Source organism: Dama dama, chromosome 5, assembly GCF_033118175.1.
Source record: "Dama dama isolate Ldn47 chromosome 5, ASM3311817v1, whole genome shotgun sequence".
Taxonomy (NCBI): domain Eukaryota; kingdom Metazoa; phylum Chordata; class Mammalia; order Artiodactyla; family Cervidae; genus Dama; species Dama dama.
In genome coordinates, this window is record NC_083685.1 from 111779061 (window position 1) to 111917948 (window position 138888).

A 138888-nucleotide genomic window follows, 5' to 3' on the forward strand; every position below is an offset into this window, starting at 1 on the left:
GGGTGTGTGTCTGAGTGTGAGTGTGTGTGTGTGTGTGTGTGTGTGTGTGTGTGTGTCCAGTTCAATCAAGCACCTCACAGCCCTAATGAGGCCAAGGCGGCAGGTTCGATCCTCAAGCAGCCCAATCAGAATCTGAGAGTGAGTCAGAGACGACCCCAAAAGGCTGTGCGTCTCTTCTTCTGAACAGACGGTGTGTTCAGGTGCCACAGGGCACTCGGCTATGGCCGAGACCAGTGTGCCAGTCCTGCCCGCTGGGGATGACTCCCACTGCCTGACCAGCTGGCCCCCACACTCTTCCCCACCCAAACTTACAGGAGAACCCACATTCCAGAAACACGGCCTCCTTCCTGGCTGCGAGTCCAGCACCCCCTGAGACAGGCAGCCGGAGAGACAGTGGGGTCCAGCCCCCATCTTCCTGCAGTCTAACTGCCATCCCACCTGCTGCAGCCCCCACTGAACTCCCTCCTTGCTCCTTGGGTCCAGTGAGTGCTCACATCAGCTTCACAGTTAGGAGATGAGCAACCTCTCTCCCCCTCATCCCTTCCCTCTTAAGCATCACAGGAGACATTTTTTAAATGTCCCAGTTTTGGCATGGAGAATGAGGTCAGCAGACCCATGGGGGCACTGCTTGTCGGTGACAGCTGACAGTCTTCATTTCACCTTGAAACTCCTTCATGGTCCAGGTGGGCGTGTCCTAAGCCCAGTTTCAGAGGGGTGCCATTAGGACAGAGAGAGCAGGAAGGGAATTCACCAAATAACAGTTTTGGTTGCTGATGCTGCGGGCTCCACCCCTAACATTTGCAAGGCCTGGAGCAGGGGGGCAAAGAGGGGCCCACCTACCCATGTCAAAATGTTTAAAAATTATAAATCAAGCTAGTAAACTGCTAATTAAGATATATTCTGGGAATTCCTTGGTGGTCCAGTGGTTAGGACTCAGCACTCTCACTGTTTTGATCCCTGGCTGGGGAACTAAGATCCTGAAGCCATGTGGTGTGGCCTAAAATAAAATAAAATACATTCTAAATTCCCACCTTGACAAATACACTTTCATAATTACCTGGAAGACCAGCTTCCAATTTAGATTCCTGTGACTCCTGGGAGTTCTGCAGAACAACTCTGTGTAAGGAGAAAGAGCTCCATGCCCACTCTGGCCCCGGCCAGCAGCCCCGCTTCCTACAGCCAGCTGCTTTCTGCGCTGCAAGAGACTCACATGCACGGAGGTAGAGGCCCAGCCTCAACATACAGCCTGGTTCCATCTTCACACGCTGCAGACAGCTGCCCCTTAGCCATCTTCAGGTGTCTCGCTCTCAGGTCCAGGGGTGCACACACTAGTGGCATGACCTGCCCTAAGGAGGACAAGCTCAAGGAAGAGGCTTGCATGGGCTGGGAGCAAGCTGGCAACCTTTTGGGCTAGGACCTCTGGCATCACAGTTATGGGGCATGTGGTCTGGAAGGGGATGTCAGGCTCATTCCCTTAGCCCTGCTTGACTACTCTTCATCCCACAGAGACAGGGATGGCCAGATGAGGGCCAGAGCAGAGCCCTTGAAAGCACGAAGCCAGGGCATGGGCAGCCCCGCCCTTGCCCAGGTTTAAGGGTGCTTATTAGACCCAGCCTTCTCTGGTAGCCTCCAGTGCTCAGGCCAGGGACTGGAGCTGTCTTTTCATTGGAGGGCAGCTTGGACAATCCCCAAGCAGGACTTTCAGTCACTTGTATTATTTATCTTCCTGAAAAAAATTAAGTGCAGCTTGATCCCAACTTGTGGATTTCTGGACATGGGGAGGGCAGGGAGGTGATGACAACGGGCCTTTTTTTTTTGGTTGGGTCTCTAAGTCTGTTTGTTCCCCTGGGACACAGCCCTCCCCAAGTGAGCTGCCGCTTGTTGCTGCCCTGCAGGGACCCCTCTCCTCACCCTAGAGACAAAAAGCAGGGTGACTAAAGGAGAAGGTGGTGCGGGGCCCTCGGCAGCTCAGACAGATCTAGTTGAGATCCAGAGACCAGTAGGGGCTGGGGAGGGGGGGAGGGGGTGTGAAGGGCACTGCTCTCTCTGGCCAAGTTTAAAAAAGAACTTCCAACCCCACCCCTACTCCCCGCAGATGGGCTTTGCTGTCCTACAGGCGAGGGGACACTTACACTTGTTGAGCCCTCACCAGGCGCCAGGCACTGTGCTAAGCGCTCTACGTGCGTGTTCTCATGTAATCCTTGCAGCCACCCTATGAGGTGGGTTCTATTATTATCCCCATTTTACAGATGGGGAAGCGAACTCAGAGGTGAACTAATTCACTCAAGGTCACTCAGTAGATAGAGGTGATAGGGCCCAAGTCTAAGTGACCCCAGAGCCCCCACTCTTTCCACTATAGCCTCTGTTGCCTCCCAGAAGCAAAAAACTGGCAGAGAAGCAGAAGGGATAAAGGTCAGATATGAGGAAGAACTTCTGACAATGATGGTGTATATGGTGAGAGGAGACAATGCAATGGGGAAACTACTCAGACACAGGAAGCCCCCCGTCCCACCTGAGTTGGGTCTTGGTCTGTCGGCTTGCAATGATCTCTAGAAGGTCTGAGGAGTCCTGGCTGAATCCTGGATGGCAACATCCTGACCTTCCTTCCATTCTACAATCCGGGGTTCTCTGCTCTACCCCGACACAGCACCAGCACCCAAAGTCTGACTCTCCTTTGTGGCTCAGAGTGCTAAGCACCACATCTGAGCTGGCAGCCCAGGACCTCCTTTTCTAGGATGGCTTCCTTGTGGTCCTAGGAGTCAGGACCTGCCTACAGCCCAAATCTCGACACAGAAGGTGCAATTGTACCCAGGTCTACCATAAGGCCCACTTCTGTGATCACCTCCACCATCTGACTCTGGGACTTGGACACAGAAAACATCTAGTCAGTCCCCAGGCTCTTGGGGTTCCCCGGGTCATCTAGAGCAGCCCCTGTTCCATCATCCCCCTTTCCCTCACATATCTGTATCCAGGGTGCAAATAAATGATGCAGGTGTGTTTGTGCCCTGCACACCAAAAGACCCAGACTCCAGCTCAGCTATGCAGCAGCTCTCACCGCATGTTCCCACAGAAGCCGTCTGGGTCACCCCATCACCCCTAAAGGGAGGGTGAAGGAAGCTGCATTGGATGAGGCACGGAGCTCGTTTAGTCAATGAGCCCCGCAGTCCCCACCTTCAACCTGCTCTCCTCCAGAACTTGCGTGCCTACCGTCCGGCTTTGTCCTTCCCCGTGCCTTGCAGCCTGCCCCAGTGTCAAGGGAAGCCAGCCGGAACCCTCGAAACTTCTCCAGAGTTTAGTCTCACCCTCTACCCAGATGCCCAGCATCCGTGCGCAGAGCCAATGGGGGTTCCTCCCTGCCCCTTGAGGCCCCCCAGTTTTGAGTCGAGGGCACATAACAGGTGGAAGGGGCTGCCTTGTTCTCCCGCACTGCCCTCGAGGTCCTCAGCGTGAACCGGCCCGCGTCGCGGACTTACCTGCGGGGCAGAGACGAGCCGGCTCCGGCCACCTGCTCTCCACCGCTCTCTGGAGCGCAGCGGCTTCGAGTCGGCCGGGGCGGGGGCGGGGCCCGGGCGGGGGCGGGGCCTGGGAGCGGCGGCCGCGCCCCTCGCTGAGCCTCCGCGGGGTGGGACCGGCTGGTTTATTCAGGTGGGCAGAAAGGGGGGTGGGGGCGGGGAGCATCCGGGCCACTAGGGACGCTCAGGAGCTCTGGCTTTGCTGAAGGCTTAGGATGCCCCGGTCCTGAGGACCTCATGAAACGCCCCTCTTCAGGCACCCTTACCCAGGTGCCGTGGAGGCAGTGGCTCCAATGTGAAGACCCCCTCACGCGAAGAGGCAAGCCTGGGAACCTCTCCTTATCTGCGTTCGCCCTTCCGTTTGAGCTCAGGAAAGCTCTCCCAGCCTGGTAAAGTGGTTGCAAAGCTCTCCCACCTCCTGTAAAGTCAAGGCCCCCCAACCAGGGGTCAGCTGTGTAGGGGCCCAGGCCACCGAGGGGACCTTGAGGTGCCCAGATCATCTTTATCCTCTGTCCATCTCTCTCCCAGCAACATAGCACCTCCGCCCCCCCACCCCAACCCCCCTGCCCTCAATGCCAGCTCAGGTCCCTCAGCTGTCACTGTTTAGCCCTGGAATGATAGGCGTCCAGACTCCGTGCGTCCAGCCACATTCAAGGCCATTGAGCTTAGCACCCCTGGGCCCCTGCCCCCCCTCGCTCTGCCCCCAGTCGCTAATTTTATTGACCTGTAAAAGGCACGTTGCTGACAGGGGAGATCATGACTGAAGGTGAAGTGGGGAGCAGAGGGGCAGAAGCAGTCCTGGGAGGCACAGATGGGACAGGAGAGAGAAGGGCGACTCCTGGAGCCAGGGCCAAGGAATGCTGGAGATTAGCAGGAGGAGAGGCCCGAGGAAAGAAGGGTACACTCTGTGGGGGAGTGGAGGCCAAAAAGACTGGTACTGGAATGTCAGCCCTCAATCAGACAAGAGGCACACTGAAGAAAGATGCTGGAAGAAGGGATGTGCATTATTTCCCATCTATCCTTAGGCAGGAGCAGGGCTGCAGCAGGAGAGGAGGAGGGTGGATGGCAGGAAGGACTGCCATCCTGCTCTCAAATCTCTGCCCTAACCCCCTCCCTTCCTCTTGAAGGTGACTCCTGCCTGCTGGGCCTCTTACTACAGAAATAGCCCTTTCCCTGAAGAATCAACCTAGATCTTGCCTTTCTTTCTCTTTCTTGTTAAAATGAGAACAGAAAATTTAGGCCTTCACAACTTGTCCCACCCACTCCATGCCTGCCTGAGCCCTACCCCTCAAAATCCTGGATCTCGGCCTGTCCCCAGCCCAGGGAGATGACCTAGGGGTCAGGATAGGATGGATGGGGTTTGAGCCTATTATGGGGTGGAAGCGGTGAGAAAGCCTCACATTCTTGATGGCTCTCAAATTTAGACTTTTGATGCTCTGTCCAAATAAAGGTTACATGAGAGCCATAAAGAAGGGTGTTAAAAAAAAAAAAAGCTTTTAACATTAGAAATATAGCACAAAGCAGATCAGTGGACGAGGAAGGGGAAGAGAAGATTACAACGGGAACAAGGAAATTTTGAGGGTGACGGCGATGTTCATTATCTTGATTGTGGAAGAGCATACGTATGTTAAACTTATCAAATCATACACTATACATATGTACAGCAATATCAGTTATACCTCACACATCTGTTTTTCAAATACCACACATTTTCTACACCCGTTTTCCACTTCTTTATTTTTAATTTATGGAGAATCTCAAAAAATAGCAGTGGCCTTGGCAGGGAAGGAATGTTGAAGGGAAACCGTGATGATGCCTAGTCAGGGTGGCCATTCTCCTGCCTCAGTTTCCATCCCCGCCTCCCCGTTCCATCCAGTGTATATGAAGGTGTCTATGTACATGTGAGGATATCTGGGATGAGCTGTGGCTCTCGGGCTGCTTCCTCAGTGTAGGAGTCGAGCCAGCCTGGGAGCCCAGGGTTCCTCTGTGGCTGGTTGGTCAGTAGGGAGTCAGGAATTGGTGACTCCGGTGGGAGGGGCTGGACCCAGGCTTTGCCCAGGAGATGGTAGCTGTTGTGGATTCTCCTGCCCCCTGCAGGCTGTGCTGGGCATTGCAGGACAAGGCAGTCAGTCCAGAGAGAGGCCCGCCAGGCCCTCTGCACATTGCACATAGTCAAAGTCAGGCACAGTGAAGGGCACGCGGGACCACTTCTTGGCCCGGACTCGCCCTTGTGGTGTCTCCAGCAGCATACTGCCAACTTTGAGCACCGGCAGCTTCACTGACTTGTAGATTATCTGCAGACCCCAGGCCTGGGGGGAGAGGAGAGAGATGGCCAGCTCTGAGTCTATCCTCAGACGGCTTCTTTTCTCCAGTCGGGGTCCATGCATGCTGCGCCTGTGTCTCCCACCTCAGCCTGAGAACTATCTCCTCCATCACATTGTGGTCTCCCTACCATAGTGGAGGAACTCCCCAGACTGGGAAATCCTGGGGCAGGGTTGTCTCCTCCCTCCCAGGGAGGGCACCTGATGGCAGAGACTGGGCCCTCTCTCTCAGACTGAGGACTTCTCAAGACCAGAGCGAAGGGCCACGGCCCCAGCACTTACCTCCCCACAGTTCCGGCAGCTAATGGCACCCCCGGGTCTCCAGTCCTTGAAGTCTCTGTCGATGACCACAGGCTGCTTTGAGATGTTGTAGTAGATCCTGGAAAGGAATGGGGGTGGCCACAGCCCTCAGGGACCCCACTTCCCACCCCAACCCCAGGTCTCATGCCCTCCTGCCTGCGGAGCCTCCACCTGGGCCTTGGGCCTTTCTGCTTGTCAAGAGGCACAGAGACTTCCCAGGGCCAGGAAACCCCATCTTCCTTATGCTCTGCCTACGCTGCCTCCCCGGCATCCTCTTCTGCCCAAGTTCAGGTCTCAGCACCTGGATGATTTTAACAGTCTCCCAACAGCTCTCCCTGCCCCAGCCTTCCATCCCATTCCATCCTTCTTCTCAACCCTATGTCATCCTGCCACCAACCACCAAAGTGATCCTCTACAAATGTACATCTGACCCTGACATGCCCTTGCTGAAAAATCCCTCCCAGACTCCTCACTGCCTACAGGACAAAGGCTAAACTTTCAGGTCTGACCTTCAAGGTCCTGCACAGGCCAGTCTGTGTTCCTCCAGAATCTCTTCCTTCATCACCTCTTTCACTCATATCAACCACAATTACTCCCACTGCATTGCCCCAACCTCCACACATATTCTAACCCAGTGCCTTTTTCAAGACAAGATGTAGTGGAAATGCTACCTCCTCGAGAAACTGTGAAGATCTGTGGCCTGGCACACAGCAGGTGCCTAATAAATAATGAATGGATGGAGGATAGGGGAAGGTCACCCTCTATGGTAGAAGACAAGGGGATGGCTTGGGGACAATTAGCCCCCTTCATGTCTTCAAAGTAGGTAGGACCAAGGGGCCAGTTTGTGGCCTCTCAGTATTTGGCATCCTGAATTCCAGCTCATGCTCAACCACACAGTGGCTGTGGGGACTTGGGCAAGTCACTTAGATTCTCTGGGCCTCTGTTTCCTTACCTGTAAAATGGGGTGATGATAAGACCTGTCTAATCAGGCTATTGTGAAAATGCACACTTAGTAGTTGTTAAAATGCTCTTTAACCTCCCAAACACTCAAAGCACTGTCTAGATGGGAGGGATTCTTCATCCCCCATTATACCCCTTCCTCTCTCCCCTCTTCCCATCCCGACATCCCCTTCCACAGTTCTTACGAGAAGTTGGGGTTCACATTGACGTGGTGGGTACCCTCCACCTTCCGGAGGTCACTCCCATAGCCCACGGACACCATGCAGTTGATGCAGAGGAGCTGCACCTGCTCCGCCAGGAACTTGCGCTGCTGACTCTCTCTCTGGGCTGCCTGGACTGCCCGCTTGACCAACGCTGCCCGCTGCAAATCCCGGATCTGAGATGGGAGTGGACACTGGGCATGGCTGAGACTGGAGAGACCTGACCCCAGGAATGCTTCCGGAGGGCAAAGGGCTCCCAAAGACCTCAGATCATTAGCAGCCAAAGGGACTTCTTCAACCATTCCTGGAGCTGTTAGAAGCAGCTCTGTGGCAAAAAATATGGGGGTGGGACAACTATGGGAGGGAAGGAAGCTTTCTTGCTGAATCTTTACCCCTACTTTGGAGGCTTTTGTGCAAAGTGGCTTCATTTAATCTAACGTGCTTAATCGCTCAGTTGTGTCCGACTCTTTGTGACCTCATGGACTGTAGCCCACCAGGCTCCTCTGTCCATGGGCATTCTCCAGGCAAGAATACTGGAGTGGGTTGCCATGCCCTCCTCCAGGGGATCTTCCCAACCCAGGAACTGAATCAGGGTCTCCTGCATTGCAGGCGGATTCTTTACCAGCTGAGCCAACAGGGAATCTAACATGGGGCATCATGAATAATTATGAAAGGACAACAGAAGTAAACAGGGACCATCCTGAACAAGCCTGGACACTGGTGATCCTACCTCAGGGGAACTCATTTCAGTCTTGGCTCTGGGCTTATTTTGTGGATGCGTCTATTTGTTTCCCCCTTCCTGGTTCCAGAAGGGAGTCCCCTGGTGACTCAGATGATAAAGAATCTGCCTGCAATGCAGGAGACCTGGGTTCAATCCTTGGGTCAGGAAGATCCCTTGGAGAAGCGAATCTTCACTACCCACCCCAGTGTTCTTGCCTGGAGAATATCATGCACAGAGAAGTCTGGCAGACTACAGTCAATGGGGTCCCAAGAATTGGACACAAGTGGGCAACTACACTCCCACACTCCACTACACTGGTTCCAGAAGGGCTATAAGGCAGTTCTCACAGACGCACAAAGTATTTGGTGATAAGGGTAAATTCAAAGCCCTGGATAAGGCCTGCTCCCAAGGCATTTTGGAGAACAGCCACTGCCTTCCCTGGCAGCCCTACCCCCAGCCTCTACCTTTCCCAGGTGGGCCAGGTTAGCCCCCAGAGGAACGGGGACCCAGGGAGTGTATGTGCGAGTGGCCAGAGACCTTCCAGGCAGAGCGTCCTCAGCCTCCGTCCCCTCAGGGTACTCAGGCTGCCCACAAACCTTGGCCTGGTACTCGGCCTGGTCCATCGCCTGCACAGCTGCCACTGCCCGTTCCATCAGAGTCTCCAGCGCCTCATTCGTCAGCTCCCGCCGCAGTTCCCGACTGCCTTGGGCTGCCACAAACGAGTACATGCTTTGGCTGGCCCGGGCCCGGCCCCTTGCCTGGGAAAAGAGAAAACAGAGGGGCCTAAGTGGGGCCGAGGTCCCACACACAGCATCCTTTGAGGGCTGGTTGGGGGAGGGCTGCTTTGAGCACCTGGACCATGGAGATCTCATTGGTCAGGAGCCCATAGCGCACCACCACATTGCACTGGGGGATGTCCAGCCCCTCCTCTGCCACACTCGTGGCCACCAGGAGGTTCAGGGTACCATTCCGGAACTTCTGGATTACTTCTTGCTGGTCCCGCTGGGATGGTGGGGTGGGGAAAGAGAAAGAAGATGGTAAATGACATAGGTTCAGTCCAACCATCCTGCTAGCTCAGCCTCTCCTGGTTTGGCCCTTTTACTCACAACCTTGGTCCCTTTCCTGAGGAACTTTGAATTCCCACTTCGACCTTCAAGTATCCCCCAGGACCTTGCTCATCTTCCAAGGTAACCATCTAAACTCTGTCTCCCTTCAGTTCAGTCACTCAGTCGTGTCCGACTCTTTGAGACCCCATGGGCTGCAGCACGCCAAGCCTTCCTGTCCATCACCAACTCCCAGAGCTTGCTCAAACTCATGTCCATTGAGTCGGTGAAGCCATCCAACCTTCTCATTCTCTGTCGTCGCCTTCTCCCGTCTTCAATCTTTCCCAGCATCAGGGTCTTTGCAAATGGGTCAGTTCTTCGCATCAGGTGGCCACAGTATTGGAGTTTCAGCTTCAGCATCAGTCCTTCCGATGGATATTCAGGACTGATTTCCTTTAGGACGGACTGTCTCCCTTAGGAGTCTCCAAAGGTCCCTGCCCCTCTACTCTAGGAGCTCTCAGGACCTATTCTTTTCACACAAGGGGTCCCAGGCCTCTGACTGTCTGTTCTGAGGACATCACTCACCTGTCCCCATAGATTCCCCAAGCCTCTGCATCTCTTCCCCCAGAGACCTCCAGACTTGGGGAACCTTCAGCACTAGGGAACTCAGGGTCTCCGTCTCTGCCCCAGCTCTCTGCCCTCTCCCTAGAGATAATCAGTCTCCCATTGCTCAGTGAAGACTCTGTCCCCTTCTTTTCGGCCCGAGGGAACTCCCCCACCCTCAGCTCCTCCCCCCAGAGCCCACACCTGTGTCATCTGGATCAGCTGAGTCTTCTGGCTGTTGTTCCCAGCCCCAATCAACACCTGGGGCCGGATGTCCACTGTCTGCAGGCCTGGCTGCTGCTGGAGCCACAGCAGGAGGGAGTGAGCACTCTGGCGGGTTCGGGTGAAGATGATGCCCCGGGGGCTGTCAGGGCTCCTGAACTGCTTCAGCAGGATCGCTTCCAGCACCTCCAGTTTCGGGTTCTCCGGGCTGCTAGTTGCCAGGCGGGTCAGCTCATTCTTGTGGTCTGCCAGAAAAGCCCAAAACAGAGGCCTGGAGGTGGGCAAGGCATGGTTGGGGTGTGGGATTCATAGGGATAACATCACAGGAGTATGGGGTTGGGGGTGTGTGTGTGTGTGCCTGAGGATATATGCTCCTGCCTAATTCCCCTGAACAGCACCAAAAGCACATTTAAGGATACCCTCTGCCTGCCCTGGTGGCTTCCCGGATGGCTCAGACAGTAAAGAATCTGCATGCAATGCAGGCGACCCAGGTTCAATCCCTGGGTCAGGAAGATCCCCTGAAGAAGGGAATGGCAACCCACTACACTATTCTTGCCTGGAGAATCCCATGGACAAAAGAGCCTGGTGGGCTACAGTCCATGGGGTCGCAAAGAGTTGGACACGACGGAGCGACCACACTTAGTAACCAATCTGGAGTCTCGGCAGGACTGGGGCTGGCCTCCAGCTCAGCTCTTTCCTTGTCACCCTGGCTCCTCTCTGCCTGCCCAGGCTTGAGGCCAGACAGCCTTACATCAGGGCCTTACAGTGCAGAATCCTTTGTTCACATACCTCATCCAGCACCCCTCTTCAGCCCAGTTACCCAGATGCCCCTGGGTCTTTTCATGCTAACCTTTGCTCCCTGGGATTGACTCAACCTCAGGTCTTTTCAGAAGGATCCTTGCCTTCCAGCCTGTGCTGAGGCCTCTTACATTTCGCCCTCTGACCACCTCACTCTTCCAGTTTAAAGGGACCACACATCCCAAACTTTCAAGGACCATTCCCAATTAAACGGTTTTTTAAAAAATCTTTGTCATAAACATGAATTAGTTTTTACACCCACCCAAACCTTCACAAACGAGGGCATATTACCTTTTGTCATATCCTCGACCTTGACTTTGGGTTAGAAAATTAGGGCCCCAGTACCCTCATTAGCACTTCTCCCACCCACGTTGGGACCTGTGCCCTGACTGGCCTCTGACCTCTAGTTCAGCTGCAAGCCTCACCATCAAACAGCGCCAGCAGCCAGCGCTCGGCATGTAGGATCTGGGTCTTAGTGGCGCGCTCCCTGTTGTAGAAATCTCGCAGCGTGTCGAGGGCATCCACCGCGCGGACCGTGTCGTGGATAAGCAGCGCGTCGTTGTACCGACGCAGGTGAAGCGCGTACACCCGCCGATCCAGGAGCCCCGCCTCAGCCGCTGCGGGAGGGTCGGGTTCGTAGGATCTGAGTGGCCACGCCCCTGTAGGGTCAACTTCCGCCTAGGCTCCGCCCCCAAAAAGGCTCCGCCCAGGCTGGCCCCACCCCGGATCGCCCCCACCTCCCAGCCCTCCCCTAGGGCGCCGCACCCCCCGCCCTGGTCACCATCCTGGCTCAGTTCCACCACTTGCTGCTCGTAGGTTTGCGTGCCGAAGTCCCGTCTCAACTCGGGCATCTCCAGGTGGTCGTGGATTTGGTCCATGAGCTTCTTCAGCATGTCCCCAAACGGGTCCTGGGCGAGAAGAGTGAGGATGTGAGGGGATTTCCAAACACATAGAGGGAATGGGCACCTAGTGGGGAAGCTGATCTCTGGGTGAAGCTGCGTTGCTACTGCAGGCATATCGGAGCTGGAGAGGAGGCAGCCCCAGAGGGAGGCCGGCTGGGGTGTGGAGGAGTCTTGGTTAGAGGTAGGAGTCGGCGTCCTGCCCCCCGCTCCTGCTCTGTCTTGCACCCCTGACCTCTGGCTTGAGCACAGTGATGTCTGTCTAGTCCTGTCCAGCCCCATCAGAGCAGACCCCAGACAGTGTCTGCACCACAGGAGAGAGCTTGGAAGAGCCTCAGGACAAAGTGCCCAGCTTTGCAGTTTGCAAACCGTGCCCAGGGTTTTGAGATTCCCCCATGGTGGCATCTGAGTCTAAACAAACAGCAGGCTGAGGGCATGGGCTGTATCTGCCCCGTTTCATGGAAAGGAGAAATGGAGTTTGAGACAAAAGCAAATAACCAGGAACCACATAGCTGGTGAGGGTGGAGTCAAAGCTCAACCCCAGGTGTCCTAACTTGACACCAAACCCCACCCCTGGCCCCGGCCTTCCCCCCACGTACCTGGGTGTGCCTGTAGCAGAGGTCATACTGTTTGCAGGGCTGGTGGCTGTGCTCCTGGAGCTGGGGGCGATGGTCCTGGGGTGACATGATGCGCCATGTGTCCAGGTTGGCACAGAGCTGGGGCAACAGAGAGGGGTTCACTGGAATGGGGGGGGGGGGTTGTGGGGACAATGGGCAGAGCTTTGGGGCAGGGTGGGCTGAGGCAGGACCATCAAGAATGGGGATTCATATATTCAACCAATATCTTGTGGACTGCCATGGTGGTCCAGTGATTAAGAACCCACTAGCCAATGCAACGTACTTGGGTTCCATCCCTGGTCCAAGAAGATTCCACATGTCTCAGGGCAACTGAGCCCTTGCATCACAACTACTGAGCCTGCGCTGTAGAGCCCACGAGCCACAATTACTGAACCCACGAACCTAGAGCCTGTGCCCCGGAAAAAGAGAAGCCACTGCAATGAGAAATCAGAATACCACACTAAGAGTTGCCCCCACTCTCTGCATCAGGAGGAAGCCTGTGCACAGCAAGGAAGACCCAATGCAGCCAACAATAAATAAGTAAATTTTAAAAATAAAACAACAACAAAAACAAATAGCTATTGCTCCTGTTGTATGCCCAGTGCTGTTCTAGTTACTGGGGGCATACAGCATCTTACATTGGAGTTGGGGAGACCGATGATAAACGAGTAAAGAGTAACAGAATGAGAGTAATTCAAGTAGTGTTAACTAATTCTGAAAAAAATCAAATTGGTATGGAACAGTGCAGGGATGATCAGGGAAAACTCTGAAGAGATGACATTTAAGCTGTTCCCTGAATGATGAGAAAGAACCCACGGGTGAAATGCAGGATAAAGACACTCAGGGCAGAAGAAGTGGCAGATGCCAAAGGTCCTGAGATGAGGACAAGCCTGACGTGCTCATGATACAGAGAGAAGGTCAGAATAGTGGGAGTTGGGCGGGGGGGGCGGCAGGGAGGAGAAGGTTCAGGAAATGAGGGTGGGAGGTAGGCAGGGGCTCGAGCATGTGGGACCTTATAAGCCAGAGTGGACTTGGGAGATTATTCTAAGCGTGAGGCTAGTGCTTAGGTGGGGAAGGGGCCCCAACCCTCCCCCCAAGGGGCAGCCTGGGGAGAGCTGATGGGCATGGTTTAGGGCAGGGTGGGTGGGTCACAGGGGCCAAGCTGACCTGCAGGACGTGGTCAATGGCCCCCTCGAGCGTGGAGGCGCCCCCAGTGCCTGGGGAAGCGGTGAGACCCAGCACCTGTGGCAGCGGCCGGGTCCTCTGGAGTTTAAGCTCCAGGTATCGGCTCAGGATGATGTTGTAGACGGTGTCTTTGTGCGTGTGGTGACACTCATCCACCACCAGCAGCGAGAAGGCTGAGGGCGCACAGGGAAGTTTTGACCTGAGTTTCCACAGCCCTTCTTCCCATAAGCTTGGTTTTGCACAGTCCTCACAGCTCATCAGAGAACTCCTCCCTCCCTTCACAGCCTGCACCTGGGCCCCAGAGAATGGGCCACGTAGGGACAATTTACCTCCATCTACAGATTAGTAAACTAAGGCTCAGCTGGGGCAAGGGACCTGCCCGAGATCCTGCACTCTAGCCAGATCTGTTTCTACTGGGGTGTATGCCGGGGTTTGGTGAATGGGGAATTCCTCATTCTATAAAGTGTTCCTTTACTACAACAGGAGCCCTGGGGTCCCCGAGGCAGGGTGCCTCGGGCGTACCCTCTCCCCCTGCCCACAGCCCTCACCATTGAGCTCCACATGCTCCTCCTCTTCTGGGCTGGCCAGTGCCTTCTGCAGCAGCTCAGCCGTGCAGATGAGCAGGTCGTGCCTCCGGGCGACGTGGCCAAAGCCAGCTCGTGGCCCCATGTTCCCGCTCAGGGTTGTGATGGTCCAGCGTCTCTCCAGCATGTGGCTGAACTCCTCACAATGCTGACTCACCAGGTGCACCTGGAGACGGAGAATGAGATGGGAGAGGAAGCTAGATGAGGGCCTGGTGGGTGGGCGTGGGCCAAGGTGGACCCCTCAGGACATAGCTGGGTGCTGGAATGGGAAGAGACAGGGGAACTTAGCGACGGTCACAGCCGCTTTGGAGTTCTGGAGGCTCCTGAGAGGTTACCTGAGGAATTGAGAAGCCACAGTGAGGGGAGGGCAGGACACTCACCCTGTTGACCAATACAACCACCTTGGCTCCGTCCACGGTCTCTAGATGCCTCTTGGCCACATAAGCAGCTGCCCTGGTCTTCCCAGAGCCCGTGGGCAGCCATATGATGATATTCTTGCCTTCCAGGGCGGGCATGATCACTTCCCACTGGTAGGGTCGCAGCTCCATTCTGGAAATGGCAGGGAGCTCAGACCCAAAGACCCTCCTGGCTCCCTCCCAGGTCCAGCCCCTGTCAGAGCCACTCCCCCTTCCTGGCCAGCTCCATCTGGTTTGGGGAGCTCGCTCGCTCGTTATGTGGGGCCGGGGGTGGGGGTGGGTGGGAACTCCCTCCCGCTTGAAGGAGAAGGGGGCAGGGCAACGTTGGGACCTCCCGGGAACCTGAACTGGGTGGGAGCAGATCACACCAGCCCCAGCTATGCTGACAGCGTCTGCCTCGCCGGCTCAGCCCAAATGCTGCTGGGCTCTGCAGAGAAGGAAATAGAAACTGAAACTGGGGGGAGGAGCCAGCCCAGCAGAGATCAACCTAGGAATCTCCCTTCCCTGCCCTTCAGGAAAATCAATCATGTGCTTCAGGGGGCCCGGGGTGGGGTGGGGCGGGGTGAGGGTGGGCAGTGAGGGGAAGAGCAATGCTGCTAACCACATGGGATAGCAGCCTGGGTCCTGCTCAGCCCCTCCCCCAGGAGCAGCCAGCAGGGAGAAGTGGGGTTGGGGGGGGCGCACAGCCTGGCGGGTCCCATCACCCCTGGGGGTGCAGGACAGAAACCAGACGGCCCAAGCCTTGCTGGGAAGGGCAGCCCCAGCTTGCAGGGGATATTGGCAGAACAGAGTCAGCAGGGGATTTTACTGAGGAAACCATCACACAGACGAAACAAAACCAAAACTTTATTGTTCCCTCTGAGGGATTAATGCCAAGAAATGAATGGTCCCCATGCCCCCTACCCCTAGGGGACAAACAGAACAGTGCAGGGTGAGGCATGGCCCCTTCAAGTCCAGCTTGAGCTCCCAAGCCCTCATGCCCCCTCACTCAAGCTAAAATTGGCGATCCAGCCCTTGAGGAACCAGTGATCTGAGCAAGGCCCAAGACTCCAAAGCTGTATTGCTTGCGGGGAGTGTGTGAGTGTGTGTGTGGGTAGGGGGGATCAGATCAGGACAGGAGGAGGGGGCCACCAGGGCGGGGCAGCGTTTATCCTCTGGCCACCAGCCATGCTTAGAGGCTCCCAGACCAGGGAGACCCATTTCCAAACTCAGACATGATGAAGGGTGGGACAGAGCTGCAGCCTTGGGGGTGCCTCAGGGCCCAGAAAGGGCTGCAGGATCAGGGGCTGGAGGGCCCCGGGCTGGAGTGTCTCAGACAGAGGGGGACCTGGGCACAGGGGCAGCCCAGGGATGAGATCAGAACCCGCAGGGGAGACATTCCACGTTGAGGCCGAGGTCCAAGGCTGGACTACTTGTCAATGAGCCCGCCCTCCTTGAGCTTGAAGTAGAAGAACTTCTCCAGGGCGCTGGCGCAGCGGCAGTACTCGCTGTCCGGGGGGTTGTACTCGCGGCAGTTGGCGATGACCCGCTGCAGGTCGGCCACAAAGAGCTTCCGGGTCACATAGTAGCGGCTGCGCAGCCTCTCTGTCATGGTCTTCAGGTCTGGGCAGCAAGAGAGACGGGCACGCCTTTGAGAGGCTGCCCGGCCATGGGGGGCCGGGGCTGGGGCAGGCATGGGAGGAAGAAGCTGGAAGGAAGGGTCCTCACCGATGGGGAAGCGGATGACCTCGTAGTAGTCTGGGGCCTCCGACTTCTTCACGGGCTCCATGAAAGGCCAGGCACTGGGGTGGGACTGCAGAGGACAGTCAAGCTGGGGCCAGATCCAACGTGCCCCTGCCCATCTTGGGACTGCCACCCCCTCACCCTTGGTCAGAAAACCACAGCCTTTGGCACAGGGACCCCCAGAAGAGAGCCTGGTCTCCCCACCTTGATCTGGGCCAGCAGGTTTTTGAGGGTTGTGTAGAGCTGGTCGGGGTCCTTCAACTCCTTCCTGGAGTGAGACAGGCCAAGTCTGAGGCTCCTGGGCCCTCTGCCGCCCCTGCCCCCACTGTCCGCTCCCTCCATACAACACTCACCCTTTCTCCTTCCCCAGCGGCTTCCACCCTGTCTCTCCTGCAAAGTGGGAGAACACCCCTAAGAATGCCTATCCACACCGTGAGCAGTGCACCCCCTCCCGTGCCAAGACCCCTGCTCACGAATGCCAGGGACGCTCTCCACAGGGATCTGCCGCACACCCTCCTTGAAGCAGCTGAGCCCAGGGTAGACCTTTCGGATCTGGGCCTGTTTGCGCTCAATCAGCTTCTTGATGATCTGAGGGAAGGAAGGGTCTGAGGGGCCAACCTGGCTCCAGCAATCACCCTCTCTGGCCACAGGCAGGGAGGGCTCCCCCACTTGCCCCTCGAGGCAGCGCAAGAATCAAGACCCTGGCCAGCCCCACTTCATGTGTGCACAAGCAGGTATATATGTGGTCTACACCCACACACGTGTTCACTCAGGTGCATGTTCATGGAAAGTCCCATGGAGACATGAACGTGAGCACACGCACCTCCTTCTGCTTCTTGATGATGTGGGACAGCTCTGTGTAGGGGATTCGAGGGTTCAGCTCACACTCCATCAGTGTCGCACCCTCGTAGTCCTTGATGTAGCCCAAGTAGCGGCTCTTGGGCACCTTGATGTCCTTGGAGAAGCCCTAGGGAGTGGAGAGTTACCACCAACCCATCAGCAAGGCTTTTTCAGCTTGAATCTGTCCCTGGAACGTTTCCAGGCTGGTGGCCCCTCCTGACTCACCCTCACCCCCTGCGCCCTGCCCCAAGAACTTCCCAGTTCTCCCAGCTGCCTGGGAGAACCCTCTTCTTCCCTGGGGCAGCAGCAGGAGGGAGAAAGACAGGCGTGAAGGACTTCCCCACAGGTGCTGGATGGAACAGGAGACATGAAGTCCACCCACACCAGGGGCGAGACAGAATGATCCCTGACCCCGGGCAGTGGGCAAACACAGGGTGAGGGGAAGGTCACCTGCTTCTTGAAGTAGCCGATGGCGTACTCGTCGGCATAGGTGAGGAAGTAGAGGATGTTGTGCTTGATGTGATACTCCTTCAGGTGGTTCATCAGGTGAGTGCCATAGCCCTGCAGGGGAGGGGCGCGGAGCTCATCAGATGGGAGGAGGCAGGCCTACGACTAGAGAGGTCTCAGGAGGGTGGGGAGCGGAGGGCTGGGACAGGAGGGAGCCGGCTGGAAAGGAGGTGGGGACAGCCAGGGGATCCAAGTCAGGTAGGAGGAAAGGCGAGCAGCAGAGGAAGGGGCGCTTTTGGGGAGAAGAGCGAAGGGCGCTGGGTTTCTAAGCGCTTACTCCAGGCCTGGCGCGATGCTTGGTTCTTTACAGAGCAATCCGCAAGTTAACCCATGAAACAGCTATCATTACCTCCATCTTACAGAAGAGAAAACTGAAACTCAGCTATGTCAGGAAATACGTCCAGGTCAGGGGACCAGCCATGGCAGGGAGAGCCTGGATCTAAACCCAACCAGGAAGCTGTGGTCCACAGGTCACTAGTTCCCTGTCCCTGGGCCTCAGAACTGGAGGAAAGGGGAGAGGGGATCACAAGGGCCCCCCTAATCATGACATCTGAATCCCAAAGAGACACCCTGTCTTCCACAAACGTTAGGACCAGAGGCACCACGCAGATCTGGGTTATGGAAAATGGGACAATCACAGAATCCTCTGGGGGCCCAGTGGTTAGGATACCTTGCTTTCACGGCTGAGGGCGTGGGTTTGCTTCTAGTTGGGGAACTAAGACCTGGCAAGCCTCACAGTGCCGCCAAAAAATAAAAATAAAAAATAAAGTAGCCATATCATTTTAAAAAATAGATAAGACAAACCGGGGACCCTACTAGTCAGCCTGTTGTGACAAGATAGAAGACAGGATGACCACCCAGAGCGGGACTGTTGTAAAAATGATCAACTCTCCAATGCATGTACATGTTCTTGTGATGAAGGAAACAGATCCATTTAAAAGTGTTACTATAAATCTGAAAAGTTCTCATCACAAAGAAAAAAGCATTTTTTCTCTGCTCCTTTCATTTTGTACCTATAGGAGATGATGGATGTTCACTGTGGTTGTTTCATGATGCATACAAGTCAAAGCATCAGGCTGTACACCCTAAACTTACACAGTCCTACATGTCAGTTACATCTTGATGAAACTAGCAGAAAACAAGGGTTACTGATTCTTGGGCACCCTGTGTTGACAGGTGTTTTCTTAATTCAGTTGTCAAATTACAACTGCCACCTTGTGGGGATGTGAGGAAGTGTCGGGCCATTAAAAGAAGGGTTGGGGGCAGCTGTGTCACTATTGTGCTGCTCTGACCTGGTCCAGACTCAGAAGCAGGGGGTGGGATGGAGCTGGGACCAGGAGCTCCCTGACTTCTACCCACACTGGGGGCAAGCACAGACTCACCTTGACCTGTTCATTGGAGGTGACAGCGCAGAAGACAATCTCTGTGAAGCCCTGGGTGGGAAACATGCGGAAGCAAATCCCACCAATGACCCGCCCGTCCTTGATCAAGGCCAGAGTCTTGTGCTTCCTGAGGGGAGAGGGCTCAGGTCACAGGCCTTACCCGTCCCCCAAATGTTCCCCAGGAACCCAACACCCTGGAGGCCTGAGCTGCACACAGTGCTGGGAACTAAGGAGCAAGAATTCCCCGGGGAAGAAGGAAGAGGCCCAGGGAGCAGTTGGGGGAGGCCGGGGAGGGGGTGCTGGGTGGCCTGGGCTCAGGCTCTCCCAGGGACCTACGGGTCGAAGACGAGGCGGGCGATGTACTCCTTGGGCATTCGCGGCAGCTGGTGGGAGAAGACGTTCTGCAGCCCCACCAGCCACAACAACACCCGCCGGTTGGCCTTGGGCGTGAGCGAGTTGCCGATGACGTGGAATTCGATGATGCCTCGGCGCTCTTCCAGGCGAGCAGTCTCATCCCGGGCAGCATTGGCCGACAGCAGGCTCGTCTGGGCACCAGAGGAGGGAGTGGTGAGCCAGGGTCTCGGGTGGTGAGCCCCCGCCCAACGGGTTGGTAAGCTGGGCTGCCCACCTCGGGCCCTAGCATGGCAGCGGGATCGGTGATGGTGAGCATGACCTCATTAACTAACTCCATGGGGATGTCACCCATCACACGGAGCCGCTTGGCGTCCTCCAGGGTCAGGTTCTCTGGGAGCTTCCTCTTCTCGCCTGCTGAGAGGGTTGGCAAGGTCTCCCAGGCACAGCGAGAGAGGTTGGGCAGGGGGTGGGGTCGGTGAGGGGTGGAGGTCAGGGGTCAAGTACCCACCTGGCATGGGCTCAGCACCTCCGGAATCCAGGCTCAAGGAGCTGTTGCTGCTCCCACCCATGGTGGGGCTGAAGATGGGGGCGCTGGGAACAACTGCAGCGCTGACCGTAGCTGAGAGTGAAAGATGAAACAATCGGGATGGAGGTCAAAGGTAGGGTGTGTCCTGCAAAGAGAGCCTGGCTCTCCCACTCCTGTCGAGCCCTCCTGCACTGCCCCCCTGCTACCAGTCGCAGCCCCTCCTCCCCCTGGGGTGCTGAGCTCAGCCAGGACGGCCAAACAGACAGCCTGCTGCGAGCAGCGCGTACCTGGCCGGGGCACCAGTTGGGTTCCCTCTGAGGGCGGCATGGTGAAGCCCGACTCCCAGATTGGAGAGTTTGCCCCATAGATCTCCTCCTCCAGCATGGACAGGAATCTGTGGGGAGGGTACAATTGGTCCCACAACTCTGTCCTCTGACCGAGGGAGCAGCCTGGGCCAGACACAGGAGGGACTGGAGGCTGCCCTCAGGAACCTGGGAGACAAAGACAGCCTCTGTGCTCTGAGAGCCCCTCACTGAAGACAGGAGGACGGGGTGATTCAGAAGAGACCAGAGGCCCAGTATGCCATGGTGAGGAGTACAGGGGGACAAGGTCTGAAATGATGCCATCCTGTGCTGTGCGCCAGGCAGGGTACCCAGTCACCCTGGGCCTCTGTATCAAAATGTGACTCCACCCTCTCCTGCTGCCTCTTTCTCCCACCTGGGGGCAGGAGGAGCACAGGAGGGTCTGGAGTAGTCAGGAGAGGCTTCCTGAACGGGAGTGTGTGTGTGTGTGTGTGTGTGTGTGTGTGTGTGTGTGTGGTGTGGGGGGGTATGTGTGTGGAGTGGGGTGTGGGGTGTGTGTGGGTGTGGGGTGTATGTGGGATGTGTATGTGTGGGGGGTATGTGTGGGGGGGGGTGTGTGGGGGTTGTGTGTGTGTGGGGTAGGGGTGTGTGTGTAGGGAGGCTTCCTGAACAGGGTAGGGGTGTGTGTGTATGCATGTGTGTGGTGTGGTGTGGTATATGTGTGATGTGGTGTGTGTGTGTGGAGAGGCTTCCTGAACAAGGCAGGGGTGTGTGTGTGTGTGTGTGTGGTGTGGTATATGTGTGTTGTGGTGTGTGTGTGTGGAGGGGCTTCCTGAACAGGGTAGGGGGGTGTGTGTGTGTGGTGTGGTGTGTGTGTGTGTATGTGTGTGGTGTGGTGTGGTATATGTGTGATGTGGTGTGTGTGTGTGTGGTGTGGTGTGTGTGTGTGTATGTGTGTGGTGTGGTGTGGTATATGTGTGATGTGGTGTGTGTGTGTGGAGAGGCTTCCTGCACAGGGTAGGGGGAGTGTATGTGTGTGTGGTATGGTATGTGTGTGATGTGGTGTGTGTGTGGTGTGTGTGTATATGTGGTTTGTGTGTGTGTGTTGCTCTGTCGAGTCCAACTCTCTGCAACCCCATACACTGTAGCCTGCCAGGCTCCTCTGTCCATGGAGTTTTCCAGGCAGGAACACTGGAGTGGGTTGCCATGCCCTCCTCCAGGGAATCTTCCTGACCCAGGCATTGAACCCCATCTCTTATATCTCCTGCACTAGCAGGCGGATTCGTTACCACTGCACCACCTGGAAAGCTGTGGATACCTGTGAACCATGGATAAAATGAAAAGACGGTGTGGCAAAACAGAAAAATCTTACAGAAAGGACTAGAACAGGAGTGGAAATTGGTTTCTCTTCAAGTGTAAGCTCTGGTTTCTCGGAATGCTACAGTGAGACAGGTTCTGAGCTGTGTCCATGCCCCATGGGAAACAGGTAGTCATGTCTACCAGGTGGGCGGGCCGGGGCAGCACTAGCACTCGGGCCGTATACCTGCCATCCTCACAAACAGGCAAAGAGCCAGTGAATTACACTTGGGCTGTGGGCAAGCCTCCCGGGTAGAGGTCCAGATCCCAGAAGGTTCGTGGAGGGAGAAGAGGGACCAATCCAGGAAGCCCTCCTGGAAAAAGGGGACAACAGGGAGGATGTGAGCGTGGTGCAAGGTCCTAACGGGCCAGAACAAGCCTTACTTGGGGAAGTGGGTGAGGATGAGGGTCCTCTTCTCGGGCACCAGCTTGTCCTTCTCTACCCGGAACTTCTCTAGCAGCTGTCGCCGGGTAACAGTGAAAATGGAACGGAGAAGGCTGCGCCCAAAGACGTGAGTGGTCTCATACCGGGGGAGGCTATCGCAGCTCTGGGGCACGTGGCAGTAGCAGAGCCATCTGCAAGAGCAGGAGGTGGTAAGGGAGAGCAGAAACCAAGTTCAGGCTGAGCCTACAAGCCTCCCCCCATGCCACCCCTGGCTGAACCTACCTGGTGTAATTGACCTTGTAGGTAGCCACATCCTCGGCCTGAGACCTCTGCCGAAATTGGGCGGGAGTCTCAAGCTTCCAGTAGTTAAGGCAGAGCAGGAACATCTTTGAGAGCTCGAACATCGTCTGCCGCTCCCGGGGAGCCAGGTGACTAAACTTGTACTGCACAAAGTTTAGCACGCCCTGGCGGGGAGGGGAAGGGAAAAAATAGGAGAGAAGGTGTGAGCAGCTAGCATGGCCTTCTTATCGAAAAGTAAGGTGCTTCCTGAGGGCGGGGGGCTCTCTGGGGCTTTCACTCTGGAGCTGTGAGGAGAGATTATACCGCCTCCCACCTCCATACCCACCCTGAGGTTAGCACAAAGCATCCTCCTTTCTCTGAACCTCTCCCCTTTTCTCAGGGCGGGGGGGGGGGGGGGGGGGGCGGCAGATAACACAGGCTCCCCGCTCCTCCAAGATGCCCTCAATCCTCTTCCCACCTGCTCAATATTAGGCTTCTCAAATGGGGGGCTGCCCAGGGACCCCTCCACCACAGGCCGGGTCATCTGTAGTATGCATTTCCGCAGGAGCTGCAGGAAGAGGGAGGGGTAGAGATCAGTGGAGCAGAGAGCTGCAGACCTTCCCAGCCTCCCTTTCGCCCACTCACACTCTCATTTGAAGGAAGCTCACCTTGAAGAGGTAGAAATAGACCTGCTTGGTGTCCGTGTCCTCCTCCTTGTGAACAGACATGAACAGATTCTCCACGTCCACCACCATCCCCAGCAGCCGGTTAATCTCATCCTCCGACACATTCTCCAGGTGGGACACGTGGTCGGCTGTAAGAATAAGTGATAGCTGGGAAAAATTGACAGAAAAAAATCAACAGGACTTCCTCCTCCTCATTATTGCCAGCCAAGACACATCCTCAGTCCCTCTGACCAGTGTGACCGGGCAATGAGACTGATTATTCCTATGTCAGCCCTGGGGGGCCTCTTGTCTCTTTTGGTGGCAGGTTTCCTTTCTGCTTCCTTGGGGCATACACACTCCCAGCCCAATTCCTCCTTAGGAGGCATCTTCTGTCTTTCAGAGATGAAACTGTGTGGTCCTGTCCAAGCAGGACCCAGCACCTCCACCTCCCCAATCCCAGTTCCACGGGTACTACGTGCCTTACCCAAAGGGTGCTCACAGCTGCGGCACAGCTCGCTCAGGTTCGCCGCTGGCTGCTGTAGGTCCATGCGGGGTGCAGTGGGGGGCTTGGGGTTTTTCCAGCCATTACACTTGCAGGTTTCATTGGCCTGGAAGCAGAAATAATCAATAAGCGTGTAAGCCGGGGAAGAGTAGCCGCTCCCTAGTCACAGCTTTGCCCCCATTCCCACCCAAGCCCTAGGATGCCCCAAGCCCCGCCCCCTATTACCCCAGGCCCCGCCCCCACCTTGCAAGCCGAGAAGACCCCTAGCTTCTCAAGCTTCTTGGCGCGCGGCAGCCCCCGGACTTGCGCCTTCCTTTGGCTGGCGCGCTGCTGCTGGCTCAGGCCAGGTCGAGCCGGATCACCCCCGCTCCCGGTACCCCCACTTCCTACCCCGGGCCCCCCAGTCCCTGTGCTCCCGGCTGGGGCTGTAGCTGGGGCAGGGGCTGGTGCCGGAGTAGGAGCCGGAGTCGGGGCCGAAGCTGGGCTGAGGGTAGGAGTCGGAGTTGGGGCAGGGGCTGGGGACTGAAGCGGACGGGGCTGCGCGGCAGGGGCCGGGGTAGAGGCCTGGGAAGGTTCCGCCATGGCCTCCCCCGAAGCGGAGCGCGGCGCTCCCAGCCCTAGGGCCGCATGGGCAACCGGCGTTCAATGCGCAGGCGTCGCTGCGCCAGAGCATGATGGGAGTTGTAGTCTTTCACGGTTACTTTCGTCGCCTCCAGGTTCCAGACTTTTCTGTCCTGTCTCTCGATCCCAGACAGCCAAATGAGGCTTGAGCCAGCACCCCATATTGACTCCTCCTCATTTGTAATCCTTTTAGAAGGCTTCCGAGGTAGTCAAGATTGCTGCCTTTTGAGGACAAGGAGAAGCACCCCAGAAAGCAGGCTTCTATCTGGTGAATCACCTCCCAAGCCATGAAGGTGGAAATGCAGGCCTGGGGCCAGGAGTGTAGTGGTTTCATGCCCACCTCCCTCCTCCCCTCACTCTGCCCCTATCCCGCACGTTTCTGGACCCAGAATTGCAGCTAGGGTGCTGATTAAATAGCAACAGTTCTATTTCTTGACTTGTTAAGTGGTTACATGGTTGTGCTTTGTGCACTTTTCTGTGTTAACTTATACTTCAACAACAACAACAAAAGGTTTATTATAAAAGTACTGAGCATCAGAGTAATGGCCAGGGTCAGGAAAAAGGCTCCTGAGGTGGGGATGAGGGAGTATGGGACCCGCTATCCACCCACACCGTGGGCATCTCCCAGTCAGGGCCCACGTCTTCATCTTTGTGGTCCCAGAGCCCAGGTCTGAGCTTGCCGCGATAGACCGAGGGTAGGATGAATGAAGGAAACCAGGAAGACGCGTTCATCTCCTAGTACCCATGTGTCGCAGGTTGGTATGTGGTCAAAGAACTGTAGGATATTACAAGAACCAATGACCCCGTGGTCACACTGATGGCTCTCTTCAGGGGCAGTCCTCCTTGCCCCCAGACCTGATTCGCGGAAGAGCAAGAGTCTCATGGCTCAATGTCATTTTCACTCCGTGCTGGTGACCGCTGCATGGTCGGGCTCAAGCGCTGCCAGCCTCTTTTGGCTTATCTGGTTGGGTCACAGCCCCGGCCGCCCAGCCCTCTGAGGGAGGTGGGAAAAAGCCCTGATCAAAAAAAGAGAAGGGTCTGGGATAAAAGCAGCAGCGGGAGGCTACAGAGCAGCTGCCAACCTGACCCGTGGAGGTAGGACGTGCAGAACTCACCCCAAACTCAGCGGAAGCGAACCTCGCGGGAAGCCAAGGGAGCGCCCTGCGCAGAGCTGCGCTGCATAGCGCGAGCGTAGCCACGCGGGGCCACGAGGTCCGCCCCCCCTCCCCCCAGCTCCGACAGGCCGCTGAGTTCTGAGCCTCGAGCCCAACAGCAGTTGCTCACTCGGATGCAGCGGGTCGGTAGCAGTCTCCCTAGCGGGAGCCAGTCGGCCTCCCGATGTCCCAGCGTGGCCTTTACTGAACAGAACCAGGTGGCCACCCTACCAGTGCAGCGGCTCACGGAGGATGTGGCAGCTGGGGAGGATGGGTTCCAGATGAAGCTGTATGCCCATGGCTTCACCCCTGAGGAGCTGTTGGTTCAGGTGAACAGCGGATGCCTGGTGGTGACTGGCCAGCGACAACTGGAGGGCTGCAACCCGGATGGGACCGGCTTCCGCGTGGCGCAGAAGGTGCACCAGCAAATGTCACTCCCACCAGACCTGGATCCCGCTGCTATGACTTGCTGCCTGACCCCCTCCGGCCAGCTGTGTGTCCGTGGCCAGTGCCGGGGACTGCCTTCCTCTGAGGCTCAAACAGGACCCGCCTCGAGATTCAGAAGCCGTGGCTCTAAGAAACTAGCCTGACCCAGTAAACAACCACCGTAGTGAGCAACAGTTTCAGTGTCCATGGTCTTTTCTTGGGGCTGGGGTCAGAAGTGGAAGTAGAACAAAGGTAGAAGGCCAAGGGGAGGGCCCAGAGGGGCAGGAAAGGCACCTCAAGGTGGTGGTCAATCATAAATTAGGCCCCAGGGGAAGCTGGAGGCAGTGGGCAGTGTTGTTTCCCTCTGCTCGGCTCACTGCTTGGACCAGCAGCTCCAGCAGGGAGCAGCAGAGGGCCGGAAGGGCCCTACCATTGCTGAACTCCAGGACCAGCAGAGGGCCCCCAGAGAGACGGGGGACCAGGTGACTTGGATCTGATATGGGGCTGCTATGTTGGCCTTAGGACTAGCCAAGGTTCCAGAGGTCTTAAGTGTTCCTTCTTCTTCAGGGAAAAGGGTGAGAGGACCCCACTCCCTCACCAGACTAGTACAGACTAGTCAAGAAACCCCAAAGAGGCTCTTTCTGGTGTTTAGAGACCAGCTATTTTCAAATACAGACTGCACATACCCCAATAAAATCTGGAGGGGGTTGGGGAGAGGCAAATGCTGGACCCTCAACTTTCATCTTCAGATTCAGCCTCAGCTCACTCTTACCCCACGCCACCCGGTTAGAGCTGGTAACAGCTGGCCTCTCGGTTACCATGACCACCAACATCCCCTCACTTTAGATGGGGAAGAACGCTTTTGTTTAAGAAGATTTAGAGGTTCATGTGAAATTAACTTCAAGTAAGCTGGAGAGGCTATGGCCTGATAAACTCTGCCAGAGAAAGACAAGGAAGACAAGTGGGAGGTCGATCGATCGGCTGACTATATTGACAAGATACTGATTGGTTACATGTTGAAGAAAACATACAATACAAAATACAGAAAAAGTTGGTTCCATTCCCTCCCACTACCCCCCCTTACCCACCCACCCCCAAATACTCATCATCGTGATTTGGTCAGAACAGGGCTCAGAGCCAGAGGTCGGGGTGACCAAGGACGAGGGGGAAGAGGGCTGTGAGCAATGGGTTCGTGGCTGTCACAATAATGCTGTGGTAATGCTGTGGGTTCTCTCCCAGCTGTGAGTTGGGGGGTGAGGCGGGCGCTGCAGCCTGATGACTGCCAGCTGAGGGAAGAGCTGCCTCTCCCTTCCCTGGCCCCAAGGGCCTGCCCCGCCACCCAGAACCAAGCATACTCCAGACACAGTAAGGACATGGATGCTCCTGCTGAGCCCGCTGCTCAGCAAGAGGGGAAGAAGGGTAACTTATCCAACCCCTGCCTCCCCACACACCAGGGTGGGCGTGGAACAGGGGCACGTGGCTACTACCAGCAGAAGAGGGGGAGAGCAGTAGAAAGGGCAGGAAATGGGAAGAGCAGATCATATATATTAAAAAAGTGACTTAAGACTTAAAATTGAATTAGTATTTGTACAGAAAGGTGCAGGTGGAATAACTCACTCCGGCCTATGATCAAAATGATACGGAGAAATCATGGTGGACCCCTCCCCCTGCCCCCCCAGTGGTGGCCCGAGTCGTTAAGTGCGATTGGTTAGAGTGGATTCCAGTCGGGTCGTTGAGGCGGAGGAGGTGGGGGCAGTGGGCAGGCAAGGGGGGCTCAGTTGCTGCAGCACTGGCTCCGGCTGGCGGGGTTGTTCTCTTGGAGGTCCACGCCTCGGTTCCGGCCCGGAGCACCAGCTGCATTCTGGGGTTCGTTCTTGGGAAGCTTCTTAGCTGTTGGGAGAGGAACGGGAAGATGTGTGTTTGTGAGGGAACCCCAGCACTCTCCCAAGTCCACTTGGGTACCACCCAATCTGTGATACCCAGCATACTGATGGCTTCGCTTCTATGTGCCAAGTGCATAGGTCTTTCAGAAAACTGAGGCCAAGAGGGGTTAAATAAGAAAACTGAGGCCAAGAGGGGTCTCCCAGGACCACAGAGTTTAACAAGTGGGAGAGAAAGGATTCAAACCCACACAGGATGACTCTAGAACCAAATGAGCAAAAAAAAAGAAAAGAAAAAAAACTAACAAGTGGGTAGGGAGCTGGTGATGTAGTTTTAGATGGTGGTACAATAAAGGGTCTGGAAGTGAAGTGCTGAGACTTGGGCTCAGGTTTTAGAAATTTCTGGAGTGAACTATATTGACAGATTGAAAAAAAAAAACCAATTTTATCAAAATATTAAAAATGGTAAAAGATCTATTGATGAAGGGACCCTACAGACCTACGACAGGACTGCAAGCAAGTAATACACCCTGGCTGGGGGAGGGGAAGAGAGGCAACTTACCTATTGCCATGAAAATTTCATTCACGTTCATCGCAGTCTTTGCTGATGTCTCCATGAACAGCAAACTGTTATCCTCTGCATAGGCTTGTGCTTCCTGATTTGGACAGAGGTGAGAAAGTGAGTGGGAGGGAAACACTGGCAGGAGCTGAGACCCAGGAGAAAAATCGTCCCTGATTACAGTGTCTTCCATACAATAGAGACAATGCAGGGGTTTTCAGGCCTAAGGCTCCCCTGTTCTGAGTTCTCCACATCACACACAGCACCTCTCAGCTCACACACATCAGCAGATGTCTGACTCAGGTTTCCATGGGCCACAGTTCTGCCTTCTTATTCTTCAAAATTACTAGGCTAGAAAATACTTCTAGAAAGTTATCCTACAAATAAATATACTCGCACACTTGGACAAAAGTATGTGGATGTTGACTACAGCACTGTTTCTAGTCTTTTGTAATTACACACAACCTAGAAATCCATCAGGTGGGAACTGGTTAAAAAAAAAACACAGTATGTAAAGAGATTCATGGCCTGATGCAAAGAGCCAACTTACTGGAAAACACGCTGAAGCTGGGAAAGATTGATGGCAAGAGGAGAAGGGGGTATCAGAGGATGAGATGGTTGGATGGCAAACTCTATGGACATGAGTTTGAGCAAACTCAGGGAGATAGTGAAGGACAGGGAAGCCTGGAGTGCTGCAGTTCATGGGGTCGCAGAGTCAGACACAATTTATTGACTGAACAACAAGACTTGTGCATATTTTCCAGACAAGAAATTGAGAGGAAGTTGGGGGAAGGGGGACTGAGTTTCTAGGGTTAGAGACCCAAATTTCATCCTATATACTTTCCTGAACTGTTAAAAATTTCCAATGTGCGTGTGTTTAAAAAAAAAAGTTTTTTTACTGTTTTGTTAAAAAGTTAGTTTATAGAAAAAGTAAGCTGAAGCTTCTGCTGTCTACACACACACACACACACACACACACACACACACACCCCACCCCGATGGACACAGAAGGCAAAGCAGCGGACGACACTCCCTTTAGGCCGTGCTCGAGCTGTGAGGGGACTCAGACAGAAGCTCCCCTACCACCACCCGTGGCAGTCCTTCACAAAGCCTGAGCAGCCTGGGGAAGCCTAGTGGAGCCAGCTCGTCTTCCCCCACCTGGAACTCCACGGCTCTCTTGCTGGCCAGGTCTGCCTTGTTGCCTGCGAGCGCGATGACGATGTTGGGGCTGGCCTGCCTCTGTAGCTCCTTCACCCAGTTCTTGGCCCGGGCGAAGGTATCCTGGGGAAACAGGGCCAGAGCGTCAGCAGGACAGACTGGGCCTTTTGCCCACTGCTCACTGGAGAGGCTGGAGCTGACAGTGCCCAGGTGTCTAAGATGTCACCACCCTAAAGATTCTGGAGAGACGCCCGCCAACACCAGAGGAAATGTGCCCACACCCCAAACAGGAACAAAGGGTGGAGAAGCAAGAGAAAATCTTTACTGTGTTGGTGATGTCGTAGACCACGATGGCAGCCTGGGCCCCCCGATAGTACATGGGGGCCAGGCTGTGATACCGCTCCTGTCCAGCTGTGTCCCAGATCTCAAACTTGACTGTTGTGTCGTCCAAGCAGACGGTCTGTGTGAGGAAGGCCGCTGGAAGAAGGCAGGCGGTGTTACCAGGTGCGGAAGAACTGAGAGGACACCCCCACACATCTGTGCTGAGCCATCCAGGCTCTGGCGCTTAGAAGCCTGCTGCTGAGGGGGGCACCGAAAACCCCCAAGCTGGAGGCCAGAGCAGCTGAGCAAGGTGGCCGGAGCTGGTGCTACTGTGTATCGAGGGGGTAGGGGTTGCACAGGCTTTACAGACCCAGCCAGGTGGGAGTGGGAGGGGAAGGAAAGCTATTTCAGGAGCCCTCCCTGAAGGACAGCAGCCAGGGACAGCAGAGGAAGAGTCCAGGAGAAATCTGGCTCCAAGCACAAAAGGGTGGGCCCAACGCCCCTCCTCCGCTCTCCCATCGGAGAACACTCCCAGCCCCTCTGTCTGCTCCAGCCCAGGGGTGTCGCTGGCTTTTGGTGTCCTGAGGACTCTCACACGCTCAGCTATCCTGGGGAAGAAGGAAGTACACGCCGTGCTACTGCTAGGCAGGGGCTGGGTGACCGGCTTCCCACCACCGCCCCTGCCACCTCCAGGCACGCCGGCCGGCCGCCACCCTTGGCTTTGCCCTCGACTTGCTCCTGACTGGCTCCACCTTCAGGGAACACAGTGACCCTATCTTTGGCCGGAGGAGGCAGGGGAACACTCGGCACCTGTGTGTGTGCTTCAAAGGACGAGTCTTGGAGCTGGGACTGGCAGGCGGGAGCCCCAGCAGAGGACTGCGGGCAGCTCTGTGGAGGAAGCTGGCCCTCTGCGTCCACCCTCCCCACACGTCCCTGAGGGGCCTGGGCCCTGCCTCACTTCCCCCTCTCCAGCTCCTGACTGGAGTGCTGAGGAGGCAGCAGAAGACTGCTGACACAGCCCATTCTGTTTCCAGCTGCCTGGAAACCTCCTACCAACCAAGAGGGTAGAAAAAGCATGACTCAAGCCCAAGGTCGGCCCCAGCCCGTCGAGCAGTGTACTAGCCACTGAGGCAGGAGGCTGAGACCAGACCCTCACATGCCACATGCTAGGAAATCACTAGGAAATCAGTGACAGGCTCTGAGCTCAAGAAGGGCTAGAGGTCAGCTTCAGAAACACCAGCCCACTCACAAGGCCATTTCCCCATTCCGGGGTTGACGCACTGCCTGGTTGTGGTAAAAAAATAAGAATCCTCAGAGATCCAGATGGAGCCCTCCCGTCCCAGGTCGATGGGGGGTGTACCTTGGGCCACACAAGTAAACCAAGAGGTGGAACCAGGGGAGGAAGGCGATTTTAGACTCAGATTATTCTTACTAGATGTCTGCTGGGACACAGACACGGAGACCAGCTGCTGGATTCAATCCCAGGGCTTGGCGGAGGCAAGCTACTGCCGCCCGAGGCACGCTTAGCCTGTGGGCAGTCAGCATCCCTTCTCCTCGATGCCCGGGCATCTCCTCCACTTCCCTGAAACCGCCATCCCCGCCCTCGGGCCCACTCACCTCCAATTGTGCTCTCCTGGTACTCATGGAACTGCCCCTTGACGAAGCGGAGGACGAGGCTGGATTTGCCGACCGCGGACTCCCCCAGCAGGACCAGCTTAAACTGACAGATCTTGTTCCCAGCAGCTGGTCCGTTGGGTCGCGCTGCGCCTCCCCGACCCGCCATGGCCCGTCCCGCTGTAGTGGTACCAGTGAGCGTGGGGGCAGGGGCCGGTGCTATGCAAAGAGGCACTTAGTGGGGAGGGGGGCTCCAACTATAAGGGAGAGATCAGAAGTACTGGGTTAGTACAAAGACTGTGGCCCAGTGAGCCCTTCTTAAACCACAGGTCACTCCCTCCGCCCTCCTGGATGACCTGGCTGACTGCCTCCCCTCGCCCCCTACATCCTGCCCCTCTCTTCCAGAAGTTAGGACACGAGCCCTCACTAGGCTTACCCCACATCTCTTGGCCCTACAACCATCTGATGGTAAAGAGAAAAGTGGTCTCCCAACTCTAGGCTCACAGTTCTCAGCAAACACACTGACTTCCCAACCCCAGAAACGTACATTCACATACAAGTTAACACCCACAGGAAAGGAATGGGCATCTGCCAGCCTGGTGACTGATACATAAGTCAACAGGCAACATGGGGTACCAAAAACTGGCTCAGAAGATTCTAGGATCTAGCTCAACAAACAATGGACCTGTGGCCTGGTAGCTGAGATCACAGCCCACCTCTGTGCAAAGCCAGAGTGGGAGGTGAGGTCAACCAGAGGACGGGGAGTCCCGGTGGAAAGCATCTCAGACAAGGTGCTCGATCAACCTCGTGGGCCTTTGGGGACCAGGGCCTGGCCAGGTGCAAGTTGTTATCAAAAGAGTCGTTCTGTCCTGTCATCTCCAGAAGCACTGACCAACTTTCCCAATCTGAGGCTGGACTGTGTGCTGGAATCAAAGCTTCATTTCACTCCCTTCTCCTGAGCCTCTCCCCCGCCGCCCTCCACCAGCTCTCTCATTTCTGATGGCCCAGAAGTCTCACACACATTAAAAAACCAAACACACACAAAACCAAACACACACCGCAGCCAGCCAGCTCTGCTGGCAGTCAGAAGGGCTGTCGAATTCCCCTTTTAAATAGAGACTCGGTTCCATTCTCCACTGGCAGAGGCAGAGGGCGACGCGGAGGCAGGCAAGGGGGGAGGCGCGGATGGGCGGAGACAGACATGGGTGCCAAGACCTGCGTATCCCCCCACCCCACCCGGAGCTGGTGCTCCTACACTGACATCTGAGTCACTCTGTCAGTGGTGGCTGGGACTGAAAAGAAGGTTGAGGCGCCCATCTCCAGAAGCCTCTAGAAGACTTACACAGTACGTACACAGAATGTCTGACAAACGAGCACTGTGAGTAGGTATTGTATCCTGAAGACTCTGTGGGGCATCTGAACCTAAGCTGAGAAGAAAAGGTTTGGCTGAGACTACCCTTTGCAGACAGAGTCTATGCAGGAAGGGTTTCAGAGCAAGACAGCCCGACTGGCCCCTGAGCACGGGGAGCGCGTTCCCCGCCGGTCAAAGGAGGGGGTGTGAGTGAAGAGGGGGGTGTTTGTGAGAAGCAGTGGTCTGCGCGCATGTGAGCTGCAGGCACAAAGGGCCCGCTTTGTGCAACCTCGAATCGTTTCTCCACGTCCAAGTTCTCCCAGCAACTCGCTTAAAAAGTGAGCTTCAGGAAGAGTGATTCACTAACCAGGAACAAGAGTTTCCTTTCTGGACGGCACTAAAGGAAAAGAGGTTTGAAGTGGGGGCCACCTATTCCCCAAGAGTACACGGAAGGAAGTATGGGGGGGGGGTGTCCTCACTTAGTGACAAGAGATGCTAGTTTTGAAATATTTTCTAATTTCAGATGCTTTCTCTTTTCACCCCAGTCAATGATACTGGCAAGACCCTACACTGCACCCTCGAGGCCAGATCTGTGCTTTCGGCTCTTTTGTCGCCTTCCTCTCAGTGTTCTGAACAAACGGGGAATTCAAAGAGCGCTCACCAAATGAAATGGTTTTCAGAGACAGCTGATATTTACTGAACAACTGCACAACCAGCATCTCCTTTAAACTTTAAAACCATCTCCTATTTTTCAGATACATAGCCTGCTGCTCAGGTGTTAACTGCCCTGCTCAGGGTCACCCAGCATGTGGTGACGGAACCTGGACGCGAGCCACGGTCCCCACTGTACGGGGCACTGTGGAGGCAATGCCCTCCCTCTGTGGTTTTGAGTGGCTGGGTGAATGAGACTCTCCTTTTGTGGCAGTAGTTTGCTGGCCCAGCAAGGGTTGGCTCTGGCTGCCAGTCACAGTCACCCTGAAGCCCCTGTGTACTCTTGCCACCAGTGGGAGGAGCTGCCCAGGGCCAGGCGACAGCGACAGCGCAAAACCACAATGGAATTACAGGTGGGTTATTCCCACAAATCCATGTGATGCGTAATCTTGGCCCAGCAACAGAGTGTGGCTGGGGCACTGGAGAAGGAGGTATGGATGAGTGGGGAATGGGGAACAGGAGGTGAAGGCACAATTCCAAGAAAACCAAAGCAGCTGGGGCTGAGGGTTACTGGGGTGGGGGGTAGCCAGCACTCACAAGTCAAGAAAAATAGAGGTAACACTTAAGTCTTGCTCTTATCAAGCCCGTGGGTTTCCAAACCTGCCCAGACAACTGATTTTTTTTAAACAAGTCAGAAGAGACGTATAATTTTTATGCAGTGGGTCTCAACCCGGTCTACACAACAAAACCACTCGTGCAGTCAGCCCCTAGAGGTTCCGGTACAGGCTGGAGAAGGGCCTGGTGTCTGCATTTTTTTTTTTTTTTTTTGGTGTCTGCATTTTATAACTTGCTGCAGGTGCTCTGCCTGGTACAAACTGGCTGGGGACATGTTCTTCCTGGATGCCGGTCCTGCCTTGCAGAGACACCTGAGCAGGCGCACACAGCATTCTTTTTATGGCCTGCTGCCTCGTGGTTTTCTTGGCCCCGCTCAGTGATCACATGAGCTGAGGTCTTGAACCTTCCCAGACACTAAGGCACAGAGGAAGTTGATTTTGTCACCAAGGGCACACAGAGACATGGAGGAGCCTAAGACAGGCAAAGGCCATACTCAGCCCCCAGGAAGCCCTAGGCCCTCCCCTCCCAAGACTGGGGAATCAGAGATGGACCCCTTGGCAGGTGGTAAAGGTGACCACTGAGCTGGGCTTCTGTCTGGGAACCTTTCCTCCTGAACCAGCAGCTAGATTACCCACAGGTGCAGTCAAGTGGTGGCATTCTAACCCAAAATGACACAGTAAAAGTCAGTCTTCTTTTAGACCGAAATCTATCTAATTCTCTTGAAGAGCTGAGTTATGGTCAAAGTTTCTTATAAGATATAGAATAGGCCAAAACGTGTATGTGTGTGTATATATACAAAACCAGTTTCTCCAGCACCAGGAAAAACACATGAGTGGAATGAATTTCCTCCTGGATATTTTCATGAAGCTGCTGAAATGTGTAGAGCTTCAGACCCACTGCAAGGGCCTTTTCTCGCCATAACCCAGCCACCCAATACCCCCATGCTCCATATCAGAACTTGGTTCGTTCAGAGGCCACTAGAACAAGCACGACTTCCAGTCTTCAAGGGAATTGGGAGAGACTGTGAAGGCGGAGATACCCTATACCTTTCTCCACATGGCACATGCAAAGGCAGAAGGGATCTGAGCTCCTAAACACTCTGGCCCATGAACAGGCCTAACAGGTACATGCCCAGCCCAGCCTGAGACGGAGCAGGTAAGAGAAAGAGGAAAAAAAGAGCAGGATGCTGCTATTCTGACCTCTGGACACTTAGGTCTTGCTCAGTGCATGCACGCTTAGTCACCCAGTCGTGTCCGACTCTGCTATAGACTGTAGTCTTCCAGGCTCCTCTGTCCATGAAATTCTCCAGGCAAGAATACTGGAGTGGGTAGCCATTCCCTTCTCCAGGGGATCTTCCTGACCCAGGGATCAAACCTGGGTCTCCTGCATTGCAGGCAGACTCTAGTGTCTAAGCCACCAGGTCAGTGGATCTCAAACTTTTTTCCATCAGAATCACCCACCAGGTTTAGAAAATGGGCCTGACCAACCGAATCTAGAATCTCTAGGAGTGGAGTCTAGAAATCAGTGTTTTTAAAATAAGTCCTCTTTGGGATCTTCCGAGTGGTCCAGTGGTTAAGAATCTGCCTCCCAAAGCAGGAGACTCGGGTTCCATCCCGATCGAGGAACCCCACATGTCATGGGACAATAAGCCTGCACTCTGCAGCTACTGAAGTCCACACACTCCAGAGCCTGTGCACCACCATGAAAGCCCCAGCACGATGCAGCTGAGACCTGGAGCAGCCAAAAATTTAATTAATTAAAAAAACAAAAACATAACAACAAAAAATAAAATAAGTTTCCCAATAATTCCTTGGAAGTCCAGTGGTTAGGACTCAGCGCTTTCACTACCGAGAGCCTAAGTTCAATCCCTGGTCAGCGAACTAAGATCCCACAAGCTGTGAGGCATGGCCAAAAAACCAAAATAATAAAATAAAAATAAGTTCCCTAAGTGATTCTAGGTGGCTGATTTAAGCCCAAGAGTTGCAGTTGACACAGGAAGGAGGGAGGAAAATGAGACAGAAAGGCGCCCCCAGATGGGTACTGTGGACAGTACAGGTGAAGCAAGTTGGGGGTGGGGACTGGCTCTCGGCTTTACCCAACACCTGAAGCCTTCTCCAAGACACCAGATGCTGCTGGAATGTTGCCTCTCCCCCCAGTCTCCATACTTGAAAAGTTCACCTTTCCCTTCTCTAATCCATGAAGTCACCTACTTTATACACTCTGTCCTTCCTGGTAAAGAGTGAGCAATTCCAGCTGGTGGGTGTCTCTCGCACTTCCTGTTTGCTTCAGAGACTTCCTCTAGCTGAGAGTCCCGGCACAGCGTGGATAGTGAGCCGATTAGGGAAACCAGATTTCGTTTTGGCCAGAGGCTGGGCTGAGACTCTAGACTTTCTTACTCAAGGTTAGCCTTGAGGGTTGGGGGGTGCTGGCCAGTGACTCTTCAGCTATACTTTACTCTGGATAAAAGCATTCCTGAATATTTAACACGGTGAGAATTGGGCAAGAAGCCAGGAGAAGCAACCTGTTAGCTTAAAGAGAATGAGCAAATCAGGGAATGTAGGAAAGCTAATTAGGTTCAGAAGCTAAGGTGGGGGGGCGGGAACTTCCCTGGTGATCCAGTGGTTAAGAATCAGCCTGCCAATGAGGGGGACATGGGTTTGATCCCTGGTCTGGGAAGACCCCACAAACCTTAGAACAACTAAGCCCGTGCTCCATAACAAGAGACGCCACTGCAGTGAGAAGCCTGCACACCACAACTAGAGAAAGCAGCAGCAACGAAGACCCAGCACAGCCAAAAATAAAGCAAACACAGATTTCTTTTTTAAATCTAAGGTGGAAGACATTAAAAAGCTCAGATCAGCATGGGAGCTGATTCACCCCTAGACTTAAAAGCACAGGGGAAAACCAGAACCACCACGACTGGCATCCAGGACCAGAGGGCAGACTCACAGCAGGATTACCCAGGCCTCCAGCTGGTGGCAGATCCAGAAAGACAGGAGCCAAGATCCACAGGAGGTACCACGCCCTTTCCTAGACCATTAGCAGTCAGGACTTGGGAGGCCGAACTGGGTTTGGTTAAAGCCCGAGTGACCTTGGCCAAGTCAGACTAGTGGCCGCTGTCAGCTTCAGTCCCTTGTCCCTTATCTAGTAAATGGTATTACCTAACACCAATCACACCGTGCTGTTAAATGAAACAAGATTAAATGAAACAACACAAGGAGGGCAGGGCACAGTATCCTCCTGAAGGTGAGGGACTCGTGAACAGCAAGGCTGTTATACTACTAAGAGCCTAACTAACTAGCTTTGACTCACTGGTTGTCAAAGCTCAAAGCTTCTCTTCACAATTACAGAGGAGATGAAGGGGAAGCGAAGTGACCTGCCCAGGGTCACAGCCGGGTGGTGGCAGAGCCCGAGCCCAGGATTATAACTCCAGCAAGGCTCCCCCATCAGAGACAGAAAGCCCAAGGATATTAATAATGTCATTACATCCACCAAGAGTAACGGAGCCACCAAAATACGGCTGTTAACTGTGGAAAAAGGAGTTTTGTATCAAACTAAACAAAAACATGCTGTTGGAAGGAAAGTCCTGCATCTTGATTTGAGAGGTAGACACAGGAATGTCTGTTGTTGTTCAACTCTTCTGCGTCCCCAGGGGCTGCAGGCTACAGTCCATGGGCAAGGGCTTAGGCTGCAGCCCACATCCCACAAGGTCACAGAGAGTCAGATGCAACTTAGCAACTAAACAGCAGCTGCAGCAGGACGGTAGCCTGCCAGGCTCTCCTCTGTCCATGGGATTCTCCAGGCAAGAGTACTGGAGTGGGTTGCCATTTCCTTCTCCAGGGGATCTTCTCAACCCAGGGACCAAACCTGCATCTCCTGCATTGACAGGTGGATTCTTTACCACTGAGCCACCAGGCGCACCCACATGGATGTCTACACATGCAAAAATGCACTTAAGACTTGTTAAGTTTCACTGTATATAAGTTACATGTCAATGAAAAGATTTAAAATGCTGCTGGTACAGAATTTTGCATACAGCAATGAAAACTTAAAGTTTAGAAATATGAGACCAATCTAACTCCCCTATAGATAAAATATTTTATATTTTAGTATTACAAAATGCAGAGTAAAGACAATCAAAAAAATGCTGTCTGAATTAGAAGAGGACCAAAAGAGAGCAAAGATACCCAAACAAACAAGAAGCAAGATAGCAAGATTCAACATAAACAAATGTGCCTGCTGCATACATATTAAAAATATACTTATGGTTTGTACTTAATTGTGGGTTAAAGAATTTTAAGGTTGTTTTATTAAAGCTTCATGGAAAAGCCGACGCTGATGTCTTTTCAGTGTGGAGAAAGAGTTTACAGCGGTGTGACTCTGCACTCCCCAAGCAGTCCAGAGAGAAAAGGATTTAGGGGTGGACTCAAAGAGAGGCATGTCCTCCCTGCGTGACCACTGGGAACTGCATGGAATCGCCTCACCGAGGGCCTGAGTCTCATCTGGAGTGTGTAACAGAAGAAGCTGGGCCCTGGAAGCCAGAAGCTTAACAGCACACGCAGGCTGAGATCTGGGGAGAATGTGACGGTTATGTCGGGCCCGGGCTGCAGTCTCATTCCACAAGGAAGGAGGGGGCTTAGGGGAGACGGAAGCAGGAGGAGAGGGAAGGGGTGCTGCCTTTACAGTCACAGCACGTGACTCCCTGTCCAGGGGACAGGGAGAGAAATCACCCCAGAGGGGGACTCAGAGGGAGTGAGAGGGGAGGGCCCTACTGCTGTGACAGGCCCTGGAATCTGCCCCAGCCCGCCCAACTCCCTCAACCTGGAGCAGTTTCCCCTCTTCCCTTCCAACGGGGAGACTCCACGGGGTTGGGGGCCTAGACCCCTGCACCGCAGTGAGGCTGTGAGCACAGGGTCCACTGGGTACACCAACACCTGCAGAAGGGACCCGCAAGCAGGGACACCAAGAGGCTCACACCCTGGTTACACGTGACCGCGCGGGCCTGCCCCTGTGTCTGGAGCTGTGCCAAGGAGCAGCCCGGAGGGAGAGAGCGAGGCCGTTCCTGCAGCCCTCTCCCTGGTGGGGGAGGCCGGCGGTGTCGCTCAGCACAGATGCCAGGAGGAGCTGGGTGAAAGCCACCCCGGAGGTCGGAGCCCTGGCCTCCCCACGTCCGGCCCCAGCAAGAGCCCCAAGAAATCCTCCCCTGAGCTCCAAGCTGCTTTCTCAGCCCTCGACCACAGATGGGCTCCACGGAGAGGCGGATGAGCAGAGTCAGCGCTGGATGGAAACCTCCAGGCCGTCTCTTCCTATGCCCATGGGGAGAAAGGCTGCTGAGGGGCGGGGGCTTATCTACCGGGATCTGCTGACACGGCCCGGCCAGTGTGCCAGTCCATACCATCCATCCAAGGGCCCCAGGCCCCAGGGGCAGCGTGAGGGTTCTCTGCTGGCCACTTGGGTGGCAGGGTGGTGAGGAAGGCCAGACAGACAGGGGTCTGCCTGCAGCTGCACCAGCTAAGGTTTGTCCTGCCTACCGATTTGAAGAGGCCCCGGGGGCGCACGGGCCTACCACTGCCACTCCTAAGAGACTCTCTCCCTAAGACGGCCTGGCCTCGTGCTCGGCACACCTCAGTCCTCAAGGCTATGTCAGAATCTCTGGCCCCATGTAGGGCAGCTCTCTAAGAAGCCTCGAGCAAAAGCCCAACTGGAAGTCTGACGCTTTTTTGGTGGCACAAACCCCTATGCATCCAGCTACAGCGGAGGGGAGATGGGACCAAGGCTGTGTGGTGGCTCCCCACCCTCACCCCCATCCTCAGCTCTTCACCTGCCAGGGCCAGGGGGAGTGCAAAGAAGAGAGCCCGGCACGCTTCCTCAGCTTCCTCCCTCATCTCAGCCTATACCTGCTGTGGCCCCAGGATAGAGTCTGAGTCACACGAAGCCAGTCAGAATGGGTGTAGGATACTGACCGACCCACAAGCCTCACGATTCCTCTGTCTGAGCTGTTCATGCTCTTACAATTCATTTCCTAAGACAGCGCTAACTAGGATCTTAACAACGCAGGGCCCACTGAGTCCTCTGTCTTAGGAAGGTCTCCGTAGGGGCCAGGAGTACCTGCCTGAACAGCGGCTGCTTCCACAGCTGCCCCAGGCCCAGAAAAGACTCCAAAAACCTTTGCTGAAAGTCAGGGTCATCAGCAACACCTGCCTACCGAGTTACTCATACCAACAACTGACACCTCTCACAAACCCTTCCTGTCTTTAATAAAAAAAAAAAAAAAAAAAAAAAAGGAAAGAAAGAAAGCCAGTTTAAGTTACTGCCGCCCCTTTGTTTTGCCCTTAGCTCCTCAACAGACAGCACAGGGCAGAGGTCATGCTTCACAGGCAAGCAGGGGAAAAGAATCAGGTATTAGATCTAGCAAACCAAATTCCTCCTGCTCAGACATCCCACACGCTATGGTCAGAGGCTGCCCAACCACCAAGAAACAAGGTCAAAGTTCCTGCTGTGGGGTCTGAGGGATGATGGCTGCTCCAGGGAGCCTGCATGCCAAAGAACAGTATTTTAGGCTGATCTCTCCTTTGTTAAATTTCTGTCGAACAAAATGTCGATGGGTGAGGGGAAGAAGTCAGGCAATGCATGGGTCTCAACAGGTTTCAATGAGTGAATCACACTTCTATTTCATGGCCCCATTTTCATGACTGTGGTGGGTGGCAAGAGGCTGGAGAACTTGGGGGCTTGAGGGCTGGAAGTGAGAAAGTGAGAGAAACTAAGGGCATTGTTGCAGATGAAATGATCACAATATAAAATTCTCAAAGTCAGACTATGGGTTTCCCTTTGTTTTAACAGCACATAACATCAAACCTGACGCACAGTGGGTGTTTATCAGTGTGGTGAACCAAGCCTGTGATGCACATACTAACTGGTTAGGTCTGGCGAGCGAACAGGGCAGCTCAAGGCTGCAACACACATCCATCTGCCATACGGTTCATATCCCTCACCAGAGCCATAGCCCAGAGGAAGAGACGCTTCCGCACCCCAGATAGAACCTCTTAGGTTCCATCTGCACAGGGGTGAAAAGCACGAGGGCTGGAGTCAGACAAACTTCAAGTCCTAGAGTTGCCAGTTCCTAGGGTGAAGTCTGCACTGCATCACTGAATCCACATCCTCACGTGCAAAACGGAGATTAGCACCACCCATCTCCCAGGACTGCTGGGGAAAGGATGCACGAAAGACCAAGGGCTTGAGGGCGAGCTGATGCAGAGAGAGCTCTCCCTGTAAATGTTTGTGGCGGGGAGGTCCCAACAAAGTGGAGTCCTCAATCAAACGTCCCATTATTCACGTATTGCTTTTTGCTTCCAGTTGCCCAGGACCCCATTTATCAGTGCCCCTCATCTGGAGAGCATGCTGAGGAGGAAAACAGCTAATACTTCTGTTCCTCTCCCAAATGCCTATGCTGAAATGCTAATGCCCACTGGGATGGTGTTTGGAGGTGGGGCCTTTGGGAGGTGAGGCTGTGAGGGCAGAGCCCTCATGAGTGGGATGAGTGCCCTTTTATCAATGAAAGAGACTCCCAGAGAACTCCCCTGCCCCTTCCAGCACGTGAGGATACTGCAAGAGGTGGGCAGTCTGCAACCTGGAAGAGAGCCTCCACCAGAACCCAACCATGCTGGCCCCCTGATCTTGGACTTGCAGCTTCCAGAAGTGTGAGAAATAAATTTCTTTGTTTGTAAGTCACCCAGTCTGCTGTAATTTTGTACAGCTGCCCAAATGGACTAAGACAACAACTTCCCCCAGTGCCTGAGAAAAAGGACCAGCTCACTGCTAATGTCCTCTGTCCTGTAAACAACCCTAACCTTGTATTCTCTGGAGACTGACTTCCAAAGCCAGAAGAACAGAGGGTGGGGACGACCACCACTGTCCAAAAAAAAAAAAATCAACATTGAGTGAAAGCCCCCAACCACGCAAACAAGAGCTCTTTAAAAAAAATAAAAGGCCCACAACATGAAATCATGAAGCCCAAACGCCGTTCCTTCCATCTCAGAGCCTCTTTCAGGAAAGGGAAGAAGTAGTTCAGTTGTGGGGAGGGGGAGGGGACAGCGCTAGGACAGCTGACAAAGACACCAGAGTTCCTTTTAAAAAACCAGGCTGCAAGTGCTAGAGATTTGGAAACTGGTGTCATTAATCACCACAGCCTTCAGAGCCGCTCAGAGAGCAATCTGATGACAAGGAGAGTAGCCAGGGTTCGGGAGGCCACCCACGCCCTCCCCCACGCCTGGGATGCTTCTGACAGAGCCACCCGAAGGGGACACACATGGAGCTATGAATAGAAGGCAAGAGGCTTGTAAACCAACTCCTGTTCAGATCCCAAGTTAGTGTTCCCAGCAGGGCTCAGGTTACACATCTTCAGAGGGATGACAGTACAACGGAAGGATTTAAGCTATTCAGTGATTCAGGATCACAGCTCAAAGTGACAGCCTGCCCTGAGCCTGCCTGGAGCCACAAACTCTGTGTGAGCCCTCCCAAAGGGGAGGTCTGTTTCTGAATGACAGCAATAGAAAGCTGGCCTGGACCACAGGGACTCGCCTACCAGACTCAAGAGTTCTGGAGGGTTTGGCTGGAGAACTTAGCACCTGAAATACAGGAATAATTATGAACCTCATCCTTCCAAATGGATAGCAAATTCCAAAGTAAATACCAAATCCGACCATTTTGGGCTCAGTCGAAAAGCATCAGGCAGAGGGTAGGAGAAGTATGGAGAAGCAGCCGCTGGCCACTGGGGTCAGCTCCCAGAAGTCTCCCGGGGAGGATATCCCAAGTGCAGCTCCACCTCACCTACCCCTGGAGGCTTCAGCAACTATGACTAACCATCAAGAGGAGAAATAACTTGAGCCCAACCATATAACTCCATATCAACACAGCTGAGAGGAAGCGTTTGCTAAAAAGGAGGGGCCCTGCAGAGCCAGCTGATTCTAGGACCAGGGCAGGAAACACATAAGGTAAGCCTGAAGCACCTTGCAGTGCCAAAAAGTAAGGAAGTGCTTACAGAAATGAAAACCAAAACACCCCGAGATGATGGGGGTAGGTCAAAGGGAGCTGAAAGAGCTCCCAGGGACCAAAGCTGGGACAACTTGAACAATAAAGTAGCACTGGATTATAAACCACAGTGTAAAATAAACACCCATGAGTCCATACTGATTTAACTAATTGAATCCATAAATGGGGGAGAACAGCCAAATCTTTTGTGTACAAGAATTTGAAATAACCCATGTAGATCCTCTGCCCGGGAGGCGAGGAGCATAACTCCCCACCTCTCCAGTGTGGACTACTCAGAGGGACTTCCTTCCAAGGAGGACAGCACGAAAAGGGGCAGGGGAGATGATAACTTGACAGCGGGAAAGCCCGACAAACATCACCTCAGCCGGGCGACCAAAGCTGATGCTGACAGTATTAAGTCAGGCAGACTGTACGTACCCTTGATATGATGTGGTGAGAATGGCACTTTAGCTCTGTGGTCTTCCTCCCCAAAACCCATAACCCCAGTGTAACCATAAGGAAAATATTAGACAAATCCCAACTGAAAGATATGCTATAAAATATCTGACCAATATTCCTCAAAACTGTCATGGTCATCAAGAACAAAGAGAGTCTAAGAAAATGTCACAGCTGAGAGGAACCTATGGAGGTATAACAACTAAAGGTAATGTGGTGTCCTGTATGGGATCCTGGAACAGAAAAAGAACACTAGATAAAAACCAAGGAAATGTGGGATTTCCCTGGCAGTCCAGCGGTAAGATTCTATGCTCCCAATGCAGGGGGCCCAGGTTTAATCCCCGGTCAAGGAACTAGATCCTACAGGCTGCAACTAGGAGCTTGCATGCCACAGCGAGGATCGAAGATCCTGTGTGCCACAACTAAGACCTGGCACAGCCAAATCAATCAATTAATTAATTTTTATAAAAAAGGCAACTGTGAATAAAGTGTGGACTTTAGTTATTATACACATAAATGGTTCATTAATTGTAGCAAATGTACAATACTAATGTAAGATATTAATCACAGTGGAAACCATGTGGGAGCGGGGGATGGGAGGGTGCAGTTTGGGCAAAAACTCTAGGACTTTTGTAATTTTTCTGCTGACACCACTTTCTCAGGCCCATTCTTACTCAAGAATGAGCCTTGTGCAGACATGCAAGCGAGGACCCAGGGACCAGAGCTGAGTTCACTTCCATCAACCCTTGCCAAACCCTGGCCTGGGGTCAGTACTGCCTCGCCACCGCACACAGCCACCGGGGCACAGCGACCAGGTACCCAGGCGCTGGGAGGTGGTCAGTGGACCATGGATGGCCATGGCCATGCCCTTTCCCAATGAAACCTTGCGCGGGATGTGGCTATCTGGAGAGCTCCACCCTCTAGAAATTGAGTTGGTGACCTGTCTCTGCCCCCTCTATCATTTGTACCATAGCATTCATCCTGTTTAGCTGTCTGCTTTCTCATCTCTGAGCAACTATGTGGAGGTTGGAAGAAGAAATGGATCAGAGGGATGTGAGCGTGAATCCCAGGTTCACCGCATCCTCGCTGGGTGAGTTAGAGGAAATGGGCTGCCATCTGCTTCAAGGGCAGGTCTGAATGTCTGCCCTTTCCTTGGACAACCACAGTGGGGGGCCTGCTATGCTGGGTGCCAGGATGGCACAGAGATAAAATAGGACATGACTGGCGCCCCCACGGGGCTCATCCGCTAGACAAGGAGGCAGACAGAAAGCAATGAAAGGAAAGCACAAGGAAGAGGAAAGCCCTCAGACTCCTTCAGGGGAGGAGGGCTTCACAGGGAAGTGATGTTCCAGCTGTGCTTTGAGAGAAAAGTTGGGCGACACGGCTCACAGGCGGGAGGCGGAGAAGGGCCTTCCACGCAAAGGGAAGAGCACACAGTTCACCCAGAGATGGGGTGAGGAGGGACCCGAGCACAGACTTTCAATATTCCCCCTGCTCTGTGACTCACTCCACCATAACCTGGGGACTGAACGCAGTCAGTCTGTCCTTGCACACAGGAAGCACGATTCAAAAATGTAGCTTTTATTTGGATGATTGTTCCTATATACAGGAGATGGGATAGTTACTCTGAAAACTAACCTGCTACAGTACCAAGATATTAACGCAGAGGACTTCTTAAGAAACACTCCAAAAAAAAAAAAAAAAAGAAAGAAATACTGCAGTTCTACTCTGTCAAGGCTCTTGAAAGCACTATTACCTGAGTTGGGGGACATCCTAGTTTACAAATCCTATCTGAAATGATACTTCTCAGATGGTCCCAACAAAAGTACCCCTGACTCAACTCAGGCGAGAGAAAATGCAAAAGCCCAGAAATCTGGGAACTGAACCCAAAGCAGCCTGCAGCAACGAAAATATTGTCCTCAAGTTTCCTGTTTTAGCTTAAACATATGCAAACTTTGCATTCCAATCTATAATAGATTCAGGATTGTTTGAGTATAAAAACGTCTAAAACTGAGTAAGACTGAAGTGCCTAGGAGATGCAAAGATCCATGGTTCTAAGTACGCAGTGGGTTTGAGAACCTCCAGTGGGAGGAGCAGAATCATGGCCTTAGCGTTCTCTTCTGTAAAATGGGAACACAACCTACATCAATTCTGTTCCCCATCCACGGAACGAGACAATATGGCAACCATCCAGCCAAGCACCAGGCATCACAGTAAAAACTGGCAGAAACACTGGCTCAGAATCCTAGGGATAAATTACGATGTACCTTCAAAACCCCATGGACCTTGTGAGTATCTATTCTGTGCCAGGGAACAGACTAACTTCTTTGTCCTCTTTGTTTCCACTTTGGCAAGATATTTTGTATCCCCATTTTACTGGAAGAAAGAGAGGCTCAGAGAGGTCAAGTGACAAGTCCAAGGCCACACAGCTGGTACATGAGGGAGCCCAGATGACAACTCAGGCCTGGTTGACTCTAAAGCTCTCGTGCCCTCCACCCCACCATACCACCTCTGTTTACCAGGCAAAGGTTAGAGGAAGAAGGGTCCTTCTGAGAAGTACTTGGTTCATGGGGCTGAATTTAAATTTCTGACCTTATTCTGCGTTTCCATGTAAACTCCAGTGAAAGGAGCCCCTGGTGGACAGTCATATTCTTCCCACTGTGAGCAGTAGGCAGCACCAGGGGAGAATCAGGAGGCTAAGCAGAGGCCAGCTCCACCAGCTCTCTGCGTCCTTCACCCTGCCCAGAGGGACCATCAGACCACTCACTTTTGCTTTCATTTTCTAGCCATCATGACTTTCAGATTCCCAAGAAATTAATGGCATGCAGATGCACCCAAACTCTTAGGCCCTGAAGGGTCCTGACTTGGGACTCATAACTGCCATGGTCCCCAGAAACAGAGGTGAAAGAAGACAGGAGGGTAGGGTGAGGGTGGGGAGGAAAACCAGACTCAGAGGAGGGTGTCACTGGTGAGGATGCTAAAGGGTCTGCACCTGGGCCACTGCTTGCCCATCCGAATGCCCAATCCTTCCAAAAACAGACCAAAGGAGGACCCCCTATTTGGGAAGATGAGGCACATCAAATCCCAAAAGAGACCCAGCTTGACCTTCTTCCGACTGTGTAATCTAAGGCTAGCCACTTAAGTTCCTTCAGCATCGTCTCTAAAGTGGAGATACAATTCCCACGATCTTCCAGCACTCTTGTGAGGAACATGTGTGAAAAGAACTTGGCAACTTTAAACTGATTTATAAAAAATTAGTTGTTACCACCCTTCCACGGTATAAAGGCAGAAAAAGGCCTACTGTTTGTAAGAGTCAAGACAGGAGACGAAGGGCATCAGAGGGGATGGGCTTCTGTCCCACACACAGCCCTCCCTCTCTCTGCCAAGCAGTGTCAGATCTCTGCTTGGACTCTGTAATCTCTGGATGACAGAAGTGCCTGCCTAACCACCCAGGGCACTAATGCCTTCCTGTCTCTCTGAAAGGGAGAGCTTCTCCTTCAAAAGCCTGCTTCAGAATCAGAGCTGGGAGACCAAGCCTAGACAAAGAAAGTTCCCTCAGAAAGCTAGCCAGCCTCATCCCAGGACTCCCAGAGTTCCAGAAGCTACACCCCAATACTGAGGAGGTAAGTTTGGTCAGAGACCAATGACCAGCAAGTAGCCAGCTTCTCTGGCTTTGCCCCTGAGGAACACAGACTGGCCGGACTAGAGAAACTAGGTTGGTCATAGAAGTCTCCAGCAACCCTCCAAAGAAGTTCAGAGGGACACAGAGAGAGCTTGTGACCTGCCTGTTGACACTAACAAGGTTTTTTTGTTGTTCAATAAAAAATGAAATAAGTGCATCCTAGGTCTAGCTCGCAAGTTCGTAGGAGTCAGACACTGTCCAAAACAGGTCAAAAAGATCTCAAGGCAAAACAACTGGAATACTTGTAAGGAGCATCCAAGGGCAGTAAAGATGGCCCAGAACACTGAAGAGCTTCAGAAATTCCCAAAGATTGCATGGTCTTCCCTCCCTTCTGCCACTGTTGATAGCAAGGGTCAGTCACGGCCTTCAGAGTCAGGCTGCACTCATTAAGGTACAGTCTCTGGCCTGTACTTTGGCCACATAACAAAGAACCTCCCAGCTTGGTCTGAGACAGCAGCCATTTCACACACCTAAGTCCTAAGCAGTGGACAAGGATCAGATGTCAGTCCAGGCTGTCTCTCGGAAAAGCTAGGGGAAATCAGCACTTTCTGGCATGCGTGGGAATTCCTTGGGCTACAAAAAATCAACACATTAAGAACCCAGAGGTGCTACCTGTGACCTCAACTTAATTCTCTGTAATCTATGATTTACGTGATCAAGCCCAGAGGGGAATGGAGATAGACCCTGGGACTGAAAGTGGTGAGACGTGTTGATCAAGGAGGTAAGTGTACTTGTATAGGGATGGGAAAGAGATAGCCCAGGACTCTTTAGTTCCAGACTCCTTATTTTTGGTCTTTTCCCTTTTCCCTAAAGACCAACAGACAGCAGTCCCAGGAGGAGCAGTCCCCTCTGAGGCAGCTTGGAACCACTCACGTGCTCTGGGAGGACAGGGCTGGGACTCCAGCAAGTGGGGAGGAGGAGGGGAGAGAGAAGATAATGAATGGGCAGAGCCACCCTGATCTATGTGATCTGTAGCTAGGATTGAGCAAACCTCAGCTAAATTGTTCAGAGGCAGGAAGAGTGAGCGATACACTCAAGAGAACAACACAACCAGAGGACAGGGGCTGAGGGGGCGAGACAAGGAGAAGACAGCTCATTCCTAAAGAGTGTTCCAGACTTTAAACTCTGCTGAGATCCTGGGTGGCTCTCTGGCTTCAGGAGAGAGAGGAAGTTAAGGAGTTGTGGCAGCAGTCTCACCCAGGACCCCCACCCCCACCCCGCCCCAGCCCCAGGAAATCGAGATAAAATTCTTCCAGGGCTGGAGGGACAACTGTTTCTGTGGGATGGAGAGTGGGACACAGAAAAAAGGCGACAGACAACACTCCGGGCTACCTCTAAAAGAGAAGGAGAACAAGATCCTTCACACCTGACAAAGATTCCTCCAATTCTGGGAGCAGAGGGAGAGGAACTTAGGGTCTCTCCCTCCCACAATCGGACCAGACACACCACAGAAGAGCCACAGATATTTCCAAAGGCTCACGAAGGGCAGATAAGGGAAGGAAAGAAGAGACCCCCCAGCTTTGGCTCGACGCCTGGGGAGTCCCTTAAGAAGGGGCTACGGGTCGGGGGAGGGATCAGTATCTCCCTAAGCCAGGGTTGGGCGGGAGGAAAGGCTGCCCCGGAGAGGCTTCAACACGAAAGAGACACTGGTTCCCAGGTCAGGCACACTCACGGCGGCTCCGGGGCGGCGGCGTTACTTGGGGCCGGGTCTCGGACAGGCTCCGCTCCTCTCCCCCCGGCGGTGTCCCAGGCTCCGGCCTCCACTTCCGCCTTTCAGCCGCTCCGGATCCGGATCTCCACCTCTGACCCGCCCCTCAGTACTCTCAGGTGACTGACAGGGCGGAGAGACCAATGGGAGGTACTCTAGGCCGACTCACTGGCCGCGCCGGCTTAGGGTGAGGGAGAGGCAGGAGAGAGCGCGCGAAGGGTGGCGGGACTTGTAGTTCGCAGCTTTGGGAGGAGTCGGTGGCAGCCTGGGACTTAGGCTTAGGGTGGAGCCGGCTGCCGGCTAGGCGGAGCCCGGCCGGGAACTTTTTAAGGCCAGGCCTGCCGACCGCGTCATCGCGGGTTCCTGGCGCCCCGAGGGGAGTCGAGTGGCAGAGCGTTGCGACAGGGCAGAAGGCTGTGTGTGCAGAACTGGGAAAGGAAAAACATGGTGTGAGTGAATATGCACGTGAGGCTGCGTGGACCAGTCTTCAGCATTCGCTAGCCCAGAGAAGTCTCTCGGCGCTTTAAGGCCAAGTCAGTTCTGGTAGTCCGGCTGTTAGGGACTTTCTGAGATGGGAAGATGATGGAATCGTTATCAGAAGGGCTCTCTGGAGGGTACTGGGTGGAGAGAGCTCTATTGCCCAGCTGTTAACCAGGATGCTTCGCCTTTGGCTCAACCCCAACCTCCGCCTCTGCCCTGCCTCTCCCCTCCCCAACCAGAACCTCCTCTATTCTCTGATGCCAAATACAGAACCGGATCACTTCTGCCTTAGCTCTCCCCATCCTTCCATAAATGCAGATTGGAACCACTTCTGTTTGCCCCACTTTGCCCTTCATATGGATCAGCACTATTTCTGTTTTTTCTGTTCCTGTGGTGTGCTTCAGTCTGTGGGGTTGCAGAGTCAGACATGGACACGACTTAGTGACTGAACAACAACACAGTATGAATTAGGACCATTTCTGCTTCTCCCCACCCCCCCCCCCCCCCCAATGACGCCTCAGCACAAACCAGTATCTCTTCTACTTCTGCATCCCATCCCCAGGGACACTACTCAGAAACTGTATGGAATCCAAGCTCACCCCAGAGACAGCCATGGGCATCGTTCCTATGCTACCAGCCAACACCAATCACACTTTGGAACCTGAGCTGGAGAATCGACCTGGCAACCTCTCTGGGACAACCTGCTACAAAACTGCCCACATCTAGTTCCAACTGGTCACCAGGGTGACTTTTTCTAACAGCATCCATAACACCCACCCCTGCAGTGGTCATCAAAGTAGTGAAAACTCAGAAGGAGGAGCAAGCTTAGGAGAGCAGAGGGGATGGGGCAGAATGGGATTCCTAGCAGGTTCTTGATTGGTGACAAGTGTTTCCTCCAGACCCTGCTGTACCTTGCCTGCAAGAAGGACAGGATCAGTTACTGTAGGATTGGTGGGGAGTCCCTTGGGCCACCTTTCCAGGGCTGGAGGTGTACCTGAGTCAGGGCTCTGTCCCTCCCACACACTGTCTGAATCTGTGGCTCTGACCAGGTTGGGGGGAGGGTGGGTATAACGGGCCCATAGTGACTCATTAAGGTTTCTGCCTCATCCCAGGGGCTCCTGGTGGCGTGAATGTGGTGCCAAGTGGATTGGTTGGCACCTTTGCCCTCCTAGAGACAGTAACAGGGCCCTGGGGTACTGTGTGGGAGTGACTATCATGTAGGCTCCTCCAAAGCCCTGGAGCTATCACACCAGCCCCCAGAAACAGCCAGAGCCAGCAACTACAAAAATAAAAGAGTTTATTTCCTATCCAAAAGTGAGCCCAGGGTGGTGGGTGGTTAGGAGAGCTGGAAACCAGGGTGCATGTTCAAGAAGGCCCTGAGTGAGACCATGTTGGAAGTGGGAGAACAGGCATGGCTGAGGTCTAGGGGTGGGGGAAGGGAAGGAGTGCTGCTGGGACTGTTTCAGGTTGCTGGCAGCAGAAGAGACCACTTTCAGCTTCGGCCTGCAGAGAGACATAAACAGAGATGTGGACAGGCCCCAGGCCCAGGGGTAGAAATAGACATTACTTGACCTGAAAAGGACCCACTGGGGCAAAGGAACCTGGAAGCACACTATAAGGCAGGGATTACAACCTCAGATACCAACAGAGATCAGATAAAGAATTCAAAGGAGGGAAGCCAGCTAGGTGTCAGGAAATGATCTAGGAACCTGGGAATCGCAAAGACGTGGAGGATGCAGGCCTCATCCAAAGAGGACAGCTCCCCCTCCCCCCCCCCCCAACTAATTATTGACAGGTGCAATGTTGGTCCAGAATTGCCAGATCTCTGTAATTTGTTTAGAGAAGCTGGAATATCTGGATTTTTTTTTTTTTTTTTTTTTTTTTGCTGTGCTGGGTCTTAGTTGCAGCCTGTGGGGTCCAGTTCCCTGGCCAGGGATTGAACGAACAAGGGTCCCCTGCATTGGGAGTGCGGAGTCTTACCCACTGGACTGCCAGGGAAGTTCCCAGAATATCTGGATTTTTATGTGAACTTTCCTGATTTTTAATATGGCAACTCATTTGTATTTTGAAAAAAAAAAATGCTGTGGGAATCAAAGAATACATATCTAGGGTCATTGGTTCATTTCCTATGTGGGCTGTGGGGGAAAGGGAGCCCCTCCACCTTGGGCTGGTGGTTGGAAGCCTAAGAAGTCTTGGGTTACTCAAATGCCAGTCAGGGGACTTCCCAGTGGTTAGGACTCCCGTCTCCAGCAGAGACCTGGGGGCTGGGACAAAAGACCTCACAGTATCACTAGCTATCTCCGCACTGGAGTCTCTTGCTGTAGACACCAAGATCCTGCCTGCTCTTTCCTCAGTCTTCATTTCCTAGGCTGGATCTGGGGCCCTTCCCCTACCCCACCTCCATCTCTACCTGCCTCCAGGTCCTGGGGAGAAAGCCAGACATCTCATCTGCCCAGCTTAATGGGCACTGCGGTCCATCTCATGCCTGTTGGGTTCCACGGCCTCAGATGGCTCCCCTCACAGAGGAGAATAGAGGAAGGTTTGGGAAAACAGAAGAGTCACAAGTGACCAGACTTGGTTAAAAAAGGTCAGAGAATCCAGAGCCAACCAGACCCGCTGGTGGCTGCTGACCCAAGGCAGGAGGCCAAGGGGCCCAGCCCCTCCCTGGATGGCAGGCAGCAGCACCCACCCCAGACAGGCCTGGGCCCATGGCCGGTGTCAGTGGATCGTGTCTGACCTGGACCGAAAGCTGTGCCTCATGAGGCTTGAGTTTGGAGGCGGGGCCTCTGGCACTGGGGAGGGTCCCAGAGGGTCAGGCTCGGAAGGGTAGGGGGACCGTACAGAGGGTCTCAGGCCGAGGGGGGCAGCCCCCATCTCTGCTGTCCCCACACTGGCCGGGCAGTGGATCTCAGCCCGAGTAGTATCGAGGAGGCCAGGTGGTGGTCCGGACATATAAGGAGAACTGCATGGAGGCCTCTGAGGTGGGCAAGGAGGGTGTGGGGGCCAAGCCGAGACTGTTGGGTGGCCCGGGGGACCCAGTCTGGCCTGCAGCAGGCCCATCATGTGTCGAAGTTCCTGGCTAAGCTGAGACACTTCTCGGTTGAGACGGGAAATCTGTTGAAAACACATCAAATTGTCTCCCAGGTGCCACAACAGTCATCACCCCTCCTATGTGCGCTCCCATCTCCAGTTTACAAAGTTCTTTCATGTCCACTCTGCTCATGGCCACCCTCCAAAGAAGAAGACAGGACAGGGGTTATTTTTGTCTAGATGTAAATACCCCAGCCTCTTTCCAAAAAAGGATTTGGGACGACAGCTATTGCTATTTCCACCCCCTCGCTCCTGCCACGCACACACTTTTATAAGATGTAGAAGAATGTGCTCAAAGAGGCTGCACAACTGTGAAGTGACAGACGCAGGCTTACTCTCAGGTGATACATCACAGGAGCTCAAGTGTCTATTCAGCATTTTTCAAATTTCAGGAACTACAGAATTAACTGAAAAACTTGTCAAAATGCCGATTTCTGGGCCCCACCCCAGATGTTCCAAATTGTGTGAGGCCTAGGAATCCACATTTTAACAGGTTCTCCGGATAATGATGGTCGCTGAAGTTGGGGGACCACTGGTCTAGGAGAACTGCCAGCTTTAAGCAGGACCCACCGTGAATCCTGCAGAACCAGGGCTGGCTCCGCCCCCTGCCCCAGGCCCCGCCCCACCCAGGTGCACCCCTGGGGATGCCTGATGTTTATCAGAACCCAGGGAAGGCCCACTCCCGAGGGCTGGGCCTGGCTGCGCTGTGAATGTGGCTTTGAGATCCCTGAGGGGGAGGTGGAGACTCAGCCTCAGCAAACAGGATCTGGGCTCTTTCCCACCAGGATTCAGATGGGAGGGTCCAGGTCCCCCAGTCTGGGCAGTCCTCGGCCCAGACAGGTGGGGGGGTGGGGAAGAAGACGGGGAGGGAAGGACTGGAGTATGTGACTTGGTGGGGGTAGGTGGAACGGTCCCTGCAGGAGCAAATCCCTTGTTGGTGGAGAGGCCCTCTTTTTCCGGCCAGACCTCCTGAGTCAGCTGGAAGGCAGGGATGCAGCCTTCCCTGAGTACTTACAACCCGCTAGGGATCAACCGGGTACGTATGTGCCCTCATCTCGTGCATACGAGATGGGAAGAACGATCTCCCCATTTTCAGATGAGGAGATTGAAGTTCAGAATGGTTGTGGGGCTTGCCCAAGGTCACACAGCTAACATGAATATCTGAAATCAGGAGTTTGGCTCCAAACCCTTTACAATGCTGTTCTATGAGGCACATCTCTGATCCCAAGGTTGGAGGAGAGGAACAGGCCCCAACTAACCTCCTGGTTCAGTCTGCAGACCTTTTCCTTCACCTCCTCAGCCTCAGGGGCGGCTTCCTGGCTGGGCGTGGGCCCTGCAGACAGAGTGGGGAGAAGGGGTGTTGGGTGAGTGCAGGGAGCTTGAGCCTGCAGCCTGGGCTGGGCCCTCCTGTCACTGGGCACGTGGACAGCAAGGGGAGAGGATGCTCTGAGGTCAGGATGATGGGAAACCCAAGCTCCTCAGGCTGGTTTTGAGGCCATATCACTTCCCCAACTGCTCCCCACGTCCCACCCACCTCCCACCCACCCCCAGCTCTAGGCACGAAGTTTCTCTTTGGAGTCTGAACACAACCATTCTTCTGGTCATGCCTATGTGCCTTTCACCAACTGCCTTGTTCCGCAACTCAAACTCCTACCCACCCTTTAAGGCCCACCTCAAGTGTCCCCTCCTCTAAGAAGGAGGGTTAGAGGCTCCCTCCTGTCCCTCCTAGGAGCCCCGCTCTTGTCTCGGTCATGGCTCTTAGCACTCTGCTCTGGAACCATGCGTCTGAGAACACAGGTATTGCCTCCATTAGACTGGGCATTTGCTAAGTGTGAGCCAGGCCTGGTTCATCTGTATGTTGCTAGTAGAGCACCTGGAAGCTGGCAGGCCCTTACTATATGTGGGATGGATGGATGGATGGATGGATGGATGGATGGATGGATGCATGACTGTGAGTTGAAGTCCACTGTTGGCCCTTACCTGTAGGAGAGGCCTGCAAGCGAGATCTAGGGTGCTCAGGCCTCCTGCTGAACCGGAACGTAGGGGCCTCTGCCGTGCTGCCAGAGTCCTCAATACCATCCACTATCCTGGGATGGAGGCAGTGGTCATCAGTCCCGCGGGCAGAGAGTAAGGGCCAGAGCAGGGCAGAGCAGGCAGAGGGTGAAAGGGGCTGCAGCACCAGGGAGCTGGGGAGGATCAGCCGTCACAGAGGGGTGGGGTTGCAAGCTGTGGTGGATCAGGAAGGGCGGGGTGGAGCACTGGTCAGAATGCCAGGGATGGAGCCCAGAGAAGGTTCTGGAAGCCAGCAGGGGTATAGGGAAGGCAGGGGAGGCTGGCATCTCACCGGGGACTGAGGTCCGGAGGTCCAAAGGTTCCCAGTGGGGGAATGAGAAGCTGGGGGGGCTTCCAGGCAGCAGAGCCCCTGGGGGGGCCATGAGGGGAGGGGCTGTGGCCCCGGCCAGCCAGGGCAGGGGAAGGGGCTGGGGACAGGGAAGGAGAGGAGACAAGGGCTGAGAAAGGGGGCAGCTCCTCCCCCAAGAGGCTGACCAGGGAGCCCCGGGGCCGCGCTGGGCTGAGGTTGGGCAGCAGGAGGGGCCGCCGGGGCCTGGGACCACCGCCAGGCTCGGCCCCAGCCTCGGCCTCTGTGATGGATGGCTGGGTCTTGTCTGAGGAGGAACCCAGGCTCTCCGAGCGCGGCTGTGGGCAGAGGACGCAGCTGATGTCACAGGGCACTCTTCAGTGCCCCTTCAGTAAGCAACAGCCTCCACCGGCATTGCTGCTCCCCATCCCCTCTCCCTTCACCCTGCAGCAGAGCAGTCAAGGAAAGGTGCCCCCCGCCACGCCCCCGCCTCTCTGCATGTGACTTCAACCCTACCCAGGAAGGATACGGTACCTGGGAGAGGCGAGGGGATCGGGAAAAGCGGCAGAGGCCCTGCAGGGACACAGGGGGGTTCCGGCTGACTCACACCTCCCCACTCCCCCAGTGCAGCACCTCCTAGTCCCGCCCATCAGAGTGGTGGGGTTGGAGAATGTTAGGCCTTTTTGTGGAACTGAGTCAGAGATACCCCCAACTCCGACTCAGACAACTCCTGAGTGGCAACATAAGCCTGAAAAGCAGTAAAAGATCAAGGTCTAGGGTGAAAACTACAGACTTGGCCCAGAGCCTAAACCAAAAATGGGCCCGGGAAACACTTGGTGAGTGGAGCAGAGAAGCCCCAGGGGAGGAGACCCAGTCCAAAGAAGGAGGGAATTGATGGAGGAGGAGCACGCAGAGGGGATTGTTTTTAAAATGGGGGTCCTTTGAGGAGTCTAGAGTGAGCAGAAGGGGGACCAACAGGAGGTGAGTCAGTTGAGTTGGAAGTAGAGTTGGTGAGAGATGGTCCATGGGGTTGGATGATGGTCCATGATGAGTAGGGTCAGTGGGTTGAAGATGTTAAGTATGGCGGGGCAATGGAAGGGGTGCCCAGGGTTGAGAGATGATGTTTTCAGGGTGGAAGGAATTCATGAGACTCTCTCTGGGGCTGGGGGAGGGTCTAGTTTGAAGGAGGTGACCTCGGAGGAGGTAGAGGCCATAGGGGTCTACATACATTGGTCTCAGAGCCGTGGCGCAGGTTGAAGGTGAGGTCCCGGGGCAAGCCAGCCCGGAAGGCAGCTCCATACTCAGGATAGAGCCTCAGGACCTCGGCCAGCCCTTGGCTGCTCAGTTGCTGCAGGCCACAGTAGGTGAGTGCCTTCACGTCAGCACTGGTCTTCAGCACGCAGCTTGGAGTTGTGCCTGACCCAGGCTCGGGGATATCCGCCCCAATCAGGTCTCCTTTCCCTGTGAGCGAGGGATAGGGACAGTCAGCTAGGGCAGAGGGACCCAGATGATATTAGTGGATGTGAGGGATGGCCAGTGTGTTTGAAGGATGGTTGAAGGTGGGTCAGTCAATGGAATTGGAGGAAATAATCAATAGAGTTGGCAGGTCGGTGGAGAATGGCTGGTGAAGTTGGGAGACAGTCAGTTGGGGGTGTCAGTAAGGCTGGAGGAACAATCCATGGAATTGGGTGATCAATACAGAACGGCCAGAGGGGTCAGTTAAAGGGTAGAGAGTCAGTGGAGTTGAGAGTTGATGGATCAGGGGTGTTGGGAGATGGTATGGTGGGAGAATTGATTTGGGGGAACAGTCACTGGGGAAGGGTTGATGGGTTCAGGGATGGCCAATGGGATGAGGTAAGGGTCTGAGGGGAATGGTCAAAAGGGGATGGTGGTAGGTGCTGGGACTGAGAGAGAGAGTACTTCTTTGCCAGAACACCAGCTATCCAGTCCCTAGATTCCTGGCCCCTCCCAAGGCCTCTGGGGGAAGGTTCTGGGGTACGGAGAAGGTAGAGGCAGGACCCTCACCCAGGATGGCCAGCACCATGTTGTCGCGGAGCACCTCCAGCGAGCCAGAGCAGACGTAGTAGTGCGCCTGCAGGGCATCCCCGCGGCGCAGCAGGTATTCGCCAGGAGCGCAGAATGAGGTCTTGATGTGTAGGGAGAGAGCCCGCAGACAGCCCCTGCTCGCTGCTCCAAACAGGGGCAGCTGCAGGATCTCCCGATTCAGGTGCATAGCAATATCAGCTCTCAGCTCATCTGGGAAGTCACGCAGTAACTGCATAAGGGGCATAGGTCATTCTGGTCATTCCCCGGCAGCAGCTACTTGAGCTCTACAGATGTGTTGAGCTGTCTTCAAGGACAGAGCTCAAATTATCCATTTCTGACCTTCAGGGAGACTTCTGTGTGTCTCATCTCAGTTTGACCTCCCAACCCAAGTCATGGGGCAGAGACTAGCTCTTCTGTCTGTCCACTGCCCATGGCTACACACACTGGTCACGCACACACATCCTAATGACTCAACCCCATGTATGCACAGACCATCCCTGGTGGGTCAGCCTTCAAGCCAGGAGATTAGAAGTCAGCTCTGCATAAGTCCCTGTGGACTCTAGACAAACCCTTTTCTCTCTCTAGGCCTCAGTGTCCCCATCTGTAAGATGCAGGGTTACACTAGACCTTGGATATTAGCAGTGACCTCTTGGGGGCTGAACTTAATGCTCATGGTTCCACCCTCATCTCCTGGAGCCCCTTGGCCACTCAAGCTTGCTGACCTCTCCCTTTTTTTTTTTTTTTTGACCTCTCCCTTTTGTTCCACTTACTTCCTTCAGGCTCCTCTTCCTCAGCCAACCTACTTCCTCAGCTTTCTTCTTACTTTGTACGCTCTCCCTGCATCATAGCGACCAGCTCCACGACTTACCCGCCCCCCCCCCCCCCCACCTTGAGTCTGGAGCCCTACCTCCGGGTCCAGACCTGTGTGTTCTGGACACATGGGGCAGCCTCCACCTGGATTCCCCACAGGCACAACACCCTCATCATGGCCCAACCCTGACCTCTCAGTTTCACCCCTAAATCCAATCTTCACTGGGTAATGCCTCTATCCCACCCTTTGGCCGAAGCCAGAAACCCGGGAATCCCTTTGAGCTTCTTTCCTGCAACCAGCTGATCACCAATCCCCAGGCTCCTGCTCTCAGAAATACCTCCTGAGGGACTTTCCTGGTGGTCCAGTGGATAGGACGTCACACTCTCAATGCAGGGGGCCAGGGTTCGACTCCCTGGTGGGGGAACAAGATCCCACATGCCACAACTAAGCCCGCAAGCACTCCTACCCCACCACGACTTCAGAGCCCATGCACTTCGAGTAGAGAAGCCTGTGGACCACAATAAAGACCCAGTGCAGCCAAAATAATTAAAAAAAAGACTTTCTGGATCTGCGGGTTACTCCTGAGCCTAAAAATGTGGTAGGACAAAATCTAAATCCAAGGCCATCCCTGAGTTGGGGCTGCCCCGCTCCCAAGACCCTCTCTTCACCCCTCTGCCGCTCCTCCCTCCGCAGTGCTCACACGCCCTTTCCTGAAAGCTCGCTGAACTACTTTCAGTTCCCTGAACTCGCTCTGCTCTTTGACATCAGTAGTTCCAGACCTGTGTTCCTACTGCTCTTTCTGCCTGGAATGGCCTTCTGGTAGCAGGCCAGTTTCCTTCTTAACCTTCATGATGTTCACTTTTCTGTGCCACCTCCCCTGACACTTCGAGTTTCAGACACAGTGATGGCGCTGCTGCACCCACTCTCTCCAGTAGAGTCCCATTCACTGCATAACTCTTTCTTTACCAGGCTGTCTCCCTCACCAGGCTGCTGTCTCCCCCAGGGTAAGGGCTGGGGGTAATCGTCCCCAGGACTCCTGTGTCCAGCGCAGAGGCTGGCCGCAAGCAGACACTCGACCATGGCATTAGTCACGTGTAAAGCAAAGGGATGTGAACTCCGGTAGGTGTGTGTCCTTGTGAACATCATTTCGTTTCCCTGCAACCCATTTGATTCCATCCCAAACCCTAAGAGGCCGCGACCCCATTCCCCACTCCTGCACCTCTGCGCCGCAGGTACAGGGCGCCCTCCCGCCACGCACTACCTCGTTGGCGTCAATGCCGCTGTTGACCGCCCACGTGGTCTGGAAGTACTCGAGCATGCGCTGCTTGAGTGGCCGCGGTAGGCGGTGCACGCGGATGAAGTCCTTGAGGTCCTTCATGCGGCTGTGGTAGAGTGAGCGGCGCGAGTACATGCGCTGGATGATGGCCGTCACGTTCCCGAACACCACGGCGTGCATCAGCGCTGTGGCGTGCAGCAGGCAGTCAGGGGCGGCCACCCCTCCGGCCTCCACCCACCGACCCCCCCCCCCCTCCACGGCGAGCCCCCTGCCCTGGATCGGTCTCTGGGCTCCTAGGGAGGGGCAGGAGAGCCAGAGGGCTCCTGAGTGCCTACCTGGTGCCAGGTTCTGGGTTTGGGGCAGGGAATAGCAGGTGGTCCTGAGACGGGTCACACCTGATGCTTCTCTCATGCCCCACCCCATTAGGGCATGAACTTGGGCTTCCTATCCCTTTTGCAAGCAACCCTCCGGTTTGTGGCCGTTCCCCCCAAGGCCAGCAGGTAGTAGGTGCTGAGCAAACATCTATGAATGAATGTTCTCCCAATGTCTGGTCGTGGGTGGACACCTTGCCTTCTCTGGGCCTCAGTTTCCCCATCTGCACGCTGGGCTTGGCAGGCCCCGCCTCACCGCCTATGAGCATGGTGCAGATGGAGAAGATCTTCTCGGCGTCGGTGTTGGCACACACGTTGCCGAAGCCCACGCTCGTGAGGCTACTCAGCGTGAAGTAGAGCGCGGCGATGTAGGCGCTGCGCCGCGATGGGCCGCCCGCTGAGCCGTTGACATAGGGCACCTCCAGCCGCTTGCCCAGCTCGTGCAACCAGCCTAGCGGGTGGAGGGATGCAAGGAGCCCCGGCTGCGCCAGCAGTGGAGAATGGGGTTTCCCTGAGCTGCCTGCACTTGACCTTGGGTGAGGGGAGTATTTACAGAGGTGAGGGGAGGTTTGCACAGGAAATGTGAGGAGCAGCCGGCGTCTGGGCCTCCCCGCCCTGAAGTGGTTACGGTTGCAGCTCAAGGCTACCGGCTCCCTACACTGCTGACTGTTTAGGGGCCCCTTCCACTCTCTAAGAGTTTATTCAGTGCTTCCTGTGCACAGAGAGCTGGGACTTGATCGTCTATTTGACTGCATGCTTATTGGAGGGATGGAGGAATATGGAGTGGGGGTGGGGGTGTCAGCTAGGGGGCCTGCCTGGACAGGGCAGGTGAATAGGTAGTTGGTGAAAGCCTGGGGGTCAGTGGCTCACCGATGTCCCAGAGCAGCGGGTCGTTGGCCTCCATCTCCCGGCGCCCGATGACATACCAGACGCAGGCCATCCAGTGGGCAAGGAGCGCAAAGACCGACATGAGCAGTGTGAGCACCACGGCGCTGCACTGCGAGTACCGCTCCAGCTTCTGCAGCAGCCTCAGCAGCCGCAGCAGCCTCACCGTCTTCAGCAGGTGCACCAGAGATGTCTGTGGAGTGGGTGCGCCAGGGGAGGCTGTCAGCAGGCCCCCCAGCGTTCCCCCCTCCCCCAGGTGCCCTGGAGCTAGGGAAGCCTGCCTGGAAGGATCCTTGCTGTGCTAAGGTGACCAGGAAATGCAAGGGGGACAGGATGATACTAAAACTAATCATGGGGACTTCCCTAGCGGTCCAGTGGCTAGGACTCTGCACTTCTACTGCAGGGGGCGAGAGGTCAATTCCTGGTCAGGGAACTAAGATTCCACAAGCCATGCAGTGCGGCGACCGATACAAAAAGAGCAACGACACAACCCTGATAATGGCTCACAGCAAATACTATATGTGTGTCAGGCACTGGGCTAAGTAACTGTAATCCTCATAAAAACAAACTTACGCCTTCAGTCCAATTTTCGTCACCATTCTCAATGTGCAGATGAGTCTACTAAGGTTCAGAGAGGCTGGTGACTTGCTCAAGGTCACAGACCAAGGAAATCATGGAGCTGGGATTCAAATCTGAGTTGACACCAGAGTCCATTTTGTGCTATACTGCCTTTTAGCACCTTGGCTAGTAAAAGGGCAAGTCAGAGGTGGGACAACAGACATAATGATCTCTGGTCCTTGCTCAAAGCCCCCAGTGTCTTAGGTACAATCAGCTGTGGACAGGGGAAGGTTTAGGGACCTCATCCCTTATGGATCAGCTGCAGCTGGGATGCTGAGAGAAGGAGAGCAGGGTATTTAGACTGTGAGGCCCCAGCCCTTGCATGGTTTGGTGGGAATTGCCGAAGTTAGTCAGGGTCCTGTAAAGGTTAGCTGGTATTAACTATGACTGTTTCGGTTGTGTTTTGATAAGCCCTTCCAGTCTTGGACATGATGAGCAGGTGGGGGCTTATGTTCTTACTGCTCTGGGTGGGACAGCCTGGAGGCTAGGGCTGGGGGCTCTGGGGTAGCACCTGTGGAACTTTGTATGAAGGCCCCTCACTGTCCCTTCAGGGGCTTCCAGGAGCATCCCCCCGTAGCCCTGGCCCTACACAGCTCCTGAGTCACATGCCATTTTCTCTAATTTTAGACAAAGGAGTTGGAAAGGAGGTGACTCTGACGGACCCTTTCCAGAGTTTAGGAGCTTCCCAGGGAGCTCAGTGGTAAAGAATCTGCCCACCGATGCAGGAGACTCGGGCTGGATCCCTTGGTCAGGAAGATTCCCCTGGAGAAGGAAATGGCAAGCCATTCCAGTATTCTTGCCTGGAGAATTTCATGGACAGAGGAACCTGGCAGGCTACAGTCCATGGGGTCTCAAAGAGGCAGACACAACTTAGCTACCGAACACGCACTCCGGGGCTTAACCCCTGCCCCTAGCTCTCAGAGCTCCTGACTCCAGCCTTGAGTTCTTCAAGGCTTCCCCTTGTCACCTACCCTGGGCCTTACTCCCTTGGGGCCCTCCTCTCCTTGATGGACCAGGATGTCTCAGGCCTGGCTCACTTCAAGTCCATGGCTCTGCCAGTGCCTACTTAGCCTCCATCTTTGCTCTGCTTCCCTCTAGCCCCAGCATGGCTCCTCCTCTCCCCTCGTGCCAGGCCATCCACTCAGGTACACTGGTTTCCTGGGAAGCAGGGTGGCATGCTGGAAGGAATTCTAGACCAGGAGTCTAGGGACCTAGTTCTAGTCTCTTGCCTGCCATTGCTAGCTGTGTGACTTTCAACAAGCCAGTCAACCTCTTTGAGCCTCTGCATCTACCTCCAAGAAAGAGAGAGATAAGAATCTGCCCTGAAAGGTTAAGGAGAGGTTCCTACATGATGATGTGTGAAAGAACTTAGTAAACTGTAAAGTGCTCCTGAAGCTACCAGAGAAGGGGGCACTGCCTGGTGGCACAAACCCGGTGGGGGTACACTCAGGGGAGGAGTGGGGAGCTCCACTTGGAAGGGCCAGAGCCTCAGGGCAGACACACCCACATGCACGTGTGTGGGAGCGTGCACACACGTGTACACAGCCAGGAGAAGAGGCCCACAGCCCGTTGGCGGCTAGTTAAATCCGGCTGCGTGTAGGTGGTTTCCCACTATAGCTGAGTGTGGCAGGCAGAGGAGCACACGGGGAGACTGCTCTCCACCTCCCCACTCAAGGGGGTCTGGGGACACCGGGGGGGACTCCTTCTCTCTGGGCCATAGAAGACCTAGTATCTGCCGGCTGGGTGCAGAGCTGACCACTGAGGGCGGCTCCAGGCAGTCCTGGGATTCTCTGCCTCCAAGTCCGCCATGCAGCCTCTACCTCCTCATCTTGGCTTGCTACGTTTCCCCTAAATGTTCCCTCTCCTTGTCTCCTGCCAGCTGGGTCCTATTCTGTCTAGGGTCTAGATCAGCTCTCACCTCCTCCCTCAGGAACCCTTCCCAGACCACGCCAGCCTCTGCCCAACTGCCAAGCTTTGGCTTCCTCACAACAGCCAGATTTCAGATCAGTTTTGTGGGAGCCCGTGTTCCAGCCTGGAATTCCAAGGTCAGTTAGTTCTGCATCCAGCCCCTGCGCAGCACTACCTGGGCCCCGTCTTGCAGTCCATTCACCTCTTCTGTTCCTGCTGTCTACCAGCTTAGCTGCCGAGTGGCTGAATCCTTATCCCTCTCCTCCACAGTGACCATGACTTACACAGTGCTTTGCAGACAGCTAAATGCTCATCCGTTGTTTGTTAAATAAAAATGTGAAAAGTGCCGCTCATTTGGCTGCAGACCAATGCCGCCTTGGTAGCCCTAGTTAGCTTTTCATTTGTCTCAGCTTCCCTCAGAGACTGTGAACTGAACTCCCCAAGAAGGCAGACACTCTCGGATCCTTCTTGGTTTCTAGCGCTGGGCTCTGCCCATCACAGATACCTGGCAAATATTCGCTGATGACTGAGTCTGGGACTGAGGTGGGTCCCTTAATGGGAGATGCTGTGTTGAAGTTCCCAGGCTAGGCTGCAAGGCAGGACAGGGATCACTCACCACGGTGATGTTGAAGACATAAAGCAGGTCAAAAGGTAGAGCAGCAATAAGGTCAACAAAGAACCAGGTGGCCAGGTAGTGGAGGCCAATGGAACGAGGAGCAGAGACCACCTGGCCAGACTGGGACACATAGGTGGTGCGGAAGTTCAGGATGATATCTGGGGATGCAGGAAGCTGTTACGAAGGGGCCTTGGCCAAGGTACCTTGGGTAAGACTCAGAATAGTGTTGGAGGCAGGAATGGGGATGATGGATTGAGCTTCAGACTGGTTCTTAAAAGAGGAGAGGTCTAAAGGCTGAAGGCTCCAGGGATCAGGGGCAGGGTTCATGGACCATGAGGACATAAAGACCCAGAAATAGGTGGGCTCTAAATATCTGGGTCCGGCAAACCCAGGATGAAATGAGGCTTGGGTGAGTGGGTCCCTCCAGCCCACCCGCCAGGATACGTGGGGCAGAGGGTCTAACCCAGAATGAAGAGCATCTCCACGGCGATGTCGCTGACAAGGGTGTGTCGGGAGGTGATGAGGGTGTCGTCATCACCCGAGAAGCAGACGTTGTAGGGGACAGTGACAGCAACGTAGAAGGTGGCGAGGAGGATGAGGCCATCCCAGATGGCCTTGGGGACGCTGTAGTGGAGGAGGAGGCAGCGGGACCCCCCCACGGAGGCCACCTTGTATTCGGGCACTGATGGCTTTGGCTCAAACACGTTCTAAGGGGAGAGGGGTGGCGGTTGGGGACACTTGGGGGAAACAGGAGCCAAAGCTGGGGGAGGGAGAGGTAAGGAATGGGGAAAGGGGTGGAGTGGGCACTGCAAGCACAGCCACGAGAGGATGTAGAATGTGCAGGAGGTGGGGGTTGGCAGCTGACACCTGACACTTTCTTCCTCTGCCAACTTACTGCTCTTTGGAATCAATCATATTTTGTGTGTGTGCGCGTGTGCAAGGGGTATTTCTAAAGTTTGACCTTTACCCTTCTTGAGAAGGTGATTATGACCAGTCAGACAATGCCCTAGCTTGAGGGGTCACTAGCTTCTCCCTCAAGATCCTCTTGGGTTCTAGGAATGCAGTGGAGGATAAGTATATCCCAGGGGGGAGGGGAGGCTGACATGGCATACCCCACCCCCTGTTGCCATAACAGTCTGTTCAGAAGGTTGGAAACCCATGGCTTCATCAGGGTCCTAAGAGTGGTACACAGGGTCAGATGCCAGGCCCCAGTGGGGGCTTTCTCCCTGGGACCACTAACGTGGTTTCATAGCCCCCATGAGGTAACCCTAAGACCCAAACGTGGGTGATGTAGTTGCTGCTAGAGCCCCACCTTTGTGGCATCATCAGAGCAGGGAAATGTCAATCACAAGGAGGCAAGGAAGAGGGGGATGAAAGGAGATGTAGGGGAACACGGGATAGAACAGAGAGCCATACATGAGGAATGGCGGACAAAGGAACAAGCGACTGGAGGGAGATTGGGCAGACAGGGAAACGGGGACACAGTAGCAAGGGTGCCTCAGAAATATGTCTGGGAGATGTTGGGGTAGAGATTGGACTCACATTGGTTTTCATGCCTCTCTGGCCCCGGCGGCCAAAGTGGCCGGTCAGTCGGTGTAGGACAGTACGGCTCTGCCTCCTGGCAGATCGAAGTCTTGAGCTGGCTCCCCTCCTGCCAAGGGAGTTTTCTGTTGGGAAGAAGGATATGGCAGTAAGTGGGGGCACATCCATGAGGCTGAGTAGGGACAGGGCTTGGGTGCCCTTGGGCAAGGGCTTCTGACCATTCATGCCATCTCCCCAGAGTTGCAGACTTGACGTTACCATGATTACTATCGCCATGGCCTCCTGGGGGGCCAAGTCCTGGGCCTCCGCTCTGAGTGATGTCCTTGAAGGAGAAGAGGAAAAGTACGACCTCCCCCATCTCATTCTTGATGGGCATCATGTCCAGGAGGCACCAAAAGGCTGAGCCTGCAGGTGTGGAGAGGTAAGAGGAGGGGGGTGAGCAGCCCATGGCATCTCCTTCTCTCTCATCCCCCTTGGTTCCTGGGCATAATCAAAGGGCTTGGCCAAGGAATAGAGCTGGAAAGAAGCCCAGAGATTTTGTCAGCCATCTCCTTCACCTTCCTGATGGGAAAACCATGGCTCAGAGAGGGTCAGGTATACACTCAATGTCACACGGTCAGCTTGTGGCAGTGTGGGGACCAGCAAGCAGGTTTCCGCTGTCTCAAGTGGACTCTGGGTAAGGCCTGGGGTCTGGGCAGGACGGCAGGGCAGGCTAGATCCCCTCACCATCCTTTCGGTAGAAGCAGATTTCAGCGCGGTGCTCCTGATGGCCCTCCAGAGCCTTGTGCAGCCTCTGCAGGGCTGGCTCACTGGTCTCTGGACCATAGAGGAAGCGGCAGCTGCAGGTTTTCTGCATGACCTCGGTGCGGCCGTAGCCTGTGAGCTCGCAGAAGCCGTCGGAACAGTAGACAATGGGAAAGCCCCGTGGGCCCTGGGCGTTAGCCAGCAGGAAGTTGCTGTCTGTGGGAAGAAGGGGTTAAGGTCAGGCCAAGGCCAGGAGGAGAGCTCAGTTTCCAGGTGAGCCATACCTCCCCCAAGCTGAGGTCAGAGATCCTAGAGACAGGAGCTTCCCAGGTTTCCGTGGGATTCCTGGATCCCCTTTGGGATGTCCTGAAATGAGAGTAAGAAGAGATAGAGCAAAAGGACAAGGACTTAAGGGTGGCCTGGAACTGGGACAGGGTAGTCTAGGGGGTTGGAAAAGGAACTCCAAGAGGTCATGACTTCTGCCTTGAAGCTGATGAGCTATTGCTGTAGGCGGCAGCACAGCATGGTGAATAAGGGCATGGGCTCCAGCACCCCATCCCTGCCACTTGCTGACTGTGTAACTTTGAGCAAGTTAATGAACTCCCCTCTGCCTCAGCTTCCTTATCTGAAAAGTGAGGGATTATATATCTTCCTCAAAAGTTTTGGTGTGAGTTACATAGGTTACCTGGGAAGAGCAAATCCTGGCACATAGTGAATGTTACACTGAGAAGGTGAAATGATGCCCCACATTTGCCCAGCTTTCAAAGCACAATCCATAGCTGCTATCCTGGATAAGGCAGAGATTCTGGCATTATCACACCCATTTTATGGATAGGAAACCAAAAACTCACAGAGTTTATTATCCAGTCTCCTTTGTGGAGGGAGGAAGACAGTGATGAGTAGCATCCTCATTCCCTGCCTTCCAGGAAAAGTCCTCGTTTTAGCATCCCTTAGCTAAGATCAGGGGGTCTGTCCCAGTTCTCAGAGTTTGACAGGCTTGAGCAATGAAGTTGTGGCTCCAGCAAACCCAGCAACAAAACCTGAGCTGGCTCCCCTCCAGTTCCGCTGGGTGGGAGGCCTCAGGGGGGCTCGGTAGGCCATCTAGGGACAGTCTCAGCTGAAGGAAGGGATCTGAGAAGAAACCAGTCCTGGGGTGCTAGGAGGGTTGAATGTCTGGGGATGGAGCGGCTGGTGGGGATACTGAAGGTGCCTGGGAGGTGCTGGGCCCTGGGCAAGCAGCCTCCTTCTTCCATCCCAGGTCCGTTGCCCGGGTGATAGGCGCTATGGAAACAAGGGAGGTGTGTGTGGGGGCAGGGTGGGGAGGCGGCTAGGGCTCCGGCGGCTAGGTTTCCGCCCTCAGGTACCGCTCCCCCCACCTTCCAGATCTCAGCCTGGGTGTCCGAACCGGGCAAGGGGAGATCGTTCAGTTCCAAAGTAGGAAAAGGGAATGGCGGGAGAAGAGGAGGGGAAGCAGGATGGTGGCTGTCCAAGGTGCTGAACCTGGAACTCAAGCTCGGTTGGGAGGGCAGGCAGTTCTCCGTTACACAGACCACCCCCTGCCTTCCTGCCATACCTCCCCCAGACAGGGACGCGCTACAATTTGGGGGTGCGTGACCTTAATCCAAGCTAGGTCCTGCAAAAGTCTGACCTTTTCTATGTCTCTCTTTCTCTTTTTTTTCTGGGGGAAGGAGATGCTGCAGTCGTTGGGGAGCAGACCCCAAAGCACCTGGCCACTTCGTCCCACCTCCGCGTCCTGACACTCCCGTACACGCCCCCAGCAGAGCCCTGCCTGAGAGTGGGCGGCTCTCAAGGACTCCTCCGCTTTGCCGCACAAAGAACCTTTCCTGCCTCCAGTCACACACCCCCAACCTTGGCTGCCCGAACTCTTGGTCCTCTCCCCGTCTCCCCTCCCAGGGCGCTCCCAGTCCTGTTCCTTTACTGGGGCTCTGGGAGTTCCTAGACCCTCCTAGCCCATTCTCCTCGCCTTGGGTCTTTCTCATCACATTCAGGAGACCCACGCGAGGGCCAAATGAGACTTAACCTCTAGCTCGAACCCTCAGCTCCAGCCTCCACCCCACTCACGCGTGCCGTCGAAGCGAGTGGCGATGGTGTCCAGGAAGGTGTTCTGCGGGGCCAGCAACCCCTTCATGACCGGCATGGCCTCGGGGCGCAGATTCCAGGCGCAGCGCTGGGGGCGTTCAGCGCGGCCGGGCCGGAGGGGGCGCGCTGCCGGCGGGGCCGGGGCGCCCCATGCGCCCGCCTGCCTCTTCCCCTCCCTCTCGGCGCCGCCGCCGCCGCCGCCTCTCTGTTCCAAACCCAGTAGCTTTCCGCTTGTCTCGGCGCCGCCTCGGTCCCCCCACCTCCCCACGGGCCAGGTTCTTTCCCTAGGGCTCTCCCGGAGCCCGCCACGTGGCCCCGCACGGGGAGGGGCCGCCAGCGACACCCTCACTCCGCTCCGCTGCCCTCCTCCGGGTGGGGAGCGGCCCACGCGTGTCTCTCCCGCAGAGAATTTGGGACACGCCCACCCGAGGCCGAAGCGCCAAGGGATGGGGCGGGGCTTGAATGATAGACACGCCCATCTTCCAGGGTGGCCACGCCCCCACGCGTGTTTCCCTGGCGGCTCCTTGTTTCTCCTCCCCTCGGGTTCCCCCGCTAGCCGCCCACGCTGGGACTCGTGTCTGGTCCACAGTGCCGCCTGCTGGAGTTGGGATATCTCGCAGCAATCTCAGCTTCCTGCGCTCCAGTATGAGACAGCAGAGTTAAAGAGGTTAGTTTTGCCGGTGGAGGATCGATGAGAGGGCAGGAAACTCAAATGCTAGAATACTTAACCGTCACCTGTGTCTTAGTTTGCATAGAGCACCCTGGCGAACTCTGCCTCTAACCTCAGCAGGATGGATGAAAAGAGCTCTGGAGTCCACTGGGTAGAAATCCCAGCTCTGCTGCTTACTAATTGTGTGACTCAGCCTCCAGCAGCATCACTTTCTTCACCTGTCAAATGGAGCTAATAATTTTTACCTCGTATGGTTGTGTGAATTTAATAGCATAATGCATATCGTTGGCACACAGTGTGTTGGAGAGCAATTGTCTCCTTATTCACCCCCTCTTCCTATCATTCTGATTTAACCCTCCTTCTCTTTGCAACCATTCAAGTGGAAGAGAGGTTGGAGGTAAATTTGGGGCTGAGAAATTGGTTTCAAGGTGAGCGGTCAGTTTGTAAATCCCCAAAGTGCACCGGTGGACTTTGTTTTCCATCTTCCCCCAAACGAAACCAGTGCAGCAAGAAGGACCCAGGTAAGACCAGACACGGGACTTTTTTCACTATGGAAGCAGAAAATTACTGTGGCATCTGAGTGTGGTGGCTTAGGGTGGCTGCTTCCTGGGGAAAAAAAAAAAAAACAGCTAAAGCCAGTGACAAAGGGAAGATGGGCTGGGGAGAGGGCAGGCCAGTGCTCCTCACCCTCACCCCAAGTCTGAGCTGGGCATTATCTGGCACATTATATGCTAAAAAGTGCCACATCTTTCTGTATCTCTACTTTTGGGTTTTAGTTTCTTAGGGCTGCTTTATTTATTTATTTTTGTTTTGGGAATAAACCTTATATTTTATTTTATTTATATTTTAATAAACCTTATATTTAATAACAGGCTTATATTAACAAGGAAGTTGTAAATATAATATAGAGAGTTCTTATATCAGTTCAAATCAGTCACTCTCTTAGGGCTGCTTTAACAAAGTACCACAAGCTGGGTGACTTAAACAACAGAAATCTGTTGTTTTTGTTCTGGAGGCTGAAAGTCTAAGACCAAAATGGTTGCAGGGTTGGCTCCTTTTGAAGGCTGTGGGGGAATATTTGTTGCATGCCTGTTTTCTAGCTTCTGGTGGCTTATTGGCACTTCTTGGCTTGTAGATGCATCACCCATCTCTGCCTTCATGTTCACATGGATTCCCCTTGTGTGCATTTGTGTCCAAATCCATTTATATAAGGACACGTCATATTGGATTAGAGGCTCACCCTACTCCCATATGATAGAATTTTTTTCCCCCAGTATGACTGAATTTTAACTAATTTCATCCTCAAAGACTCTATTTCCAAATAAGGCCATGTTCTGAAGTGCTGGGGGTTAGGACTTCAAATGTAAGTGGAGAAGGGGGAGGGGTTGCACAATTCAACTTGTCACAGGTGTGTTCCGTTTAAATTGCTGGAAAAATCTTGCCTCATCCCTGCTTAAGAACTTCTCCTGACTCTCAGCTACCTACAGAATCAAGTGCAAAGCCTGATGATCAGTGAGGGCTTTCACAATCTGGGCTGCACAAAGCCTAACCGCCTCCCCTTCGGTGCCTCACCACCACCCCAAACGCCCTATCCCACACTGTAGCCCTCCGGAAGATTCCTGTTGAACCTCATATTCCCTGCCTCTTCGGCGGGCGCGGCTCCCTCCTTCCCAGCCGCGTCTCGCTCCTCTGCTTGCACTTTCCTCCGCGTCTCTCAGGAAGGGCCTGGCGATTCAGAATGACTGGCGAAGCACCGAGGACCGTGTCTGCCCCCACTCTCCCCTCCTAGCACTCACATATGCGGTTCTCTCCGTACTCCAGGGTCTTGCAAAGTTTCTTGCCCTAAGAGCGCCCACCCGAGAGTGGTTCAGACTCTCAACCAGAACAGCATCGAAACATGTATATTATCTAGGGTGAAACAGATCACCAGCCCAGGTTGGATGCATGAGACAAGTGCTCGGGCCTGGTGCACTGGGAAGACCCAGAGGGATGTGGGATGGAGAGGGAGGCGGGAGGGGGGATCTGGATGGGGAATACATGTAAATCCATGGCTGACTCATGTCAATGTATGACAAAAACAACTACAATATTGTAAAGTAATTAGCCTCCAACTAATAAAAATTCAAAAAAAAAAAAAAAAGACTCTCAAACCGAACTCCAGGTTGTCCGGCTCTTTACGGTTCGAAAGACTCTCACGCCCCCTGGAGGGCGGGACGCGACGGCACAGGCACAGACAGCAGCCACACTAACAGAGAGAGACTTTATTCCCCTTTTTCCTGCGAGCTGACACTTCTTTATTTTTTCCCCTGCGGGGGTGAGGGAGGGGCCAGGGTAGGGCCAGGACTGGACCCGAGCGAGAGCTCAGACCCCGGACCGTCCCCCAGGTGCCACGGAGGAGGCGGCCTCAGAGAGACACCGGCGGCCGGAGCAGGGGCGCAGCGCTGGCTCTGCGCCTGCGCGGCGGCCCATGGTCAGGATGCCGGCCGCGTGGTTGCCGCTAGCCTGCAGGAGGCGCTGCAGCCGGCCCTGGAGGCCCGGGGGCCCGGGCCGCCGCTTGCCCAGCGTGAGGATGCCGGCCGCGTGATTGCCGGCGCCGTGCAGCAGTTCGTAGAGGCGGCAGGAGCAAGTCTTCTGACGGCAGCAGTCGGGCAGGGGCTGCGCGGCCGCCCCGGGTGACAGCAGCGCGGGCGGCAGCAACAGTAGCAGGAGCAGCAGCGTCACGGTGGCCCAGGAGACCTGAGGAAGGCGGAGACCGGGCGCTGAGGGTCGCCCGCATTCCAGCCCCCACGTCCGGGTCCTGCCCAGCTGGCTCCGCGCCCCCTCGTGGCCGGCGCTTCTCACTCGCTGTCGCCTGGCCTTCCTGCCTCGGCTCAAAGCTGTCTGAAGGGCTCTGTCTGACACGACTGAGCGATTGAACTGACTGACTGACCTTAAGATCCAGCAGAGCATCTCCTCCAGTAAGCTCTTTGAAACCCCCTGGGCAGAATGAATCTCTCTCTCCTCTGGGTGCCCTTAGTCCCTTGTACCCTCATTAGAGCGCTGGCCACTCCATTTGAAACAGGCATGTCTGAATCTGCCCCAGAAGTTTATGGAGACTTTGCTCAGGGAAACAGAAGCCCCATTTATCTGCTCCTCCTCCCCACAGAGGGCAAACACGGGAAAATCAAGGACTGGCAGGATCCAGATTGTTGTTTTGACTGCCTGCTTCCTTGCACGGGAAACGATTCTGTGGGTTTGGACCCATTTCCTACCATTTCATGGGGCACAACGTCCTCACTTGTAAACTGGGTATTAAGTAATTCCTACTGTGCAGGGCTGCTGGGAGGATGAGCTAAGATGACAGGTGCAAGTTGCACCTGATACATAGTAAAAGCTCAATAAACCTGAACTCTTAGGAGAACAGGGCACAGTCCAGTGTTAGCTAAGGCAGATTCTCTGTCAAGGGTCCACCCTGTACCCTGCCTCAGAACCCATATAGGAAAAGACACTTTCAACCTTCCTTCTAGCTCCCTGAGCAAGCATTCTCACTGTCTCTGGTCTCATTGCCCCCAAGTCACCCCTTCATCCCTGGGTCTTTACCTTTGTAGAGGAAGGATTCATGGTGTCTGGAGCTCAGAGTAGGGTAGCCGGGAAAGGTGTCATCTGCAGTGGTCCGAAAAGCCAGGAACTTTGAGGCTGTCAACTGCAACCCACTAGCAGGAGCCTGGGGTTTATAGTGCTCAGAGGAGGTAGGCGGGAAGGGAGGGAGAGATGGGTGCTTGCATCTACTTCGGGAACAGACAAAGGCAAATCTAAGATTAGCCTTCCGCAGGAGTGCCGTCTCCAGGCTGGGCCCCAGGAATGACCGCCAAGGCGATCAGAGTCTTGAGTTGGATCTCTGTGCCCCGGTCCCCCGCCTTGTCTGTCTGCCTGCTCCCTGGAGATGGGGCAGTCTCCGGGCACTAATGAGGCCACCTTGCTCCTAGGAATCTGGGAGCACAAAAGAGGTCTTGCCTGGGGGCTGGCGTGGGACAATGCATAGGGGGAGCTGCTAATTAAGGGCAGGAAAGGAGGCAGTGGTGAGACCCACTCTCCATAGGATGTGTGTGTCTAGGGGAGGGCAGCCAGGCAACAGCCTCTCCCCCCTGCTCCTGTCTCTACCCCTGGAGCCTTTATGCTTCAGGGCCTTCTTCCTCTGTGGAAAAGGTGTTTTAGCTGACTTCCCCTCCCCTCTGGCTCTTCTTCCTTCTGCCCCTTCCACCAACCTCCAAGATGGAGAACCTTGAAAAGCCACTCCTGGGCAGTGGGAGGATACCAGCCAAAACTGGTGTTATCCTTCCATCTCCCCAGCTTCCTACCTGGTTGGGCTGCCTCAACGGGATGGATGGAGTCCCATCACACCATTGGCAGGAGGAGAGCCACCGTGGGGAGAAGGACGTGTGCCATCTCTAGGCTGGAGTTTCTCTTATCTAGGGCACTGTCTACTGAGCACTGGTTCCGTGCCAGGCTCTGCTCTGGGCGCTGGAGCAACAGTGTGCATAGGACACGGCCTGGTTTTCATTTTTAAAAAAACATAATTTATTATTATTATTTATTTATTGGCTGCACTGGGGCTTCCCAGGTGGCACTGTGGCAAAGAATCTGCCTGCCAATGCAGGAGACACGGGTTGGATCCCTGGGTCGGGAACATCCCCTGGAGTAGGAAGTGACAACAGCCCACTCCAGTATTCTTGCCTGGAAAATTCCATGGCCAGAGGAGCCTGGTGGACTACAGTCCATGGGGTCGCAAAGAGTCAGACTCAGTGACTAAGCACGCATAGGCTGCACTGGGTCTTCACTGCTGCGCATGGGCTTTCTGTAGTTGAGTGCTGGGCGGTGGGCTACTCTCTGTCTCTTCATTGCGGTGCTTGGGCTTCTCATTTCGGTGACTTCTCTTGTTGCAGAGCATGGGCTCCAGGCCTGTGGGTTTCAGTAGCTGCAACTTGCAGGCTCAATAGTGGTGGTTCATGGGCTTAGTTGCTCTGCTGCATATGAAATCTTCCTGCACCAGGGATTGAACCCATGTCCCGTGCACTGGCAGACAGAGTCTTAATCGCTGGTCTACCAGGGAAGCCCTGGCCCAGTTTTGCTGGGAGATGACCCAACAAAAGTATAGCTCAATGGAGAGAGGACTTTGCAAAAGCCTCGCGTGAAAAGTCGGTTTCCATCAAGTAAACTTGGGAGAGAAGGCTTTCCCCAGAAGGGACAGCCTGAGCAGAGACCTAGAGGTGACCATACTTAACTCATGCAGGAAGCAGGGTGTGGTCCACTGATCACAACTTCTCTTAGAAGAGTGAGGTGGCTGGACAGGTAAGTGAGGTCAGAGTGGGTCAAAGGGTCTTATCAGCTAAGCTGATTAGTCTTGATCCCACAGGTGCTGGGGGGCTGTGGGAGGATTTTAGCTTTAGTAAGGAGTCATGGGCTGAGGTGGGGGCCAGGCAGGTGGGGGTAGGGGCCTGGATTTGGGGTGTGGAATCCAGAAGTGGAAAATTCTTAAAGAGATGAGAATACCAGACCACCTTACCTGCCTCCTGAGAAATGTGTATGCAGGTCAAGAAGCAACAGTTAGAGAACTGGACATGGAACAACAGACTGGTTCCAAATTAGGAAAGAGTACATGGAGGCTGTATATTGTCACTCTGCTTATTTAACTTCTATGCAGAGTACATCATGCAAAATGCCAGGCTAGATGAAGTACAAGCTGGAATCAAGATTGTCGGGAGAAATAATAATCCCAGATATGCAGATGACACCACCCTTATGGCAGAAAGCAAAGAGGAACTAACGAGCCTCTTGAAAGTGAAAGAGGAGAGTGAAAAAGCTGGCTTAAAACTCAACATTCAAAAAACTAATATCATGGCATCCAGTCCCATCACTTCATGGCAAATAGATGGGGAAACAATGGAAACAGTGACAGACTTTATTTTCTTGGGCTCCAAAATCACTACAAATGGTGACTGCAGCCATGAAATTAAAAGATGCTTGCTTCTTGGAAGAAAAGCTATGACAAACCTAGACAGCATATTAAAAAGCAGAGATATTACTTTGCCAACAAAGGTCTGTCTAGTCAAAGCTACGGTTTTTGCAGCAGTCATGTATGGATGTGAGAGTTGGATCATAAAGAAAGCTGAGCACCAAAGAATTGATGCTTTTGAACTGTGGTATTGGAGAAGACTCTTGAGAGTCCCTTGGACTGCAAGGAGATCTAACCAGTCAATCCTAAAGGAAATCAGTCCTGAATATTCATTGGAAGGACTGATGCTGAAGCTGAAACTCCAATACTTTGGCCACCTGATGCAAAGAACTGACTCACTGGAAACTACTCTGATGCTGGGAAAGATTGAAGGCAGGAGGAGAAGGGGAAGACAGAAGATGAGATGGTTGGATGGCATCACCGACTCGATAGACATGAGTTTGAGCAAGTTCCAGGAGTTGGCGATGGACACGGAAGCCTGGTATGCTGCAGTCCATGGGGTTGCAAAGAGTTGGACACAACTGAGTGACCAAACTGAACTGAACTGATTCAGAAGTAGTAATTCAGAGTCAGAATCTGAGGCTTGGACTTCCCTGGTGGTCCAGTGACTAAACTGCGCTCCTAATGCAGGGGGCCCCGGGTTCAGTCCCTGCTCAGGGAACTAGACCCCATATGCTGCAACTAAGACCCAGCCCAGACAAATAAATAAATAAATGTTAAAACTAACAAATGAACAAAAAATCTGAGGCTTGGCAGCTGATTGGGATTAGGTGCTGCGTTATTTAGGAGGCGCTACGAGGTTTGGACAAGACTCATGACCCTGCTGAAACTGAAGGCCAGCCTGTTTCCCCTGTGGTAGGATGGACAGTCAGCCCAGATGGTCTCTGGGGCTGCTTCCTGCTGTGATTCTTTATGACTTGCAGTATAAGTCCTGCCCATGGAAGTGATCTGTGGGTTTGGGGCCAGGAAGGGGGACTTGTGCTAAGCCTGGGCAAGGGGAGTTGGGGAGCAGCCCCTCCGCACTTAGGGAAGGTTTGGGATGGGGAAAAGTCGAGGGAGGGGGTGCGGTGTCTCCTAGGTTGACCTAGGTTGTGGTAGGGGTCCCCCAGGTCTCCGAGGGCACACACTCAGGGCCCTCCCCAGCTTGGAGCAGAAGTCGCAGGGAAAGCCCTGGTGTCCAGAACTGAAGCCAAGAGGGCAATCCAGGCTGCAGCAGAAGCAGAGTGAATGGGGCCCTGGTTTCCCCAAAAGCAGACCCCGAGCCAAGATTCTGGGTGTAAGAAGTTTATTTGGCAGGTGACCCTAGAAAGCACATGGGAGGAGGGACCCGAGAGACAGGAGGAAAACCAGTAAGAACCGTGTTAATGAGAAAGTTACCACCGCGGGCAATTGGTGGAGACCCTCGGAGGGAGATGCTATAGAATACACTTCAGAGCTGTTCTACTGAGGGACAACAGAGCTGAGGTCTGCGGTCACCAGCCCCTGCTCCATGCCAATTGAAGGTCACTCCTGGGAGCCTGAACTTCCAACACTTCCAGCCTGCCTGGTGAAACACAGGCATTGCCAGCGGGGATTGGAACTCCTGTGTCCTCTAGGGTGGGCTGGGAGCTCCGGGTGGGGCGCTGCTGGTGTCTGCTCTGTCCTTGAAGTCAACTCCTCGGAACTGATGGACTAGCTCAGGCAACCCTAAGGGCAGCAGCTCTCATGGGCAGCTGGCAGCTGGCACATGAAGACCCTGGCCAAGGGCTCCACATCCAGAGGGGCCCCAGAGGAAAGAGCGAGGCAGCCCATGGGGGTGAACGGGGCTGGGGGCAGGCCTCAGCTCAGGACACCACTCTCCTCTGCAGGCACTGGGCCAGGGGCCTGTGCCTGAGGACCCGGGGCATCTCAGGAGGGAAAGGGGCCGAGGGGCAGGCAGCGAGGGCTGCCCGCAGTTCCCTGAAGGCGCCCTGCCCCACCAGGTGGACTTGGGCAGGGCCCATGCTGCCCCGGAACCGCAGGTACTTGTAGCGAGTGGAGGTCTCCTGAAGGCAGTGGTCAAGCTGGGAACAGAACGGCTCAAGTGAGGCTGATGTGAGGCTGGGTGGTGTGTGGGTGAGGCGCGCACGGCTGTGCCCGGGGTGTGCGTGGCTAGAAGTTTCATGTGTACATGTGTGTCTGTGGGGCTCAACCCTCCCTTCCCAGAGCTCCAGGGAGGATCTCCTCCCATCCCCCACCTCCCCACGACACTCAGGGCAGTGTGCAGAGTGAGGGGGGCATTCAGTCGTGTCCTGTCCATGTCTCCCATTTACCTTGTCTCGATTTTCCTCTGACAAGTTCCTCAGCCCCTTCAGTGCCACAAATACCTCATAGTGGGGAGCGGAGCCCTCAGAGGAATCTGTGGACAAACCGCCCATTACGGACACATGTTTTGTGAATGGGGCATCTTCGAAAGCCCAAGCCCGCTGCCCCTACTCCGAGGTTCACAGGGGAGAGAAGGAGTTTCTTGGCAAGGAGTGGCATAAACGGAGAGGAAATGGGTAGAGACTGCAGCAGGACAGATGGGGGTTAGATATGCGGAAGGACTTTTGTTAGGATCAGCAGAAAAGGCTGGGTCTTTCCTCCTTCCTAGAAGTCTCCCAGTGGGATGGGTACGGGTGACGGATAGTCAGCCAGTGGAAAAGCTTACCCAGAATCCTACTCTCCACCCAGCCATGATCCAACAGCTTGGCCCCCGGCCACTGCCCCACGGCCCGGCCCAGGGCCTCAGAGAACACATCCTCACCAGTGTCTTCGCCTCGAACACTCAGGGTCTGGCCCAGCCTGGGGAGAAAGAAGCAGGAGGCAGAGGAACCCAGGGCACAAGCATGGTCCCTCAGCGACCGTGGGGGTCACTTACCTGCAGATGAATTTGACGACCGGACACTGATTGTAGATGCCCACTACCTGTACCACATCACCAAGCCGGCACCTGATGGAGAGGAAGTGGGGACGAGGTCAGGCCCAAGGGCCCATTAACTTCACCAGCATGCCCGTGGCCTTCAATTGGGTTCACCTCAGGAGGCCTGAGGTGGTGGATGGGGAGAGGTGGGCGGGCAGATGGTCACCTGGTGAGGCTGGCGTGGTTGGTCAACACCAGCTCATACTCCTTGCCCTTCTGGGCCTCAGCCAGCAGGACAGTGGGGGTAGCCTCTTCCCGAGTTTCTTCCTTGAGTGGGAGCAGCTCAATAAAGGGGGCTCCAGGGGGCAGAAGGTACAGGCCATGGGGCTGCTCTGGCCACAGACTCAGGCCCAACACCCCTGTGGGGAGCAAGCAGCCTCTTCATCTGCTAGGCAATCGGCCAGGCCCCAACCCTCTGAGCATCTGATCCCCCTGCTGCCCCTCCACTCCATCCTTCCCGGCTCCCCCAGGCTCAGCCCTCTGCTTCTAAGGCCCTAATTGGGAAGAGGCAGTGGTTCTGGAGGTGATGGACCTGGAGAAAATGTTGGTGTGGTTTAAATCTATGTAAGTCTCTTAACCTCTCTGAGCCTCAGTTTTTTCATCTGTAAAATGGAGCTGCTGGTGTTGGGGAGGAATCAATGAGATGACTATATAGGGCGTGCTGCAGTTCATGGGGTCACAAAAAGTCAAACACAACTTAACAACTGAACGACAACTTGGCAGTTAGCTGTGTGCCCCTCACCACCCTTGAGTCTTGCTGACCTCCAGAAGCAGCGTAAGCGGGTGAGAAGAAGGTGAGCCCTTGGCACCACAAGGCCCCCAGGGCGGCCACAGCCTCAGCCTGGCCTCCTGCGTCCAGAGTCACCACCACCTGCAGTTTTGGCCAGAGCCGAAGGGCCAATCCTCGGGTTCCCTGCTCCAGGGCCTCTCGCAGCTCAGCTGCCCGTCTGGGGAGAGGTGCTCCTGGGTTCCCAGCAGCGATGGCCTCAGCCAGCTCTTCCCCATGGGCCTCCAGGTCCAAGAAGACATCTAGGAGCTCTGTGGCCGTCCCAGCTTCCAGAGCCTGCAGCCCTGGGGACCTCAATGCCTCCAGCAGCAGGACCCTTGGGTCCTTGGCTCCAGTGGGGCTCACCTGGCCCAGGGCATGCCAAGGCCAGGGGAGGGGGTAGGGCCAAGGGGAGGAAGCAGTCACACGGGCTGTGCCTCCTGGAGCCAGCACTTCCGGGTAGGCCTTGTTTAGGGCGGCCAAACCCAGCAAGGTGGCCTGGAGAGAGACAAGAGACAGTGTTGACCCTGGGCCTGAGCCAGACTCTGAGCCCCCAGATTTTTTTTTTTTTTTTGGTCACCAGGGATCGAACCCACACCCTCTGCACTGAAAGTGGGGAGTCTTAACCACTGGACCATCACAGAAGTCCCCCAGTTTTGTTTTGAGGTTTTTGTTGCTATTGCTGCTGTTTACTTTTTTCCCATCCTGATGGGAGGCTTTGGCTGCACTTAGGGACCTCTGATGGGGTTGGGTTCCAGCCTTCCCCGTTTACCTGCAGAGAGCCCTCTCCATGGTACCGGTTTGAGGTGGGGGGCAAGGGCTGCCCCCCACTTTCTTCCTCCTGGGCCTGGCTGGCCTTGGTCAGAGGGAGATGATTCCGGAAGGTGCTTATATCTGTAGCCCCCAAAACATCATAAAATCCCCATGAAGCCACAGAGTTTCCCAAGGGTTCAGGCCAGACTGGTGAGACCCTCAAGGAAGGAATCCAGAACAGGCCTGAGGGGAGAGAGGCTATCAGGGGCCAGGATGGCAAAATTCCTCTTGAACTATCCGGCCTGGGTAGGTTCTCTAGGTCAGACCTCTCTCTGTGCTGGTGGTAGAATGGGGAAGGGTGGTCTTTGGGTTCTGGAATCTGACTCTCCTGTGGGGTTTCCCTCTCTTTGGGCCATGTCCCCAGACCCTGGGAAACACACCTGTGCTTCCTCTGAGGGTACAGCGGGGACCCTGGGCTCCATGCAGACACCGCCTCAGGGCCTGCTGCTGGCTCTGGCCCACGTGCAGCGTGCTCTGCGCTAGTCTCTTCTGCTGCCAGGCAGCTGCCCAGCGCAGGGCCCCCCACGCCACACGGTGCTGGAGGCGGACAAGCCAGGACTGCCTGGCATCCCAGGACCGCGGCCGCCACAGGAGTACGGCCAGTGGCAGCAGCAGCAACAGGGACAGCAGCAGCAGCAGCATCTCCAAGCAGCTCCTGGAAGGAGGAAGGCCTCCAAGTACTGGTACTGCAGGGAGGAGCGGAAACCCATTTCCTCCCCTCACTCTGGCGAGAACAGGAAAATCAAGTTCAAAGGGAAGCTGGGGAAGAAGCCTGGACCCCTGTCACCTGCGTGATGTGGCAGAGACAACGGCAAGGCTCTGGGGTCACACTGACCTGAGTTCAGATCCTGGCTCTGCCCCTGGTTAGCTGTCTGGCCCTGGGGCACTCAGTCAGCTGCTTTGAGCTCCGTACCCTTGCCCCATCTGAAAAATGGGAATAATGATACCCCTGAGAAGGAGCACAGAGGGCACGGCAGAGCACCTGGCACAGAGCAGTTACTTAAACTGATGACAGGTCTGGTCTACTCCCGAGAGGCTCTGCTCTGTCCAGGATCCACCCTGTCCCAGCACCGTGTCCCTTCCCCATCACCCCCCCCCCCCCCCCAACAAGCCCTGAGCCCCTAGCAGTGGTTCCACGTCCCACAGGCACCTGTCACAGCCCACTTGTGCCTCTGCCCGGCACCCAGGGGCCCCTCAAGTCTCCGGAACAGCCTCAGTACACAGCTAGCCAGAAAGATGGAGCCCAGGCTTTAAAGGGAAGTCCGGGCCCCTGGGTCTGAGGGAGGAGCTGGAGGCGTGGCAGGGGGAGCTCTTAAAGGGACAGGTTGCCTAAGGGCCGCGGTGCTGGGAGGTGGCCCAAGCCTGCAGGTGGAGAGAAATTGTAGCCAGAGTAAGTGGTCCATAGGGTTGCAAAGAGTCGGACACGACTGAAGTGACTTAGCATGCAGAGTGGTCCTCAGACTCGTGCCGGTGAAGGAAGAGAAACCTGAGTGCAGAAAAGAGTGTCTCAGATCAACTTGAGCGGGGAGTGGGGCACATCCCACCCTGGAGCAGGTGCAAACCTGAGCACTGTCAAAAAGCAACGTTTTTCCAATCTAGAATTGCCCTCCACAAAGGTAGTAGAGAAAGAAAATCCTTTTGTTATTGAATAAACATTAAAGCAGCGTGTGATGCATCACAGGCGAACTAGTGGGACCATGAAGATAGAAAAGAATCTCACTCCCCCCCCCCTTTTTTTTGTAGTTATAATTTATTAACTTGTCATCCTGATTTTGTATGGGCTTACTTTCTTTTTTCATTTTATTACCTTTTTATTTTTAGCTTTAAAAATATTTAATTGGAGTATAATTACTTTACAATGTTATGTTAGTTTCTACTGTACAACAGACTGAATCAGCTATATGGATACATATACCCCCTCCCTGTCGAGCTTCCCTCCCTTCCCAACTCACCCCTCTAGGTCATCAGTGAGCACCAAGGTGAGCTCCCTGTGCTATATAGCAGCTTCCCACTATCTGTTTTACACATGGTAGTGTATATATGTTGGGCTTCCCAGGTGAAGCTAGTAGTAAAGAACCTGCCTGACAATGCAGGAGACATAAGAGACATGGGTTCCATCCCTGGGTCAGGAAGAACTCCTGGAGGAGGTCATGGCAACCCACTCCACTATGCTTGCCTGGAGAATCCCACGATCAGAGGAGCCTGGCGGGCTACAGTCCATGGGCTCACAAAGAGTCGGACATGACTGACATGACTTAGCACGCAAGCACACATTGTATATAAATGTTAGTGCTACTTTCCCAGGTCATCCTACCGTCTCCTTCTCCCTGTGTCTGCATGACCGTTCTCTACGCCTGCGTCCTGCCAATAGATTCATCAGTATCACTTCCTTTTAAAGCTAGGGCCCAACAGACACAACCTGTCAACACATGTTCTCAAGATAAATAACTTTACCTGGTAATTGTGGTCCCCACCTGTGTTAGTTTATTGGCTTTATCCCAGGAAACACAAACTTCTCCCATCTTTATGGCAGGAGATAGTTTTGCAGCTTGGAGTAAGGTGCTCTCCAGAGCTCGGCTATCCCCACTGATACTGAAAAACTTGAGAAGCTGTGCTCAGGAAAGGGTTCTTCTATCCCTCGTGAGGCCCTCTCTCCCCCTGTGTTCTCCATCCAGGCTCTCAGACACTCTCCCTTCACCCTCAACTGCCTCACCATATTGCACTCTTTCTTCTCACAACTAACCTCTTTAAAATTTAATTTCTTTCTTTCTTTTTGGCCATACTGCTTTTGGGATCTTAGTTCCATGATCAGGGATTGAACTAGGGTCCTCAGCAGTGTAAGAACTGAGTCCTAACCACAGGACCACCAGGGAATTCCCATCACAGCTTAACTCTTAAAGTGTGTGATTCAGTGGTTTCTAGTGTATTCATAGGTATGAATGCTAACACTCAATTTTTTAACATTTTCATCACCATGGAAGTAACCCTAGGTCCTTTAACTATCAATCCCCAATCCCTTCCCACCTTCCACCCCCCAGCCCTAAGCAACCACAAATATACTTTCTCTATATAGATTTAACTATTCTGGGTATTTCATGTAATTGGAATCATATAATATGTGATGGTTTGAGTTTGGCTTCTTTCATTTAACATGTTTTCAAGGTTCTTCCATGTAGTTCTTTCTTTTTGTCACCAAATGTTTCATCATATGGATAAAACTCATTTGATTATCTATTCATCAGTGGATGAACCTGGGTTATTTCTGCTCTTTGACTATTGTGTATATTGCTATTATGACTGCTAGTGTACAAGTTTTTCTGGGGATATATATCTTCATTTTTCTTGCATAAAAATGGAATGCAAGGGGTTCACTGTGTTCCAGTGAGTGGAATGGCTGGGTTGTATACTAACTGGAACTGTTAAACTGGTTTCCAAGGTGGCTTCACCATTTTACATTCCCACCACCAGTATACGAGGGTTCCAGTTTCTCTACATCCTTGTCAACATTTGTTATTAGCTGACCTTTTGATTATAGCCATCCTGCCCTCCTCATTCATCCATTTGAGTGAGATTTTGCATTTTCCTAATGACTAATGGTGTCACACCTTTTTATGTGTTTATTGGCCCTCTGTGTACTTTCTTGGGGAAATGTCTTATCAGATTCTTTACCCATTTTTAACTGGACCACTTGTCTTTTTATTAAGTTGTAAGTGTTCTTTATATATTTTACATACAAGTTCATATATCAGACATATATGATTTGCAAATATGATTTTTCTCCTATCTTATAGGGTATTTTTCCATCTTCTTTCTTTTTTTTGGAGTAAAAAAATCTTTTTAAAATTTTTTAAAATTTTATTTTTAAAAACTTGTTTCTTAACTGGAGTATAATTGCTTTACAATGTTGTGTTAGCGTATGCTGTACAACATGAATCAGCTATAAAAATATGTATCTCCCTCTGGAGCCTCCCTGCCACCCCGGATCCCACACCTCTTTTTATTTTCTTGATAGTGTCCTTGAAGCACTCATTTTTAGTTGTATTTATTTATTTACCTGCTGGCTCTTCACTGCTGCGCGCAGGCCCCTCTCCAGCTGCGGTGTCTGGGCTTCTCATCGTCGTGGCTTCTCCTTCTGTGGAGCACAGGCTCTAGGGCACGTGGGCATCTGCAGTCGTGGTGCAGGGGCTGACTTGTCCTGCGGTGTGTGCAATCTTCCCAGACCAGGGCTTGAACCCGGGCCCTGAACTAGCAGGTGGATTCTTAACCACTGGACCACTGGGAAAGTCCAAAATGTTTGGTTCTGGTGAAGTTTAACAACCTATTTTTGTCTTTTGTTGCTTATGCTTTTGGAATCATATCTAAGAATATGTTGTCAAATTTGAGGTCATGAAGATTTACCCTTATATTTCCTTGGCTTTTACACTTAAGTCTTTGATCCATTTTTTTAATTGCAGTAAAATATACATGGGTTGCCATTTTAACCGTATTTAGTTATCCACTTCAGTGTCATTAAGTACATCCCCATTGTTGTGGAACCATCACCATCATCTCTCTCCAAAACTTTTCATCTTCTTAAACTAAAACTCTGTGCTCATCACTCACTCACTCCCCACTCCTCCTTCCCACAGCCTCTGAAAACCATCATCCTATTTGCTGTCTTTATGAATTTGACTACTCTAGGTGCCTAATATAAGGGGAATTATACAATATTTGTCCTTTTGTGTCTGTCTTATTTCACTTAGCATAACATCTGTGTTTGTCCATGTGGTAGCGTGTGTCAGAAGTTAAGGAAGGAAATATACAAAAAAATAAATATATATATATACACACCATATTTTGTTTATCCACTCATTCATTGATGGACATTCACTGTTTGGCTATTATGAATAATGCTGCTATAAACACAGGTGTACAAAGATCTGAGTCCCCCCTTTTAGTTCTTTTGAGAATATTCCCAAAAGGTGAAGTGCTAAATCATATGGTAATTCACACATTTACCTTTTTGAGGGACCACCATACTGTTTTCACAGCAGCTGCACTATTTTACGAGCCTACCTGCAATGTACAAGCATTCCAATTTTTCTATATCTCCTCAACAGTTGCTGTTTTCTGAGTTTTTGGTTTTTGTAATAGCCAACCCAATGGGTATCTCTTTGTGGGTGTGAGTTGCATTTCCCTAACAACTGAGCATCTTTTTGTGTGTTTGTTGTCTACCTGTGTATCTTCTTTGGAAAAATGTCTATTCATGTCATGTTCCCATTTAAAAGCTTTTGTTGTTGAAGGGTTCTTTACATATTTTGCCTATTAATCCCCTATCAGACATATGGTTTGCAAATATTTTCTCCATTCTGTGCATCACCTATTCACTCTGTTCATAGTGTCTTTCTTCTTTTTTTAAAGTACTTATTTTTTTGGCTGACTGGGTCTTAGCTGTAGCATGTGGGATCTTTAGTTGCAGCATGCGAACTTTTATTTCCGGCCTGTGGGATCTCTTCTCTTGAGCGGGGATTGAACCCAGGCCTCCTGCATTGGGAGCATGGAGTCTTAGCCACTAGACCACCAGGGAAGTCCCAATAGTGTCTTTTGCTGCACAATTAAAAAAATTTTTTTGGCTGTGTCATAGTGCCAAAATGCTTAGTTGCAGCACTGTGGGACCTTAGTTCCCCAACCAGGGATTGACCCTGGGCTTGGTTCAATGAAAGCTCAGAGTCCTAACCACTGGACAGCCAGGGAATTCCCAAAAGTTTTTAATTTTGATGAAGTCCAATTTACCTTCTGCTGCCTATACTTTTAGTATCATGGCCAAAAAAATCATTGCCAAATCCCATGTCATGAAGCTCTGCTTTCTTCTTTGTTTTACAGTTTTGGCTCTTACACTTAAATCTTTGATCCACTTTGAATTTATTTTTATATATGATGTAAGGTAAGGTTCCAGATTCATTCTTTCACATGTGACTATCCAGTTGTCCCAGCACACTTTGTTGAAAAGACTATTCTTTTCCCACTGAATGGTCTTGGCACCATTGCCAAAAATTTGTTGACCACAGACACATGGGTTTCTTTCTAGACTCTGAATTCTATTCCACTTATCTGTAGGTCTGTCCTCCTGCCAGCACTACACTTCGTTGATTACTATTTCTTTGTAATAAGTTTTGAAATTGTTAAGTGTGACTACCTCAACTATATTCTTCTTTTTCAATTGGTTTTGTAGGAGTGTATGGCCTGGTTTCCAGATATTTGTGAATTTTCCAGGGCTTCAGATGAAGCTGCTCAACACCATTAGTCATCAGGTATTTGAAATGCAAACTAGAACTGACTCAAGTCATATCACACTCCACTAGATGGCTGTAATCAAAAAGGTGAAAAAATAGCAAGTGTTGGCAAGGATGTAGAGGAATTAGAACCCTCATGTAAAACAGTGCAGCCACCTTAGAAACCAGTTTAGCAATTCTTTGTTTCTGGTCCAGGTAAACAAGTTTACTTGTTTAGTGAGTGGCTGGATTATTTTAGTTGAGTCTGTCTGCTCCCCACTCCCCACCCAGCTACACAGTATGGAGCCTCTGATGTTGCTCCTTAGGTGGGTGCAGACCCGAGTTAAGCCCATAATCACCCTAGGAAGACAGTGATTTGCAAGGATCTCTGTGTCTCTTTCCCTGACCACACCCAGCTGTTAACACTACACTAGATGTTGGCTGATCTGCCAACAATGTGCTGGGGAATAAATGACTCCACAAATTGATCCAATCAAATGCAGGCTTCTTTGAAGGGATAGTTTCAAAGGTCAGTATTTGAGATTTGTTCTGACCCCAAGAGAGAAAGTTCCTTCCTGCTTTATCTTTCCCCATTTCTAGCAAACTAGCCAGTTCAGTTTAGCCTCTGTCTCCAATGAAGCTATGGGTCTCCTGCCAATAGCCTTTCACCACAACCTCCAGTTTTTGAGAGCACAGTTAAGCTTGAGCTTGCAAATGGAGTCAGTTCCCTCTGTTTTAAACCTGCCTCTTCTCACTGGAGCAAAATCTCTGAGCCTTAGCTCTGGCATTGTGGGTGTGATGATGGCACACTTCTGAGTGATGGGCCCACTTCAAAAGCTGAATGCTCAAACTTTCCTGGTTGTCCAGTGGTTAAGACTCTATGAGTTTCCAACACAGAGGGTGCAGGTTTGATCTGTGGTTGGGGAACTAAGATCTCACACGCCACAAGGTGCAGCCAAAAAAGGGAAAAAAAAGCTGAGGGGTGGGGTGATCAGCAGCCTCAGTCCTTCCCGGCCTGCCTTTCCCATGGTGGAATCACTACCTTATGGACCTGGGCAAATGTGATCAGGGCTCCAGGACTCTCAGCAGCACTGGCCCAAGGTAAAGTATCCATCCTACCAGAAGGGGCCAAGCAGAAGGGAGTACCTTACCTTTCAGCAGCATCACCCAGAACTTAGCATCAGCTACAGGGGGCTGGGGGCAGGATGAGAAAAGCTGGCATCCTGGCTTTCCCAGATGGTAACCCTCTGACTGGGAGCTATGGGGAGAGGGAGCTCTCTGTTCCTGGCTGCACTGGTCTGGAGTTTCTGTCCTTCTGGGTCTTGGTTCAAACACCACGCTCACTCTTCATACTGCACTTTGGATTTTCTGGAGTAAACATTTCTTCATTTGCTGCATACCCTTAAGAGACTTCAAACGGGTGGGTTTAAGGAAACAATGGTCACCAGTTTCACTGCAGGGGTGGGTGTGTAGAACTGTTCATGCTGTCACACCAGGAGTGGAACTCCCGTCACTCTTCAGTGCTCTGCAACTCAGCTTGTGTCCCTATTTTTTTTTTTTCAATTATTTTTTATTAGTTGGAGGCTAATTACTTCACAACATTGCAGTGGGTTTTGTCATACATTGACATGAATCAGCCATGGAGTTACATGTATTCCCCATCCCGATCCCCCCCTCCCACCTCCCCCGCCATTGTGTCCCTATCTTAACAGACTGTTCTTACCAAGGTCATCAACAGCCCCTTTAGTGCCAAACCCAGACAGTATTCCCAGTTACTATCTTTGACACTGTCCCCTTTCCCTGGGCTTTTTTAGCTGTAGCCTTTCAGATTTTCCCTACCTCTTCCATCGTTGTTTTTTTTTAAGCCTTATCAGTGATACTTCTCTTTTGAAGATTTATTTACGTATGGGCTGTGGAGGGTCTTTGCTGCTGCAGGTTGGCGTTCTCTAGTTGTGGCGAGCGGGGGCTACTCTTAGCGGCGGTGCGCAGGCTTCCCACTGCTGCCGCTTCTCTTGTTGCCAGGCATGGGCTCTGGGAGCCTGGGCTTCGGCAGTTGCAGCGTGTGGCTCAGTAGTTGTGGTGTACAAGCTTATTTGCTCTGCAGCATGTGGGGTCTTCCTGAACCAGGGGTCAAACCAGTGTCCCCGGCATTCAAGGTGGACTGTTAACTACCGAACTACCAGCAAAGCCCCCAGTGACACTTAAAAAAAAATTTTTATTTGACTGTGCCGGGTCTTAGCTGCAGCACACAGGATCTTTGATCTCATTGTGGCATGAGGGATCTTTAGTTGTGGCATGTGAATTCTTAGTTGCAGCATGTGGGATCTAGTTCCCTGATGAGGTATTGAACTCGGGACCCCCTGCATTGGGAACTCAGAGTCTTAGCCCAGGGTCATCAGGGAAGTCCCCTGAACATGCTGATTTTTAAGGATGAGCTTTCTAACAGGAATAGGAGATAAAAACTATCATTCTAATTTTCAAAACCTCATGCAAACAGAAAGGTAAGAAATGCCCCCATTAACCATCAAAGCTGGTGACACACACATGCTCTGAGGCAGCCAACGCCCAACTAGTTCCTTTTTTCAGAGTCACACTGATGATTTCAAATATTTCCCCGTCAAAACCACCCTATCTCAGCACCTGGCGGAACGAAATAAAAAGAGGACTCCATGTTGTCCACTACGAGAACTATTTATTGTAACATAAAATACACAATTTTGTGACTATCCCAAATTGTACACAATACTTTTTTTTGGGCGGCTATATTATAACTGATCTGCATTGACTAAAATATGTATCTGAAATAATTTCACAAAGTTTTATAAAGAAAAATTATAAAAAAGTATACTGCTATTTTAAGTTATATTCACTTTTAGTCTCCCCCCTCACCCACTACAAAGCCCTGCACACACCGTACATTGAAACGTTTTGGTGACTTGTGTGTGTGTGTCTGTGAGCGAGCAAGTGGCTGAGGCAGTCGAGACTTGCCGTCGCCTCTCCTTGTGGTTTGCAGAACAGGGAGGAGAGAGAAGCTATATGCAGACAGTGAGCACGCCTTTCAGTCACAATCTCTCCTATCAGGAGACACGGTCTCAGGAAAACTGAGGATAGCTCAGCCTTGGGACACGTGCAGGAACCCCCAGGCTCCGGGCAGCCAGTCTCCTGGGCACCCGTTCTCCCCACCTCAGTGCTAACTATGCAGTGAGAGCTCCGCCCTTGGCCTGCCTGGGGCGGGCCAACCGCTCATCTCAAAGCATGTCATTCCCTGCCCCCGGGGTTGCTCGGGCCACCAGGGTTGGCACTCAAGGTGCCTGGGTGACAGGGGCAACTAGGCTTCCTTTCCACCTTTCCCCAACACTCCCATCCTCGGCGAGGGGGCGGGGAGGGGGAGGCAGGGATTTTAATCAAATCTTGAGGACGTAAGGGGCTGCTATGTCAGTGCTGGTATCCATGGAGGGGTCAGCCTGGTCATCAGAGGCTGTCTGAGACAGTCTACCGGCCGTCATAGAAAAATATTGATAAATCAGTGTACGAAACTAAGCTAGGGCAAAGAGCAGCTTTTAAAAAGTCATCTTCCAATAAATATTTACTACAGAGAAATATTTTCCTTTAACATTAAAACACTGATAAATTCAGAAGTTAATTTTGTAAAAAAAATATGTTCATTTCCCCACATGTATAAAAATAATGTTTTTAGGGCCATTCCCTCCTTGGATGTGGTCAGGCCCTTCTTTTCGAGGGGAGCTGGGGTGACCTTACAGACTTAAACCCCAAAGCTATACCTGCCTCCCCCTTTTCCCACCTGCCTGCCACAGCCCATTCCTTCTTTCTGGTGTAAAGCTATGGAAGAAATTTTGGACAAAATTATGCTGAGGATTTTTTGTTTTGCTTTGTTTTTGAGCTTACCAAACTTCCCAGCAAAGCTGCTGACTGCGTTTCCCCAAATTACCCCAATGCTGACACCCAGCACCCAGCCCAGATAGGTCCTGGGTTCAGCCCACACTCTATAGCCACCTACTCCCCAAGACACTGTGTGTGGACAGTGAAGGGAACAGATGTGACCTGCAGCGAGTCAAAGGCACATGACCTGACGCAGGAAGAAAGAATTCTAATGTCAAATTAGGGTGAGAAGGGGAAACCGAGAAGTCCCAATTTAGACACAAAAACACGATTCAACGTTTGCAAAAAGCCGTCATCAATATGCCTTTAGAAAACCTGGCTTGCGCCTCCACCAGGGCAGAGGAGGGCGGGCAGACTGATGGTTGTTCCCGGGGAACAAGGTGACATCCTCAGAGCCCGTGAGCCAGGGCCCGGCCGTTCAATCCAGCCACGACATAAAGGACATCAACACTGTACACTCTGGTTATGCGACCCCCTTGTCTTTCCTCTACTTCATCAAACGTGTCTGCACATGTGTACACACATAGGAACTAAGTGGCAATTCCACGGGGCGTGGGAGTGAGCGTGGAAAGTGGAGAACATAAGATGGGCTACCAGTTATTTAGAAAGCCACTGCCCACCGCAAAAGCCACGACTTCCCTCGCCCCAGCCAGTACTGTATGTCCCTCCTTTTCCCATCCCTACCCAGGAAAATGGGGGCTGGGGGAGAGGGAAGGAGGGAGGACTGACTTTCTTCGTCACAAGGCAGTTTCTACGCTTCAGAAGAAAAGCAGAGACAATCACGGGTATAGATCAACGGCTTGGCAAACACAGTGACAAAAATTCACCAGATGGGAGGTGTCCCACCTCCCTCTGTCCTTCCTGCACTTGAAGAGCCACGAGTCAGAGCCACTGGACCTCAAGACACATGGCCCAGCTCCAGGTTCCTGGAACTAACTGCCATTCTGCACAAGGTTCAGACAGTCAGAGCCTCTGTCTGCAGCCCCAGTGCCGCAGCTAAACTCTGGACAGCAAGGGGGAGAAGCAGCACGACGTGCACGCGCACACTCACACACACACTCGCACGCCCTTCACTGGTGCCACCACGCACAGAAACACTGAAGTCACAACTAGTATTCACACTTCACATTATGAGTATTGTTTCCAAAGAGAAGCGATTCATGGAATTAAAACATCCACAAAAGTAACTCCTCTGGCAAGGACGAAGAAGCTAGAGATGCGACGGGGCGGGGGTGGGGGGTGTGTCATGACTGTGCGTGGGGGATCCACTGGCTGTCCATGGGTCGGCCTAGGAGCTCCTCCACACGCCGCGCCACGTCCATCGTGTCGTCCAGGTCGAAGTCACCATCGTTGTCAAGGACGGGGTCGGGACTTGGGAGGAAAAGAGGAGAGGGTGAGGGAAGGGAGAGGCCAGAGGCCAACAAGGAGCAGCAGAGGCCACCCTGCGCCCCGCCAGGTGAGCGGCTCAGACTGCCTGTACCCTTGGCCCAGGCCTGGCGGGCAGCCAGTAAGGCAACCTGAACCCTGGGGCAGAGTCGTCTGCCAGCTGGTTGGACACAGTGACTCAGACTAAAATACCCAGCCTACCCAGCCTCAACACTGGCTGCCCGCACATACTTAAACTCCATCTGGTTCTTACACAGGGCCAGAAAAATCTCCACTTTAGAAGAGCGGAGCAGGTGATATTGCCCAACCCTGTTTGATACTACCAATGCAGTCAAATCTCTCCCTCCCACCTGGGCACGTGCCTGAGCCCGCCTGGCCTGGGTGGTCTCAGACCCAGACCAGCCCTGGTGTCCTTGCCCATCAGTCCTCTGGGCACCCAGCCTGAGGCCGGGTGCCCAGTTCCTCCCCCCTGGAGCCCCATGAGAACACAACCTACTTCTGTGGGTACATGTTATAGTGAGCCTGGGGGCACACGGCTGGGGAGGGAGCCTGGTCCATGTAGGTGGCGCTGCCTCCAGCAGAGTCTGCAGAAGCGCTCACAAACCTGTGGGAGGAAGCAGAGCCTTAGCAGGGGGGAGTGGGGAGGGGGCACTTTTGTGTCTTTCTCAGGTGTGGAAGGACAATGGCCACTGAGCCTGGGGCTCTGGATGTAGGAGCCGCGCCCTGGGTTCCAGTCCCCTCGTGACCAGGGCCCAGTTCCCTCCCCAGGGCTGGGCTAGGTGTGTGTGTGGGGGGGGCGGGGCGGGCGGGCGGGTAGGGAATAGGAGGGGAGGCAGTGGGGGTAAGGAGAGCCAGGTGGAGGCAGGGGAGGACAGAAGAGGCAGCAGGAGACCAGAGCTGGACCCGGACACTTACTCAGGGACCACTTGCTTGATCTGTGGCTTCACGTATCCATCCACTGCTTTAGCTGCCGAGCGGGGAAGATGATGATGAGAACCAAAGTTTTCAAATGAAATGATGATGCAGTCTCCCTTAAGAATCCCATCTTTTCTTAGGATAAGACAGAATCACCTCATTTTCTCTTAGGATTTGGTACAAGCGTGTCTTTAATTTCTCTCTCTCATTTCTTTTGGTCTTGTAGTGTGGCATGTGGGGTCTTAGTTCCCCAGCCTGGGATCAAAACCATAACCCTTGCACTGGGAGCATGGAGTCTTTTAAAATAATTAATCTTGGCTTAGTTGCGGCATGTGGGATCTAATTCTTTGACCAGGGCTCAAACCTGGGCCCCCTGCATCGGGAATGCAAACTCTTAGCCACTGGAGCACCAGGGAAGTCCCACAAGCATGTATTTTAACTCATTAGGAAGACCCAGGAGAGGAGAAGCCTCAATACTGACAATGGAAGTTAAGAGAGCTTCCAAGTTGGCTAGGATGTGCTAATACATTCTTTAAACCATAAAAGAGGTAAACTTCAATACAAATCTAAATCAAGCATTAACTGCACACTCACTGTAAAAAGAAAACATATCTTCAAAAGTTTCAAGCTGCAGATACAGAAGGTCTGGCAACAAAACGAGGACCAACTTGGGAAGGTCACGACTGGACAACTTCCCAATCAGACAAGGAAGGATGCTGTCACCACTGGGCTCCAGAGAAACAGCCCCGGGAAGAACTGACTTCCTTATCACTGGAGGTATTCACAGGGATGGTGGCCCAACGCTTGCCAGGGGTCGTGCGGAAAAATCTAAGCATCAGAAGGGAATTAATCTGACTCAAGTGTCCTGGGAGTTACTCTGCTCTGAGCTTCTACTCTTTCAGGAAATGGAAAGTCACTCTGTCAGGTGTCTGCGTGTTCTTTGTGTGGGTTTCTGTACTTGGGAGTCATGTGATGGTCGTGCCTCCCGGTGGGTGCCATTTATGCTGCATGGCTGGTTAGAAAAAAAAAAAATACTGCTGCTGCAGTGTCTCACTCTCCACAGCATCCTCTCTGGGATGTGATAGGCTAGGCATCAACCGAGGGGATAAGGCAGAGTTACCTTCTCAAAAGGCTGGCTATGGAAATCCAGCTAAGGTCGGTACTAGGAATGTGATAGTCTGAAGTCGGTGATGTCTTGTTTCCTGGGTGTGTGAGGAAGGCAACAAGTATGTCTTAACTATATTAGACAGCGAAGATTCCGTTGAGGTCAGAAGGATGACTCAGTCTAAGAGACTGAACCGCGCCATGGGTCACACATAGCCTGTTATCCTGACCTGCTTCTTCTGGGGCTTCTAATGTCAGTGGCTGCCTTTTCATAATATCGCATGCTTTTTGTGCTTTACTGTCTACAGAGAATTTTATAGAATGGCAGAAAAGATAAGAAACAAAGAAATGCTATAAAAATAACATTTGAAAACCTAGATTAGCTGGGCTCATAAAAAGAAGCAGTGGCAGGTTTAATCCAAAATACCACATAAGTCTAAAAATATTTTGGCTTACTTCCCCACCTAGAAATATAACCAGGTGGGAAGGCATGATACAGAAGGCAGAATCTCTAAAGGAAAAAGGTCGACAGATTGGGCTATGTAGAAAATACACATTTTTGCACTTCAGCAAAACAAAACCTAAATGTTAAAAGAACCATGACACAAAGAAAAACATCTCTGCTATATATGATAAAGGCTTTATTTACTATATAAAAACCCTTGCATGTTATTAAGGAAAAAGGAACTCCAAAAGAAAAATGAACAAGGAATAGAAATGTACAGGAGAAATACAAATGGCCAATAATGCGGAGGTTAAGAAGCACAGGCTAGACTGAGCTCAAACCCTGGCATGGCCTTTTCCTAGCTGTGAGACCTCTGACCAGTTACTTTACTCCTCTGGGCCTCAGCTCCTCAAATGAAACCTGGGGATGGGAACAGTAGCTACTGCACAGGCCTGGCTTGAAGATTAAAAGAGAAACGATTTTAAATGTGCTCAGAAAAGTGTCTGGTACGCAAGTAAGTGTTCAACAAACGTTCGCTGCTATTATTACTTCATTTATTATCACTGTTATTATTGCCATTACATGAAAAGATGTTTTGAACTTATGAAGAATTAAAGAAATGAAAAATAAGAACCAAGATCTCATGTGTATGCCCTGACACGTAAGATCTCATGTCAGGCTGGCAAACAGGAAGCTGATGAAGAGACTCTATGCCTGGCAGGAGGAGGATGGAGAAACAGACACTCAGACAGGCGTCTGTGGCAGTGGAAACAGACTCCACTTTCTGGAGGGCAATTCTGGAAAGATGTGTCAAAATGCTTGAAAAGCACCTACCACATGTCTCAAATTTGTCTTTAGGAATTTGTCCTAAGGAAACAAGTGGAACGAGATGCAGGTGCCTGGTTATCTTGCTATTAATCATCACAAAAAAACTGTGACTAACTTCAAAGTATCTTAAATAACCAACACAGAATCACCGTACAATGAAGTCTAGGCTATTGTTAAAACGATGCAATGTTAGTTTATATTTACTAGCCTGTAACTCTGCCTGTGATGTATTTTTCAGTGGAAGAGTAATCAGGTCATAAATGATGATGTACGGTATGACCCAAACCCGCCACGACCCGGTCCTTCCTGCTGCTCTGGCCTCGTCTCCTGCCATCTCTCCCCTGCTCATCCAGTTCCAGCCTCCCGGGTCCTCATGAGATTTTCTAAACACGCCAACTTCATTCCCATCTCAGAGTCTCTGCTCTTGTTCTCTCGGCCTAGAGTGTTCTCTCTTGAGATCTGTGTGTGACCTCCTACTTCACTCAGCTCTGATGTTGCCTCCTCAGACCACGTGTGTGAAGGGCCACCTCTCTTGGACTCCCTATCCCTTCAACCTTATTTGTTTTCATAATGACCATCACTAAATAGACATGTTTATTTACTTGTTTATTGTCGTCCTTCTGCTATTAGATTGTAATCCCCACACAGGAAGTACTCAATAAGCCTCTGGTGACTGAATGCAGAAAACCCAGCTATGTGGACTGAAGAACATTTACTAAATTGTTTATGTGGATGAGATAAGAATGTCGTGTGATATCTAGTTTCTTTTCTATACTATTCTGGAAAATTTTACAATAAATACATAATACTTTTATGCTCAGAAAGCAATAAAACCAACTCTGTATTAAAAAACAAAATTTTACCTTCCTAATTTTGTTTGCTCTAAACTTATACATTGTAACACACTGCAGCTGCTAGGAAAACACTATGGTGGTTCCTCAAAAAGTTAATCATATGAATTATCATATAAAGCAGTCCTTTCCCTTCTGGGAAAATACTCAAAAGAATTAAAAGCCAGGATTCAAACAGATACTCGTTCCCTTCAGTTTGATACTTGGGGCTGGTGGTGGATATGTTTTTTGTCTGACTAAAGAAAACAGCCTGGGATTTATATCTGCCCTGCATAAAGCTCAAACAGCAACCACTGAGTATTAACTGTACAGATTTTATACAGACACAGACACACATACACCTAAGACAAAGCCCCAAATCACAACAAAACCAAATCAGAATGCGAACATTGTTACCAGTGGCAGGCTCGCATGGAACTGGGGTGTAATACTTGGAGTACACTTCATCTTTGGGCCGGTCAGGAAACACGTAGATAAGGTAACTCAGGTCTCCCAGGCGGTCGGCCAGGGAGCGGATGGAGAAATCTCTGGTGGTAAAAGGCATCAGATTCCAAAACATTCTTTCCTCTAGATCAACAGACAGAATAATCATGGTTCTAAATATGACTTGTGAACAGGAAACCTTAAAACCCAAAGAGACTACAAATAAAGCTCTCGATGAAAATTGTCCTAATAAAAATCTCCATTTAAAAATAACCGTGGGTTGTGGATTAAGCAGTTTTAAAAGTCATGCGTAGATAAGCGGGTACCGCATACCCTACTTCCCTTGAGATCGAATGATCTCAGGCAGTTTCCAGTTCAAATAGTGTTCTCTCCCTCCCTACAAGAAACTTGTTGCTGACTCCAGTCCCTGATTCCCTCTACAAAAGCACGTAAGAGAGACAGGAAGCGTGTCCATAGCCAGAGGGTGTGTGAGAGTTATTAAAAGCTTATTAAAACCTTTAAGTTAGCAAAAACAACCACGCTACTCTTGTTTGACTGTGAGGATCAGAGGAAAGAACTAATATTTCCAGATGAAAATGGTCAATAGCCGTAACCTTAGGTTAGGATAAGGGAACAATGAAAACAGCATATTCTTTCCATTCTAATGACTCCAAACGACAGAGTAATTCTTTACTAAAATAAGCCCAAGGTTGAATAATAAGGCAAAAAGTTCAAAGGTGAAGCAGCTGACACTTTGGGCAGGATACTACATTACAAAGGTAGCTATCCATTTGTATTTCTCAAAATTAGTGCTTGTGTTTCCCATGATAAGATTTTACACCAGCTGCAGCTGTGTCATGGTTATCCATCTGTGCTTCCCATAATTAGTACTGGCCCCAAGGAATAATAACAAGTACTCAATGAACTGGTGGTTAAAGTATAATAATTTTGCAATGTAAGCACCTAACCAGAGCCAAGATGTTCTAAAAAGGGAGAGACACTCACGAGAATCAAACTTCCAAGCAATGGTGATGCCACCAATTTCAGAGTCACTGAACCTCAGCAGGAAGGTCCCGTCTGGCTTGTTGATGAGCAGGTCGTGGGCCTGTTGCTTGTTCACGAAACCCAAGATGGCCCTGGATCATAAAGGCCAAAGGGGCAGAAGCAGAGTGTGATGTTTAAATGCAAGAAGGAAGACCTTGCCACTCTACTGCCAGCTTAGTAAACGACAATGCTCACCCATCATTCCAATGAGGCTTGAGATGTTTCTTTAACACTTCCATAACACCATCAAACCACTGCCAGAAAGTATAATTCCGTCCGGGTAAATTCTCCTGGTTGGAGAGACAACAGTGAACCCAAGAAGGCAAAAGCCACGCTCAGGGTCTGATTGCCTGGATACGCTTTAACTGGACAAATTAAATGGAAAACATCCACACTGTCAGGAACATACAAATATAGATGCCTGCCTGAGTTTGACCAAAGGGTCCTACAACCAAAAAACAGTGCAGAGAAGAAAAGACGGGAGAAGGGGAAAACACCACAAAGCAATTACCAACACTCAGTGGGCCTGGCCACACACCCTCTCCCCTGCATCTGGGCTGACTAGTCCTTTGTTGGTTGTGATTGTGGCCTGTGACGAACCGCAGCAACATCACCCAGGAGCTTCTGAGAAATGCAGAATGTCAGGCCTCATCTCAGGCCTGCTGCATCCAAGCCCACCCCTTAACAAGATGCTCCGGTGATGCGTAAACGTGAATTACACCAGATCGCACCACGAGGCTATAGGGAACACTCTATCATCTGGGTGTTACCAACAATTAGCAGCCAAATGCAGTGATCTGATTCTGTTGGAAGGCAGGAGCTATACTGCAATGGCAAAGACATACCATGAGGGCCTCCTGCTTCTCCTAGCAAAGCTCCTCTGATCACCAGCAAACCTCTTAGCCAGCTGGTTGGCACATAACCGTTCAAAAAAGACATACTCAGAGACTATGAAATCTCTGAATTAGGGCACTTAAAGTAAGTGGGGTAGGGGTGTAAGCAAAGAAATTAAAGTTCAATTTAAAATCAACTTAAATTTCCTTCATCAGCATCCTCTTTCTTGGACCGAGGGTTCCATGGGAGCCTGACTTTGCATTATGCATCAAGGAACATCAGAGGGTCAAGGGGACAGAGCCATGGAGCTCTGATCATCACAAAAGCTTTACTTCTCATGAGTTACATTACTGTTCACTTTGCTGTTTCCTTTACAAAGGAGAAAATGCACTGGCTGCATGCTAGTGCACCCAATTTGCTTAAATATTCAAGCATGTAATTTTCTACATAAAATGTATGAGGTTGTCCATCTGTTCAGAAGCTTCCTAATATCACGGGCACATCACATTAGAGACATGAGGAGTGAGGGCCTGGTGTAGGGAGGTTCCTGAGGGATCGGGTTTGCAGGGGCTGATCTAACTGCTGCAGGTGGTGCGTCCCTCACCCGGTTGAACTGGGACCAGGACACGGACATGCCGTTGTAGTCCTCGAGGTGGCTGCTGCTGCTGTTGAACAGCTTCTGCGCCAGGAACACCAGGTTCTCCTTGGTCAGGCCCCGGTTGCTCTGCACCTCGGCCTTGAATTTCATGTTGAGCGCCTCGCACAGCTGCGGCCACAGGACTTTGTCGGGCACCGCAAATGGAACCCTGCCCTGAGGGGGAGAGAAGCCAGAAACCTTAGGAGAAAACAGTCGCATGATTTATACCCTTGATGCGCAAGAGAAAAACACCAGGGACTGGATGGAGTTACAAACACTTGTCTGGCTGAGCCTGAGTGTCAACTCAAACTTCCTTGGGGTGTGCCGTTTCGTGAAATTCAGAAGGATCCATCTTATCTTCTTCACTCAAAACTTGGAAGGTAACCTCGTGCTTTCTGTGGGATTCTGTAAGTGAGCTGCTGGATGCGTCGTGTTTCAACAGTCATGAAAAAAAGCATGACCAAGGTCTGGCTCTGATACTGGAAATTCAAAGGGAGTCGAAGTCTACAAGACTGGTTCTCTAGGTATATGGAGAGAATGTGTGTGTGTGTTGTATGTGTGTTCATACATGTGTGCTCAAGTGTCATCCTTGCTCTTGACTCCTTCTGCCAAGAACGCGAGCTTAAAGTGAAATAACTTGTATGGAAGAGCAGAAACTGTGAGCTGAAGATTTTACTGAGAAACAGATTCAGATATAAATTTATTAAAAACTGCTTTCATTCCATTCAGCCACAGTACTTCATTTTATTTTATTATAAATTTCTTTTGGAAAAGTCAATTCCTTCACATGATATAAAATTTAAAAAGCACAGAAGGGTATACAGTGAAGTCACTTTCCTATCACTTTCCTATCTGTGTCTGCCAGCAATCTAGTTCCTCTCCCCAAAGCATGTAATCTAGTTTATTGTGTATACTAACAAAGATATTCTAGGCCTGTCAGCGAATATGTATAATTTTCTTTTCTTAAAATATAAAACCCACGTATTCTGTATCTCCTTTTTTTTCACTTAATACTTTATCTAGAAGATCTCACATTAGCACATAAAGAAATTTTTCATTTTCTTTTGTGGCTGCTAAATATTCTACAGTATGGAGGAACAATAATATATTTAACCAGATCTCCATTGGTGGACATCTATGTATCATCCTTAAGTCTTTGGCTATTGTTACAAGCAAAGCTGCAGTGTATTCATCTCATTTCACATATAGGCAAATACATCTGTAGAATAATTCCCACAAGTATGTATTTGTTCTAAAACAGCATAATGGAGAGGATGTGGAGAAAGGGGAACCCTCCTACAGTGCTGGTGGAAATATAAATTGGTGCAGCCACTATGGAAAACAGGATGGAGGTTCCTTAAGAAAAACTAAAAAGAGTTGCCGTAAGATCCAGCAATCCCACTCCTGGGTATATATCCAGAGAAAACTCTAATTCAAAAAGATACATGTGTCCCTGTGCTCAGAGAAGCACTACTTACAACAGCTAAGACACAACCTAAACGTCCACCGAAAGGTGAGCAGATGAAGGTGTGGTGGACAAATACATCGGAATGCTGCTCAGCCATTAAAAACAGTGCCATCTGTAGCAATACTTATGGGCCTAGAGCTCTTCACACTAAGTGAGGTCAGAAAGAGACAGACAAAAACCATATGATATTACTTATATGTGGGATCTAAAATAAGACACAAACTTGTTTATGAAACAGAAACAGACTCACAAATAAAACAAACTTTAGAAAGGGGAGACGGAGTTGGAGAGGGAGAAATTAGGAGTTTGGGATTAGCAGATACAAGCTATTATATATAAAACAGATAAACAACAAGGTCCTACTGTATAGCACAGGGAACTATATTCAACATCCTGCAACAAACCATCAGGAAAAAAAAAAAATATATATATATATATATAAACACTTTGCTTCAAGAGTGGGAATACCAGACCACCTTACCTGCCTCCTGAGAAATCTGTATGCAGGTCAAGAAGCAAAGGTTAGAACCAGATATGAAACAACAGACTGATTCTAAATTGGGAAAGGAGTACATCAAGACTGTATATTGTTACCCTGCTTATTTAACTTATATGCAGAGTACATCACGTGAAATGCCAGGCAGGATGAAGCACAAGCTGGAATCAAGATTGCCGGGAGAAATATCAATAACCTCAGATACTCAGGTGATACCATCCTTGTGGCAGAAAGTGAAGAGGAACTAAAGAGCCTCTTAATGAAAGTGAAAGAGAGTGAAAAAGTTGGCTCAAAACTCAACATTCAAAAAACTTAAGAACATGGCATCCAGTCCCATCACTTCATGGCAAATAGATGGGGAAATAATGGAAACAGTGACAGACTTTATTTTCTTGGGCTCCCAAAATCACTGCAGATGGTGACTGCAGCCATGAAATTAAAAGACATTTGCTCCTTGGAAGAAAAGCTATGACAAACCTAGATAGCATATTAAAAAGTAGAGACATTACTTTGCCAACAAAGGTCTGTCCAGTCAAAGCTATGGTTTTTCCAGTAGTCATGTATGGATGTGAGAGTTGGACCACAAAGAAAGCTTAGCGCCGAAGAACTGATGCTTTTGAATTGTGGTGCTGGAGAAGACTCTTGAGAGTCCCTTGGACTGCAAGGAGATCCAACCAGTCAATCCTAAAGGAAATCAGTCCTGAATATACACTGGAAGCTGAAACTCCAATACTTTGGCCACCTGATGTGAAGAACTGACTCATTTGAAAAGACCCTGATGCTGGGAAAGATTGAAGGCAGGAGGAGAAGGGGACGACAGAAAGTGAAATGATTGGATGGCATCACCGACTCGATAGACATGAGTTTGAGCAAGTTCCAGGAGCTGGTGATGGACACGGAAGCCTGGCATGCTGCAGTCTATGGGGTTGCAAAGAGTCAGACACAACTGAGCGACTAAACTGACTGAACACTTTGCTATACATCAGAAATTAACACAACATTGTAAATCAACTATACTTCAATAAATTTAAAAAAAAGTAAGATGTACACTAGTTATTAACATAACTGAAAATGTTAAAAATGCTTATTTATTTAGATAAGATACTTCAGGAATGACATATGGCAGGAGATGCCAGAGTTACACAAGGAGTGAGATTTGGGGACAGGCAGAGAGGGAGAGGAGAGCAGACGTGGCAATCCTATCCAGGAGGATCATCAGGACAAATGGAGGCAGATTTTTTTAATTTTTGTCTGTGCTGGGTCTTAGTTGCAGCATGTGGGATCTAGTTCCCTGACCAGGGACCAAACCCAGGCCCCCTGCAGTGGGAACACGGAGTCTTAGCTGCTGGACCACCAGGGAAGTCCCCAAGATATTTTTTAAAATTTTCAATTTTTCCTTGTCTTTTGATTCTCACTTACTCAAATTCTCTCATATATATATATATATATAACTGTTTATATATATATATATACATTTCTATACATAAATTTATTTATTAAAAAGTCTAGTCCTTTGGTGAATAGTTAGTTGTCTTCTTGTTTTAATTGATTGTTCCTCCCAAATCCTCTCTTGGATCAATCAAATCCAAGAGAGGATTTGATCAAATCAAATCAATCAAATTCTCTCTTCGAGCTCCTTAGGTAGATGTTTTTTAAAAGAGCCTCAAACGCAGGGTTTATACCACAAGAATGGCAGAATTTCTGCTAAAAATCTCATCCCTGCTGCAAAAATATTGTTCTCTAAAGAGCCCTGTTGAAAATGCCAAGTCAGACTCTTCACGTTAGAGCCACATTAGAGAAGGACATACCTTTATGTTCCAAAAACAAGTATAACCTTTCATCAGGTTCTTTGGACTAATTTCTACTGGAAATATGCATCATACAGAACTCTGTCTACTGACATGTTTTGAAAATGATCAAGCCAGCCACACACGAGTGGTACCCAGACAGTACTGAGGTGATACATCCGCAGAATCACACTCACTCCTTTACACACAGCATCTCATTCTTCCTCAGACTTGGGATGAGTCATAGAGCCAAAATTTGGAAAAGACATGAAATGTCACCCTCAGTCACTGGAGGGACGATGACAGGAAGCAACTTCTAACCAAAAGTGACTTCCTGATAAAGTACACAACCGCTAGAAGAAACTGGGGAGTCCCAAACTCCATGCATGGTTTTACCCAGGATTCAAAATAATATTTACGGAGTACTGACTATGTGACAAGCATTTTGTGGATGAATCTTCCAAATACCACTCTGGAGCATTACTCTCCCTGTGTTGCAGACACTCATGGGAAGCTTAGACTCGGAGAGGTCAAGCGAATTTCCTGTGGTCAGAGTGAGGAAATGATGGGGCCTGACTTGAAACCCTGGCCATTCTTCAAGCGCCTGCTCATTCTACTTTCCACATGCTCTCCATTCTGCCTCCTAAGGAACACAGCATTTTTTTTTCTAAGCCTTTTGGTGGGGATAAAGAGACTGACAGGGACTCAGGACACCAGTGTCAAGGTCTTGAGACCTTCAGACCCAAGGAATGCACTCACAGGCTCTGCAAAAGCGTTGTCCCAGAGGACGGTGGCCGTCGCATTGTTATCCTGGCTGCCGTGAACAATCACCACCACCGGGAGAGACAGGGTCTGAAAGAGACACGGGGGAGGGCTGAGAGTCCACAGCCACATGCTCTGCCCTTCTCTCCTTTTGTTTCCATCACAACACGTGCATCCTCTCTCCATTTCAGTAAATGTCACCCTCAAACGCAGAACAGGAATGGCTCCAGGAACAACAAGACATCACATTTGCACAGTCTTAGAAATTTAAGGTATTTTAGCAGAGATATTTCTGCATGACATTTTGAGATTTAGATATTTCTGAAGTATAGAGTAAGTTTCTTGAAGTTAGAGAACAGATAGAAAAGAGAAAGAATATGGAGACATTTCTGGGAAAAAAAATAGCAAGAAACTAATGTCTAAAATTTAACAATAACTGTGCTCAAATCCATTCTGAGTGATGTGTCCCTGGGTTCACTTCTACCCGTAATTCTAGCTATTTCATTTCACTATTATTTGTTCATGTCTTAAGAAAATCTGAGAGAGTCCTAAGGATGAGGTCTCCTCACTTTCTATTCATCAATAATCACAAGTAGGTACACCTGACACTAACACAACGTAAATGAATTCCAAAATAAAAATAAATGAAAAGATACTCTGAGATCAAAACAATTCTTTTGGGATATAAAGTATACACACACACACACCTTGACTTGAAAAACCAGCTCATTTCCACCAACACTGAACTGTGATTCAAACAGGATGGTAAATTTTTCTTCTGTCACTGACTCTGCCCCACGACGGTCAGATCTCTTAATTCGTTTCAGGGACTGCCAAGGAGAAAAATGAGAGGATAAAGCCCTCAAGCAACTAGACGGAAAGTCTGTTCTTCCTCTTCTCCCATCCTCACCATGTTCCTGAAGTGGGCGCTCAGGGTGCCTGTGGCCTGGTGATACTCCATCACACAACAGTTGTTCAGGATCTCCCCGCTGTAATCACTGCAAACGAGAGACAGACTCAACTCTATGCCCACACAGGGTCTCAGCACACATGACGGGGTGTGATATATTGGGGGTGGGAGGAAATAAAGGAGGCTGTCAAAAACTCAAGTCATTTAAGAGGAAACGGGGGTTCAGCTGCATAAATGATATAAGAAGTAAACATACATAAAACACACAAGAAGTTTCCTTAGACACATGCCTACTGTATCAAGAGTTTCTTTACACAAGAACACCCTTATTCCTTCTCTGAGAGCTAGGAGAGGTGCTCCTACAAAGGGTCAGGCCTAGACTTGCCAGGAGGTGGGATCCCTTTCCTTCTGTTTCCAGGGCAACGTACTTGCGGGTGTTCTCGTTCTTGAGCAGTGACTTGGCCTGCTGCTCGCTGATGATGGTGGCCTTCACCTGGGGGGGGTTCATGTGCACGTTCAGCTTCCCGCCCACCAGCAGGCGCACGGTGGCCGCAAACTTGGTCTGGGTCTTCAGGACCTGAGGGGGCTGCTTCTCGATGATGAATGTGCTGCGGGGACAGGAGATGCCTCAGGGGACAGGGCTCTGGACACTCCCTCCATGTGGGGAGGCTGCCTTGCACCGGGCTGAGCAGGTGAAGGGAGGTCTTGGGGCACAGTCCACCCTCCCTGGAGGCCGCTGTGAGTCAGGGAGACTGGTGGGAAGGGAGGCAGTGAAAGGAGCTCAGCAACTAAAACGAATTGCAGGAGACAAACGTCCGTGTAGTGTCCATGAGAAAAACTGGTAGGGTGAACAGCAAGAGGCCATAGCAACAGGGGACAGAGGAGGATGGGATGAGGGTGTGAGGCAGAAACTGAAGGATTTAAGCTAGAGCTCCCCATCTTTAAAGACCTTGCTGCCCCCCACCCAGGGCAACCAGATGGGAGTGGGGCGTGGCCAGGAGGCCGCAGTCACCTGGTCACCAGGGCTGAGATGATGTCAGTGATGGTGGCATTGACCTCGGCCAGCATCTCCTCCACGGGGCCGGGGATGGGCAGCTGCTGGCAGAGGTGCTCGGCTCTGCGGATTTGCTGCCGGTTCTGCCAGATGATCTCCGCCAACTTCTCACACCTGAACGCGAGCCCCGGGGCCCAAGGGAAGGACACTGGCTTCACCTACATCCTCCAGGCCAGAAGCTGGCAGGTGCCCAGGCGGGGACCAGGCCCACATCCAGCTCCAGCCCCAGGAAGGCCTGGCGCCCAGGCCACCTCGCCTATTCCCTGGGCACAGCAGAGATGCCTTGCCTTCCAGAAACCCAGAGAAACACCCAGGAGGAGCGATGCTGACTGGGGTCCAACCAGCCTGAGCGTCACTTTGCCACCTGCCCCACCCCAGCATCCAAGCCAGTGATGCCCCTCCCAGGGCAGGGGGCACAGGAAGGGACACCAGCGTCAGCATCAACCCAGAACCACTGGTGGGATAAGACCCGTGCCTAGACAGAGGGAGCCAGCTGCTCGTGCAGACGTGGGAGCAAACAGCAGCTGGCAGCATCACTCTGAGCCCCTGCTGCCCCTCCCTGCTCCCCAACCCCGGTACCAGGACTGCAGCACATCCAGGCTGCCCTCGGGGGGACCGCCGTTCCCTGCCAGCTGCTGCCTCCGCTTCCACTGGATCAGCTCATCATCCAGGATGATGGTCTGCTGCTTCCGCAGCAGCTGCAGGGTCTTCTGGTGCTTCTCGGCCAGCTCCTGAGGATTGGGCGGTGGCTCAGAGGGCCCTTCTGGGCTCTCAGAACAGCCCTGCAGGGCCTCCTCCTCCCAGACCGACTCTGCCCCTCAGGCCCCGCGGGGAAGAAGGCCCAGGCCTCCTGCCCCGCCGGGTCCCGCTCTCCTCCCGGCTCTCTGCCTCCCTCGGGGTCCCCGGGAAAGCTCGGGGTGTCACCGCCCCTGCAGGAGGGCAGGGGTGCAGAGCCCACTCACCACGCGGTACTGCTGCAGCGTCTGGGCCTCGCGCTGCAGCCAGGCCTCCAGGGACACCTGCTTCTGCTGGAGGGCCGTCTCCCGGCTCAGTCGCTCCTGGGGGTTCAGCTGGGCCAGCTGGGCAAATTGAGCTGGAGGAGCGGACAGGACGCCATGACCATGACCATGACCTCCCCGGGCCAGCCGGGGGCCCATCCTCTCTGGAGGCAAGACCCTCACGGGGACAAGTCTGATCCACGGCCAGTCGGGTTCCACAGCAACGGGACCAGAGATGAGAAGGCTCTGGCCCCTGTGCCCTGACTCAGCTCCCCTCGGGGAGTGGGGAGATGGAAGCCTGGGGGACAGCTGAGGAGGAGCCTGCCCTGGCCAAGCCCCATCAGCCCTCCTCACCCCATGTGGGGTCTGGCTTGGAGCCACCATGTCTGGTCTGAAGTGAACCCCGCCATTCACCAGGTGGGTGAACTCGGGCAAGTCACCCCGCTCTCCTATGCCTCAGTTTCCCCACCTGTAAAAGGGGAGTCTCACGAGGCATCTACCTCAGCAGCTGCTGGGAGGTTAAATAAGTGACGAGACAGAAAATGCTCAGGAAGCTGCCCGGCACCACCGGCCTCAGAGGGAAGTCAGTCACGGTTAACGGGCTACATGAGGGGATGAAAGGCTGACGGAGCAGCTCTCAGCTCCAACCTCATGGGCACAGCCTCGTCGGAAGGCTCTGCTCCACGGGCTTTGTCCTGTCTCCCAGGCTCGGCAGCCTCTCCTCAGGGAAGGGGGGCTTCTTCAGGCGGTGAAGGTCCCTAACGTGCTTGTCCAGGTTGGTCACTGTGAGCTCAGCTGACCAACCAGGAGAGAGACACAGAGAGAGCTGGGCCACTGGGACACGAAGGCAGCGAGATTCTCTCAGGAGAGCCAGGCAGTTTCTCTCCACACCAGCTCTCAGGCAGCTCATCAATGGCAGGAATATGTAACCAGGCCTCACTGACTCCCTCTGCAAACAACCTGTGATGAAATACTTAAGACACGGGAAGTAGAGAGGATGATACAAGGAGCACCTGTGTGTCAAGAAGCCGCTTAAGAAATCAAGCACTTCCACGGTGAAGCACCTGCACCCTCCCCTGCTGGTAACCCCATCCCTCTCTCCACAGGTAACCACTGTTCCCAATGCTGGCATCCTACCCTCGCCAATGGCCTTTCTGAACATCCCAGGGATCTCACTGGGGCTGAGTCTAGAAGATGTGAGTGTCAGCCAGCAAGTCTCGGTCAAAGTCCTGGCAGGCCTCTGAGAGCCATGTCACACGGCCGAGACCCTGTCCTATGGACGCACAAGGCTGGGACAGACTAAAGCAACTCTATTCAGCCAGGAAAGCCCAGAACGAGAAGAGAACTTAGAAATAGGGCTCCATTCTGACTGCAGGGGACTGAGCAGGCAAGGAACAGAGCAGAGCAATCTGGACAGCCACCTCGGAATCCTGCCACCCACAGGGAGACAGTGATCATCCCAACGCTGGGACCTGGCTTCCTTATGCAAGTGACCCACTTAGGTCTCTCCTGGCAAATTGCAGAAGCTTCTGGGAAGGACGCCAGGAGACGTGAGGCAATTGTCTGCTCCACTGGAGGGAGCTGAGACTGCCCTCACACAAACAGATCAGTCATCTGTGTTTCTGATGGGTGCACTTGACAAGTGAGACTGAACTGACATTGCATGATGGGGACTAACCCAAACCTCACAAGTAGGAAAGAGAAGTAGGAAACAGAAAACCCAAGAATAGGATCATCAATTCTGTCAGCCAGTCAATGGCCTTGGGTAGAAATAAGAGGCTGAAATCTCCTGTTCCCTAATCCAGGAGGTGGTCAGCCTGGTATGGATACAATGGGAGGAAGATATGCCAGAGTCATCCACCATCATTTACTCAACACCAGCTCTGACTTGGGCTGTGCTAGCCTCAGAGTCCCTTGAACTACAAGGAGATCCAACCAGTCAATCTTAAAGGAAATCAACCCTGAATATTCACTGTAAGGACTGATGCTGAAGCTGAAGCTCCAACACTCTGGCCACCTGATGTGAAGAGCCAACTCACTGGGAAAGACCCTGATGCTGGGAAAGACTGAGGGCAGGAGGAGAAGGGGACGAGAGAGGATGAGATGGTTGGATGGCATCACCAACTCGATGGACATGAGTTTGAGCAAGCTCTGAGAGTTGGTGATGGATAGGGAAGCCCGGCATGCTGCAGTCCATGAAGTCCAAAGAGTTGGACAAGACTTAGTGACTGTACAACAACAACAACAAATCTTAAGGTCTAGAGATAAAAAACTGTTCCTTCTCAACAAATTTATATTCTTCGACAGAAGATAAAAAGAATAAGTGGTATTAATACAGGTCTAAAATGGAGCCCACAGGCATGGTAGTAGAGAAGGACATGGTATGTGCATGCACATGTATTTTCATGGCTGACTGGTTGAGCTAAAGCATCTCTGAGATTTTGAGCAGGGCATGTAACCAGGGAGAGGAAACTACAGGGACACTTCATTTTATCATGGTGCAATATATTGTACTTCACAGATACTGTGTTCTTTTTTTTTTAATATAAATTGAATGCTTGCAGCAACCTTGTGGCAAGCAAGCCTATTGATGCTGTTTTTTTCCAACAGCATTGGCTCATTTCTTGTCTCTGTGTCACATTTTGGTAATCCTTGCACTATTTCAGAGTTTTTCATTATTACTATATTTGCTATGCTGAACTGTGACCAGTGATCTTTGATGTTACTACTACAATTCACTGAAGGTTGGGATCATTAGCAATTTTTAAATTAAGGTACTTACAGTTTTTTTTTAGACAATGCTATTGCACACTTACTGGACTACAGTGTAGTATAGACATAACATATATATGCTGGTAAACCAAAAAATTCATGTGAATTGCTTTACTGCAATATTTATTGTAGTGGTCTGGAACCAAACCCTTGGCATCTCCCAAGCACACCTGTATTAAAGTCACACTGCCAAACTCTGAAGGGTCAATAGGGGGTGCTGGTGGGGCTCCACACCTTCCAGACTGATTCTGCCCAAGGCACCAGCAGGTTTTACCCCAGGCAGGGGCTCCTCTGTCTACAGGGCTAACAGATGCACTAGTTGCTCTGCCCCAGGACAGGCTGCCTGAATAACCGCACAAAACAATACTAAAAGGCCGTGGAACACACCTCTATGTCCCGAATAGTCTCCCTGTTCAGAAAGTTTACCATTTCAATAAAGCACCACTTTGAAAATGCCTGCACGTACAAAGTGCCATCTGATACTGTTTCCTTAGTCTGTGTGCCCCTTCCCACAAGAGGAAATGCCTTTCCTCACAGACCAGCAGCTCCTTGGATGTGGTGGGGGGCCAGAATGAGACCCCACCTTCTCTCCCAGGACCAGTGCCTGTATTTTTCCCTTCCAAGGCCTCAGCCTCCGGCGCTGCCTTCAACGCAAAGGATTCTCTGCTACCCCAGAGAGAGGAAAACGCCTCTAAACAGAGAACTGGTTCTCTTCTAAGCCAACCAGCTTCTTGCCAGTCCTCACTCCAGTCCTCCGGACACGCACCACCCTTCCACACCAGGCTCACCCTGGATCCTCAGGCTCTCCTGATACTGGATGATGAAATACTCTTGAGTCTGCTGCAGCTTCTTCAGCTCATTCTCCGTGTCCTGCGTGACCAATCGCAGCTCCTCAAATGTCTGGTTGATCTGAAGGTGCTTCTGGGACATGGCATCGGCGAGACTTCCAGCGGGAGAAGTACCCTGGAGACAGAGCAGACAGTGCGGGTGGCAGTGAGCTGGGCAGTGAGGATGGCAGGAAGCCTTAGGCCTTAGTCCCAGAGAAAGGGCGATGACTGCACTATAACTGGGCCGAGATGCCAAAAGCTAAATTTTGAGTCAGAGAACTGCAAATGTTATTTGTGAGAGTTGGGGCAGAGTGGGAAGAAGAGGAGCAACAGGAGACCTAGGGGGCTATGGCATCTTCATAAAGTGCTGCAGAAAGGCTCTGACCTACACGTAGGAGACATCTGAGTTCTCTCTGGAGACCAGAACTCAACATGTCTCAGGAGTTTTCCTACTAATAATGACGATTCCCTCATTTCAGAGTCATTCACTGGACGCCAACCAGGCCAGGTGCTGGGGGCACAGCGGGGGACACGGCTGTGTGAACACGTCATCGGTGTCCCCCCTCAAGGCCTCGTGACTGGGCGAAGAGTGTGAAGAGCTCAGAGGCGGCATCCTGGAGACCCCACGTGAAGTGATGGGAGAGGCATCAACAAGGGCTGTGTGGATTGAGTCATCGACCTGGTCTGGGTGGATCTATTCCTTCAATACCAGGTTGAGGGGAGCCGAGAAGGGGCTGTTCTTAAGTGATCTCACCTGAACATAAGCATGTGTGTGTGTGAGTCGCTCAGTTGTGTCCAGCTCTTTATGACCATATGGACTGTAGCCCGCCAGGCTCCTTGGTCCACAGAATTCTCCAGACAAGAACTCTGGAGTGGGTAGCTATTCCCTTCTCCAGGGAATCTTCCCGACCCAGGGATCCAACCCAGGTTTCTCGCACTGTGGGCAGATTCTTTACCAACTGAACCACTAGGGATCCCTGAATATAAGCATGCCTCTCCTCAAACACTATTCAATTGGGGTTAAATTATTTTGCACTTGTTAACATTGTTTTGTGGTTGCGATCTCATCAAGGTTACAAGCAGTCAAGATCAGAGATCAGTTTTCTATTTCCTTTGCGCTCTTAGGACAAAGCTCTGTTTATAGAGACACCAACAGATGCACCCTGAGAGATCCTGACAAAGCTGGGCCCAGAAAGAGCTGGGCAAGAAAGGACTTCCCAAGCCCACAGGACACTCACATTGTTGGCTTCTCGGACCAGCCTCTGTTCATTGTACAGAATATGGCGGATGCAGCGCACCAGCTCCATGGGGCAGCGGTCATATGTGTTCTGAAAGAATCCAAGAGCAAACATCACGTTGTTCTGCTTCATGCTATGGGGCTGAACCTCACCTCAGAGCAGAGGGCCAGACCTCAGGATGGAGGAGACGCTTGGTAACACAACCATGAGAACTGCTGCTCTTCCAGTGTGAAAGGGGACAAGAAAAGCATGTTGTGGGAAACTCAATTACAGGAGGAAGGTAAAACTATTTTATTCATTGCATCCTGAAATGCTTAAAGTAAGGGAACCATGCTTGGGAACAGAATACATTTTTAAAGGGCCGTATCAGAGGAGAAACTGGACACCACCTTGACTGAGCAACCAAAATTACTGCCACCAAGGAGGACGAGGTGGACACGGTACACCCCTGGATGTGATGCTCTGAGGAGGACACAACATTACTTATTTTCAATTCTGATCAGGGGTGTGCACCCTGAATCTAATCATAAGAAATGTCATACAAACCCCAAATAAAGTACATTTTACCTTTAAAAAACAGAGGAGCTGAACTATTTTTAAAATGTCAATGCAAAGAAAGACAAAGGGAGACTGACAAATGGTTCCTTAAAGAGACATGACAACTATATGCAATAAGCAATCTTGAATGCGATCCTGGACAGAAGGGGGAAAAAAATGTCCCACAGGATGTTAGTAAGTCAGTTGGTAACTGCACTGTAACTACCTCAGAGAAGGTTCATATGCTTAGAAAATGAACACTGGAGTACTTTAGGGACAAAGGGGCATGACGCATACAACTTTCGAGTGATGAAGAAATATGTGCATGTCTGTGCCTGTTTGTGTGTGTGCATGTCTGCATGCATGTGCGTGTGTCTGCGTGCATGTGTGTGTGTACATGCATGTGCACAGAGGGAGAATGTGATAAAGCAAATGTTAATAACGGTGAGTCTGAGCATATGTTCTTAGTATCAATCTTGTAATTGTCTATAGATTTGAAATGGTTTTCAAATAAAGGGTTTAAAAAAGGCAGCTACAATCACAAAACCAAACAATAAGAACTTTACACGTGTCACATGTGGCTTGGCAACCTTGGGTGAAAGGAGAGAGAGAAAACCATTGAATGAAGGAAGAGCCCCTGAAGGGAAGAGAACGCAGTGTGGCCTGGGGCTCACGTGGAGCGTGGCCCCGAACTCATGCCCACCTGGAGCTGCGTGGCGTAGTGCCCCAGCTTGATCTTCAGTAGGAACCCATCTTCCCCCACTTGGTGCTCTGCCTTCTTCTGCAACTCCTGCACCAGGCCCTCCAGGAGCTGGGTGGCCTTAATGTTCTCCTGTGGATTATCAAGATCTATTGAGTCCCTAGGGGAAAGAAATTACATACATATGTATACATACATGCACACAGCCTGTATGAATGCAGCCTCAATGCACCACACCTTTTCTGGGGCTCAAGTGACTGCTTTATAATGCTCACTACAAATTTTAGGCAACAGTGCAATTCAAACTGACTAGATATCTACATAAATCTATTTCCAATCCACTAGTTACCTTAGTGGAAGGTATAGTATATTTTCTCTTTTTTCTTTGCAGTGGACTGCCCATTCTCCTACTGACTCGCTCTGGTGCTTATGCTCTTTGCTTCGAAGAATGAAGGGAAAAGGAAAGTGCTTTGTGTGCTCTGAAGGAAATAAGGACTCTGATAATTTCCTATTTATAGTTACCCCTTCAAGGGTGGAAGGGGGCACAGGGTCAAGAATGCTCTATGTGTTTTTGCCAGCCTGGACTTGTATGTGTTGCTAATTTCACATGGAGTATTTCTTAAGTAAAGACAGGTGAGTTAACGGAGTTACTTCTAAGAAGCCCTGGAAATGTGATATTAAGACAGATGAAACCTACAAGTATTCACACAAGGCAGGCATTTGTATCACTAGCTGCAGATCTGGGACATGTAGGCAGCACTGACTCCTCCAAAGAACCAGAAAAATCACTTTATAGGCTTCGTAGTAATACAGAGCCACTTAACCGGTGGCAGGGCTTGGGTGGTCTCCCTCCCTCCCTTCCTCCTCCTCTCTCTTCCCTCCCCCACTCTTCCCCCTCTCCCCATCTCTGACTCTCTTTCTTTTTTTAAACAACTTAAGCAACAATTGCTATTGGGCAGTACTAAATTACTTAACTCTGCTCGCTGAAGAAACCTAACAGCTGTCAGATTGAAATAACATTCATCACTGCTGGTGGGTCTGCAGCCAAACAAGAGATCTGGTGATAGCTAAGCAGCTCTGTCATCTCTACACAGCCCTGAAGTTAGGTAGAAACTAATTTCTAACAGGGGCACAGACAGGTACACCAAAGCACTGGTAACATTACTTCATCAAATAATATGCTCGAATCTGCCCTCTTGAGAAGGCAGTAGAGAAAGCCAAATTTTAAATATGTGTGCTAAATATGTCTAAATAAAAGCCTTGAAGGAATGGAGGCAGCCCTGCATCTCTGTTCTGAATGGCAATAATGCTCCTCGTCTGAGGAATCCACTCTTCAAAAGAATATTTTGGAGTATAGTTGCTTTAGAATGGCGTGTTTGTTTTTATTGTACAGCAAAGTGAATCAGCTATATGTATACATATATCCCCTCTTTTTTGGATTTCTTTCCCATTGAGGTCACCACAGATCACTGAGTAGTGAATTCACTCTTGAGAAGAGCCAAGCTCTGAGCAAAATTCATGGAAATCAAGTACTACCAGTTCTCGTACTTTAAAACTTAATTCTCTTCCATATACGTATACATATACATATATATATATATATACAGACACACACACATACACACACATATATATACATATATAAACTTTCTTAGCTTAAACATGAAGAACTGAAGATGTTTTACTTAAAATCTTTATATTCTTAAACCCAAAACTGAGTAAAATTCAGGTTTTCCCTGACATCAACACAAGTCTTTTAACGTTCGTTTGGTAAGATGACTACATGGGAAATCTACTAAATGAAATTTTAGATCAACAGAAACTTCCTACTAATGTTTTCCTGAACTCTCCAAATCTTTAAAAGAAAATGAAAATGAAATGGAAAAGCACCAGATGAGGTGCAGTTGACCTGCTCACATTTAGTACCTTTTTTCCCCTCACTTAATTGCATGAGGCTGAGATTTTTTTAATTGCCTAGAAAATTGCCTTCCTTTGGTGCTCTCCAGCTTTTGAACAGAAATCTGCTACTAACACAAGATTGCAATGATTCTAAGGCAACACTACTAATGCGTATACAGCTCGCCTCAAATAGCAGCATAAAGGCTGGTTTCTCCTGTTCTCCTGGTCATGATGATGGAGGCCTGAAGTATCTGATGAATATGACAGATCAGCTTGAGACTGGTAACTGGCATGTGCCCAGGCCCTGCTCAGAGCAGCAGACAACCTGTGGCCTGGCGTGCAATAACGTTGTTGATTATAAAGCTTTGTCGACAGTCTGTACTGCAATGTACTAATTTTGAAAGAATTTAAAAACAATTTCCCCCCAGATATATAAACAGTGATTTGAGAAATCAGAAAAATAAAGATGGTTGTTAAATCTGCCACAAAGAGTAATTATTGTTAACATTTTGGTGTATTGCTTTTTAGTCTTTATATACAAATTACATATAAATTTGAAAACACCAAAGTCATCATTGTTAAACTTGTCAATAATACACTTTATTAAATTTTATGCATACACATACCTTATCTGACCTGGTGAATACTAAACTCTGTGGATAAGGGCTTCAATGTTTTCATATGAACTCCACTAACTACAATGCTGCTAGGTACTCAGTTTTGCTGACTTTTTAAAAAATTTTATTTTTAATTTGAGGATAATTACTTTACAATATTGTGATGGTTTCTGTCATACATCAGTATGAATCAGCCATAAGTATACACATCTCCCCTCCCTCTTAAACCTCCCTCCTGCCTCCCTCCCCATCCCACACCCTCCAGGATGTCACAGAGCACCGGCTTTGGTTCCCTGAGTAAAACAACAAACTCCCACTGGCTATCTGCTTTACAGATGGTAATATATATGTTCCAATGCTATTCTCTGAAATCATCCCACCTTCTCCTTCCCCTGTGTCCAAAAGTCTGTCCTTTGTGTCTCTACAGAAGTTGTGTTTACATGTACACAACGGAATATTACTCAGCTATAAAAAGGAACACATTTGAGTCAGTTCTAATGAGGTGGATGAACCCAGAGCCTATTATACACAGTGAAGTAAGCCAGAAAGAGAAAGACAGATACTATATATTAACGTGTATATATGGAATCTAGAAAGATGGCACTGATATGTTAGTGCCATCGTACCTAGTAGTACCATAGTACATAGCACATAAATGGTACCTATGTATTAACTGTTTTTTATGAGCAGCAATGTTATAATGCTTTTATCCAGAATTTATTATTAAAGGAAAAAAAACCCTATTTTTAAAAAAAATGCCAGTAGTTATTCCATCTTCTTAACATTTAAGATAGAATACCTTTTCATGGGTCACATAATTTTCTTTATAAACGTACAACTTTTAGAGTCTTCATTATGTTATCTTTCTGATAAAACTTCAATATGCTTGTGCCTCACAAAATATGACAGAAAAACCTTTGTTCACTTACCAAGCTTGGCTTTCAATCCACTGGGATAAGTAATGGCGCACCTCAATGGGGAAATGCTGACCATACAGTGCTTGCATCTGATGAAGGGCATCTCCTTGGAGCTGCTGAGCTTGTATCCACACAGCCATGGTTTACAATCTGTTAAACAAACAGTGGTTTGTGTTGGTTCCCCGCCCCCCCTCCTTTTAAATCCACTAGAGTAAATACTTGATCATAAAGGCCGGAGATAAATGCATTTAAGCCCTTTTTGATAGACTAAAGATCGGTATTCTTAAACTGAATTTTAGTTTCAAAATGCTTTCAAAATGTAGACATTCAGTGCGGCCACGAAAAGGTATACAATTGGGTCTATGAAGCTCTGACTATAAAATGTACATAAGTCCTATAAGGAAAAATACAAATTCAGCATTAAGTAAAGAACCGCCTCTAGTTTTTATATCACAGACATATTCTTTCTTTTACATGTGTTCCAACAACAGTAATGATAAATAAGTAGCACAGAGATTCTGTTAAACAATCACTTATTTTAGATTTTGTATTTTGACTTTTAAGAAGTGCAATAAATACATTGCCATTTTGAAAAAGACCCAGTCAAAGAAAAGGGGTAATATCTAATGCATGTATTGAACCCTCTGTATTATGATTATTTACCTAAACAGTAATTATTTGCATATCAAAGGAACAGACTTATCTGGAAAATAACCCCAAGGTTCACTTTCTGAGTTACTGCTAAGGAATTTATGAAGCAATGTTCTGTTAAAATTAAAGCATTTAAAAATCTTTCAGACATTGAAAACAATATATTCCAGCTAAGAGTTAGAAACAAAAACCATTGTATTCCAATAGTGGGTAGATTTTTAAAACACTCACTTGATTTCAGAAAAACAGTTTTATAAAACTACGATACCTTTTCAGACTCACCTAAGAAATTTTAATTCATTTGGTAGAAACTCCTTGGGATTAAACCAGACTGTGACAGAAGCATTACTTTCATGTACGCAGGGGCCTCCCTGGTGGTCCAGGGGTTAAGACTCTGTGCTTCCACTGCTGGAAGTGTCTGAGTTTGATCACTGACCATGGAACTAAAATCCCACGTGCTGAGTGGCCAAAAAAAAGTTGTACTTTCATGTACACAAAGGGGACTAAAACTGAATCTGCTCTAACACTATGATCCACAGTGTGGAGTTTGATACAAGGCAGGGATATCTTGAATCCCTTCCAGAACTATCTGACGACTGATTTGCACAATTCTCCTATTAACTTGTGCTATAGTCAGGGTCTGGGGAATTAGAACTTTGGTTTTGTTGAACACCAGAGACCACACAAGTGTGTTATGAAACAAAAATCCCTTCTCTGTTAGTTGTAGTTGTCCGATCGCATAACACAGAGCTATTTATGGGACAAGTTAGTTAGCCAACAATGAGGTGTGGGGTGGCTGCCAGTTACCTATTTTAGATTTGTGCTATGCTATAGAACACTTGCGCAGTGTACAACTTTAATTAGGGTTTTTAAGCATTAAGGCTGGGATCACGGTGAGATCACCCAAGACATCAAATTCCAGTCATGAAATTGATGAAATTTTTCAAATTCTCATTACAAAGAGAAACACTTGGGTAAAACAGTTCTCTCCAGAAGGAATCCCACAGTAAAATCAAACATCTGGAAGACATTTAATTGTACAATATAATTTCTAATCAAATGACTCATCATATCCCAGGATTTTGGAAATTTGAAACAGATACCAAGGCATATTTTTTGGACAAAAGGTAAAGGGAAGGATGCCATGGTTGAAGGTGCTTAGGCAAGAACGATACAGGAATAAAGAAAAGAATTCAGTACTATTAATCTCCCTTAGTGGGAAAGAACTGGAAAGAAGCAGGACCACATCAAAGCTCTCTTAATGAACACGTGGATAATGCCAACAGATACAAAAATGATCTTGCATCCTGCATTCATTAACTGAATTGACCCAAGAGACAAAAGAAGGTAAACTGTGGGAAAATGTTTATCTTCTAAAAGACTCCTCAGTCTACCCAAATAAAATAGCAGTCTGCTAACTCTCTGTCCTCTCAGTTCACTTTATTTCTCTTGGTAGCATTGATCACTTCCTGACATTTATCACATATTTGTTTAATGACTTCCCACCAGGGAGAAAGCACCATGAACACAGTGACTTTGTCTTATCTTAAGCGCTTTCTCTTGGGCCTAGAATTGTGCCTGGCAAATAAACATTCAGGAAATTTTTTGTTGTTGCATAAATAAATGTATATACAGAATTCAGTTAAATCTATCAGCTCTTTCCAAAGTCATCATGGAACAAGATATCAGTATGAAATACCAAGTCAAGAAAATGAAACAGATTTTATACTTTGCGAGAGTCTATATTAATAATGGCCTATCTGTCCCTTAATCACATATGGCACCATTTGTAATTTTCTCTTTTAGATTTTATTATTTTTGTCTGTTTTCCCCACTGAATAAGAACAGTAAGTGAGCTAGTACGTACTATGGTGGCATGCCACGTAAGAAAAAAGTAGTAAGCATTTGTTCAGTAAATAAATACATACCAAATATTTGGTAAATATGTCATAGGTTCTGCTGCCTGAGCCTAACTCCAGGAGTCTATTACTGTTTTAAGAAAGAAATATTATGCTGATATGCCACATAGATAGGAATATTATATAAGTGTCACACTATTTTGTTAAGCTTTGTACTAGTTCTTAGTTTTTATAAAAGAGTAGAATGCTGAGCTCTTAGAAGTTTTCAGAATATTTTTTACGGTTCTAAATATGAACATGCCACAACAGTTACTTTCTAAAATGCCATCTGAAGGATAACAGCTGATAAACATAAGGTGGTAACCTCTTTATTTTGATAAATACAATATACATTAATTTCACTACAAAAAAAATGCTTTGATAGAGCTGGAAAGTACATTTAGCTTACCACTGGCCAAAAATGTAAAATAAAAACACTAAGCAGTACAAATCATCTTTGTTTTATTTTTAAACTAAGAGTTATTTACACATGGAATATGAGATGACCTACTGAGATTATCATGTAACAATTTAAAATATGCAGTTTAGAAAAAAAATGACTTCCCCCTACCAACTGTATTAATAAAACCTAGACTCTAAGTGGTGCTTTTCTTCATGCACGTCAAAACTTTATACATGTCCTACACACATTATTAGGCTAAGTCCACACCCGGTATCAGCTGACTCCCTGTCCTTTCTCCCTAGTGCTCATCCAGCCACTGAATGCTACCCCACACATACAGTAACTGCACGTCTGTCCTCAATACACACTCTCTTCTGCTTATTTACGGGCAGCTCCATCTTCAATGCGTGATGTTCTGACAAGGGAAGTGGTTTGTATCTCTGGTAAATCATCACCTCTGAAGACTGGGAAATGGATTTACAATCTTATTTTTAGCCAAAGATGAGAACTATCTGAGCTCTGCGAGTTGCACTCTTATTGTTCATAAGCATTCCAAACAACCCAAAACAACCTTGGATGTAGACTCTTGTGCTTTTGAAAGCATAAAGTATCTACATGGACCCCATATATCTGGATATATCCTAGGAGTCCCAAATACAGCAGACCCACAGGCACTTGAAGAAAAGGGTTTCAATGTCTAATAGCTCATAATGTTACAGACTTAATGAAAACTGAAGAAAAGAATGTCTGTTTACATAAATTAAATGATATGAGTGGGTGGGATTTAAGGATAATTTTGTCCCCATAATAAATACCTTTTTATTAGATGCTTTCCCTTTGAGAAGTAAAACATAAACCTTTGAGAAAAAAAAAAATCACTCTCTCTGAAGATTTCTAAAATACTGTGGCTACAATCATGCTATAGCCAACTGTAGGGGAGGAGGAGCAGAAGGCAGGCCCTCAGAAAGTTCCCCAAGCATACCTGCGCTTGCAAGAATGAATTCTAGCTTGGGATGAGAGTGGGAGTTTCAAATGAGCAGAGGGCGGGGAATTCCCTGGTGGTCCAGTGGCTGGGACTCTGTGCTCTCAATGTAGGGGGCCTGGGTTCCATCCCTGGTCAGGGAACCAGATCCCACATGCCACAACCGAGGATCCTGCATGCCACAGTGGAGACTGAGGTTCTCGTGTGCTGCAACTGAGACTCGGCCTAGTCAAATGAATAAATATCTTAAAAAATGGGTACAGGGATTTGGTCTGCTGGATTCACATGTATAATTCAAGTATTCTGTAAGTCTTCTTCTCCACCCCATCACAACCACCGCTCCATTCCATCCTAGGGCCAAAGTCTCTACAATATGGCAAGCTCACCTAAACAAAGTTCTACAAAAGATTTAATAACCTCTTAAACCTGTCCGGGCCTCAGTTTCCTTACTTGTAAAATTATGTCTCTCAGGGGTTGTTGTAAGAATGAGTTGGGCAAATGCTTAAAACAGTGCCTGGCTCATAGCAAATGCTCAATCTTATTCTGACTTTGCAACCTTAAACTGACAAAACGGTGTCCTTCTCCCCACCTCCAATTTTAACTCGCTTCAAATAAGTACCTTCCGAAAGTCAATCCTCCCACAAAGAGCTCTTGCTGTCTTTCTCCTTAACCAATACCCTGCACATAAATTTCACCCCCTTATTAAAAGCTGGTATTCCCATTTCTTAATCACTTTCACTGGCACCAGGACTTTCATGGATGGGAACTGATGGAGGCTGGTGGAAAGGCACTGGGAGGACCGTTCCCTCACCTCTGAACAAAGGAATTAAGAATTGTGAAGGGCAGTGCAGTGAGATCAAGGCTGTTGTAAGTACACTAGACTCCAAAAAAGAACATCCATTCAGATGTGCTTGCCTGGCAGCCAGAGCAAAGTTTTTTCCTATCCCTTCCAAAGAAGGACTCCGACTAATTAAAGTATGAATTATCAGCAGCAAATATCTTGATTCCTCTAATAAATAAATGTGAGAAATAAGAATGAAAACTGAATTAAAATAACATTTTATACATAATAGCCAAAAGGCAGAAACAACCCAAATGTCCATCAGTACATGAGTGGATAATAAGGATATGAATGGAGAAATAAAGCAGATAAAATGGAATAGTATTCAACAGTAAAAAGGCATGAAGTACTGAAACATGCTACAATACAGATAAACCTTGAAAACATGATGCTAAGTAAAAGAAGCCAGATATAAAGGGCCATATATTGTGCATTCCATTTAAAGGAAATGTCCCAAATTAGCAAACCCATAGAAACAAAGTAGACAGGTGGTTGCCAAGGGCGAGGGGGATGGGCAGTGACTTGAATGGATATGGGTTTCCTTTGGGGGTGAAACATTTGCCCCATGTCCCACTCTGCTGAGGTGTACCGTCTGGGCTGGATCTGGGCAGCCTGGCCCCAGTCTGTCCTCTACCACTGCACCATGGTGACTCTGTCCCAGGGACTTGTGGTCGTAGTCTGTCATATTGTGTTTTGTATTTTTCTGCATGTTTGTTATATTTCATAACTTAAAGGAAGAGAATGAATAAGAAATTAGAATCAGAAACCTAATACTGTGGGGCTCTGATTTGGGCAAAGGCTTGGGCTACTTGGCAGATGAAAGAGAAAATGTATAAACATTGCTTCTGATCTGAAAAAGAATCTGATCTGGCAAGGAGCTAGGATTCAAAACTGTTAATCATATCAGCACCACTTAATGACTGAAGGACTTTGAGTGGGATATAAAGAGCAAATTCTCTGTTGTTTTTTTCTGCTTTACTGTCAATACATCTACTCAGTGGCAGTGATTACCTAGTAGTAGGAACCTGGAGGGACAGAAAACTATGCAATAGTGGCAATGAAGGATTAAGACTTTGTTCATACTAAAATTGGCCTAACATCAAGTAAGAAGGTTAGTGTAAAACTATCCCATCTAGAAGCAGGTCAACACTAGAGCTATCTGCTCTTTAAAAAAATTTTGTCCTAAACACTACTTTATAAGCCATTGGAAAGGCAATTCTCTAATAAAATCAGATTATTAAACAGATGGGAAGAGAACAGAACGAATAAAAGTATTTGGCTCACAAAGAAACAAACAAGGAAAAATTTGCCAGGCAACACAGAGATGATAAAATTCTGGGAAGACAATCAGTCATAAATCTTTACGTCACAGCGAAATCACTGCATATTACTTTGGGGAGAGGGGAGGAGGGCGGGGGGAGAAGGGCTCCCTCCTGCCACACTGGCCCACAGCTTGAACGGGTGCTTGTTATTATTATTTCTGTGTTGCAATCTATTAAGCAAATTGGACAGCTCGCTTGAGAAGAAGCTACATCAATAACATTTTTCAGATAACTAAAAACGTTTACTATAGCCCCCAAACAATGACCGTCTGCACTACAGAAAAGTGAGAAATGGTCTGAGGCTGCCATGTAGCCCTATGTCAGCCTCAGAATTTTGAATGTAGGCTTTTAAATTTGCTTATTTATTTTAAAAAATATTTATTTATTTGGCTGCACTGGGTCTTCGTTGAGGCATGTGGGATCCAGCTCCCTGACCAGGGATCGAACCCAGGCCCCATGCACTGGGTGCAGACAGTTTTAAATACTGCACCACCAGGGAAGTCCCTCGAATGAGGGTTTATATCTGTACCCATTTTATATTGTTAATCGAGACCAACTCATCTTAGACTGTCTGTTGAAAAGGTCAAATCCTTTAGTTCAGGACGTAGAAATTCCTCAGCTACTTCAATATACTGAGTTTCTGTACCATTTAGATGAATTATAATCCCTTCCCTTCTGAAGTTTTGTTTAAAAGTCAACTTATTAATAAATCTACACATGTTCTTAATATTTTCCACATTAAAGTTCACAGACTCCCTCTTACCACTGAAAATTATAGTATTAAATTTCCACTTGGGGACTACCTTGGTGGCCCAGTAGCTAAGACTACACTCTCAACGGAGGGGGCCCAGGTTCAACCCCTGGTCAGGGAATCAGTTCCCACATACTACAACTAAGAGTTTGAATGCCACAACTAAAAATCCCGCATGCCGCAACTAAGACCTGGTGCAGCCAAATAAGAGAAAAAATAAAATAAAAAATTTTCCACTTAACAAAATTTGCTTTGAAGAACACTCATGAGGTCAACTCCTAAGGACAATAGCTAGACAACAGGATACACAACAGTGGGAAATCAGAAATAATCTAAATGTCCAAAATAAGAGACTGGTTACTAAACTATAATATATTAATCTGATGGAATACTGTGCAATAATTCAAGTGAAATATAAAGGCTATGTTAAAATATAAGGCCATAGACACATTTTCTAGAAGTAAAGGAGTACTAAATGAAAAGTGTACACAACATGTTTGCCAGAGGACACATACCAGAGGGAGGTCAGAGAGAACTATAAACAGCTGTTACATTTAGGTGAAGAAGTTTTGGTACAATTTTTTGTAAAGTTTTTTTATTTATTAAATTTTGTTCAAAGTGTAAAATCTGAAATATAAGTTTAATAATTATGGGCAATTGGGACTGCTCCCTACCCCACAGGAATTAAATATAAAAGGATGTGCAAAAGACATAGGTAGAAATACTTGCCATCATGACAGTACCCAGGTTATGGCAATTTCTTACAAATTAAGTAGTCTTGAGATTTAAGTAGGGCATGACATATTCATGCATTTTTTAAAAAAGAAATGCAATTCTATCAGTTTCAATATATACCAACAATGTGTTTTCAAGCAGTGGTTTAAGACTATTAATCGATAAGATTAATTTGTAATTTTAACATCTATTTATATTTAAATCCTTTAAAATACCTTGCACTCAATAATTGTTCATACTATTCTTTTAATAAACCCTAGAAGAAACAAAAAAGGTGTTTATGTGGGGAGTATATAAAAAAGGATTAACAAAATTTTGGTAGGTTTTGAATTTATTTAACTTATATGCAGAGTACATCATGCAAAATGCTGGATTGGATGAAGCACAAACTGGAATCAAGATTGCCAGGAGAAATATCAATAATCTCAGACATGCAGATGACACCACACTTGCGGGAGAAAGCGAAGAAGAACTAAAGAGCCTCTTGATGAAAGTGAAAGAGGAGAGTGAAAAAGCTGGCTTAAAACTCAACATTCAGAAAACTAAGATTATGGCATCCAGTCCCATCACTTCATGGCAAATAGATGGGGAAACAGTGGAAACAGTGACAGACTTTATTTCTTTGGGCTCCAAAATCACTGCAGATGGTGACTGCAGCCATGAAATTAAAAGACGCTTACTCCTTGGAAGAAAAGCTATGACAAACCTAGACAGCACATTAAAAAGCAGAGACATTACTTTGCCAATGAAGGTCCGTCTAGTCAAAGCTATGGTTTTCCCAGTAGTCATGTATGGATGTGAGGGACTATAAAGAAAGCTGAGCACCAAAGAATTGATGCTTTTGAACTGAGGTGTTGGAGAAGACTCTTGAGAGTCCCTTGGACTGCAAGGAGATCCAACCAGTCGACCCTAAAAGAAATCAATCCTGAATATTCATTGGAAGGACTGATGCTGAAGCTGAAACTCCAATACTTTGGCCACCTGATGTGAAGAACTGACTCACTGGAAAAGACCCTGATGCTGGGAAAGATTGAAGGCAGGAGGAGAAGGGGACAACAGAGGATGAGATGGTTAGATGGCATCACCGACTCAATGGATATGAGTTTGAGGAAACTCTGGGAGTTGGTGATGGACAGAGGCCTGACATACTGCAGTCCATGGGGTCACAAAAGAGTTGGACAGAATTGAGCAACTGAACTGAACTGAACTGATGAATCTATGGAAATGCATTATACACTGTATTTTGTGAGTGTTTGAAAATCTTCATACCAAGTTGTTCAGAATACCAAAAGAAAAAAAAAAGTAAACTAGAACTTAGACCAGGTTGAAGATTATTGATCTCAGAGGGAGCAGAGTCGGAATGTAAAAAAGTTTTCTTGTGACTTCTGAAAAAAAAAAAAAGCAAGGAAAAGAGAAAAGAAAAAAAGAGGGTATTTGAGAAAGTCCTATTTCAAGGCAAGAAATAATACATACTTAGATTCATGTTTGGCTCTTTATTCATCTTTGACATGACTAGGCAATGGTCACTGCAAACTTGTGCCAACAATAAAAGGAATGAAATACATAGAAAACCACCGTCAGCAGTGCAAGCATTCCTTTTTAAAAACTCTATTTCAAAAACCAAAAAAACTCTATTTCCCTTACCCCTAGCAACATAACTGGACACAACTGCCCTAGGTGAAGGCCCTTGACAGTTTAAGGGTAACAATTCAAGGCCTCTGGAAGCAAACAGTTACCTGATCAGCTTCCAGAAAGCTTTAGCCACCAGTTCCTAACTTTACTCCTATTCAAAGGCCAACAGAACTGGGAGAAATCTTCCTCTTTTGTTGATACCAACTTATTTTGTGCCAGAACCTATGCCTAAAGCCAAAACAAGGTTTGCACTCTCTTTTGGATTCTTCACTATCTCTGGAAGGTTGAACAGATGAGGCCAGCTTCCAAGAACAGGAAAGAAGCACTGCAGGGCCACCTTGCTAAGGAGAGACCAGACGTCAATTTCATGAGGTTACTCTCTGCGCCATTTCTGTACACTGACATTGATGCTCACTCAACAGTCTTTACTATTAACAGTAAATCTTGGAAAGAGACCAGTAATGCATTGGGAAAGCATGCCTATAAACTGAACTCAAACTAAATGCAAGAAGAATCTCGCCCCCTTTTCAGGCAGCTATGTTCTCTCCACTCACCAATAATCATAATCAACTTCACTTCTGTTACTTGACGATAAATCCTTTCAGAAAACAAAATTTAAAAATGAACCTAAATATGTTTGGGTTAAAATGATAGAAGACTAAAATCTTTTCTTTCAAGAGAGAAATGTTTCATCTGCTCATTCCTTTGCCTGCTTGTGCTAAGTTGCTTTGGTTGTGTCCGACTCTGTGCGGTCCTGTGGTCCACAGCCCACCGGGCTCCTCTGTCCTTGGGATTCTCCAGGCAAGAATACTGGAGTGGGTTGCCGTGCCCTCCTCCAGGGGTCTTCCCGACCCAGTGATTGAACCCAAGTCTCTTGCTTTTACCTGCACTGGCAAGCAGGTTCTTTACCACCAGTGCCACCTGGGAAGCCCTTTGCCTGCTCACTGGATGATATGCCAATTTGGAAGCCCAACTGTAGCTTCCTGAAGAAAATGCCAATGTGTGGGGTATAATACTCACTGTGACTAAGTAAAACAACTCCTGCAGAAAAAGTGGATCCAACAATGGGCAGCAGATATGGTAAGAAGTTAATTCTAATTCTGAGATGAAATGACATTTATTATTATTTTTGAATTTTTTTTCAACTTTTTATTTTACACTGGAGTATAGTTGATTCACAGTGTTGGGATACTTTCAGGTGGCCAGTAAAAGGACTCAGCCATATATACACATGTATCCATTCTCTCCCAAACTCCCCTCCCACCCAGGCTGTCACAAAACATTGAGCAGAGTTCCTTGTGCTATACAGTAGGTCCTTGCTGGTTATCCATTTTAAATGTAGCAGTTTGTACACAGAAATGACATTAAACTAAGAGCTTATGTTTTGAAAAATAAAAATGGCCTCTCAGGGAAAAAAAAGGTGATCCAGTATAAGAAATAATACTGATACCAAGACATTCAACATTAAGATGAATTAAAACTGAACACAAAGCAAGTGTCCATAGCATAAATACTGGAACTTGGCAATAAAATTATCTTTGCTAAAGCAAACTACTTTATCTGGAAACAGAGGCTCTCTATCTACTGGCATATCTCCACACAGCTCAGTTCCCTGAACCTGAGTCTTTGCTCCTGCAACACACACAGCTGCACCGAGAGATGCCCACCTCATAGCTAGCAGCTTACGCACCAAGCCAGCAGCCAGGACAGCGGCAGAACCCTTCTGTGTATATGTTCTTTCACAGGCTGCACTGTTACAGGAAGAAGCACAGAGCAGCGATTTCCTTCCAAAAGGTCAGCTGCCTCAGACAGACCAAACAGAAAGCAGTTAATTCTTGCCAACTTCCCCTCCTGCTTCTGTAGCTAGTACGCAACAGCATTCGGTTTCCAGTAAAGCTCCAGAGAACAACAAAGCAAATGTGAGACCTAGAACCTATGTAATGCGGTGTCTCACTTGACTAAGTTAAAGACAATAAGATCGCATGGAGCTACACTCTTTAAACAGCAGTGGGACTCAAGAACTACCAGATTTAATGTGGACTTCAACACGAGGTTTGGAACCATCCTGGGCTTTATAGCAATACTAATGCTCCAGAAGTCTCCACCTAAAAACAAAGTGGCATTTTGTCTATAATAAATGTGGCCACATACAAGGCCCCTAGTTGACTGATTTAAAAATAAATCTTTAGCTTTCCTCTTCTCTAACTAAAGTCCAATCAGCTATTCAACATGCTAAGGCACTGGCCAGGTTCAGTGCTGACAATCAGCAAATGCACATATACAAGGGAAATATATTTCCTTAGACAAAACATGGTGAAAAGACTGTACAGCTAGTGACAAAATGCAGAAGAAGACAGAAAATATGATCTTAAATCTTTTTTAGGTAGTAACATTTAATAGTCGTGGAACAATATTAAAGACCCCTCATCCCCAAAGAAACAATATTGCATTCTCACATAGACTTCAAGAGAGCATCCAGGCATTTAACCTTCCCAGAGGCAACAAAATTAAATCTTTTTAGTTTAAAAGTGGAGAGGGAAGGAAAAAGGAAGACTTTCTAAGTTTTCTGAACCAGATCTATTCCTGGCTTAGCTATCTACATCCAGCTTACAAGAAAATGTGATGGGTCCTTCGGAGGGGCTCCTGCAAGCATGTCACAGGGCTCTGTGTGGTTTCTAACTCATTAGTTTTAGGTTGTGGTAGCAACACAGACACAAGGCTTTTTGTGAGACAAGCTTTCGTAAAGATTCTAGGCTTTGATGATGGAGGGTACATAACCCCACTCTGAGAATAATTCTCCTTTGAAATGACAGTTTGGAGTTCAAGGAGAAACTTATTAGGTTGTTATATATGCTGAGTTAACTACTGTTACTCACACCAGAAACTATTTCATGTTGGAAACAACACAAACTATTAAGTTTTCAAGACTTTTACATTTAATCACCAAATCTTAAATAACAAAGGAATTAGCATGGGAAAGGAAAAAAAATAGGGAGTGTAGCAGCAGTAGTAACAGAAATGAGTAACAGTGGTAACATTAGCGTTCAAGGAGCTCTTACTACATCGTGTACTGTGGTGTGTGTGTTATATGCACCCTCATTTAATCCTTCTGACAATCCTATGAGGCAGTAGGATCATTATCCCCATTCTATTTAAGAGGAAGCAGGCTTACAGAAAGTCGCTCAGTTGTGTCTGACTCTTTGCAACGCCATGGATTATACAGTCCACCGAATCTTCCAGGCCAGATTACTGGAGTGGGTAGCCATTCCCTTCTCCAGGGGATCTTCCCAACCCAGGTCTCCCACATTGCAGGCAGATTCTTTACCAGTTGAGCCACAGGGAAGCCCAAGAATACTAGAGTGGGTAGCCTAGTATTCCCTTCTCCAGCGGATCTTCCCGACCCAGGAATAGAGCCACGGTCTCCTGCATTGCAGGCGGATTCTTTACTGTCTGAGACCCCAGGGAAGTCCATTATCCCCATTCTATTTAAGAGGAGGCAAGCTTAAGAGGTGAAAAATTTGCCCATAGTCCTGCCACAAGTGGAGGAGATGGGATCAGCACTAGGCTGCCCATTTCCAGTGCTCACACTCTCAACCCCTGGGCTTTATGTATTAAAAACTTTACCTAATCAAATGAGCTTTTTCTGACTATGATACCTGTGGTTTAAGATTGTTTTATGATAAAAGCTGCAAATTGAATTAACAAAGGGCAATCAGCTATTCAACTGATTATTTGACGAATTATTTGACGATCTCCCAATTTTTTTTTCCAAATGTTTTAAATAGGACTCCCTTCCCTAAAGGCCTGAGAACATCAGGATGCCAAGCTTTCAAACAAAGGAAGCCGTATTAGGGATCTGGTGGTTCACCTTCACTCTTCTCAATCAAATCAGAAATCAGCCAAAAGCTTTAGATTACAAAAAGGAGTGGGAGAATAACGAGAATCGTGCTGGGGGTGGGTGATTTTTCAAAGAGGCCCAAACCTAGATCCTGACCACCAGTGGTCAGAATTAACTTTGTGGGGCTTCCCTAGGGGCTCAGTGGTAAAGAATACGCCTGCCAGTGCAGGAGACATGGGTTTGATCCCTGGTCCGGGAAGATCCCACATACCACAGAACAACTAAGCCCGTGCGCCAGAACTGTTGAAACCTATGTGTCCTAGAGCCTGTGCTCTGCGACAAGAGAAGCCACCACAATGAGAAGCCTGAGCACCGCAACTAGAAAGTAGCCCCCGCTCGCCACAACTAGAGAAATGCCTGCACAGCAGCAAAGACCCAGCACAGCCTCAAATAAATAGATAAATAAAACAAAGAATTAACACCGTGACATTTCCTATGAGAAGCAGAGTGGTTACCTCTATTGTATTTGTTCCCAAATTCCTTATTGGGCTTTCATTAGCTACATTATCATCTCTCACCAATATTTACCAGAGATCCTTCTAAACTCAGGCTTTCTACTGGCAGAAAACACTCCTCATTAAAGGGACAATATCACTATTACAGACATGAAAACAACTTGTGAAATATTCTAGTGGGTAAGATAGGAGAGTAAACGACACTGAAGTCAGTTATCCCGGTAACTATTTACAGGATAACTAAACATCAAGTTACCTGACGCCGATGTGCATCTGAAGTTACAGACAGGATGTGAATGATAAATTCCTATAATAATTGATAAACCTAACACAACAAATGCAGAAATAACTACGTCACTATGCACAGTGCCCAGTAGATACTGGCTGACCTTTAGGAGATCATTTGGGGTTTACCAAGCCAAGGCATGGAGAGATGTTCTCATGTGGAAGACCACATCCGAATTTAACAGGGTTGTCCAACCGTGAGACCGGGAAATCTGGGACAGGGACACCTGGCAACTCCAGGGTCTTATGAAAGGAGCCTCATAAAATCTTTAAAACAGTTAGCTAAAACAAACAAACAAAAAAAACCCCAACACAATGCTTGTTATCTTATGCCTTTTATCATTTTGAGCATCTGATTTTTAAAAAAAGATGGAATACTTTACCTCTCTAGAATTAGAATTTACCCTACTCTGGGCATAAGAACCAAAGCATTTCTGAGTTATCTGTTATTCACCTACTAGACTATAAGTTATCCAGGGCAGAAATCATTCATTCACTTTGATTTCCTCAACATAGTACTAGGTACATGGTAGACAGTCAATAACTGTGTTTTAAATTAAATATAATTTTGGTAGACCTCCATATTACAAACAGAACCTAAATTAGGGGAAAGAATGGTAGGTCAGTTATTTCCTTCAAGAAGTTATTTTTAACACCGCGGAGGTCATTAACTTGAATCCTTATTACAGGAATAATGGGACTGAATCACACTTTATAGAAACTGTGATGGAGGTTTTGACTCATCACTGGTGCTAACCAAGGTAAATACAATTGCAAGCTGTACCATTCTATCAACATCGTGACAAGTGTGTAAAACAGAGCTAACACCTCCTTGCGGTGATTTCAAAGAGGAGAATTACATGAAATGTGATGATGCTGATATGAGCTGAAATTCCAAAGAAAGCTTCTTCTTTATGCAAACTAAACTTTCTATTAACTATGTCTCAAGAAAGAAGCTGAATATAAACGGAAAGCTCAACATATACCAACAATTCACTCCTTCGGTTACCATGCATACTACCAAATGTAATCCAGAAAGATTTACTATTGTGACAAAACAAGATGATGAGCTTCTACATCCAGAATGTTCATTAATGTTAGAAGGCTGACTTAGGACTAATGGCATCAGTCTGATAGACACCGAACCTTTGCTTTATCACCTGAGAGTCTTTCAACTACAGGATCAAATGCCAACTCAGGGAAATGTTTCAGCAAATACAGCCACCTTTGACTACAGACTATGTTTTAACTCAAGATGTATTTTCATGTAGCAAAGTAAATTTAGCAAATGAAAATATAGTCTTGAATTGCTATGGATGGTCCCTATCCCTGCCAAAAATGACAAGCTGCTTGCTCAAAAGCTGTCAGTAATTAGCAGCTGCTGCTGTAAAGAAAACCAAAGTCAGTGCCAGTAAAAGCATACTGAACTGAAAGAGGTCCCTATAAAAAGGGATGGGAAATGCAAGAATCTATTTGTGACTGGTAAACTTTATAAATACTGGTGATCTAAATTTGGGAGAAGTGGCGACAAGGCAATAATGGCGATATATGTCCATTCACATTTAAGAAGGAAAGACTGGAATATTCTCTAAGTGTTCTGAAATTCAGAAATCCCAGGGTCCCGAGGTTACCTGAATTTCATCACGATCATTTTCACCTCTCCAACAGGAGCCAGTATGGGCGTTGGGTAATTTTTCATTGTTAATACTTCTGTCTCTAGCATACTAACACCTTCATTTGTTGACAACATAAGAACTGAATTTAAAGAATACCTTTCATAGTCTCATGGCTTTGGCTCAAAGTCTTATGGTTCTGAATCTGTTGACCCTTCATTTTACAGACTGAGAAATGGAATTGGGGAAGGCAGAAGTGATCTGCCCAGAGCAATGAGCAGGGGATACAGAGACAGAACCAACTCTATGTTTGATGTTTTAAGAGGCTCTAAAACAGTCCTTTGGGGCTTCCCTGTAGCTCAAATGGTAAAGAGTCTGCCTGCAGTGCAGGAGATCTGGGTTCAATCCCTGGGTCAGTTAGATCCCCTAGAGAAGGGAATGGCAACCCACTCCAGTATTCTTGCCTGGAGAATCCCATGGACAGAGGAGCCTGGTGGGCTACAGTTTACGGGGTCGCTAAGAGTCGGACACAACTGAGCGACTAACACTACTACTCACCCTGCCTTAAATGGGAGTAGTGGCCCCAAGGCCCAAGGAAAACAGTCCGCGGGTTAAGATTCTGCTTGAAATCTCGAATGCAGTGGTTACTTTTTAAATCATCCTCCAAGATGCTCCCTCCCTCTTCCTCTTTGCTTTTTTGCTAATCAAACCTCCCAGCATATTTCTCTCTTTTCTCAACAAGTTCGTTTCCATTCTTTAAAAAAATTAGAATTTAGTTCTCTTAAAGAGTCAGACATGACTGAGCAACTGAACTGAACTGAACTGAATTCCCTGTTTCCCTGTTCCTCCAGGTAGACCGATGGAGTTCAGTTCAGTTGAGCTGCTCATTCATGTCTAACTCTATGCAACCCCATGGACTGCAGCATGCGAGGCTTCTCTATCCATCACCAATTCCCCGAGTTTACTCAAACTCATGTCTATTGAGTCGGTGATGCCATCCAACCATCTCATCCTTTGTCGTCCCCTTCTCCTCCTGCCTCAATCTTTCCCAGCATCAGGGTCTTTTCAAATGAGTCAGTTCTTTGCATCAGGTGGCCACAGTATTAGAGTTTTAGCTTCAGCATCAGCCCTTCCAATGAATATTCAGGACTGATTTCCTTTAGGATTGACTGGTTTGATCTCCCTGCAGTCCAAGGGACTCTCAAGAATATTCTCCAACACCATGGTTCAAAAGCATCAATTTGGCACTAAGCTTTCTTTGTAGTCCAACTCTCACATCCATACATGATTATTGGAAAAACCATAGGTTTGACTAGACAGATCTTTGTCAGCAAAGTAACATCTCTGCTTTTTAATATGCTGTCTAGGTTTGTCATAGCTTTTCTTCCAAGGAGCAAGCGTCTTTTAAATTTTATGGCTGCAGTCACCATCTGCAGTGACTTTGGAGCCCAAGAAAATAAAGTCTGTCACTGTTTCCATTGTTTCCCCAACTATTTGCCATGAAGTGATGGGACCGGATGCTATGATCTTTGTTTTTGAATGATGAATTTTAAGCCAGCTTTTTCACTCTCCTCTTTCACTTTCATCAAGAGGCTCTTTAGTTCCTCTTTGCTTTTTGCCATAAGGGTGGTGTCATCTGCATATCTGAGGTTACTAATATTTCTCCCAGCAATCTTGATCCCAGCTTGTGCTTCATCCAGCCCAGAATTTTGCATGATGTACTCTGCATGTAAGTTAAATACTCCTTTTCCAATTTGGAACCAGTCCATTGTTTCATGTCTGGTTCTAACTCTTGTTTCTGGACCTGCATACAGATTTCTCAGGAGGCAAGTAAGGTGGTCTGGTATTCCCATCTCTTTAAGAATTTTCCACAGATTGTTGTGATCCATACAGTCAAAGGCTTTGGCATAGTCAATGAAGCAGAAGTAGATGTCTTTCTGGAATTCTCTTGCTTTTTCTATGATCCAATGGATGTTGGCAATTTGATCTCTGGTTCCTCTGCCTTTTCTAAATCCAGCTTGAACATCTGGAAGTTCTCGGTTCATGTATTATTGAAGGCTAGCTTGGAGAATTTTGAACATTACTTTGTTAGTGTGTTAGATGAGTACTACTGTGCAGGAATATGAACATTCTTTGGCACTGCCTTTCTTTGAGATTGGAATGAAAACTCCTGTGGCCACTGCTGAGTTTTCAAAGTTTGCTGGCATACTGAGTGCAGCACTTTCACAAGATCGTCTTTTAGGATTTGAAATAGGTCAGCTGGAATTCCATCACTTCCACTAGCTTTGTTCATAGTGATGCTTCCTAAGGTCCACTTGACTTCGCATTCCAGGATGTCTGGCTCTAGGTGAGTGATCACACGATCGTGTATCTGGGTCATTAAGATCTTTTTTGTATAGTTCTGTGTATTCTTGCCACCTCTTCTTAATACCTTCTGCTTCTGTTAGGTCCATACCATTTCTGTCCTTTATTGAGCCCATCTTTGCATGAAATGTTCCCTTGGTATCTAATTTTCTTGAAGAGATCTCTAGTCTTGCCCATTCTATTGTTTTCCTCTATTTCTTTGCATTGATCACTTAGGGAGGCTTTCTTATCCCTCCTTGCTATTCTTCGGAATTCTGCATTCAGATGGGTATATCTTTCCTTTTCTCCTTTGCTTTTTACTTCTCTTCTTTTCTCAGCTATTTGTAAGGCCTCCTCAGACAACCATTTTGCCTTTTTGCATTTCTTTTTCTTGGGGATGGTTTTGATCATTGCCTTCTGTACAATGTCACAAACCCCTTTGTCTATAGTCCTTCAAGCCCTCTGTCTACCAGATCTAATCCCTTGAATCTATTTGTCACTTCTACTGTATAATCCTAAGGGATTTGATTTAGTCATACCTGAGTGGTCTAGCGGTTTTCCCTGCTTTCTTCAACTTAAGTCTGAATTTTGCAATAATGAGTTCATGACATGAGCCACAGTCAGCTCCTGGTCTTGTTTTTGCCGACTATACAGAGCTTCTCTATCTTCGGCTGCAAAGAATATAATCAATCTGATTTCGGCACTGACCATCTGGTGATGTCCATATGTAGAATTGTCTCTTGTGTTGTTGGAAGAGGGTGTTTGCTTTTTTTGCGATGACCAGTACTGCTAAGATGGTGGAGTAGAAGGACGTGCACTCATCTTTTCCTGCGAGAACTCACTTGCAACTCACTGCTGAACAAACATCGACAGGAGAATGTTGGATCCCACCAAGAAAAGATACCCCACATCCAAGGGCAAAGGAGAAGCCCCAACCAGACAGTAGGAGGGGTGGAACTGCGTTTAGAATCAAAGCCCACACCCTCCCAAGACGCTCAGAGGGCTCAAACAAAACCGTGTGAGCACCAGGAAGCACGAGCCGCCCAAGAGACTGGGGGAGCCCCAGCTATTCTACTTGTGTTTGGGTCACAGGGCCAGATGGTCTCTGTGGCAACTACTCAGGAGGATGAGAATGGAAAAGACAGGAAGGAGAAGCTGTTAAGGAGGGATGACAGACTAGAAAGGAAGGAAAGGGATGGAGAAAGGGAGGGAGGAGGATACAATGAGAATAGAAAAAGAGAGAAAAGTAATGAGTAGGAGTGTGTAATTTCTTAATGAGGCTGCAATCAAACTTCTCACGTCGCTATTGTCCTTGTGCACAGTTTGTCTTCATGCCTGTATAAACAACGACAACAATGGACCAGTAATTTTCCACTTCATAATCAGGCCATAAGAAGAACAATTTGCCTTATGAAACAAGGAGAAAGACTAATCTCCAATAGCATTGTCAGTGCAGGTTTATCAGCAAGACTTGGAGGAGCTAAGCCTACAGACATACAGATTAGGAATCACAGCTTATTAAAGCATCAAAACTTTAATAACCTCCTAACGACACGAAACAAGCTGCTGAATTAACTTGTCTCGGACACCGACAGTGTACGCATCACTTGCTAGGTCTAGGCACAAGGCAAAAACTCACAATAACAACAAAAAATCAAGGGAAAAAAAACTGCCAAGTCTCTAAGCAAAGGGGTCATATTTAAAAAAAAAACAACAAAAAAAGAAATAGGACAGACACAAAGGGACAAATATTACATGATTCCACTTACATGAGGTACCTAGAGTAGTCAAACTCATGTAGAGAGAAAGTAGAATGATAGTTAACAGAGTCTGGGAGAGCGGGGAAATAGGGAATTATTGTTTAATGGGTATAATTTAGATTTGGGATGATGAAAAAGTTCTGGAGATGGATGCTAGTGATAGCTGTAAGAGGATGTGAATATATTTAATGTCACTGAACAGTACACCTTAAAATAGTTAAAATGGTGAGACACACATATGAACACAATTTTTTTAAATGGAGGGGAAAAAGCCAATTCCTTCCTAGTAAACTCAAATTTCTTCCATCTTGAACTCTGAAATCCAAAGGAAACAAAGAGAATTGGCTTTCCCCTCTCTTTTCTTTCTTCCAGAGTAATGTGCAGAACTTCAGTCCTACTGAGGGTTGAAGAGTTCTCTGGACACACCCTCAACATTGAGATTAATAGATGGAATTACAGTACCTTCAACATCAACCAATCTTTACTATCAGAGATGAGGGTCTTCCTGCTATAAACAAAAGCAAGCAGACCAACCCAGTCATAGAAACAGTACTTACTGAGGATCTGTTACATGCCAAGTTCTATTCTAGGTACTGAGGATACAGCAGTGAAAAAAACAGACATGCCTGTTAGGGAACTTAGGTTCTAGTATTTGATATGAAACACTTTAAAGTTTAAATAAATACAGACTATGCTGTGCTTTCTATTTTTTGCTTTTAATTTTCTTCTTTTTATTTCTGTTTCAGGAGAAGGACACCATACCTGATTACCATAACATCTTACAAGTAAATAGCAAAGTCTGCGCATTCAAACCAACATTTGCCGGGGGGGCAGGGGGGAAACAGTGTTAAAAGCATCTCAACAAAATCAGACAACAAGGGTGATGACTGGTTTTCACGAAAGGCGTGGCAATGGGAAAGCAATTTCTGATAAAGCCAGGATATCTGCTCATCCCTGGTGGAAGTTGATCAACTTTATGGGGCTGTAGTATGTGCATAACAACGTGGATCTAATCAAAGATTCCATCGTTAAGGTCATTTCAGTGTGGTATTAGTCCAGCTTTTTCCCAGGAGACACAGTTTTATACAGAAGATAATTTTCATGCTTGTCACAATCAAATCAAATCATTTATCTCTCAGAGACGATTTGCAGATTCTATCTCCACAAGATACTAAAAATACAGAGCACAGAGTTTAAAATTTACAATAGGACTCAAGTTTCTCCTCGCCAGTGTATAACAGCACAAGATGGCAGGTGGCCTGCAAACATTTGGCTTCTTCTTTTTCCCAAGAAATAAAACATATGTACAATTCTACTACAATAACAAATGCTATTACAGTGAAAATCTAGGTATAATAAAATTTTTTTTAAATATTTGAAAATGCCCTGTTTCTAAACTCAACACAACAATCTTTTTGTTCATATACAATGAAAATAATAAATTTTAAGACAAAAAAGTCAGATTTCCCCTTGGAACACCATGATTTTTGTACACACTGAAATCTTCACCTTTAAGGAAATATTTCAAATATTCTAAAATAGGTTATATTATATTTGGGGAAAAGGGGACTTTTTTTTTTTTTGGAAAAGGGGACTTTTTTCCTTTATGGAAATAATTCTCAATTTTATTGAGGAATAATTTACAATCAGTAAAGTATACCAGGATGTTCCGAGTTATAATTAACCTACTTTTTGGACACCATATTAAACTAAAGGGTTTCTGAAAGGCTGCCTGGGAGTAAAAGCTACCAAGTATTTTATTTAACATTAAACAGCCAACCAGGCTTTCCTGGTGGCTCAATGGGCTTCCCAGGTGGTGCTAGTGGTAAAGAACCCACCTGCCAACACAGAAACGTGGGTCTGATCCCCTGGAAGAAGGCACGGCAACCCACTCCAGTATTCTTGCCTGGAGAATCCTATGAACAGAGGAGCCTGGCAGGCTAGTCTATAGGGTTGCAAGGAGTTGGACACAACTTAGCATGCAGTGGTAAAGAATCTGCTTGTCAATGTAGGAGACATGGGGTTCCAGCCCTGATCCAGGAAGATCCCACATGCCAGGGAGCAACTAAGCCTGTCCGTCACAACTATTGAGCCTGTATTCTACAGCTTGGGAGCCACAACTACTGAAGCCCGAGAGTCTTAGAGCCTGTGCTTCCCGACAAGAAAAGCCACTGCAATGAGAAGCTCTAGCACTGCAAGCAGAGAGTAGCTCCCGCTCAAAGCTACTACAGAAAAGCCCACGCAGCAATAAAGACCCCGCATAACCAAAAACAAGTGAGTAAATAAATAAAAATTATTTAATAAATAAATAAAAGGCCAACTGAATTTGGCTTAGGTGTCAGCTAATATTCAAAAATAGCACAGTTCTATCCATTTCTTCAAAGGTTCCTTCTAGAACCAGGGATCTAAAAAAAAAAAAAACCCATTAAGATAAACTAAGAAGGAAGGCCTGAGGATTGGAGTGTCAAGTTGGCCATCTGAAGCTGTTGCTTCAATCGTCCACATATATTAATAAGTGGAGTTATCACTATCTCAGGATGATAACTCAAAATTACTCCCCTCCATAAGACATGTCTTAAGATTAAACTAACAGGGCAGGGGGGATTTCTTTTCATAGGAAAAATTTCATTTGTAACTAGATCTCAAATTTCAAGCATCAACTTTACATACACCATGAAGAGTAACTAAGACCAAAAGATAAATAAGGTTCTTTTCCAGGCAAACCTGTATGTTTCTAAAACACACACACACACCTCTTTGGTGGCCCAGTAGCTAGCACTGCAAGCTCCCAACACAGGGGGCCCAAGTTCAATCCCTAATCAGGGAACTAGATCCTACATGTCAAAACTAAAGATCCCATGTGCTATAACTAAGATTTGGTGCATACAAATTAAGAACAAACAACACACACACAAAACAAAAATCCAGAGACACATCGGAAAAAAAAAAACCCAAACACAAACCAACTCTGCCTAAAAGTGGTTTTGACAGTTGAGTTCATCTAAAACAGTATGGGTTGTTTTAGTTCCAGAGTTGTAAGCAAGAGGTGACAAGAGACAATTTGGGCTGATGCATCAAAATTCAACACCCAGACTCCTGCACCTTCTGTAATAAAAACAACAGGCAACTCCCAATCTCTTTCCTCCACCTTCTTGGCCACCTTACAAATGGAATCATAATCCAAATATATCTGCATATTTGTTATTCAGGATACTGAACATTTTCCCATAGAAACAAAGGGATGAAAGAGACGAAAAACTCCTAAGTAAGCCCCCAAACCCCAACTGATTTACAATCCTACAAAACCTAATTACCTTTTATAATTTTGTTTCTGAAGGAAAAGACGTTAGGATGTCTAGTCAGAGATCCCAGGAGTAACCAAGGAATCCCTCTACTCCTGTCTGCCACACCTCTCCCAGCAAAGACTGCTCTTCTAATCCTGACAAAGCAGACGGCCTCCAGGGACTTGGATAAAGCTTCAACCAGGGCTCAGCGCAGCACTTAAAAAAAGAAAAAAAAAGAGTGCATCTGTGTACGTCTGTGTGCGTTTTGGGATTGGGGTCTGGTGGGAAGTTTCAGGGCTATCATGTTTTTAGGTAAGAGTAAATTCTGCTCCCTCGGAGAGCAATGACTTCAGTTCTCTGAGGGTAAGCGACCCTATCTGTGTGTGAGCTATATGTAAACTAGATGTTAAAAGCAGGAGACAGCTTGCATTTTATTTTACTTCTTTAAAAGGCCTGTAACTGCACTGTCCAGTTATGACAGCTACAAGCCACATATGCTATTACTGGGGCACTTCAAATGTGGCTAGTGTGACTGAGGAACTAAATTTTTATTTCATTTCATTTTTAATCAACTCAAATGTTAAACTTAAAAATTGAGGCTCAACTAACTTGATTACTGGAAGACTTTCAAGTATGTTTGGTTATTAGAATGACCTCAGTATGTGAATCTACTTTATCAACTAAAAGTTTTATGAAATCTGAACATTCATGTACTTCTGGTAGAAACTTTGCATCTAAATTCAGATACGCTGTATGTGTAAAAGACATACCAGATTTTGAAGACTCAGCAGCAAAAAAGGAATGTAAAATGTTTCCTTAGTAGTTTATTTTTTTTATTAATTAATTTTGGTTGTGCTAGGTATTCATTTTGGTGAGTGGGCTTTCACTAGCTGCCCCTGGGGCATGTGGGATCTTATTTTCCCAACCAAGGAGGAAATTCGGGTTCCCTGCATTGGGAGGCAGATTCTTAATCACTGGACCACCAGGGAAGTTCATATATTGATTACACGGGTTTCCCTGTTAGCTCGGGTGGTAAAGAATCCACCTGCAATGGAGGAGCCCCTGATTCGATTCCTGGGTTGGAAAGCTCCCTTGGAGAAGGGATAGGCTACCAACTCCAGTATTCTTGGGCTTCCCTGGTGGCTCAGATCGTAAAGAATCCGCCCACAATGCAGGAAACCCGGGTTTGATGCCTGGGTTGGGAAGGTCCCCTTAAAGTGGACATGGCAACCCACTCCAGTATTCTTGCCTGGAGAATCCCCAAGGTCACAAAGAGTTGGACAGGACTGAGTGACTAACTGTGCAGTGAGTATGTGGTACTTGTTGAAATAATAATATTTTGGATATACTGGGTTAAAGAATATATGTTATTAAAATTGATTTCACCTGTTTCTTTTTGCTTTTTTAAAAGGTTACTTCTAAAAAATTACATTTATACTGGACAAGCTTCTTGTCTATAACCAAAATATTTCACATATTCCTATATAACTCTTTAACAATTTTCTAGTTCATACTCATCAGTAACAATTATAACTCTGCTTCTATGTATTGCTTAGAAGGAAAAAATTTTGAAAGCAATCCTAAGGTTTTAAATTTAAAAATTTAAATATATAATTTTACTATACTTACTGAAATGTTAGCATGAAATTACACTATTTCAGTTCAAAGTATTCAGAACATTGCTTTTAAAAATTACATTCTATTTCATAATCTCTATAGAATGATATGTTTAAGAAGACTAAATCTAGTGATTCTTTAATGAAACTACTGGTGATTATCCACCATCTGTTCAAAGAATGTGATATTCATTTTGAATCATATTAAAAACTATTCCAATGCACATTCTAAAGGAAGTCCATGTGAATTCTCATCTGATTTATTCTCTGAAAAAAAATTTTAGTGATCCAAATAAACAATGTGGTATAATAATTAAAACAAACAAAAAAAATTAAAACAACATGGTATATTCAGAACCACATTAATCTATGGAACAGGATAGACAAG

The 138888-nt window shown here is 49.7% G+C and overlaps 8 protein-coding genes across 15 annotated transcripts in view; 1 reads left to right on the top strand and 7 right to left on the bottom strand.

Annotated features, from left to right (window-relative positions):
- Positions 1-5230: 5230 nt before the first annotated feature.
- DHX58 (DExH-box helicase 58) lies at positions 5231-14854 on the bottom strand. 2 transcript variants are annotated; one of them, XM_061144018.1, is made up of 13 exons: positions 14724-14854; positions 14346-14514; positions 13930-14131; positions 13364-13554; positions 12179-12253; positions 11462-11588; positions 11106-11297; positions 9865-10127; positions 8867-9016; positions 8611-8772; positions 7279-7469; positions 6116-6212; positions 5231-5821 (listed from the first exon to the last, which is right to left on the bottom strand). In XM_061144018.1, exons 2-13 carry the CDS (start codon positions 14511-14513, stop codon positions 5639-5641), a joined length of 2001 nt encoding a protein of 666 aa, XP_061000001.1. In that variant the 5' UTR covers position 14514; positions 14724-14854; the 3' UTR covers positions 5231-5638. The 2 variants fall into 2 exon arrangements, with proteins under 2 accessions (XP_061000001.1, XP_061000000.1); XM_061144017.1 differs by having other exon boundaries at positions 12179-12295.
- A 357-nt stretch (positions 14855-15211) lies between these two features.
- Positions 15212-23853, bottom strand: KAT2A (lysine acetyltransferase 2A). Of its 2 annotated transcripts, none has more exons than XM_061144021.1 (18): positions 23445-23853; positions 23184-23307; positions 22703-22848; positions 22513-22602; positions 22038-22219; positions 21755-21946; positions 20000-20106; positions 19695-19805; positions 19461-19597; positions 19169-19377; positions 18833-18959; positions 17394-17504; positions 16927-17070; positions 16577-16691; positions 16457-16493; positions 16308-16371; positions 16089-16173; positions 15212-15983 (listed from the first exon to the last, which is right to left on the bottom strand). In XM_061144021.1, exons 1-18 carry the CDS (start codon positions 23781-23783, stop codon positions 15790-15792), a joined length of 2514 nt encoding a protein of 837 aa, XP_061000004.1. In that variant the 5' UTR covers positions 23784-23853; the 3' UTR covers positions 15212-15789. The 2 variants fall into 2 exon arrangements, with proteins under 2 accessions (XP_061000004.1, XP_061000003.1); XM_061144020.1 differs by having other exon boundaries at positions 19461-19600.
- A 510-nt stretch (positions 23854-24363) lies between these two features.
- Positions 24364-25616, top strand: HSPB9 (heat shock protein family B (small) member 9). The gene has a single exon (XM_061144023.1). It carries the CDS (start codon positions 25111-25113, stop codon positions 25564-25566), a length of 456 nt encoding a protein of 151 aa, XP_061000006.1. The 5' UTR covers positions 24364-25110; the 3' UTR covers positions 25567-25616.
- Positions 25617-26370: 754 nt separating this feature from the next.
- Positions 26371-48522, bottom strand: RAB5C (RAB5C, member RAS oncogene family). The gene is made up of 6 exons (XM_061144022.1): positions 48389-48522; positions 30938-31191; positions 29325-29476; positions 29000-29122; positions 27845-27938; positions 26371-27292 (listed from the first exon to the last, which is right to left on the bottom strand). The coding sequence occupies exons 2-6, from the start codon at positions 31101-31103 to the stop codon at positions 27177-27179; spliced, it is 651 nt and encodes a 216-aa protein (XP_061000005.1). The 5' UTR covers positions 31104-31191; positions 48389-48522; the 3' UTR covers positions 26371-27176.
- A 2800-nt stretch (positions 48523-51322) lies between these two features.
- KCNH4 (potassium voltage-gated channel subfamily H member 4) lies at positions 51323-67328 on the bottom strand. Its single transcript, XM_061141211.1, has 16 exons — positions 67253-67328; positions 65153-65386; positions 64685-64831; positions 64427-64551; positions 63348-63591; positions 62885-63042; positions 59728-59935; positions 59114-59308; positions 58472-58671; positions 56379-56628; positions 55582-55814; positions 54888-54926; positions 54339-54691; positions 53975-54081; positions 53254-53327; positions 51323-52018 (listed from the first exon to the last, which is right to left on the bottom strand). The coding sequence occupies exons 1-16, from the start codon at positions 67326-67328 to the stop codon at positions 51623-51625; spliced, it is 3039 nt and encodes a 1012-aa protein (XP_060997194.1). The 3' UTR covers positions 51323-51622.
- A 2973-nt stretch (positions 67329-70301) lies between these two features.
- HCRT (hypocretin neuropeptide precursor) lies at positions 70302-71718 on the bottom strand. Its single transcript, XM_061141213.1, has 2 exons — positions 71520-71718; positions 70302-70676 (listed from the first exon to the last, which is right to left on the bottom strand). Exons 1-2 carry the CDS (start codon positions 71538-71540, stop codon positions 70302-70304), a joined length of 396 nt encoding a protein of 131 aa, XP_060997196.1. The 5' UTR covers positions 71541-71718.
- Positions 71719-75200: 3482 nt separating this feature from the next.
- GHDC (GH3 domain containing) lies at positions 75201-79697 on the bottom strand. 2 transcript variants are annotated; one of them, XM_061144025.1, is made up of 10 exons: positions 79582-79697; positions 79267-79355; positions 78812-79086; positions 78391-78512; positions 77615-78116; positions 77019-77211; positions 76811-76882; positions 76697-76734; positions 76224-76309; positions 75201-75974 (listed from the first exon to the last, which is right to left on the bottom strand). In XM_061144025.1, exons 3-10 carry the CDS (start codon positions 79071-79073, stop codon positions 75756-75758), a joined length of 1494 nt encoding a protein of 497 aa, XP_061000008.1. In that variant the 5' UTR covers positions 79074-79086; positions 79267-79355; positions 79582-79697; the 3' UTR covers positions 75201-75755. The 2 variants fall into 2 exon arrangements, with proteins under 2 accessions (XP_061000008.1, XP_061000007.1); XM_061144024.1 differs by having other exon boundaries at positions 76601-76734.
- Positions 79698-87354: 7657 nt separating this feature from the next.
- STAT5B (signal transducer and activator of transcription 5B) overlaps positions 87355-138888 on the bottom strand; it is a 64095-nt gene continuing 12561 nt past the window's right edge. The window contains exons 1-19 of one of the 5 annotated variants that reach the window (XM_061144028.1): positions 124914-124985; positions 114044-114181; positions 110602-110758; positions 109362-109451; positions 108085-108259; positions 104489-104619; positions 104106-104257; positions 103485-103640; positions 102901-103080; positions 102473-102560; positions 102270-102392; positions 101560-101652; positions 97017-97223; positions 95774-95868; positions 95540-95670; positions 94508-94678; positions 90884-90935; positions 90465-90572; positions 87355-89953 (exon numbers count right to left, since the gene is read on the bottom strand). In XM_061144028.1, the coding sequence (XP_061000011.1) occupies positions 89827-89953; positions 90465-90572; positions 90884-90935; positions 94508-94678; positions 95540-95670; positions 95774-95868; positions 97017-97223; positions 101560-101652; positions 102270-102392; positions 102473-102560; positions 102901-103080; positions 103485-103640; positions 104106-104257; positions 104489-104619; positions 108085-108259; positions 109362-109451; positions 110602-110758; positions 114044-114171 (2364 nt within the window). In that variant the 5' untranslated portion in view covers positions 114172-114181; positions 124914-124985 and the 3' untranslated portion in view covers positions 87355-89826. Of the gene's footprint in view, positions 89954-90464; positions 90573-90883; positions 90936-94499; positions 94679-95539; positions 95671-95773; positions 95869-97016; positions 97224-101559; positions 101653-102269; positions 102393-102472; positions 102561-102900; positions 103081-103484; positions 103641-104105; positions 104258-104488; positions 104620-108084; positions 108260-109361; positions 109452-110601; positions 110759-114043; positions 114182-124913; positions 124986-138888 lie in introns of those variants that run through there. The other 4 variants (XM_061144026.1, XM_061144031.1, XM_061144029.1 and 1 more) reach the window with 4 other exon arrangements.

Coding starts and splice junctions, on each gene's coding strand:
- DHX58 (XM_061144017.1), bottom strand. CDS start 14,513: ATGGAGCTGCGACCCTACCAGTGGGAAGTGATCATGCCCGCCCTGGAA. Junction 13,555..13,929: donor GGAGCATGTGGAGCTCAATG/GTGAGGGCTGTG, acceptor GTGCGCCCTCAG/CCTTCTCGCTGCTGGTGGTG. Junction 11,589..12,178: donor TCTGCTACAGGCACACCCAG/GTACGTGGGGGG, acceptor CTTCTCGCCCAG/GACCCGTTTGGGGACATGCT.
- RAB5C (XM_061144022.1), bottom strand. CDS start 31,103: ATGGCGGGTCGGGGAGGCGCAGCGCGACCCAACGGACCAGCTGCTGGG. Junction 29,123..29,324: donor TCTACGACATCACCAACACA/GTAAAGATTTTC, acceptor CTGTTTCCCCAG/GATACCTTCGCCCGGGCCAA. Junction 27,293..27,844: donor TGAAATTTTCATGGCAATAG/GTAAGTTGCCTC, acceptor CTCTCCCAACAG/CTAAGAAGCTTCCCAAGAAC.
- HSPB9 (XM_061144023.1), top strand. CDS start 25,111: ATGCAGCGGGTCGGTAGCAGTCTCCCTAGCGGGAGCCAGTCGGCCTCC.
- KAT2A (XM_061144020.1), bottom strand. CDS start 23,783: ATGGCGGAACCTTCCCAGGCCTCTACCCCGGCCCCTGCCGCGCAGCCC. Junction 22,603..22,702: donor TCTATTTCTACCTCTTCAAG/GTGAGCTTCCTT, acceptor CTCTTCCTGCAG/CTCCTGCGGAAATGCATACT. Junction 22,220..22,512: donor AGAAGCCTAATATTGAGCAG/GTGGGAAGAGGA, acceptor CCTCCCCGCCAG/GGCGTGCTAAACTTTGTGCA.
- KCNH4 (XM_061141211.1), bottom strand. CDS start 67,328: ATGCCGGTCATGAAGGGGTTGCTGGCCCCGCAGAACACCTTCCTGGAC. Junction 58,672..59,113: donor CTGCACCATGCTCATAGGCG/GTGAGGCGGGGC, acceptor TGCACGCCACAG/CGCTGATGCACGCCGTGGTG. Junction 54,082..54,338: donor CCTCCGGACCTCAGTCCCCG/GTGAGATGCCAG, acceptor CCTCCATCCCAG/GATAGTGGATGGTATTGAGG.
- GHDC (XM_061144024.1), bottom strand. CDS start 79,073: ATGCTGCTGCTGCTGCTGTCCCTGTTGCTGCTGCTGCCACTGGCCGTA. Junction 78,513..78,811: donor TACCCTCAGAGGAAGCACAG/GTGTGTTTCCCA, acceptor TGGGGGCTACAG/ATATAAGCACCTTCCGGAAT. Junction 77,212..77,614: donor CGCTTACGCTGCTTCTGGAG/GTCAGCAAGACT, acceptor TGCTCCCCACAG/GGGTGTTGGGCCTGAGTCTG.
- HCRT (XM_061141213.1), bottom strand. CDS start 71,540: ATGAATCCTTCCTCTACAAAG. Junction 70,677..71,519: donor TGAATCCTTCCTCTACAAAG/GTAAAGACCCAG, acceptor CGCCTTCCTCAG/GTCTCCTGGGCCACCGTGAC.